Below are 121,005 nucleotides of genomic sequence, written 5' to 3'. Positions count from 1 at the left end.
GCTGGCTGCTGTACAGGGAAACAAACAAAGCTGCTCCAGTTCTGAGAAGTAAGTTTGGGTTGGCTGCCGTTTGGAAATATGATCAGTTTTCCTGCAGAGCAGTTGGGACCGTCTGAAGTTTCCTATCTGCAGCAGTCCGAGCAAGTAAATGAAGGGAGAATTTCACTGCATACAATCAGGTTTCTTATAAAAAGCAGTACACATTTTGTAATTGAAGTATATTGGAGATAGATTTCTTTTTCATTAAAGGGAAAGTAAAGTCTAAAATAGAATAAGGCTAGAAATGCTATATTTTGTATACTAAACATAAACATGAAGTTACTGCACCACAAGCCACAAATAATTTATGCTTTCAAAGTTGGTCACAGGGGGTCACCATCTTGTAAATTTGTTAAACATCTTTGCAAGACCAAGACTACGCACATGCTCAGTGTGGTCTGGGCTGCTTAGGGATCGTCAAAAATGATCAAAACCGAAACAAAGCTGCTTGAGTTCTGCATGGCTGGGAAGTAAGGCAGGGGCTCCCCCTGCTGTTCATAAGTAGGATTGTTTCCGAGCAGTTAGGGACCGTCTGACAATTCCTATCCACAGCAGTAAATGAAGGGAGAATTTCACTGCATACAGTCAGGTTTCTATAAAAACGTTGCACATTTTTTAATTAAAGTGTATTGGAGATAGGTTTCTTTTTCATTAAAGAAAATAAAAATTGGATTTTATTTTTTTGCCTTTACATCCTCTTTAAGTAGTTTACAGTGATGCCTCCAGGAGCAAGCTATATCTCCTGCAATTTTTGTTCGCCAGATGGGAATTTTCACATCCTTAATTGACAATCCCTAGAACAGAGTGCCTAGGCCTGCAGTTTGGAAACCTGCATAACCTCTAAATTCTGCTGATGTGCATTACTAATATCCCTCCAGGTAACATCTGATCAGCTGTGTGGAAGAAAACCTCTGTGGTTGCTATGGGTTACTAGACCACTGCAGATGTTGTCCCTGTGCAACAGATTATAAACTGATGGCAGGCAAGATTTCTACACCATACTGGCAAATGATAAAGAAAGGCTAGGATGCTGATCAGGTATTGCATTTGGGGATCCTTTGTTCAGGTGCATTCTAGAGCTTCTCCTACTATGTGGATTTATAAATCTTGTTATATGTCTACGCTTCCTAAATTAAAACCGCCTGAGGCTTATTAACAGCACAGGCTTCTTATTCTAGGGGTTTTTTTTTAAGTGACAATTTAAGTATTGACTCCAGTCCAAGAAAAAAAACAAAAGAAAATTTCATCTTTTCTTTCATAAAATAATGGTCACCTGTAAATTAAATCACTTTGCATTTATGAGCGCTGGAGTTACAGTTGCCAAGAACCATCTCTAATTATGGCCACATTTATATTATGCCTGAGGGAAGGCCGCACAGATTTTACAGTCACTACATTGTTAAATTGTTTGGCAATGATTATATCCCTAGCTAAAGTGAAGTATTCTTATTCGCTACAGTTGTCTTTCTTTATGAAAAGAAGAATTTGTATAGTCTGACTGAGGTTTTTGAACATCACAATGAGCCATCAAAAATAAGAATAACAGCCCTCCGGCTCTTCTCTGCGAATATGAGAAGAGTAAATGCATTATGAGAAATCTAAAGCATTAGGGTACTAAAACTTGAAATTTCTTGCTCTGGCAAAATGTGTCTACTAAAGGTGAGGTGACCATACATTATAAGTTCCGCATGTTTGACAAGGTTGATAAATGAGCAGATCTGATGCAGTTATCGATCCAAGGGGGGGGAAATCAAACCTGCCAATTTTTGTCCAGCTATCAGTCAAGAGGGCTCCATATATAGGCAGATAAACTGCTGAATCAGAAGATTAAATCTGTGTGTATATGGCCACCTTATCTATGGAGAATTATTAATACCAGAAAATAGATCATCTACAATACAATGTAAAAGAGTACCATTACCTATACAATATGTGTTCAAGGAGACATATATGATACATATATGAAAAATCCCTAATTTTGTAGGAAATTATACGTGATATATGGTGTTGCTTTTACATGGTGCTAAAAATTAATATTATCTTTAAAAATTAGCCCCATTATTGGAGCTCCCTATAGATGTTCTCTGATCCCTGTCTGACTTTCAAATGAGGGGTGGGTGTGTCCTACTGGTCCCTGCCAGAAGCACAGTAGGAGGGGGACAGCCAATCATTGCCCTGCAGTCACACAAGCAAAGACAGGCTTCAGTTCCCTATCAGGTCCTGCTAGCTGCTGATTGGCTCCTGTTCTACAGTGCAGTGAGCTGAGTGATGCCAGCTCCCCTGCACAGCCTGGGGATTCACGCAGCAGGAAGTGGAAGAGATGGGAGGGATTATTGGGTTTTTGCGGAAATATTTAATAAATCAGCCTTTTAAGCACAATTCTTCCATATCTAAATGAGTATAATGCACTGGTATGTTCTTATTTTTTACACAAAATCTATTTTCATGATTAGAAAATGCCTTAAATGAACAGTTCAGTGTACAAATAAAAACTGGGTAAATAGATTTTATGTGCGAAATAAAAAATGTTTCTAATATACGGGTAGTTAGCCAAAAATGTAATTAATATAAAGGGTGGAAGTAGTGTTCTGGCAATTATGTTAGACATCCAGTCACTCCAGCCTTTATACATTACATTTTTGGCTAACTGACTATAGTAGAAACATTTTTTATTTTGTACATACAATCTATTCACCCAGTTTTTATTTTTACCGTGAACAATTCCATTAAATATAGCAGAATTGGATGTTCTGTCCAGGTATGGGATCTGTTATCCAGAAAGCTCTAAATTATGGAAAAGCCATCTCCCGCAGACTTCATGTTATCCAAATAATACACATTTGTAAAAATTATTTTTCTTTTTCTCTCTAATAATAAAACAGCAGCTTGTACTTGATCCCAACTACAATATAATTCATCCTTATTGGAAGTAAAACCAGCCTATTGGGTTATTTAATGTTTACATGATTTTCTAGTAGACTTAAGGTGTGAAGATCCAAATTACGGAAGCATTCATCCTCTGGAAAACCTCAGGTCCCGAGCCTTCTGGATAAAAAGAGACAAGTGATAATTTCTCACAGCCAAGTAGAACAAATCTAAATAGTTCAGCAACATAATTATGCTTCATTGAGCATTTAGCCAAGAATGTCACAAAGCAAGGCTAGATGGTTCCACTCATGATGTAGAAGACTAAGAATAACACCTTTATTAAGTATAAATGTAAATGTACAGTAAGAGAGAGTTAAAGTAAAGTATGGATTTTTATTCAATAATAAATTCTGACAAATGTACAACATCTCAAAAAGAATAATGTCTGACACAGGCACTCCCAAGTACCACTTCTGCAAGTTCATTTTCATTTTGATCCACTTTGACATTTCTACTTTCCATGTTAAGGTTCTCCTTGTCGTGGCTATACACAGGGAGATCCGCTCCTTGACTTCATATACCATCGAAACAATGTTGCCGTAGTCCAGCCAAGATCGCAGTTCCCACAATGCTTTGCATGTTATGTGATTGACAGACCCATGAAAGAAAAGAATGATAGAAGAACTGTTTAGAATCTGGCCTTGGTCAAAGGAGAGCTGACTACTTTAACACTGTTTCAGTAGTAGCCAGAATCTGCAGTGCAGAGAACAGCAAATGGCAAATGACAGATACTGCTTTCTATAGCAATTACATTTATAAGTAATAAACATTTGTTTTAAAGGAAAGCTTAACCCTAAAAATGATTATGGCTAAAAATGCCACATTTTCTATATTGAACTTATTGCACCAACCTAAAGTTTCAGCTATAGCAGCAATGATCCAGGACTTCATCTTGGAAAGGGTCTGTGACACTCACATGATCAGTGGCCCGGGCTCTGAGCAGCTGTTGAGAAGCTAAGCTTAGGGGTTGTCACAAATTATTAAGCAGAAAATGAGGTTGGCCTGTAATATAAGCTGATGCTACAGGGCTGATTATTAAATTCTGATGCTAATTGCACATGTTTCTGTGCTGCCATGTAGTAATTATCTGTAATAATTACTAATTGGCCTGATATTGTGACGTTGTGTTCTGTATATTTTGAGTCGGTCCCTAAGCTCAGTATGTGACATCAGCACAGAGCATGTGCAGTAAAAGAAAAGAAGATGGGGCGCTACTGGGGCATCTTTGGAGACACAGATCTTTACTGCTAAAGGGTTGTAGTTGCCTTGGGCTGGTACAGAAGCATAAAACATAGTGTTAAACATTTCTAGCTACTTCTTTAGTTAGGCTTTAATTTTCCTTTAAATGTATATGGAAATGTACATTGTACTGATTTTGCTTTTAATCTGCAGGATGCCAGGAGAACCAATCAGAGATATTTTTATTCATTGCTTTAAAGGGGTGGTTCACCTTTAAGTTAACTTTCAGTATGTTAAAGAATGGCAAATTCTAAGCAACTTCTCTATTTGTCTTTATTATTTATTTTTCATGATTTGCATTCACATTCTGACTCTTTCGAGCTTTCAAAGGGGGTTCACTGACCTTGTCTAAAAAACAAATGCTCTGTAAAACTATGAATTTATTGTTATTGCTTGTTTTTATTACTCCTTTTTCTATCTCAGACACCTATTCATATACCAGTCTCTTATTCAAATCAATGCAGGGTTGCTTCGGTAATTTGGCCCTAGCAAGCGGATTGCAGAGATTGCAAAATGGAAAGTAAAAGCTAAATAACTCAAAATCCACAAATAATAAAAAATGAAAACCAACTGCAAATTGTCTCGGAATAACATAAAAAAGAAAAAAAACAGTATTGGATGCTGGGGGCAACTGTACTGTTGTAAATGAGCCATCGTATGAGATAGTGGCTTTATTGCCAGAGAACAAAATATATGGCAAGCACTGAAACAAAACAAACAAAATAAAATGTAAAAATATTCCCAAGCAAGAAGTCTATTTCCTCATGCCTCACCTGTGCCATCCACATTACTGGGTTTCATGTTGCTTTGATTTTCCTTCCGTGCCAAATGCCTCTCTTAGCTGAATCCTTAATGTGTAGGTGAATGGTGAACACGTATGAAGCAGTGATGTTTCAAAATAAAACTTTTGGCCTTTAATAAAAGAAAAATATTTAAGAGTTTTTTTTTGTATTGTAAAGAGAGCGCAGTTAATGAATCCATCCAACCTGCCACTACGCATCAAGAACCTGCTCTACTGGAAGTAACAGGAGTTATAGTTGAACGACAGCTGAGTGGGTTAGCACCTCGGCATAAACTTTTTACAGCAAATTTACACTAAAAAAAACCACAATTTATGTATGTATTTATTCACAAAATCGTACCTATGGGGAATACAACATAGAAATAGCACAGTGTTATTTTTCAACTGTTGTAAATATTGTTTGTTACAAGAATTTTGAAAAATACATTGAGGTTGATATTTTCTCTGCTAAATCTTCTGGACTAAATCTGCAGTTTATTGCTTGAGTCCTGGAAGTGTTACCTCTATAGTTTCTAGCCAGCTTGTTTCCAAACCATGATGTTCCCATCTAAATTGTACATAAGGGACCCTTGGCTCCATCATTACTAATGGACCCTACCAGTTCTATGACACCCACGGGGGTTTGCAGCAGCAGAGCAAAAATGGAACTGGAAGTGAATGTTTTTATCCACTATAAGGCTCTGGAAACAGCCTGCCCAGAGGATGAACTGGAACTCAAGTGGTAAACACACATTCGCTTGGACGTCTCTCTCTATCTCTTTACAGACCATTAGTTCCAATTGTTGGAATAATAAACTGTACCTATGATTAATACTCATAATAACGGTTATATAATAAACATGCCTTGCGTAGTACAAGTATATTACGGCCATCAGAGAGTTGTAGAACGATTTTATCTGACTCGCCTAGCATACAATCATGCAATCCAATTAGACCGATTCGCGGCTGCTTCGCCTCCTCCCGGAAAAGTATGAACTCATTGAATGTTATGACATTATTTTGTTCCTGTTGAAACATTCTTAGTGCCATGTAAAATAATGAGAGTCGGATCAAGGATCAGAAATTTAAATTGGGCCCTCCGTGTTCCGTGTGTAGTGTGAGTCAGAAGGACAAAAAATGCATCTGTTCCCTGGCAACTAAAAATAATGACAACCAAACAACCACTTGATACAACAATCTGCCACTTTCCATCTTTCTGTGAAAAAAACAGAAGCTAACTGATCATCATTGACCCTTTTATCTCTCCATTATCTCTCTCTCTCTCCATTGTTCCAGACACTGCCACTGAAAAACTTTTTTATGTCTAGCAGTCCGGTGCTGTAACACTTTCTTTTTTTTCCCCACAGTAAGACCTCATGCCTTGATGCACTTATTTGTCTTAACTAAAAATGTGTCCCTTCTGTGCTATCCTGAATCTCGTTGTAGACAAAGCCTGTCTTATGCAGTCATCACTTCTTTTCTCCAATCTGTGCTGACAAGGATAGAGTTTTCACTATATATACCCTCAGGCTATGAATAAACCACTGCAGTGAGGGATTTTGTTGCAAGAGATTGCAGATTGTTCAGCCACCTCTAAAGTCAGCTACAGACACCAGACATTTTTAAATAATTTTGCAAACTGGGGTGCATTTTTAAATTGGTAAACATATAATAAATAATGTACCTCCTATTGTATAATATATTATAAGTCACAGAGAAATCCCATAACTATATAGATGAATGCTTTTCATATAGGTCATGGGATGGTATTGGTCTGTATGGTTTTCCTCTGGGTACTCCGGTTTCCTCCCATACTCCATATAGGCAGAAGGCAGGTTAATTGACTTCTGGCTCAAATCAAAAATAGTTTGTATGTATGTGATAAGGACCTTAGATTGTAAGCTCCACTGGGCAGTGAGAGATGGTGTTATGTAAATATCTTATAGCATAAATATCTTATAGCAGACCCTGGGGTGTATTTATATTAAGGATATTAAGGTACCCGAGGGCCTTTGGGTGCCTAAAAATGTATTTTTTAAGTTAAAAAAAACAAAACAAAAAAAAATAACACAGATTTCCATAGGAAATTTGGTGAAAAAGCTTAAGGGGGTGAGGGGTAGGGAGCTGGGTTGACGGAAGTGACGTCACGCGCTATTACACTCCGGTGACATCTGAGTATGTGACGCCACGCGCACAACGTGCTGGCTTCATACCCCCCACGTATGGATCGTGTTTAGATCTGGTGCCTAGGGCAGCATTGTACCTAAATACAGCTCTCAGCAGACCCCCAACTGGGTGGGTGGCTCATCATCCATTTGTAATGATTTCTACACCCTCTTTTGTAAGAGCATTCATACACCAATAAAATTGTACTTGTAAATAATTTTGTATGCCATTATTATTATGTTTAAATTGTATAGTGTCAGCATATCCCACAGGACTTTATGTCTTTTAATGCCCATTGGGGCTTACAAACTAAGGTTCCTATCATATTCAAAGCCACATTATGGTCATTTTAATTTTAAGAGTGTGGTATATTGTATCTATCTTACTATAACACTGGCAACTTAAATCACCCATATGAGACACAGCAGCAGAATGAAAAGAATGGGCAATGGGCTGGGTCTGTGTAGGATGTCAGTCAAGGATGTAAGTGCTGATGTACAGCACAAGCTTTAAAGGGAAACTATTGCCAAAATGAAAATTTAATATACTTAAATTTGAAGTTTTCTAAATATAATCAATTTAAATTTCTGTACAATTTCTAAAATAAATGTATCTTCACTATCCCTCTCTCAGCATCTGTTTCAGTTCATTCTTTCTTAATGCAGCAGTTGGGTGTCAGATGAATGATCCAATATATCTTATAGGGGGGCTTAATTTCCTAGCAGATGTATCAGAACTCACTCAATAACTCATTCCAGTACAAACAAAATAACTGCCTTTGCACAAATTCTGCATATGGAGAGACATGATGTCTGAGAGTGAGCTCTAATACATCTTCTAGGCAAAAAGCCCCCCTATAAGAGATATTGGCTCTAACTGTCAATGATTATCTGACACCCAAATCCTGCATGAAGACAGAATGAAGAGAAACAGATGCTGAGAGAGAGATAGTAAATAGAAACGTGATTATTTCAGAAACGGTACATCATTTTTAATCATTTAGAATTATAAAACTTCTTATTTCAGTGTGCTGAAGCGTATATAAAATTTTCATTTTCGCGATAGTTCCCCTTTTAAGGTCATTCACACTGGGAACATAAAATGTGCTAGCATCATAAGAACATCTAATCTCTCTTAGCTCTCAATGTATACTCTCTTTATTGCTTTCATAGATGGTGTATTCTCTATGGCAAAATAATTGCAGCTGAAAAGTCAACATTTTTAGGAAGCCTAGGTATAGCTTTCATGTCAGTCCCTAGGGGTCTTTAGCAAGCCATTTTGTCTTTCAAGACTGTAAGTTGCACAGGAAAGCAATTTTAAACAAGTGATTAATAGAATGTTCTGAGACAGGAGATTATAAACATCGCTGACTAATATAAATCAGGCTTGACATAATAGACCAGTGGTTCCTAAATTGCATGGATGGGGGGGAGGGAGGGAGGTTGTGTAATGACAGGGAGAGCCCGCATCAAGGCCAGTTAGGTTGATATTTACCATAAATGTTTATTTACTCTCTTAGATATTCTTTGAATACTACTCTGAACGCCAGCTAGCCTAAGATTTAATATCACTTATTTGTCTTAGATATTATTGAAACTACATCAATGCCACTGAGGCAACAATGTTTTTATATATCTGGCTTTGTTATCCATTAAGGGGGTTATAAAAAAAAAAACCTAATATATGAAAAAAACATTTGGATTGTAAGGTAGAACTATGTTTTGACGATTGAAGAGCTAGCCTCCCCTTCCTAGGTAAAAACATTCTTTGCAATGTATTGAATAGTAATAAAAGTGGTATAAACAAATACCATCCTTAATATAAAAAAATATCCATCTTTAAAATATCCCCATTTTATCCTCTGCAGCATATGCACAGAAGAATACTGTTTGTAAAAAAAATAACCCAACACCAGACATTAAGACTCATTCTAGAGAAATAAAAATGTAAATTGATAAACTGAAATAGAATGCATAGCTAAAAATAATCTGGTCTTGTCAGTGTAACCTGAGGTTGTATTTTTATCTATGACTAATATATTTAGCAGGGAAAATGTGCAATAATATTTGAAGATTTTATCTGCTGGCTGACAGCACAATCAAATATTTAGCAGTCTCGGACTGCACACAGTTAATGACATGGAAAGACCAGCAGAACAATAATATTAGGACAAGCCTATCGCAGAGGCTTTTATGTGACAGCCAAAGCCTTCTTATGTCCAACCAATTACAGTCTTGTTTACATCTAGGCTAGGAAACTGGCTTACATGATGGGTTTAAATCTGGTATCTTAGACTGATTCTCACTGTGAAAGCAAATCAGTTGCCTTTCTTCTTTCTTCTGCAGTAGGCTAAAATAAGGCAAACAGTATCATTTATTTAATCCCAGTGTATTCGAGGTACCTTTTATTTTTATATACAACATGGAAAAAAAAGATTTTTTTTTTTTACTGAGACACACAAGGCATTTGTGTGCTGTTGCTGAATGCTGAGGTTTATCTGGAGTCCCGAGTTTTTGTAAATCTATCGCTGCAACAATGCATCATCAGTTTAAACAGTGTTTTAGGGGAAATCATGGATGATATTTCCTTTGAATCGTACAAGAAGAGATAAGCAGATGAATGGATTGTTGCTCGTAGGAAGAAATAGATTTTGCTGATGCAGACGTACAAGCAATATGAGTCCAGGTAAGTGTAATATACTATTATTTTTTTGTGGATTGGCAGCTTTACACAGACACTGCTCAATATGGTCTATTTTCCATGTATTTCTAACAGAGCCCATCACTAACTTAGATACATTGCCAATAGCTCTGATTTTCTCTCTCCATGGTGCTGAAACAAATCTCTGTTCTACTGTATATTTCCTCTGTAAAATCCTGAGATTCAGCCAAAACGCATTTTTCATTGCTGTTTGCCATACAGGTGAATTACTGCAAAACTGTGCAACCTGTGCCTTCGATTCATATGTGTGTTTTTCTTATCCGTAATATATGCACCAATAACCGTAAGATCAGTGTCTCTCGGCATGATACATAGTTAACTGACAGCTTTGGATGGCAGAGTTAATTGTGCAATGTTGCATTTTACATTTCAGTAAAAATGGATATTGTAGGCAAATTGTTCATCTAATTGGTACACCATTTTTTTAAAAAAAAAAAAAACATTGTTTCTTATGGCACATAATTGGAACTGAAATTAAGCTTTGGAACTATGAATAAGGCAGCATACATGACTCATGAGTATATCTATTGATCCAGGAATACAGTACGTGGTAATTGTGTGTCTTCAGAGAGAAATTCTCAGCAAGTCACAGCTGGTCCCTTCCCCTTAATCAATAACTGACCAATACTGGAGCATGATGAATAGGGTCCTACCTTGGGAAAACTAAAAAAAATGCAATGGTTTTTATATTAGCCAGACTGCCCCTATTAATAAGTAATTGCTATTTCTTAATTATCTTATTACTGAAGAATACAGGAAAACTAGGGCCCCAATTCAAGAAAGAAAATAGTATTTGTAATCAGGATTTGTAACCTGCAGTCCCCCAGCTGTTGTTAAAACATAATTCTCAGCATCTCATGAGCGATAAAGGAATTGCAGTTTAAGCAGTTAGCAGATCAGATATTTCTGGATTCAACTATTTTTTACTTGGAATGGGGCAGCAGTGTACCTGCAATGCCAGGGTCCCCTCCTCGAACTTCCTAAAAAAAATCAAATGTGCCTTAGCCTTAACACCTATTAACCCCATATACATATATTATATAACAATAACATTTCAAATTGTGCAATTTAGCAGAAATCAGTCATTCCCCAGTCCAGAGAAAACAAACAGCCAGGCAGAGAATGCTCTCAATAGCAATTATATGTACAAATAACTTTAAAGCCACTAAAACTTTCCAATTAGTGTACATTAGAAAGTTCTTAGAATTACATTATTCAAAGGGTTGAAGTCATGAGGAACAAGAGTTTTATTTTACAAAAGTTTAATCATTCCAGCACATAATAATGTGACCTAATTCTTAACTGCAAATTCCCCTTTACAATTAAAAGATACTTATTAACTATGACCTGAAGTCATGCAGCTTTTTCTCCACTTTGCTGTTTACCAGTGTTGCTGTGTTTAACTGTTAGCACCCCTTTTCCATTGCAAATCTGAGAAGCTGTTTTATGTGGCTGCTGCTGGTGCATTGATTATATTTTACTGGTCATTGGCTTCCTAGACAGACACTCACTGGTCCATTGCCTTGACAGACTGACATTAACTAGGCTGACACTGGATTATCAAGCAAAGATTTATAACAAGGTTTGTATTGGCCATAATTGCCCTGTTAGTACCAGAAGGCCTCAAATGGATACCTACAGCATCTTCTGCATTATAGTATGAAGCTTTTGATGAGCAAGGTAAATATATTGTAGGAAGATAAATGTTTTACTGGGTCTTCAAGTGAGTATGATTTCTTATTTATTTATATCTCATAGATGTTCATCCTATTATACAGCTAAATTGCAGAATTATGCATATGTATCCCTGCTAATTTAAGATTTTACAGCGATGTCAAGCTAGAGATTTATTATGCAGTTAATAGGAGCTAATTGTGCTGGGGCCTGCATACTGAATTGTAGCAGAAGTCTATTTTCTATTAAAAGCACCAAACACTTCATTAAGAACAAAAGCATTCATAGCAGATATATTTATTGTGGTCAGTGGGTGAATAATTGGATCCAGTCAGGAAAATTACAGAGATACATTACAGAAGAATGTTAGTGCTTGTAGCTGATGTAGTGCTTTAGCCTACTCTTAAAAAAACAGATATTAATGGAGAAATGTGATCATTTATGCAAGTTCTAATAACCCATAACAACCAATCAGCAGGCAGCATATGCTGCTTTCAAAGTACCTGATGGGTTGGTATGGATTACTAGACATCAGTGGCGTAACTATACACAAGACCTTGGGGGGGTCGAGGGGGGCCTCCGGTTCTGGTGTATGGTAGTTCTCTGTCCCCAGCCATTTCAGCCAAGTTTAAAACTTTGCTGGCTCGCTCATTTGCAGTAGGCTATAGTTTGGCCTGCAGGGGGGTGGGGTGAGGGTAGGAGGGTTGAGCTTGATTGTGCCTCCAAAGATTTTATTGCAGGGGGGTCTGGACCAATCAAGGTATGCTACTTCTAGACATAAAGAAGATGTCATGCCTGTTATTACACTACCTATTAAAGCTGGCCATACACGGGATTATAAACTCTGCCGACCAAGTTGTCACTTTATTGTCCCATGTACATGAATCTGATCAGAAGGATCTAATGTAGTAGGTGCACAAATCAGACACGTAGATGTTGCTTTTACAAAGAGCAAAGCTAGTTCCTACCATATAGCTAGCTGACCAAGTAAAATGCATCTGTTTAAATTAATATTACAACTTTTTAGTTATTGGAACAGTACATACAAAGCACCTGTGTGTGTGTATGTGGGGGTATATCTGAGGTTGAGTAAGGATTTATTTGCAGCATAGGTATGGGGGACTTCGAAAAACAAAATGATTACATCATTGTTGATTAAAATCAACAGCAAATAAAATGTAATTTATAGTTGCAAAGTTTGCACCAGGCCTAGTAACCCATAGCAACCAGTCAGATGCTCAGTCCATGCTGGCTGATCTGAAAACACGTGAGTAATTCCTGGTACAGTATATTTAACAGGATAGTTCATAAGAGGAATATGCAACATCCATTTAATATAGAACAATACTTGCATATAGGGGCATGTGAGCCCTAGCGCAGACTAGCTGACAGGTTATCACAGTCCAGTTAAAGGAACATAAATGGGGGCACAGTTTAGTCTCCTGCAAAAAAGCCTCTTCAATGTACCTCCTATTTTATGTGAAGTAGCAAGTACATGACACTTGATAGATCTTTACACAGACAGGTGTCAATACCGTGCAATGGTAGTATTCTATCAATGGCAGCTTGCTCACTGGGGCACTCTCAGGCTATTGCACTGGAAACTTCAAAAGAGGCTGGCACAAGCCTGGACCCACGAAATAGTAAAGCTGGAGTCAGATTTGTAAAAGGGTTAAAAAAGCTTACATTTTATTTTCATAATTAAGAACCACGGCCTGACGTGTTTCGTGTCTATCTATTAAGGACACTTAGTCATAGGCTGTGTCCTTGGTAGACACGGAACGTGTCAGGCCGTGGTTCTTGTGCCAGCCTCTTTTGAAGTTTCCTTGTGTTTGCTCCCTTTGCTGAAGGTAGGGTTGGCACCTTTTTAAAAAAAAATTTACAGTGGTGGGGGGCGGTAACTAAATAGGCGGGCCATGATGTAAAAAGGGGCGGACTGGGGGGCGTGATGCAAAATGGGGTGGTGCCACAGAGGTCGTGATGCAAAAGGGAGCGGGGCCACATAGCGAGAGGGGCAGAAGACTAAGAAAAGGTACGTTTCCACCGAAGGGCCAAGGGTATTACAAATTACTGGCAGCTACATTGCATGTAAATTGTAATATCGGCCCGGCAGGTGTTTTACTGGCTAGGCCAAGTGGCACTGGCAACCCTAGCTGAAGGTCTGGGGCGTGTGCACTCGGCCCCAACGTATATAGCGGTAAGCTCATTCAACACATCTAAACGTAGCACATACTGGTTATATATTTGTGTAGTTTGTATATCTAGTGCACTGGAGGTAACACCACTGCAGCTATTGGACTCTAAACAGTGGCATCATTCATTGTCTGGGCATCTTGCAGTTTGGCAAGCAATAGGACATTCTATCTCCTTCCTCTCACAATTTGGTCAATGGAGGCCCTTTATAGTTTCTGGGGGCCAAATACAAGTTCCTTTTGTCTCGCCTTCTTTTTAGAACATCCTCCATCATGCCATGTATTTTCAGCATGCCCAGAAATCTACTGACCCTGGCAAAATGGCATTGCTCTTCCAGCAGTGAGACTGAATGGGGTGTTACTAGTATAGAGTAGAGGCCCTCTGGGACAGGATAGCCAGGGGAGACAGCTGGAGGTTTGCTCAATATAACATGAAACACACAAATAACCATGTCTTTACTTAATGTGCAGCGTAATCTAAGTCACTGCTAAATAGTGCAAAACACATAATATTACATACATAATAAAACAATACATATGTATAATTATGATGTATAAATAGACATAATGTATATAGGACAAAGAGTTCCTATATAAATGTTTTTTCCCTAAACAAGACATACAGCTTCTTTGACTCCATACAGTATATTTACACTACAGTATATTAACACTACATACTCACAGGGTAATATCATTGCTATAAAATAACTTTCTCTGCCCGCACCATCATATTTCTCTACCTCTCTTTGTATTCATTAGAAATAAAGACATGTAAAAGCCATCTGTTCACTGAGCTGCAGGTTAATTTTCAGTGCATGTGAAATATCGACCTAGAAATGACCTAGAAACATGCACTATATTTTTAATGTAATTAGTGCAGCTAAGCAACTTGCATTTATTTTTAAGTGACCTGGTAATTTTACCATAAATATTCTCTACTATTTATGAGTACCCAAATGTAGCCCACTGTAGCATAGTACTGTAGCCCACAGCAACCATTCATACATTTGTCTTCACAATTTTTATTATACTAGGTTTAGCAAAGCAAAGTATTGATTGGTTGCTCTGGGTTATAACACTGGCCCAAATGTCCACCTATTATAGTAAATGAACTTTATGAAATGCTCATCCAAAACATTCTAGGATCATTCAAAATCCCCAAACTAGCCTACTGACAGCTTTGGGGCTACTGCTATAGTGCAGTCCTTTTGAAAAGTACTATGGTTGTGTGAACACATTGGTTGGAGCTTCCTTCTGATTTTCTATGGTACTTAAAAGCAACAGGTGTATCACAGATATGATCATTCATATACAGGGCAGGTATATACAAGTTAAAACCAAGATAAACCATAGCCATATATGATGGCAAAACCATGTCACATTTAAACATCCCTTAATGCAACTTCCAACTGGAGGACCTTTGGCAGCTTGTGGCCTCAAAAGATTTTTGTTGCTTAGCTTGAGCACAATCTCCACAGACCTCTTTGTATGACACAAACACGTGAAATAGAAGATAATTGTTTTTCAAAGCAATGCCCAATCTCAATGCAGTATCCCGACATGCGACAAAAATAAAACAAAAAGAGGTACCATGTGTAATGTTGTGCCATCCATTCCTGTGAGAATGATATGTGCTTATTTTAATATGCATTAGCAGCTCAGTACTGGGTGGAGTAATGAGAAAGGTTGTGGATACAGGAAGGGGAAGTGAGGGGGAAGGTGTGGAGTGAACAGACAGGAGATATAAAAAAAAAAACAGAGTTCTACCCTGCAGTCTGGCATCTGTGTAGATTCTTCTAGTTCTGCAACACCCTGTACTGGATCATCACACCATGTTCACTGAAATGTTTTTTTGTAAAAACCCACTACCACTAAAAAAACAAATAAAGAATAAAGTATTAAATTCAAGGGTCTTTAAGACTTCTTCATTGTCTGTTACTGTTTTACCTCCTCCTAATTAGTCACTATAAAAATCTACACCTGTGCGAATATTTAGCTGTGTGTTCAGTGCTTTGTATGATAATCTTACAAATAATCTTTCATCTAAGACTCCCGTTGTTATTAGAGAGAGTGGGCTCTCCCTTTCTAACACAAGTCAGCGTACAGGGGGTAGTATTCCTTATAATTAAAGAGATCCACCTGTCTTTTTTTGGTTTTATTCTCAGAGCTCTTTAGCCAAGAGCTTTTTACTTTTGCATTTGTGCATCAAGCTTGTTTATTTCTACTTTCAGAGCAGCACAATAAAACCATTAATATGCTTAATGAAAGTAAAACATAGGTTTTGTTATGGGGGTTTAGACTCTACCTATCAATAAATAACAAGATGTGCACATCACCTTGGCTATAGATTTAAACATGTCTAGAACCTTATATTCTACAACTGTAACTGAAACTGGTTTGCTCACAGCAAGATGACACTTAATTGAAACGAAAACTGAGCCCCTCCTACAATACACTCCAGTGACTCTTGTTTCATTTCAACTATTTCAACTAGGTTTTCAGTGTATTGCATTTGGAGCAGAATGTGTGTGTATATATATATATATATATATATATATATATATATATATATATATATATATATATATATATATATATATATATATATATATATATATATATATATATATATATATATATATATATATATATATATATACTGCAGAAAAAGACCAGCAACACCGAGATATTTTGTGAAAAAAGTTCAAAATGTATTCAAAACTTTGCATGAACAGCCAATGTGCCTTTTGAAAGGTTTTGAAACATCCCGTTGGCAGTTCATGCAAGTTTTGAATACATTTCCAACTTTTTTACAAAATATCTCTGTTTCTGAAGTGTGTATAAAATTTACCATGCACCGAGGAGTGTATTTTAGCGGTGTGCAGCCATTATGTAATATATATATATATATATATATATATATATATATATGGTCAGATTTGGTCAGGGACTTATATATTAAATAAATACATTTAGTAAATTTTTTTAATCAATTAGTTACACAGCATCAGTTTTAAGAATATTAAACCAATTTACCCTTCAGTCAGGCATTCTGGTAATATCTAAGGCAGCCAATGAGTATTCATGCCATATCCAATCATAATAAGGTTCAAGGCAGCACCTTCCAACAGACAGTTGGCAGTCTGTGTTAAAAATTATGTATAGGAGGCCAGTGTGGCCTTGACTGTTACTCTGTCTATTCCTGTAAATGTGCTTTATTTCTGCTTGCTTTTCTTTAAAGAAGAAGGAAAGGCTTGGTGCACTTGGGGGTGCCAAATGTTAGGCACACCCAAGTGATTGTATTAACTTACCTGAAGCCCCGGGCCGGTGCTCCTATCAGCAGAAAACTGTACTGGCCCTGGGTTATACCAGTGAGCACCACGGACTGATCCTCTTCTGGCTTCCTCCTCCTCTTCCCTTTGCGCAGTAGAATGAAAGAGGAAGATCCATCCCTTTCCAAAAATTATATTGAAGTGTGGTAAGAAGTGGTCATTACACCGCTTGGCCAATAACTGGATATGTAAATATAACACTAGATACATTGGCTTTTGCCCAGCAACTAGGGAAAAGAAGGATAGGTATGGAATTAAAGCCATAGGGGCATATTAACCCTATGGAGTGACTTTCAGCAATCCCAGTAAGGATTAATTATATTTTAGTTATGATCAAGTTCAAGGAAAATGGGAAAAATTAAATGAAAAAATGAAATAATTTTTCAAAATGTGAATTTTTTTTATTAAAAATAAGTCTATTGGAGAAAGCCTTCTGTATAACTGGATTCTGGATAAGGGATCCCATACCGGTACTACTTAAACACTAGCCCATTTGGCTATTTATGCTGTACAAATGTATATACTGAATTAAAAAAATGTCAAGAATTAATTTAAAAAATAGCATATTAATGCCTCATATATAAATTGTTTTTATTTGTTTTAAACAGAATTGTATGACATATAGCTATCAACAACAACTTAATTTGCTTTTATGTCTAGCAATAAATTCCATAGGGTAGATCCAGTTCATAGGCACAGATCTTCATTGCAAAAGGGCTATCGTCACCTAGGGCTGGCAGAGAAGTGCAAGATATAAGGACTACCATAAAAACTATTATGTTCATAGTAATAAAACTAGGATTTGGTGAGTTCTGTTTTCATGAAGGCGTTTCAAAAGACAGAACAATATCTAATATCTAATAAAGCTATGAATGAATTTCATTATCACCTGAATTATTTTTGCTTTGCACAGATTTGTCTCTACATTCTGAAAATCTTTTTAGGAATCCCTATATATTACACATATTGTCAGTCTAATTTCCTTTGTGTCTTCCAGATGGAATAATCAAATAACTGCATGGTCTGAATGCAACCACCAAGTGCAGAAGAGAAAGAATGACTATCTATGCAACGACAACTAATCATTATCTAAATGATTACAATTCACATTAGTGGAATCATTAAAATCAAACAAATATAATGTTTCTCCGGAAAATTTCTGGGATATTCCCTGCTGGATTTGGACTGCGTCTCTCTCAGAAATTTATATTCCTGTTATTCTTGTCTGGATTTATTACACTCTGCTTCGGAACATTGTTTCTCCTTCCAGACACATCTAAATTCAAGAGGATATTTTTATCAAGCGCACATAATCAGAATGTAGAAAAATTACACAGTTATGCTGGTAAAAAGATGAGTAAGAAAACTGTCGAAGACCAAAAGTCTATAATACGTAATTCTCAGCACGAGAAATGGAAATCCAAAGATAAATTTAATATGGATGTGCCATCTTTTGGAGTTATAGCTAAAAATAATGACAGAGCTGAAAAAGAAAAGATTTTTATAAACAAAGAGCACATAATCGCACAGAAGGACCAGTTAAAGTCAACTTTTGATTATGAGACTTTTAGAAAAAATCTTAAATATCCCCCCTTGGGGAGTGAACATGAGCCAAAAAATATCGAAATGCAGGAAAAAAGGAAGAAAGTCAAAGAGGTATGTTATCTTTTATAATGACTACTACTGTATTATTGTTTTTCATATCAACAATCTTTATAATTATATATTTTTATATCTAGTTTTTCTGCAATTGCTACTATTATTTTTCATAATTGTTCCTAATAATGCTCTTTAGAGGCAGATGATGAGATAGACTTATTCTAGAGTGTTTATAATGGTTTGCAAAGCACATTGGCTTTCAGATCCATTTCTCTGGATTCAACTGTAGACAGGCCACTGTGGTGGCACCATGATGTAAAACTGTTGTAAAATGCAATGGCTGTCATTTGCAAGTCACTATGCCTTCCATAAGTTAATAAGCATGGGCGTAACTACAGAGGAAGCCTATGATTACGTATCCCAGTGATACGAAACGGCTTCAATTTTTAATCTACTATTTTTTCTGGTCTGATCAATTACGTGAGTTTGCCAGTGTGCTCGGCACCAACATTTACGCTTCTATATATGGATTGTCCGCTCCCTTGAGCTAAGGGCCTGGGGCTGGAGCACCTGGGCCACGTTTCTACTTTGGTGAGTGATCTTACAATATCTGCCTTATGCTTGAAAAGTTTTTGACTCGTAACTACAGAGGAAGCAGACCCTGTATTGGTAATACAGTTCAACCTCTAGACATTTTGGGGGCCTTAAAAATAATTTGCTGAGGGGCCAATGATATCTAGTAACAAGAATAATTATCTGGTAATAAGAATAACTATATTTAGCCATTAAAAGGGGAACACCATTAAGAAGCTGTTGTTATATTTTAACTGGTTTAGATTTTTCCAGAGTTCCTCAGCTTTTTTTCCAGCTGCAAACACCACACTCATGATGTGAGCCATGCACTAATTCCTTTGTTAAGCAAGCTGCTTCCAGGAGTTAAACATATAGAGATACTTACATGTTCGTATCCCAGACTCTCCCCTTAAGCGGGCATAATTTTGATTGTTTAGGCACTTACATAACTGGTCTCCGCTCCATGTGCAATCACCTGACGCGTTTCATGCCTCATTCTGGCACAAAACGTCATTGCGATTGCACATGTCATTGTCCAGGAAGTATGTTTCACCAATGATACCTGTTCGTTCTTTTTAGAGAAAGCTTGGAAATAAAGTTTTTTTAATTTTAAACTTTTTTCTTAAGAGACACTTTTATAACTTTTTGCAGTAAGTGGAGTATACTTGCCATGATTTGCCATAAACATGTATCTAATAACCTAGTTGTGTCAGGTTAAGCGAGCACATTAGCATATTTCAAAAACGATCTGTGATGGAAATTTTATTGCAATAACAGTTCCCCATGAATTAAAAGTCCCCAGTGGAAAATGGACCACGAATATATGATGTTAAAAAGAGACAGGAAAATCAGAGTTATCAGGTTGTTATCCTTCAGCATTAAACAAGGCTAACAAAATGTTGCATCCTGTCTGTGTTTGAAAATCCAAAGGTGAAAAGAGTAGACGGATCTAGTTATTGATCAGATAATGGAGACAGATCTGAACATCTGAAGCTATTTGCTGTTTCTGAGTCAATGCCATTGCAAATGCTGTGGAATGACATTTTTCTAAAGCTGAAACATTCTGTATTCATACAGCATATAAGGGAGTAGAAGGGTCATTATTATTGAAATTGGATGCAAAGCTCCCCCTTAACAAAATGACTTCATAAATGAATAGATTTGGTTGTCTTGGTGATAATAACCTGCAGGGCCAATAGTGGTTCAGCAGGAAGATGAAAATAATCTCTAAATCCTTTTAACCAAATGAATGTTAAAGACTGGATTTTGAAAGAAAATTGTATGGCACAACAGTGGCATTTCCCCATGCTTCTAACAACTGTAGGATACATTCAAGCATGAACAAACACGGCCCCTTCAGTAGATGTTTCTGCATACTGTAGTGTAGTGTCTTCAGTCCTCTTCTCTACAGTTTAATTTAGGGGAACTATACCTTTGAATATTGCAGGTGCCCCTAAAACACTGTTTCATATAAATAAAGCTGTTTCATGAAAAATATATATTTTTTTCTCATAGTTATTGGATAATCCCATATTGAAACACTGCTAAAGTGTTCCATCATAGTAACATAGTAAGTTAGGTTGAAAAAAAGACACACGTCCAGCAAGTTCAACCTTTTTAACTCTATTTTAACCTGCCTGCCAGTTAATCCAGAGGAAGGCAAAAAAAACCATCTGAAGCCTCTCCAATTTGCCTCAGAGGGTGAAAAAAGTGGCTTTTACTGTCATTTCAGCCATATACAGTAAATAAAGTACATAGTAGAAACAAAATGACGTTCCTCCAGAAACCCCCGGTGCTATACAACAACTCTAGTACACGGTCATGCTGGGCAAAGTGGACATTTCAGTTCCTTATGAATATATTCAGCTCAGTCCTTGGGAGTTGAGATACCAAGATGGCAATCGGACTAGTCCCTTTATCAACTTGTACTATGAGCTATCTTCCATAACCCTGTATTCCCTCACTTTCTAAAAAGCCATCCAACCCCTTTTTAAAGCTATCTAATATATCAGCCTGTACAACTGATTCGGGGAGAGAATTCCACATCTTCACAGCTCTCACTGTAAAAAAACCCTTCCGAATATTTAGGCGGAACCTCCTTTCTTCTAATCGGAATGGATGACCTTGTGTCAGCTGGAAAGACCTACTGTTAAATAAAGCATTAGAGAGATTATTATATGATTCCCTTATATATTTCTAACTAGTTATCATATCACCCCTTAAGCACCTCTTCTCCAGCGTGTATAACCACAATTTATGAGGTATGACTTTACTCACATACATGCTAGGTTACATCAGTCAGTGATTTTGAATCAGTGGAGCACTTGGTACTAGCAGGTCAGACAATGGTAATAGTATTAGTAATGACTTACAAGAAGAAATCTTGCCCTTTTTTGACACCTTATGTCTTTTTTAAACAATGCTTTTGGAAGTGGAGAAATAATGGTTTCATATAGTCATCTAAAGCCTTACACACAAAAATCAAAACTTGCTTTGGTTATGACCCCAAACAGGAATGAAAGCAAGCCAGATTAATTGAGGTTGAAAAATAAACACAAGTACGTCAAGCTCAACCCTTTCAAGCCCCTTTGCAAGTTAATCTAGAATAGAGCAAATAAAAACACACTTAATGGGACAGCTGCCAGTTCAGCCCCAAGGGATGGAGGGGAGGATAAATTATTTTACAACCAACAAAATGTAATTCCGCAATGGCTGGCCTTGGAGTTAATGGCTACCTGTATAAACAGTTTCAAAACAATCACGCTACATTTATCATTTTAAGTGGCCCTTCTGACGAAAATGCCATAACATATTTTTGTTTGTAGGATTTATGTTTTAGTTTGTATTGAGATGTTCTTATCTGTTCTTTTTTTAATAAACCTTTTCGAGTTATATTTTTTTTAGATAAAAATGTGCTTCCCATTTATTTTATTCTGGGTTCTGAGCAGTGAGCAGTTATGTTTTAGATCTATGGCACACAGGGCATTCTGAGCAACAGGGCAATAAAAACATCCTAGGTGCCATAAGCATTCTTGTCGGCACTTGGGTCAGAGCTGATACAAAGACATAATAATTATGTAGTGAGGAATAAGGTGTCTCCTATAGTAACTGAGACAACAAGTGCTGTTTAGGATAAGAAAGAAGCCCAGGCTACAGTTTGGACTACTGCCAAGCCACCTACTCTCTCTATAATGTTGGTGGTTTTTGTCAAGATGGTGGAGCAAATTGAGTATGATTTGGGTAATGACTTCTGCTCTACCACTGACTGTTGTATGGAGGGGAATGCCTTGTAACTGATGTCGGTGCGTGTTCTTGAATAGAGTCTGTGATCTGTTTTTATCTGGGTGAGGGATGAGGTGCTTATATTTGAATTCCAGGCTTTGAATCAAGTTTTAGTTGCATAAAAACCAGATGTTCTAGCAAACAGCGCTTGGTGTAGGCTGCCAGTGCACATAGGGGCTACCGAACGGCCAATCACAGCCCTTATTTTTCAGCTTGTGTTGCTCCCCAACTCTTTTTACAACTGAATGTTGCTCATAGGTAAACAGCCTGGGGAACCCCCAACATATGGTAAGTGGATTTACCTTTCTGATATTCATCAGTATATTTAACTTTAAATAACAGTTGTACACTTTATTTTCTTTGCACCACTGAGAACTTATGTGTATTAGGTACAGTTACAGTGAAGCATCTGTTATGGTTTATGGGCATTGAATATTTAAAAAAATAAATCTTTTGTTCTGTCATTCCTTACTGTAAATATATCTGGTCTGCAGCAGAGCTTGGCTGCTACTTTGGAAAATGCTTTCACTACATCAAGTTAATGCATTGGCTCAAATTTGGAAGTGAGCTCGAAATTTGTAAACATGGTATACATCCAAGCTTGTGCATCCCAATGATTAAAAAGCACTCCCTGTTTAACGTTATACATCTGCAAGGAAAGCCCTGTTTATTTGGCTCATGCTTAACATAGGTGTATATTACCCAGTTAGGGGCTTGTGTAAACCATCAGGTAAGCACTATTATTATATGTCTGCAGAAGATCAATTTACAGTAGTGACTAATCAGTTGGTCTTTTATTGCTGAGGTAAGTTTGACTTGAGCTCAGCAGCAATACTAGTGTTAGTGATTAGATGTATTATGGGACATTATTGATGACATGTTAACACACCATAATGAATTGTTATTGCCTGAGTATTGCAAAATCTAAATATCTAGTAGGAATATGCATGCATGCTCATAATATGTAAGATAGGAGCATTCACAGCCAGCTTCATCGCCCCTGATAATAATCCTAGCATTCAGCAACACATATCAGTAACTAGATATCAGTTCTGAGCATGTGTATCCAATGACACAAACTCTGCTATAAATCTTTAAATTAATGTCTGCAATGTTGTCATCACTAGGTATTTTAATTCACTTTAAACTTGTCAATAATTAATAAGCACAATAAACCAGGGATCAGCTACACTTCCATAGTAAGAGGTGTGATAGTGGGTGGGGACAATTCGTATTTTAGATCATTTGCACTTTCAGATATAATGAGTTATATAGATTATACACTTTGTTTTATTAATTTACTTTTGTCTTTCTTTTCAATTGTTTTTATTAGAATTTTTGAATAAACAGAAAGAATAAAGAGCAGCAAAGCAATATCTTAGCGTAACATTTGTCAATCACATAATAGGAAGAAATATTAGGCAACAATTCAATGTTAACAAAACATCAAGTAAGGACAATAACAAAATTCATCATAGAAAAACCAAATTATATAAAATAAAATAAGATATGATCTTCCTCTCTATCAACCAAACATAACAAATTATTTACCCAAATAAAAACAAAATTAATTTACTTTTGTAATGAAATTCAGGAATGAAATGAAGTCCCACGCCATGGTAGAGCAAGTGGAAACTGACGCTTAAGCAAAAGCATTGTTTGGGTTAATAAAGTAGTTGGTCCATTTATTAAAGTGCACGTTTGTTAATAAATAATGCTAAATGTAAAGTATGTTTATATTAAAGGGCATAGGTCAAGGTTTCTGAGAGATGATAAATAATAAGCTGTGTGATCTATTACAGAGGGCTGCTTGGAGGTGCTGAGCTGTGCTGATCTATTAAAGGGGGATGATAATTGAGATGAGCTGTCCATCAATGATGCACTATAATGAATCAGTTATTGACAGAGTTGAGGCTGATTTGTAGACTCTGCTACGTTAGATCATACAGTACTTGTAGCATGAAGTGTTGAAATCTAGGCAGCACCACATTAGAAGCATTCCTTTTTTTAAGTTGCCAGTACTCCAACTTACATTGAAATTCTACTACAACTGCAGCAATTTCTAGTATTTTCATTTTCCTCAGATTGAACAAAATCTTTTCCAAGGGTACAATACAAGTGAGTGTGACTCGATAATACAATAATTAGCCCAAATTGTCATTTCAGGATGTGGCAGTCACGGTGTTTCAGTTCCACTAAGCCAACACAACCAGGCCTCAAAAGACCTCTGCATTCTAGTGATAAAGCAGCATCAAAGAAGCTTTATAAACGCTGCATGTTTATAAAGAAATTCCATGGTTTGTGATATTTTACTGGAAAATTGCTTTCCAGGACTTCTTAGGATAGAAATACATTTGTGATGTGCTTAGGGCTTTTGCTAGCTTTAAGGCTATGTCAAGACTCTACTGCTGTTCACAAGAATATTTTTGTATTTGCATATTTTGTTTTGCATAAAAAGAAATGTTATCAATGCATACACAGTCAAGGTGAAAAAAGCAGGAGAAATAAAGTATGACTGAAAATGATATGTAATGTGCAGAAAGCCTTTTCCTTTGTTGATGATGATGTGTCCCTTAAAAAGGAATGGAGCCCTGCTTTATGGCTTTTTTTAGACTCAGCTTAGAAGTGTAAGATATTACAATGATTGCTCTCTTGTATCCAGCTTCTATGCTTTTCAGCCATTGTCAGACAGTAGATTTTCTGGCCTTGATTACCTTTACCAGTGCAATAATTATGTGCAAACTCATGTGTGTGCAGGGCCCGCGCACCACAAAAATTTCTGTCCCCCTGGGCCCCCCCCACCTACAAGTTAAAAAAAAACGTCGTGGTCAGTCCCTACAAGTTAAAAACCCCCATTGGTGTCCAGACGCCACCCCCCACAAGTTAAAAAAAATTGGTGGCCAGTACCCCCAAATAAGAAAACATTGGTGGCCATGGTCTCAATACAAGTTAAAAAAAAAAACATTAGTGGCCAGGGGCCCCCCCCACAAGTTAAAAAATAAACATTGGTGGCCAGCCCCCCTTACAAGTTAAAAAAAAAACATTGGTGGCAACAGCCCCCCCCCCCCCACAAGTTCAAAAATAAACATTGGTGGACAGCCCACCCCCCCTCCAAAAGTAAAAAACATTGGTGGCTAAGGCCGTCCTTACAAGTTAAAAAAAACATTGGTGACGAAGCCTCCCCATCAAAGTTTTTGGTGGCCATAAAAGTTTAAAAAGAACATTAGGGGCAGGGTTCCCCCATAAAGTTAAAAACCTTTAAAGTTTTCTTACCTTCTTCTGCTCCCTTTGTTGGCTTTGGCTTCCTCAGTGGCTATGGCTCCTTTTGGCAGCTTCAGGTCCTTTCATTGGCTTCGGCTCCTAGGTGGGGTAGCTAATCCAGGAAGAGCATCATGTCTGGGCTACCATTAACAATTAAAAGCAACCGGTCCTGGGACTATTGTCCCCCCAGTACCCCCTTATGGCAGCCACGTGTGTCTTCCAATCCAATACAAAGAGTTAAAATGCTCATTTACCATGCAAGTGCAGTGTGCAAAGTACAATTTGTGACAGTAATTGCTTAGTTTTATTTAAGCATCAAAGGGTATGAGAATTGAGATTGCATTGTTCACATCTCAGAGTCTATCTGTAAAAGTCCTGCATTGTTCACACTTGTAATCCTATGTACTTTTCACACCTTTAAGATCCTGTATTGTTCACACCTATAAAGACCTCCATTGTTCACACCCTGCACTGCACTAATCACACCTCACACTGCCAGTACACACATTGTTCACCTCTATGCTCTACTCTGGCTGTTTGTGCCCTACTGTACCAGTCCAACTCTGCCTGTGTGTGCCTTATTCTGCCTGCCCTACTCTGCCTGTGTGTGCATACAACATGTTTTGAGCTAGTGTGGCTCTTTATCAAGTGTTGATAAAGAGCCACACTAGCTCGAAACATGTTGTGTTAAAATAAACCTTGCAGCTCAGTATCTGCGGTTTCTGAGCCTGTTTTCCACATACATCCGGATTTTGTTTGATTGACATATGCTTCAATTTGGGACAGAAGCAGTGGAACGGGCACTCTACTTGCTACTGGTGTGAACTGATTTGTTTTCATGTGTGTCTCTTACTCTGCCTATGTGCCATACTTTGCCTTTGTGCCATATTCTGCCTGCCCTATGCAGCCTGTGTGTGCCAAACTCTGACTGCTCTTTGTGTGTGTACCCTGCCCTGACTGGGGGAGGTGAAACTGGCAGGGGGTTGTTAGCATTTGAAAATACTTGTTAGGGGGTCCCCAAGGTGTTTAATCATGTGCTGGGGGTCACTGTGTTATCCACAGTGGAGGAGGAGGCACATAGATTTAAGAATATGTCTTAATAAACTTTTTTCACGAGTGCTGGGTGCAGTGAGCACCAACTGCACCAACCATTTTTTTTAGTTTTTTGGTGTGAAACCACCATTTATGTGGGTATTGTCTTAACATTTCTTGTGATAATATGGGCTTGGTTTCAAGTAGGTGTAATTAAAACAGGGAGTGGTCAACAATGGCTCCCATTATTGGTCCAAACAAACAAGTGAGAGCGGATGCACACCCGCAACACCCTCCTGTAGTGTAGCCCGGTGCTTGGTAATGGAAGTTTCGTCAGCTTCCTATTCAATGTACAAAGAGAAAATTTACCAGCACTCACCATCTTAGTTTGCAGGAAAACCTTGCTTTATTTCACCGCACTGAAATAAAGCAAGGTTTTCCTGCAAACTAAGACCGTGAGTGCTGGTAAATTTTCTCTTTCCCATTATCGGCCCTCCACCATATAGACCAGAAAAATTCCATCCCTCGGAACCACAAAAGTTGGAAAGCACTGGTCTAGGCTGAAGTCACAGCACTCAGGGGATCAAGCGATCCCTGTACTTTTCGCCTGCCATTGACAAGTCATACAATTTTGCACTGAATTCAATTACATGCATGTAATTACATGCACATGTCTCACCTATGATGACACATACAAGAGGACCTCTACCCTCAACCCACTATCAATATATTAAGGACATTAAGGCATTTTGTGCATTGAGCTACTAAAAATGGCTTACCCTTTAAACAAAACAGGTATGGTTTGTCCATATATTGCAATATTGCTGGCCAACTACGTCAAAGTCATCCCATATCTGGCGAGTCCTACGCTCAGTTTTTATCTGATTCATTAAAGGGATACTGTCATGGGAAAAAAAAAATTTTTCAAAATGAATCAGTTAATAGTGCTGCTCCAGCAGAATTCTGCACTGAAATCCATTTCTCAAAAGAGCAAACAGATTTTTTTATATTCAATTTTGAAATCTGACATGGGGCTAGACATATTGTCAATTTCCCAGCTGCCCCAAGTCATGTGACTGATCCTCTGATAAACTTCAATCACTCTTTACTGCTGTACTGCAAGTTGGAGTGATATCACCCCCCTCCCTTCCCCCCCCAGCAGCCAAACAAAAGAACAATGGGAAGGTAACCAGATAACAGCTCCCTAACACAAGATAACAGCTGCCTGGTAGATCTAAGCACAACACTCAATAGTAAAAACCCATTTCTCACTGAAACACATTCAGTTACATTGAGAAGGAAAAACAGGAGCCTGCCAGAAAGCATTTCCCTCCTAAAGTGCAGGCACAAGTCACATGACTTGGGGCAGCTGGGAAATGGACAAAATGTCTAGCCCCATGTCAGATTTCCAAATTGAATATAAAAAAATCTGTTTGCTCTTTTGAGAAATGGATTTCAGTGCAGAATTTTGCTGGAGAAGCACTATTAACTGATGCGTTTTGAAAAAAACATGTTTTCCGATGACAGGATCCCTTTAAGAATTCTATTGCTTCATTATATATTTTACACAGGGACTAAGTTTTACCTGCAACTTACTTGCTGTTTTAATGGTTGAAACTCTCATACTTGGTTGCCATTTTATTGGCCACCACTGGCACCACCTGACTATAATTGCCCATTTTGGCAGGAACACATCTGTGCATGAATTATTAACCTGACCCCAAACAATATTCACTTTGTGCCCCCTATAGCTTTCCTGTAGTGAAATCTCAGTGGCAAAGCTACTGGCATTCCTTCTGTGTGCCCTGAGAGTGGAATTCTGACCCAGCAGAGAGTAGCTATTCCATCACAATGAAATACATGAAATTGGACCAACTGCATAAGTTTGTTGTCAAAAATGACTGGATACATAATCTCCCTCTCCTAATGTAGTATGACTTGGTAGTTTAAACAACATGGACTCAATAAAAATGTTGTTTTTTTTGTTTACAAAATTATTCATGCATTGTTCTCTTTTATTGATACAGATGATGATGTTTGCATGGAATAGCTACAAGCAATATGCATGGGGGGAAAATGAGTTAAGGCCACTAACAAAAGATGGACATTTTGGGAGCCTGTTTGGTAAGTTCCAGAGTACTAAAGATATCCTGCTGCCTTATTGGCATTTAACCAGTATCATTAATCTCTATTTTACATTCTTTTAAATAACAGCAATGTATAAGGTTTTCAAACAATCCCTGTAAACAGGCAAGGACCACTCAGTTTTTTTTAAAAAAAATAAACATTACCAATGCCAGTGTCTGTGATAAGCAGAACATTCCACATTGTTATGAATAGAAGATAATGTGTGTGTAATTGGTTTGAACACTGTGGTTCTTCCCGAGAGCACCATGGCGATCAGAGGGAGTGCACCCTGTTGAGGTTTTTTTTTTTAATTAGAAAGGCTATTTTTTATTAGAAAGTTTTCTGCGTGTTAAAATGTCACTATAGACGATATTTAACATTAGCAAAACAAATAGAACTTGTGCTGAAAATATATTCTGTCTAATCTTGTAATGGTTTCTTTGTCTTTTTTCCTATAACGTAGATAGTTAATTTTGCTTTTGTACTTACTAACTCCCCTGAGTTATTTAAGAGATAAGTATCTTTTTTTATAAACAACCTCCTTCCTTCAGCCCTTTGTTGTTACTGTTTTGGCTTTTAGATAAGAAGTTCATTATTCAGAAGGTTTACCTTTCACACATTGTTATCTACCTAGCCAAAACCAGGAAGTTTCAATTTTTATTGTTCGTTTTGTTCATTACAGAATTTGATCAGATTTTGGTCAGATCAAAGATTTGTAACTATGTTTGGAGACTGAAAGGGTGACCTAAAATTAATGTTTGCATCTTAATTGGGAAGGCAACAATTTATTATATAATATATCATATATCTTTTTAGCCATACATTTTTATACTTTGGTAATACATTTGGTGAAGTATTGTACAGTAAATAAATTTATTTGAAAAAAACTTAACGCAATAACAATGGGGTCTCTGACTCCATGATGGTTATACTTAAAAGATTGTGCCAATTAATGCAAGTTTCCAGGGTATTATACTGCAGAAAAATCTTTGTACAAGGCCTTCTGAATTGAGACAGCCAGTCGGATTATTGGCAAAATGTCTTCAAAAGAAAAAATACAGCAAGTCCAGTTGATTTAACGTACTGCTAAAGATATACCATGACTTGGATAAATGAAAACCTTCACAGACAACAAAGCTTGCTTATTTACTTTTGCATAAGAGATAACAAAGTGTTAGTTACAGGCTTAAACTAGGGATGCACCGAATCCACTATTTTGGATTCGGCCGAAGCCCCGAATCCTTTGTGAAAGATTCAGCCGAATACCGAACCAAATCCGAAGAGGGAAGAGGGTGGGAAGTGGAAAAGATTTTTTACTTCCTTGTTTTCTGACAAAAAGTCACGTGATTTCCCACCCCGCCCCTAATTTGCATATGCAAATTAGGATTCGGATTCGGTTTGGCCGGGCAGAAGAAAAAGCTGAAAAAGGCCGAATCCTGAACTCAGTGCATCCCTAGCTTAAACCCTTTGAAAATTATATCTAAATTTATGGATTAAAGATTTTTTCTCAACTCCTATAAGAAACAGAAGGACCTTTGATACTAACATTGATACTTACATTTAATTGACCCTGACCTATATTCTATAACTTTGGATAAACATAAGTCTCCTCCTCTATGGTTGGACAATAAGATTTTATCCAGAATTTCTGTTTGTACCAATTTAATTCATACAAAAAAAATATGCATGTTGTCATTACCCGGTCAAAATAGGAGGTGTGGAAGCACTCTAAAGGCTAAGTAATAGTATATTTAAGTATAACGGAAGTGCTAGCTTTAATGCATATTCCCTAGTCCCCTGTCTCAAAAGTTTATAAAACAGGGGTTTTTAGTTACAAAGTTATGATCATAAAGTTGAAAAGCCACCATACCACGTCAAGGTAAACCCCAGATGGCGGTCCATAACTTATATGCCTTTCGGCCATAGTATAAAAAGTCTTACTGCATAGTAGCATTCAGTGTAATCGGTGTTTATTGAACCTTGGTTTCAGTGTAAAGGATCTATCCTCCCCCGCCAGTATGCGGCTTTTAAGGGAGAGGAATTGTCCAAACCAAGCTCATTACCCAGTCAGCAAAGGAAAAGATCAACATACACTACCTGTGTGATAGGTGGAAAGGGAAATATAAAATGTTGTGGACAAATGTCATAATATCCATTATAATATACCACAGCTTTATAATGTTCATCCAGGACTGAATGGAAGAGCCCTGAAAATATCTAGTAGGACTTAATGAAATAGCATCTGCAAGTGATACTGTTAAACAGAGAGGATGTTTTACTTAGTATGTATTGGGAAAACTATAAATTTAATTCTGAATGCACTTGAATCCTGTAAAGAGAATGCTACTTGAGAAGTGCTATGTGTAGTCTGATCAATAACTATTTTCAAAAAGTAAAAACAGCATTGGCACGGCTACTGGAGTCCTAGCAATATAAAATGCTGTGTCTCCACGTAGGCAAAAAAAATAAAATCCCATTATTACTTTCTTTAATGAAAAAGAAACCTATCTCTAATATACTTTAATTAAAAAATGTGTACCGTTTTTATAAGAAACCTGACTGTATGCAGTGAAATTCTCCCTTCATTTACTGCTGTGGATAGGAATTGTCAGATGGTCCCTCACTGCTGAGCAGGGAAACAATCATACTCATGAACAGCAGGGGGAGCCCCCGTCTTACTAACAAGCCATGCAGAACTCAAGCAGCTTTGTTTGTGACGATCCCTAAGCAGCCCAGACCACACTGAGCATGTGCACAGTCTTAGGGGCAGATTCATTAAGGGTCGAATTTCGAAGTTAAAAATACTTCGAAATTCGACCCTCAAATTGAAATCCTTCGACTTCGAATATCGAAGTCGAAGGATTTAGCGCTAATCCTTCGATCGATCGATCGAAGGATTTTTCGTTCGATCGAACGATTAAATCCTTCGAATCGAACGATTAAATCCTTCGAATCGAACGATTAAATCCTTCGAATCGAACGATTCGAAGGATTTTAATCCAACGATCGAAGGAAAATCCTTCGATCAAAAAAAGGTTAGCAAATCTATGGGGACCTTCCCCATAGGCTAACATTGACTTCGGTAGGTTTTACCTGCCAAAGTAGGGGGTCGAAGTTTTTTTTAAAGGGAAAGTACTTCGACTATCGAATGGTCGAATAGTCGAACGATTTTTACTTCGATTCGTTCGATTTCGTTCGAATTCGAACGAATTTAACCAATTCGATGGTCGAAGTACCAAAAAAATACTTCGAAATTCGAAGTATTTTTCATTCGAATCCTTCACTCGAGCTTAGTGAATCTGCCCCTTAGTCTTGCAAAGATGTTACAAGATGGTGCCCCCCTGTAGCCAACTTTGAAAGCATAAATTATTTGTTTGATTAGGCGTGTGGTGCAGTAAGTTCATGTTTATATTTAGTATACAAAATACAGCATTTCTAGCCTAATTCTATTTTAGACTTTACATGCCCTTTAATACTGTATTGGTTGAATAAAGCTGTACCAACCATTCTAGATATAATACATTCTGATGAGTTATCTAGTTTCTCTTTTAGCTTCAGTTCTCTGTTACACTCTGCAGTTGAGCTGCCTTGTCATAGTTGTCAACATTCTGAAAAAATTTCAGGGACACATTTCTGTTGGACACCCAAGGCAAGTCCCTAGCCTCATTCACCCCTCCCCCCCACCCCAGCAACTCTCCTACCCACAACGCATCTCTCTCTTCTCCACCTATTGCAACCATTGCTGCTCCCCAACAATCCCTTCTATTCCCCCTTGACATTCACTACTGCTGCTTTCCACCTCTCCTTCTCCCTCCACACTAGTAGTACCAGAGATTGAAGATGCAGGAAAGGTATGTTTGTAGGGTAACTAGTGTGCTGTGCCCCCCTCCTCGCAAAAAAAAAATGTTTGGAGTGGCACAGAAATTCCTACCCAGTCTACCCACTCACCGTCCCCCTGCCTTTCCATTTCCCGTCCCCTATGTCTGTCCACTTCCCTTCCCCTGCCTGTCCACCCCCTAGAACGAGTTCTTCAGAGCTATAGAGGAAGCACCCCAGGCTCTACATTCTCTATAGTTACGCCACTAGTCCTAGCGCCACCCAACATTGATGTGCTTGTTGTGTTCCTTTGTATAACTATTTGGGATTTGTAGTTTGAATGGTGGGATTTCTCTGGGTAGAATAGTGAGGCCGTGTTTTAAATTATATCTATAAACTGTATAAACAAGCTAGGTTTATTTTTCATAAAACAAAAGAAATGTTAAAATTGCTTAAATGCAGCAAATATGTCAAAATCCTTCAGCTTTAAACGATACTATTCAAGAGAATGAATGCACAATGCAAAGCAATACTTTATTATTCATTCTCTAGACTAATTCTAAAATATGAACAGTGCAGTTTGTGACAGCAATAATTGCAGACACTATTCAAAGCAATTTTAAGAAAAGTGGCTTTAGGTCTAAAATCCTCAGCTACTAAATAATTGTTAGACATCAATTTCATGAGCAGTGTTATTTCTGGGATATTTTATTGGCTGTTCTGGCTGACATTTTAAAGACATGATTTTTCATCTGTTTAAAAACGACTGTATGCTAATATTATGAACCGAGGCTTTAGCTTTGTGCCTCTATTACTCATTTCCTTTTTTTGATCTTGCTTTAAAATTCAGCCTGAAAAATATACCGGCAGGCTCTGATTGAGGATTACTCTATCCATTGCTTCTTTTACACTGATGACTTTCATGCACTTTGGTCATATCTGTTAGCTTGCCCTATTAAGCTGGCCATAGACGCAAAGATCCGATCGTACGAATCAACGTACGATCGGACTTTCCCATCTCCCGACCCTCCACTAGCCATTCAGATCAAAGTCCTTACCATTCCGATCAAATAAGAACAGATCACCCAATGTTCTGCCCCTGACAGCAATCGTACGATACTTATGTCTGACAACACTAGTGACAGTCTCCCTCTGAAAATCGTATGATCGGCAATACATGCAGAGATATTATCGGCAGGCGACAGAAATTTTCTAACCTGTCCGATCGACCAAACGACCGATCTCCGACGGACGAAAAATGTCGGGACTCTCCACACATGGTCCGAAAATCGTACGAATCGTGGATTCGTACGATTTTCGGACCATGTGTGGAGAGTCCCGACATTTTTCGGATCTTTGCGTCTATGGCCAGCTTTAGACTGTCGTTAAAAAGCCTAAAGATTTATGTGAGCATCTGTGGGGCCAAAAAAATAAAGAATTTGTAACTGTTCTTAACAACAAACCTTTTGTGGGTGAATTTATGCATCTTTTGGATATAGGTGGATTCTTGCAGCTGCGAGTGCTTTGTAGATGACTGTTCTCAGCAGTTGAGTAACTATAGTTTAATGGGCCCCACAGCAAATTCATTTTAGGGCCCCAACATTTGCAGAGGTTGTGCTGTTTTGCCAATATATGTTGAAATTGTCATTAATTAGAGCTTCATGGGGCCCCTATACTTCCTGGGCTCCCCTGCAGCCGCAGGGTCTGGTTCTTCCGTAGTTACACCCCTGGTTCTCAGGCAGAAATGGTAAGTGCTTAGTAAAGGTAGTGCAGTGAGATAAGCAGAGCTGATATACATATTGCGCTGAGGTATTACTGTGGGTTAATCCCACCATGGCTCCTTGTTGTGGGTTTATCCCACCATGGTAGCTGGGCATATTTATAAACATATATTTTATGTCAAAATAATGTGAAGCTTATGCTATGAAATACAGGTATGGGATCCGTTATCTGGAAACCCATTATCCAGAAAGCTCCAAATTACGGAATGGCTGTCTCCCGTAGACTCCATTTTATCCAAATAATCCAAATTTTGAAAAATGATTTCCTTTTTCTCTATAATAATTAAACCGTATATTGTACTTGATCCAAACTAAGTCATAATTAATCCTTATTGGATGTAAAACTGGCCTATTGGGTTTATTTAATGTTTACATGATTTTCTAGTAGATTTAAAGTATAAATTACGGAAAGATCCGTTATCCGGAATACCCCAGGTCCTGAGCATTCTGGATAATAGGTCCCATACCTGTACTTAATCACAACCTTGCAATGCTTAAACTAAACTTACATTTCTATGCTATATTATAGGTTGCTATGGGTTACTTTACCTGGGCAAACTTCATTTATTGTAATACATATGGGGAATTGAGACTACCCTAGGCTTATTCCATGTTCTGTGCTTTCTTACTGCTGGCTTATAGCCACGTCAATGCATGTTTAATAAACTCGCTTTTACACAGCAATGAGTTATTTAAGACTAGGGATGTAGCGAACGTCGGAAAAAAAGTTTGCGAACATATTCGCGAACTTGCGCAAAAATGCGAGCGGTTCGCAAACGGTTCGCGAACCCCATAGACTTCAATGGGAAGGCGAACTTTAACATCTAGAAAAGACATTTCTGGCCAGAAAAATGATTTTAAAGTTGTTTAAAGGGTGCAACGACCTGGACAGTGGCATGCCAGAGGGGGATCAAGGGCAAAAATGTATCTGAAAAATCTGCCTGTGTGTGCTTGGAAGAGATAGTGTAGGGGGAGAGCTGTTAGTGATTTCAGGGACAGATGATAGTAAGTTTGCTGGCTAGTAATCTGCTTGATACTGCTCTGTATTGGAGGGACAGAAGTCTGCAGGGATTTGAGGGACATTTTAGCTTAGGTAGCTTTGCTGGCTAGTAATCTACTGTTCTCTTTAAACAACTGCCATACGTTGACCTTGTAGGCATTGTTTGCCCAGTTTTTTTGGACGCAGCCACTGAAGCACAGTTGCCATAAAAAATATGCCATATAAATGCTGAAAATAGTAATTTTTCGCCATACGTTGACCTTGTAGACATTGTTTGCCCAGTTTTTTTGGTTGCAGCCACTGAAGCACAGTTGCCAGAAAAAATATGCCATATAAATGCTGAAAATAGTCATTTTTTGCCATACGTTGACCTTGTAGGCATTGTTTGCCCAGTTTTTTTGGCCGCAGCCACTGAAGCACAGAGGCCAGAAAAAATATGCCATATAAATGCTGAAAATAGTCATTTTTTTGGTCGCAGCCACTGAAGCACAGTTGCCAGAAAAATTATGCCATATAAATGCTGAAAATATGCATTTTTTTGGTTGCAGCCACTGAAGCACAGAGGCCAGAAAAATTATGCCATATAAATGCTGAAAATATAAATTTTTTTGGTTGCAGCCACTGAAGCACAGAGGCCAGAAAAATTATGCCATATAAATGCTGAAAATATAAATTTTTTTGGTTGCAGCCACTGAAGCACAGAGGCCAGAAAAATTATGCCATATAAATGCAGAAAATATGCATTTTTTTGGTCGCAGCCACTGAAGCACAGTTGCCAGAAAAATTATGCCATATAAATGCTGAAAATATAAATTTTTTTGGTTGCAGCCACTGAAGCACAGAGGCCAGAAAAATTATGCCATATAAATGCTGAAAATATGCATTTTTTTGGTCGCAGCCACTGAAGCACAGTTGCCAGAAAAATTATGCCATATAAATGCTGAAAATATGCATTTTTTTGGTTGCAGCCACTGAAGCACAGAGGCCAGAAAAATTATGCCATATAAATGCAGAAAATATGCATTTTTTTGGACGCAGCCACTGAAGCACAGTTGCCAGAAAAAATATGCCATATAAATGCTGAAAATAGTCATTTTTTGCCATACGTTGACCTTGTAGACATTGTTTGCCCAGTTTTTTTGGTTGCAGCCACTGAAGCACAGAGGCCAGAAAAAATTAAACCAGTAGGGTTTGCACCCTAGTTTGTAACGGTGGCGGAGGGAGGAGGAGGACGCTAAAGGACAGCTGTGTGTGGAGTCATGAGGCTTGAAGAGAAGGACAGCTGCATAGAAGTCAGAACAAGTCTTCCGGCGTGCAGTAACCCTCCGAGATCCACCCCTCATTCATTTTAATAAAGGTCAGGTAATCGACACTTTTGTGACCTAGGCGAGTTCTCTTCTCAGTTACAATCCCTCCTGCTGCACTGAAGGTCCTTTCTGAGAGCACACTTGAGGCTGGGCAAGACAAGAGGTTCATGGCAAATTGTGACAGCTCTGGCCACAGATCAAGCCTGCGCACCCAGTAGTCCAGGGGTTCATCGCTCCTCAGAGTGTCGATATCTGCAGTTAATGCCAGGTAGTCCGCTACCTGCCGGTCGAGGCGTTCTTTGAGGGTGGATCCAGAAGGGTTGTGGCGCTGCCTTGGACAGAAAAACATTTGCATGTCTGACGTTACAGACTGGCCAAAGGGCTTTGTCCTTGCAGGTGTGCTCGTGGCAGGATTACTGGCACCTCTGCCCCTGGAATGTTGATGAGTTCCTGAAGTGACATCACCCTTAAAAGCATTGTACAACATGTTTTGCAGGCTGGTTTGTAAATGCCGCATCTTTTCGGACTTGTGGTATGTTGGTAACATTTCTGACACTTTATGCTTGTACCGAGGGTCTAGTAGCGTTGCGACCCAGTACAGGTCCTTCTCCTTAAGCCTCTTGATACGGGGGTCCTTCAACAGGCATGACAGCATGAAAGACCCCATTCTCACAAGGTTGGATGCAGAGCTATCCATCTCCGCTTCCTCATTATCAAGGACTGCATCATCCACGGTCTCCTCCCCCCAGCCACGTACAAGACCAGGGGTCCCCAAAAGGTCACCACTAGCCCCCTGGGAAGCCTGCTCCTGTTGGTCCTCCTCCTCCTCCTCCACAAAGCCACCTTCCTCCTCTGACTCCACTTCTGGCACCTCTCCCTGCGTTGCAGCAGGTGCCTGGGTTCGTTCTGGTGATTCCGACCAGAAATGGTGCGCTTTCAGCTCCTCGTCACGCTGGTCTACAGCCTCATCTGTCACTCGTCGCACGGCACGCTCCAGGAAGAAAGCGAAGGGTATTAGGTCGCTGATGGTGCCTTCGGTGCGACTGACCATATTTGTCACCTCTTCAAAAGGTCGCATGAGCCTGCAGGCATCGCGCATAAGCACCCAGTAACGGGGGAAAAAAATCCCCAGCTGTGCAGATCCAGTCCTACCACCCAGTTCAAAAAGGTACTCGTTGACGGCCCTTTGTTGTTGCAGCAGACGTTCCAACATAAGGAGCGTTGAATTCCAGCGAGTCTGGCTGTCAGAAATCAAACGCCTGACTGGCATGTTGTAGCGCTGCTGAATGTCAGCAAGGCGTGCCATGGCTGTGTAGGAACGTCTGAAATGGGCCGACACCTTTCTGGACTGGGTGAGAACGTCCTGGAATCCTGGGTACTTGGAGACAAAACGTTGGACTATTAAATTTAACACATGTGCCATGCAGGGCACATGTGTTAAATTGCCTAGTCTCAACGCTGCCAACAGATTGCTTCCATTGTCACACACCACTTTTCCGATCTGCAGTTGGTGTGGGGTCAGCCACCGATCGGCCTGTGACTGCAGAGATGACAGGAGTACAGATCCGGTATGGTTTTTGCTTTCCAGGCACGTCATCCCCAAGACAGCGTGACAACGGCGTACCTGGCACGTCGAATAGCCTAGGGGGAGCTGGGGGTGCACAGGTGTGGAGGAGGAGAAGGAGGACCCAGCAGCAGAGTAAGAAGAAGAAGAAGACGAGGTAGAGAGCGATGGAGGAGTAGAGGTGGTGGCAGAACCGCGTGCAATCCGTGGCGGTGACACCAACTCCACTGTTGTTGTTGAGCTACCCATTCCCTGCTTCCCAGCCATTACCAAGTTCACCCAGTGGGCAGTGTAGGTGACATACCTGCCCTGACCATGCTTGGAGGACCATGCGTCAGTAGTCATATGGACCTTTGGCCCAACACTAAGTGACAGAGATGCGGTAACTTGGCTCTGCACATGTTGGTACAGGTGTGGTATTCCCTTTTTAGAAAACAAATTGCGGCTGGGTACCTTCCACTGCGGTGTCCCAATTGCTACAAATTTGCGGAAGGCCTCAGAGTCCACCAGCTGGTATGGTAAAAGCTGGCGGGCTAAGAGTGCAGACAAGCCAGCTGTCAGACGCCGGGCAAGGGGGTGACAGTCAGACATTGGCTTCTTACGCTCAAACATGGCCTTCACAGAAACTTGGCTGGTGGCAGATGACTGGGAATGGGAACAGGTGGTCAAGGTGGAAGGCGGAGTGGAGGGTGGTTCAGACGGGTCAAGGAGAGCAGAGGTAGAGCAGTAAGATGCTGGACCAGAAGGAGTGTGGCTTTTAGTTTGCCTGTTGCCTTTGAGGTGTTGCTCCCAAAGTGCTTTGTGCTTGCCGCTCATGTGCCTTCGCATAGAAGTTGTACCTATGTGGCTGTTGGGCTTACCAAGGCTCAGTTTCTGACTGCACTCATTGCAAATTACAATGCTTTTGTCAGAGGCACACACATTAAAAAAATCCCACACTGCTGACTTTTTGGAAGTGTGCGATCTGGCGGTAACAGTAGAAGTTGGCGGCATTGGCGGCAATGGTGGGTGCGTTGGCCGGCTGAACACAGGTGCAGATACATGTTGTTGCCCTACTGATCCCTGCGGGCTGTCCTCCCTGCTTCTTCTAAGTCTTATTCTCCTACTGCCTCTCTGACTCTCCGTCTCTCCATCTGAACTACCCTCCTCTTGCTCTCTTCTACTAGGCACCCACAAAACATCAATCTCCTCATCATCATTCTCCTCAGATGCATCAATTTCTTCTGACACATCACAGAAGGAAGCAGCAGCGGGGACCTCCTCCTCATCACTCATTATGTCCATCTCTATCGTGTTCTCTGCCAGAATTAAATCTGGTGTAAGGTCCTCATCTCCTTCATCTTCTTCTGGCAATAATGGTTGCGCATTACTCAGTTCAAGAAACTCATGGGAAAATAACTCCTCTGACCCCAGTGAAGAAGGGGCACCGGTGGTGGAGGAAGTGTTACGTGGGGTGGCCATAGCAGTGGAGGATGAGGAGGATGTTGTGGTAAAGTTAGAAACGGTAGAGGATGGGGTGTGCTGTGTAAGCCAGTCAACTACCTCTTCAGCATTTTGGGAGTTCAGGGTCATTGGCTTTTTAAAACTGGGCAATTTGCTAGGGCCACAGGATTGCATAGCAGCACGGCCCCTAGCACGGCCTCTGCGTGGCGGCCTGCCTTTGCCTGGCATTATTTTTAAAAAAAACAACAACAACAACAAAAACTCAGTTGGTTTTTCTGGAAACGATAATACACACAGCTAGATGGCGGGTTGAAGAAAACAGTGTGCAAATAATGCCTACAAGGTCAACGTATACACTACTACAGCGGTGGATACGGATTACGTAAAATATATGAATGCTGCTTGAAAAAAAGTAACTCAAGTGGTTTTTCTAGAGACGATAATATTATCAATATTTAGACAAAATGTGAACAAGCTCACACAGCTAGATGGCGGGTTGAAGAAAACAGTGTGCAAATAATGCCTACAAGGTCAACGTATACACTACTACAGCGGTGGATACGGATTACGTAAAATATATGAATGCTGCTTGAAAAAAGTCACTCCGGTGTTTTTTCTGGAGACGGTAATATTATGGATATTTAGACAGAATGTGAACAAGGTCACACAGCTAGATGGCGGGTTGAAGAAAACAGTGTGCAAATAATGCCTACAAGGTCAACGTATACACTACTACAGCGGTGGATACGGATTACGTAAAATATATGAACGCTGCTTGAAAAAAAGTAACTCAAGTGGTTTTTCTAGAGACGATAATATTATCAATATTTAGACAAAATGTGAACAAGCTCACACAGCTAGATGGCGGGTTGAAGAAAACAGTGTGCAAATAATGCCTACAAGGTCAACGTATACACTACTACAGCGGTGGATACGGATTACGTAAAATATATGAATGCTGCTTGAAAAAAGTCACTCCGGTGTTTTTTCTGGAGACGGTAATATTATGGATATTTAGACAGAATGTGAACAAGGTCACACAGCTAGATGGCGGGTTGAAGAAAACAGTGTGCAAATAATGCCTACAAGGTCAACGTATACACTACTACAGCGGTGGATACGGATTACGTAAAATATATGAATGCTGCTTGAAAAAAAGTAACTCAAGTGGTTTTTCTAGAGACGATAATATTATCAATATTTAGACAAAATGTGAACAAGCTCACACAGCTAGATGGCGGGTTGAAGAAAACAGTGTGCAAATAATGCCTACAAGGTCAACGTATACACTACTACAGCGGTGGATACGGATTACGTAAAATATATGAATGCTGCTTGAAAAAAAGTAACTCAAGTGGTTTTTCTAGAGACGATAATATTATCAATATTTAGACAAAATGTGAACAAGCTCACACAGCTAGATGGCGGGTTGAAGAAAACAGTGTGCAAATAATGCCTACAAGGTCAACGTATACACTACTACAGCGGTGGATACGGATTACGTAAAATATATGAATGCTGCTTGAAAAAAAGTAACTCAAGTGGTTTTTCTAGAGACGATAATATTATCAATATTTAGACAAAATGTGAACAAGCTCACACAGCTAGATGGCGGGTTGAAGAAAACAGTGTGCAAATAATGCCTACAAGGTCAACGTATACACTACTACAGCGGTGGATACGGATTACGTAAAATATATGAATGCTGCTTGAAAAAAGTCACTCCGGTGTTTTTTCTGGAGACGGTAATATTATGGATATTTAGACAGAATGTGAACAAGGTCACACAGCTAGATGGCGGGTTGAAGAAAACAGTGTGCAAATAATGCCTACAAGGTCAACGTATACACTACTACAGCGGTGGATACGGATTACGTAAAATATATGAATGCTGCTTGAAAAAAAGTAACTCAAGTGGTTTTTCTAGAGACGATAATATTATCAATATTTAGACAAAATGTGAACAAGCTCACACAGCTAGATGGCGGGTTGAAGAAAACAGTGTGCAAATAATGCCTACAAGGGCAACGTATACACTACTACAGCGGTGGATACGGATTACGTAAAATATATGAATGCTGCTTGAAAAAAAGTAACTCAAGTGGTTTTTCTAGAGACGATAATATTATCAATATTTAGACAAAATGTGAACAAGCTCACACAGCTAGATGGCGGGTTGAAGAAAACAGTGTGCAAATAATGCCTACAAGGTCAACGTATACACTACTACAGCGGTGGATACGGATTACGTAAAATATATGAATGCTGCTTGAAAAAAGTCACTCCGGTGTTTTTTCTGGAGACGGTAATATTATGGATATTTAGACAGAATGTGAACAAGGTCACACAGCTAGATGGCGGGTTGAAGAAAACAGTGTGCAAATAATGCCTACAAGGTCAACGTATACACTACTACAGCGGTGGATACGGATTACGTAAAATATATGAATGCTGCTTGAAAAAAGTCACTCCGGTGTTTTTTCTGGAGACGGTAATATTATGGATATTTAGACAGAATGTGAACAAGGTCACACAGCTAGATGGCGGGTTGAAGAAAACAGTGTGCAAATAATGCCTACAGGGCAAATAATGCCTAAAAGGTCAACTTATACACTACTACAGCGGTAGTAAAATAAAAAAAAGTAAAATAAAAAAAAAATGAATATTAAAAAAAAAAAATTAAAGTTGGTGCTGCTGAACTACTAGGAGCAGCAGATTAGCACACCAGTCCCACTCCCCAACACTGCTAGACTAATAGCACTGGGCTCTTATAGTAGTAGTAGTAGTAGTAGTAAAACAACAAAAAAATAAATAAAAGCAGTCCTTACAAGGACTACTGTTATTGCAGCAGTCAGCAGATGAGATCAGAAGCAGGACAGCTGCCCACTGCAGCTACATACAGAGCACTGCAGTAGAAGGTAGATTACTAGCCAGCAAAGCTACCTAAGCTTAAATGTCCCTCAAACCCCTGCAGACTTCTGTCCCTCCAATAACAGAGCAGTATCAAAACGATTACTAGCCAGCAAACTTTCAACTGTCCCTGAAATCACTAACAGGCAGCAGCTCTCTCCCTACACTATCTCTTCAGCACACACAGGCAGAGTGAAAAAACGCTGCAGGGCTTCGGTTTTTATAGGGAAGGGGAGTGGTCCAGGGGAGAGCTTCCTGATTGGCTGCCATGTACCTGCTGGTCTGGGGTGAGAGGGCAAAAAAAAGCGCCAACAATGGCAAACCCAAAATGGCGAACGTCGCGCGACGTTCGCGAACTTCCAGCGAGCGCGAACACCCGATGTTCGCGCGAACAAGTTCGCCGGCGAACAGTTTGCGACATCTCTATTTAAGACATGGTGCAGAAAAGTATAGTTTTATACAGCTTTATAAATGTTCCTCCTAGGGCCATATTTTTCAAAGGATGCACAACTAACTACAAAATTCTCACAAAAGCCCATATAAGTGAATTGAGTGTTGGCGTATTCTGAGAATTGTCTTTTTACCCTTTTTACCTTTTCATATGCAGTGTGATTGTAGGGATATATACTGTATTATGTTTTAGTTAGTTCTTTTGTTTTGTAACATTATGAGTGGATGGGGAAAGTGCCCAGGTTATTAATGCTTTGACCAACCCTAGGGTATGGTGTACATAAGCAATTGTTATGATTTGGTATACAAACTGGAGGGACCCCCATGCTCAAATATCTGGAGGCAATACACAATATCTCTCCCCCTAAGAACAGTGCTGGGGTTAAGGTCTAGGGTGCCCAGGGCATGCACCCGTCCTAACATGCCCCCCCCATGTCACCACTGCATGCACCCACCCCCTCCACTCACACAAGTCATGTGCACCACCACATGCGTTCACACTGTTGCAAACTAGGAACACACACCTCTTTTGCCTAACACTAGTTCTGGCCTAGCTTATGGAAAAAATGCAGGACTTATGCAGACTGAACAGAGGGAATAAAAAATCATGATGGAGAGTAAAGGTTCCCCTAATAGACATAGCAATAATTGTAGATGGATAAAGCACTGTGGTGTTTGAGCTGTTCACCAAACTGATTAGAGGAGGCTCAGTGGGAGAGTGGCTTGCACGGAACCAATTTGCAGGCATAAAGGGCATCTAAATTCAAAATAATACATTGAAATAAACTTCCAGATATTGGACTTGCACACTCAAATAAATTACAAACACAAGTGGTATCACAAAAAAAGGATTTCTTGTTTGCACCTCACTAAGCATTTTATATACTTTAGTTTCATTGGTGTGCCCTTCATTGATCTATATTTTTATATTGTCAATTTTAGACAGTTTTATGCTGCTACACAGCTCCTTATGAAGGCCAAGAGTGTCAGCAGCACTAACAGCTCACTTATCAAATTTCAAGTTTGCTCTTTTTCTCGATTTGAGAAAAAATGCAGCTGAAAAAACGCAAAAATACTCTTTCTTTGGAAACTCAAGGAATCTGTATTTATTAATGGAAACCCCTGTGAAAAGTTACCAGAAAAAAAACCTTGCAAGTAAAAGCCGGCGAGGTTCAATAGATGTCAGTTGAAATTGTCTCTAACAACTTTATTTATTTTCCCAGCACCATAAAATTGTCTTTATTTTTGTTAAATAACCTAACGTTTAAGAAAAAAAGTAGCAGAAGTTTTGTCTCTTTTTTTGGTGCTCACGTTTTTTTCTCAACCCTAAAAATGAGTACATAGGCAACTAATTGTCTGTGCTTTATCTGTACACTTCCTGGATTCAATTAACCCTAGAGATGCCAATTCTCCAAAAATCTGGTATTAGCAGTCTAAACTGCTAATATCTCAGAAATAGAGTTGCCACATTTTCTGGAAAAAAATACAGGCCTTACTCTATTCTTGCCGTTTTTTCCTTTTAATAACATTGGCATCAAGCATCATTTTTACCGTAAAAAATACCGGCCAAGTGGCAACCGTACTCAGAAACCACGATAGATAGAAAATTAATGTAAATAGCAAAAGTGCGCAAAGAAACACTCTGAATTAGTTTACATACGTTTTTTTTGGGGCGGGGGAGTTAGATAGATGCCCTTTTAAAAAACCCTATGCCATGAGCTGAGCCTCAATGCCTAAAAATGTTACATTCCGTAAGGTTCTGAACAGTGCAGCATCTTAACTAGCACAGGCAGTTAACTTATGCAATACTGGTTTACTTCATCTAGCAGCCCTGACAGCAATACATGTTCTGCCTATGGAATAACCTGCGTAAATCCTAGTTTGATGTTAATAAATAAAAAATGAACCTTTAATTTCAGCCACCCAATAGTTTTTCTTAGGATTGTTATCCTATAGTAATACAACTAAAGCTAGTTAAATAATTAATGCTCATGCTATGCCCAAAGCTGCAGACCATGTACAAGCAGTACATTCAGTTGTTCACGTAATGTTGAAGCTGAGATATTTTATTCATTGTCCATAATATATTAATGTCTTATATTTTTATATATTTTTTTATACAGGTGGCCTTAAGGGGGCCACGATTGTTGATGCGCTGGACACACTTTTTATTATGGGTCTGAAGGAGGAATTTGAGGAAGCTCAGAAATGGATAGAGACCAGCCTTGATCTGAATGTGGTAAGATATTGTTTGCAAAATTTACTGTAAAAAAATATAATGTCTGCTGTACTGATTGATCTTTGGAGGATTTAGATCAGTTTTAGAGGTCAGATTTGTACGTTTGTTAAACAAGGCTGGAATTGATTTGGCATGGCCTAGAAATGTGCTGCAAAAACCAGAAAGGGTTTTGTATTATTCATATCTAACCTTTAGGGGAAGATGTATTAAGGGTCGAATATCGAGGGTTAATTAACCCTCGATATTCGACTGCCGAATTAAAATCCTTCGACTTCAAATATCGAAGTCGAAGGATTTTGCGCAAATCCTTTCGAATCGAACGATTCGAAGGATTTGAATCCATCGATCGAAGGATTATCCTTCAATCAGAAAAAACTTGGAAAGCCTATGGGGACTTTCCCCATAGGCTAACATTGACTTCGGTAGCTTTTAGGTGGCGAACTAGGGGGTTGAAGTTTTTTCTTAAAGAGACAGTACTTCGACTATCGAATGGTCGAATAGTCGAACGATTTTTAGTTCGAATCGTTCGATTCAAAGTCATAGTCGTAGTCGAAGGTCGAAGTAGCCAATTCGATGGTCGAAGTAGCCAAAAAAATACCTCGAAATTCAAAGTATTTTTTATTCTATTCCTTCACTCGAACTTAGTGAATGGGCCCCCCAAGGTAAGATATTTGGCATATCATTAATACTGATTAGGCTGATGCTTAAACTCTGTTGGGCCCTACAGCATTAGGACTGGCAGCTCCAAATATCCCCAAACAGCTAAAGGCTGGATATGGAAATAAATGATGATGATGATGATATGGAGTTGTAAACTGTTTGACTGCTCTGTGGAACTGGTGACTTCTGTCTGTATGTGTATTTTAAAAGCAAGAGCTTTGTTTTGAAAGAGGTGAAAGGTTTCTTTTGAATAGATTCTGTGTTCTAAAATCTTTATACATATGATGGGAAATGAATGCCTTCTTGCAAAATCTGGTCAGCTGCTCTGCATATCACTCAAGCAGCAATTACACTCTGAAATGCTGCATATAATAGACAGATATGCTGAGAGACAAGGTCCTGAATAATGTACATTATTGGAGTATGTTATTCATAAACAATTACAGATTTGTGTTGTCAGCCAGAGCAGCAACTGGAAAGCTTGTGATGGCATTCTGCCCCTGGCACTGTTTGACAGATGCCTCTATCGTGCAGTCTTCTGTGGACATCCATCTCTCCAGAGTATAACTAGGCAGCCTTATGTTCTTTCCTTAGTGAGTGGACCAACAAAACTGCAGCCTGGTTTTTAAATAAAGAAAAAGTAAACTTACTGATTAATAATATTTTGGTCCTTATAGAATGGAGAAGCCTCCCTGTTTGAAGTAAACATCCGTTACATTGGAGGATTGCTTTCTGCATATTTCCTTTCAGGAAAAGAGGTAATCTAATAACAGATATGGAAATTAAATGATGACAGTGCTGTTAAAATATATGTTATTGATAACATGTATTAATATATAATTAAAAGGATACAAAACAATCAACATGGGCACTCTAAAGCAGTTTATACTGACAATGCAAAGTGTTTTCTAAAAATGTGTTTACCGGGGCTTGCTGATACCACTTCACCTATTTATATTTATCAAAGAGTGAAGTTAGAGACCTCTCCATTCATTTCTATGGGATTTTAAAAGGCGTATTTATCAAAGGGTGAATTTTCACTTTCACCCATTGATACACTGTAAATACTCTTTTAAAAATGCCAAAGAAATGAATGGAGAGTGGAGGAATTTCACTCTAGCGGACTGTGGAGATCTCTAACTTCACTCTTTGATAAATACACCCCTAAGTGAGTGACAAGAAATAAAGGGGCAGATTTACTAAAGGGCAAATTGTCGCCAGCGACCACTATGCACACTTTGCACCACTTTGCCATGAGCAAATTTGTTACCACAATGCCAGTATGGTTTAGTATTCACTAAAATGCGAAGTTGCGTCCTGGGCACCAAATGCTGGTGACTTTTCGCTAGCAATACTTCTTCAGTGCGAGCATTTCATAGCAAAGATTCACTAGCGTTCGTTTATGCCTAGCATAAAGTCACTAGTGATCTTACGATTAGGTCAATTTGAATAGGACGGGTACAGTAAAGTTGTTTGGGCGTCTTTATTAGAAATATTGGTGCAAATGCTTGAAGTGGCCACTTTTTATTACTTATGTCCAAGGAACCTTAATAAAGACAAATGAGTTCATATAATGCCCTAGACATGAGCCCACAAATTAATGTTCCATGGCCCTCAAATCTCTGGGGAAAAATATTAACCCAAAAAATTTAAGTTAGGACTTTTGCAGGCCATCCCACTTAAAAAAAATGCATTTTTGGCAGACAGGATAGGATGTAAGTGACATAAGATTGGGGAAGATGTAGATCCATTTTAGCAGTTCACCTGGTCTGAGATGGCAAAGTCAAGTCTGGCGAAAGAGGTAACGTTCAGTAAAATCCGCACTTTAGTGAATTTGCAGAGCAACGACCATTTGCCTTAGCGAAAAGTCGCCTGGCGATAGCGTGCGAACTAACACTAGCGACGGTCTCTTTCTCTAGTGAATTGTTGTCTGCACCTGTTAGTGAATTGGTGATGTCCCTGCGGATTGGATTTCTGGCAAATTTTGGCTAGCGACAGCCACTTTGCCCTTTAGTAAATCTGCCCAAAAGTAGCGTTAAACAGGTCATAATCTGTTCTGGCAGAAATCTTAAAACTTAATGATATAAGTAAAAGCAAGTAAAAGCAAATGCTGAAAGATCTAGATCCAGATCTAAAGGGCTCATTTACTATGTGCAGGGCAGGGTGCAAATTGCAAATAAATGGGCACAAACCATCATGTTTTTTGCATCCTGTGCCCAAAGAATATTGTTGCAGGTCTCCGTGCTCCAAAAGTGGGGTGCATTCAGACTATGGCAGGCAATACGCCAATAAAGTCAGGGCTGGCTGGCGTCCACTATCGCTGCACCCTGTACCTAAAGCCAGTTTCTTCTCTTCCAGGGTGACTCTTACTGACCCCCTAAGTGAAGCTGTAAAATATAGAACTCAACTATGGGAGGAAACCAGTTATCCAGAAAGCTCTGAATTCTGGAAAGATGGATAGACTCCATTTTATCCAAATAATTATAACCTTTTTCTCTGTAATAATAAAACAGTACTTTGTACTTGATCCAAACTAAGATATAATTAATCCTTAATGGAAGCAAAACCAGCCTATTGCGTCTATTTAATGTTTACATGATTTTCTAATGACCGTAAAGCAAGAAGATCCACATTACGGAAAGATCTGTTATCCGGAAAGCCCCAGGTCCCGAGCATTCTGGATAACAGGTCTCATACCTTAACAAAATATAATTGTTTGAATTGTTTATCCCTACAACCCATTCACAGATGGCCAAATTATCAGGGAATTGTATAATTCTTAGTTGGATCACAATACACATTAAAATAACTTTATTTTCCCTTAGAATATATGTATTTATTGTGTTAAATCCATAAAGCCCATCTCCTTTCCCCTTTCAATGCCAACATCTTTGGACCTTTTTTCTTGTGCCAGTAACCATGTGATGCAGCAAAGATCAAGATGCAAGCTAAAATGCAGAATGTGCAGTGCCGCAGAACCCTTTCAAAGACTGTTAAGCTTTATTTTGAGGAAGTCACTACTGTTGGATGCTGGTGACTTACCTATAACCCATATGCACACTGTGCCAAAAGCCATTGCCAGGCTCTAGCACTGAAAATCAAAGTAAAAAACTAAATAAAGCACATCAATAGTATAACATTTTCTAAACTATATTCATTGTAGCATTCTCTTTAGAGATGTCCTGCCATATGGCATTGAGCATTTCCTATTAACGAATAGTTGCATTTGCTTTCACTGTGAAAACGTTTCAGACTTTTCCGCTGAGATGCACCTGGAAAAAAACTCAATATATATCAGTGAAGGAATCCTTTCACTCAGCTATATTCTATTCCAGAAATTGTGCATTAATTACCTACCATCCATTCATTTTATTTGCAGTCATATGGGATTTAAAATTGCCGATGTTTTCCCTACGCTGTTCACAAAGACAAGGAAAAACAATGTGTTGACAGCGCTATTATATCTGTTTCATGGACATTTTTAGAGAACAGAAAACTGCAATGAGTCCATTTTGCAGATGTCATTAACCAGCTATAAATGTACATTCTTATAAAATGTGTTCTCTTTTTATTTATAGTCCAGTTTGCCTAGTAATTCTAACTACAGAATCTGGATTTTAGGTCTTCAGAGACAAGGCTATAGGCCTTGGAAATAAACTGCTGCCAGCGTTTAGCACTCCCACTGGAATTCCACGTGGGATCATCAACCTTGGGAAGTAAGATATTTGTTATTGCATCTGAGACTCAATTAAAAAAATGTCTGGTCTTTCTTTGTTATCCAAACTAGTCATAAATTTGCTGTGGGAAGTTCCCACAAGAAATATAGCAGTTTCACGGGGAAAAAGGTCACAGCTAATCTGTTTTTTACGTTGGCAAAAGGTCCCTTTCAAGGAATGATTTTAAAAAATGTTCTTCAGATTTGTAGGGGGCGTTCCTAAACGTATGTCATGTGACACAATGCTTAAAATAACAGAGGTTAGCAAAATTAAAGTGCTGGCACCTACTTGCATTTATTTGTACTTGCACCATTGCATGTGCTTTGCAAAATATGGTGTGAAGTTCAAGGCGCAGCACACTTTATTGCAAGGAAGCCCTGTCCTTTACACCTTCCAGGGTTGCATTTAAAGGCTATGCTTATAGGCAATCCTACTTAGCAGGTTAAATTGAAACACGTTTTGCACCCATATTGAGAAATCTTATACAATTTGTGTAGTGTAATTTTCCTGGAATGTTGGGTAAAAGGCATTTATTATTGGTAAAAACATAGCGACTTTTGCCAGATTTTTGTGCTTTTCTTGGCTTTATTGCCTAAATCCAGCTGCTTTCAGGCAGAACACTTACATTTATGACCCTCTCAGATTTGAGTTCAGACCAAAGCTGAAACGTAACTCTCAACACACACACAGGGGCACATTTACTAAGCTCGAGTGAAGGATTCGAAGTAAAAAAACTTAGAATTTTGAAGTATTTTTTGGGTACTTCGACCATCGAATTGGCTACTACGACCTTCGACTACGACTTCGATTCGAACGTTTCGAACTAAAAATCGTTCGACTATTTGACCATTCGAAAGTCGAAGTACTGTCTCTTTAAAAAAAACTTTGACTACATACTTCGCCAGTTTAAACCTACAGAGGCACAATGTTAGCCTATGAGGACTTTCCCCATCAGTTTTCTAAGGTTTTTTTGATTTAAGGAAAATCCTTCGATCGATTAAAATCCTTCGAATCATTCGATTCGAAGGATTTCATCGTTCAAACAAACGATATATCCTTCGATCGATCGTAGGATTTGCGGTAAATCCTTCGAATTCGATATTCGAATTCGTAGGATTTTACTTCGAGGGTCGAATTTGAGGGTTTATCAACCCTCGATATTTGACCCTTAGTAAATGTGCCCCACAGTGTTTAAAACAATAAAGGGCAGTAGTGATTCTTAAATCAAATAAACAATATAGATTATACTGATCCTTCTAGGTAGATTCAATATTTGCAGGTACAGTGACACACACACAGAGAGTTTTATGGGGGTCTCTCAGTGTCTCACACTAACTCAAGGTTGCACCAAGGTATAAACGCAGAATTCCCTACTTACTTAAGTCCCTTCACTTAAGGGGTTATTTACTATACTCCGAATGCTAAAATTCCGAAAAATTTGTTGTTTTTTTTAATAAAATCGGAATTTTAAAAAATCACAAATTTTTCAGAATTTATCAACCCGAGGATATAAAAGCCCGAATTAGAAAATACACCATCTCAGACCTGTCAAAGTTGCATGCTTATCAATGGGACAAGTCTCAAAGTTTTAAGTGCACTGGGTTTTGTGCAATACCCTGTTTTCCGGCAAAAAAATCTGAGTTTTCAGGTGAAAAATCCGACAAAATCTTGAAAATCTGATTTTTTTCTGGAAAATGTAATTAATTAATAAGTTAGCGTAAAAAACCCAGGCAGATTGATTGGAGTTTGTTTATTAAAATAATCTGAATTTAAAAAAGAATAAAATCTTGGAACTAAACTTGAATACCTCGAATTCATGTTTTAATCACAAAGTTCACAAATCATGAAAAAAAAATGTTTATAAATAACTCCTATGTGGTTAGTATGACTACAATTTATGTTGTGTTCCTTATAATATAGTATGCATGTAAAATTTCCCACCACCAGCATATAGTTAGCATTTTATGTACATTTTTTACTTATTCAATTTTGTAGATGCTAATGTGATGTTTACTAAACCTTTTTGGATCGATTAAAAATATATATTGTAAATATCTTATTCCTGCAAGCCTACAATCAAGGGCAGGGACCGCTAAAATCAGACTGCAGTGTTTTATTTCTGCCTTTTAATGTATACTAATGAATTTTACTGGACTCAGAATAACTACGGTTAATCTCCTTATTCTCCACTGCCTGAGATTATTACTATGGTCTGCAAAGTCATCATTATTTTCTTTCTTTCTTCTTGCATAACAGTCATGCCGCTGTATCTCTTCCTTCATTCAGGGAGGTTTAATTCTTCATTTTAATGAGACAATATAAATAGTTATATTCCCCGGGCAGAGAACCACCTGGGGCTAATTTTTCCGCAGAAATATTGAATAAAATGCAAGTGATATGTATTTAGCAGAAATTACAGTAGTTTGCTTTTTTTCAGTGATAGTCTCACCCAATTTAAACAATAAGTCACATGCCAAACACTTATTTTTGGATTTGAATGCAAGAATGGAAAAATGTTCAAACTGCATTTAGCATTTTTTACCAAGTTACCTCTGATGTAACTACACTTACAGCAGACCCCGATCCCTAACCAAAGCATGACATGTGATCTAACTACACTACCCCCATGCATTAATATAGCATGCAAATAATTTTTAGCTGCTCAAAGTAACAAAACACATTCTAACAAATTGAAACATTTCTGAAGCAATTAAGTGGTCCTTATAAGAGAATTCTTATTTATTTTTAGTGGTTTAACCTGGAGCTGGGGTTGGGCCTCAGCAGGAAGCAGCATTTTGGCTGAATTTGGAACATTGCACCTGGAGTTTGTGCAACTAAGTGAACTATCTGGAAACACAATTTTTACTGAAAAGGCAAGTTATCATCATGTGTATTTAATGGATCCGATGGTTCTTATGTGAATGATTGTCACCTTTGCATTTCTTGTCCTTTCTTCTTAAATTAAACAGTGGCACATTACTTCTATTCCACACTAATGTCTGTAGTACTACCTGTAGTTGAGGGGGCCATTTTAGATTCAACGTTCTTTCACCGATTGATTTCTGGGGGGAAATGATGATTGTACTATAGAATGCTACTTTATTGTTTATTTACCACGTGGATGTTTTCAGATTTTTGGGGTTAAAGCTTTCACTTTAGAGGTACAGCATTTCCTCTGTCCCCTTATAACAATGTTAAGAGATATATAGATTCATACATAGACAACATGTTGCCATAGTAAAATTGAATGTACTGTAGTAAATAGTACATCATCAATAATACAAAATGGAACCCTAGGGTCGGACTGAGCCTGCGCAAGTCATCTTCCTGCTGCCGACCTCTTTGGGGTCTGGGAACTGCTGCCTTAATATATAATATTTAACTTCACAATTGTAGCACAGTGCATCCTGTGTCATTGCTAGTAAAAGGTCGTGGTAAATACAGGTCCCCCACATGCATTTTCTCTGCCTGTGTTGGATAAAATAAGTAGATTTGTTTTAATCTTGCCACCCTAGGCCTGGGCCTTTGTAGCCTTTCCACAAATCATGGCCTGACTGCAAGCTCTTCTCAGTTTATTTCTGTGATAACAATTCTAATTTACTGGACATTCTGCTTTTATGTACAATTTGGTAAATTAATAGAACTTGTGTTACTGTAGTGTATGAGTAGAATTTCTTTTACAGATACAATTATTGTTAATAAATGGCAAGGTGTATTTTTTTCTTTCTTGCAGGTGAATGGAATCCGGAAACTTTTAAGTAAAATTGAAAAACCTAATGGATTATACCCTAATTATTTTAGCCCTGTCAGTGGAAACTGGGTACAGCGTAAGTACAATTATAGTTTACTGTTATCAAGTAGCAGTCAATTTACCATGCTTTAAATATTCTTCAAGAGCTTTCAACAAGACAGTATCATAAACCACCAAACACTATAAACCACAGGTTGCTTTGCATACATAAGCAGTGGCATCAAAATATTATCTTGTCTTTTAATCTGTGGAAATTGTATTACGGAGCTGTAGAGTTAGTTTGAATGCCACAGTGAGAACGTTTATATGTCACAGGGAGACTGGAAGGGTGGCCATATTGAAAAATCTGCTTGTTTAGTAGGGTCGCCAAATAAGCCAATCTTTCCCTGATGTGCCCATCCAACATCAGACTGATCTGATCACAACAATGGGAATGGAGGCCATCGGGACAAGGGCCTCATTTTTAAACCTGCCTTTCGGTTGAGGAGGCTCAGCAAAGTACCCCATTCACAGGCAGATAAGCTGCCAACTCAATCTAAAGGGGCCAAATCAGCAGCTTAAATCTGCCCTTGTATGGCCACTTTAACGGGGAACTATCGCGAAAATGAAAATGTAATATTAGCTTCAGCATACTGGAATAAGAAACTTACTAAATAGTCAATTAAAAATTATATACTGTTTCTGAAACAATCAAGTTCATCTTCACTATTCCTCTCTCAGCATCTGTTTCTCCTCATTCTGTCTTCATGAAGGAGTTGGGTGTCAGATTATCATTGACAGTTAGATCCAATATATCTTAAAGGGAGGCTCCTTTTGCCTAGAAGATGTATTAGAGCTCACTCTATTAAAATCACCACACATCGGGGCACATTTACTAAGCTCGAGTGAAGGATTCGAATATAAAAAGCTTCGAATTTCAAAGTATTTTTTTGGGTACTTTGGCCATCGAAGAGGCTACTACGACCTTCAACTTCGACTGGAACGATTCAAACTAAAAATCATTTGACTATTCGACCATTCGATAGTTGAAGTACTGTCTCTTTAAAAAAAACTTCGACTACATACTTCGGTAGTTTAAAGCTACCAAGGTACAATGTTAGCCTATGTGGACCTTCCCCATCACTTTCTTAAGCTTTTTTTGATCGAACTAAAATTGTTCGATCGATCGATTAAAAATCCTTCAAATCGTTCTATTCGAAGGATTTTATCGTTCGATCGAATGATTTTTACTTCGATCGATTGAACGAAGTATTTGCGCAAAATCCTTCTAATTCGATATTCAAAGGATTTAACTACAAAGGGTTGAATTCGAGGGTTAATTAACCCTTGATATTCGACCCTTGATAAATGTGCCCCATCATGTCTCTCTACATGCAGGATTTGTGCAAAAGGCAATTATTTTGTTAGATTTTGTTTATACTGGAACCAGTTATTTAAGTGAGCTCTAATACATCTGTTAGGAAAGGGAGCCCCCTATAAGATATATTGGATCATTCATCTGACACCCAACTGCTGCATGAAGACAGAATGAAGAGAAACAGATGCTGAGAGAGGGTAGCACTGTATTGTGTAATTATTGACGTTCTAACACAGGGTAGTTTTAATAAATTTATTACAAGACATGAATAATCACCATTTATCCTGGTTAAAAAAATGAGAAAAAGGAGGGGACCTCCCTCTATAAATTTATATTGAGAGCAATACGTGATGGTCGTCTGTTTAAAGCAAACATCTCATCGGTTGCTATGGGTTACTGCACCTGGTGAAAGTCTGCCTTTTATTACATATGGGTTACAATGTATTTTGTATACATACCACCAAATATTGTTTAGGGTGAAGTACCTAAAACATTATCTTAAAAAGCAAGCACTAGTAGTAAAGAAGAAACTTTCTAACAATTTTCAGATTATTCAAAGTATAGAAAATGTATAGATGATGATTAGGCAAATATGTTAAATGTTTCTGTTTTTTTAAGATGGAAATTTGTATCTGTTTGTGTAGACAGCAGAACTGCCCCCCCCCCCCAAGCTCAGTAGACACAGATGTGCCCTTGGTTTAAGGTTGATGTGCATTCTGCGTGGAGCAATAACATGGAATTCTTTGTTAATATTATACAATGCACAAGATGTTTTATTCTCTCTTTGCAGTGATCATAGTTCTTGCTACAGGACACACACACACACACACATATAAATATATATATATATATATACTGCAATTCCTCTAACTCTGCCAAAGTTTGTGTCAATTCATCAGGTATTTTTATTTTTAGCAGCAACTTCATGCAGTTACAAAATTACTGTTGATAGCGTAATCTGCTGAAATATCACTGGTAAATATACATTTCACAGCTGATTGCTTTAAGGGGTTGAAATGGTTCCAGCTATAAGAAAACACTGTTGTATCAAGCAGTGAGCAACATGATTAAAAATAGCTAGGGTATATAAGTGCTCATGAAAATGTCACCATACAGTTGTAATAGATAATAATCCTGGTGAATTGAAGCTATAAAGAATTGATATATGTAGGATATTAGCATGAAGGATATGACACATAATGAAATGGTAATGTGGGTTCTCTCTACATCTTATCATCATATTACCCTGGACCAAAATACATCAACCTCTTAACACCCTAAAGATGGGCCACCATACTGAAATTCTTCCACTCTCTGTTTGCTGGTATGGGAGATTTAGGGATATATTTTGTTTTTAAAGGGCCCAAATATCTTCATAGCCACAAAAAGCAGCTTTTATCATCTTTGATCTTACTATTTCAGAAAAATGTATAAAAGTCGGTAAACAGAAAAAATATTCGCAATGCGAAAAATTATGCCTCTGTGTGAACAAATTTTTCTTTGTGTGAATTTAATATAGCTGTTGTGCAGGGCTGGAACTAGGGGTAGGCAGAGTAGGCACATGCCTAGGGTGCAAAGGTGGAGGGGCACCAACCACGTACTTACTCCCATCCCTAGTCCGGTTCCTTCTCTTCCATTAACCCACTTGCTCTCGGAGATTTGCGATAGCGTGATGATCCGCGCATGCGGACCTATTCGCCCACGAGCGTCTACTCGCATGCATGCACCCAGACTCGCCACGACCGGCCAGGTTGACTAGGGTGCCTGGCTGGATTGGCCCGGCTCTGCTGTTGCGAACCCAGAAACTGTTTAGCGACTATTTCCAACAGTGGAAGAAGGCTTGCAAATTTTATTGTTCGCGCCAGTGCACAGTGAATGTAATAAAATGTCTTACTGAAAAACTTATGTTTGCTCCAAAAGATTACGACACCTTCAAGCACTTCTTAAAAGTGGGCAATGCGCAATGAAAATTTGCAATGTAATAACAGTTTAAGGAAGAATATTACATTGTGAAATGTAAATTTTAATTCTTAATTGTGCAAATTGTTTTGCTCTTTGCAACTTTTATTACATTCCCCCATATATTTCAAACCAAATAAACCGCTCAAAGCTCACCCTCCCATTGGCTGCTCCTTTCTATCCCTGTTTGGTACTCAGTCCGCAGCGTAGGGCGTTGGATTCTTGTAGGAGCCTGCAATAAATTTTCTATTTCCTTGAATGGAGTGCCGTCCATCTGTTTGGTATTGATTCCCCCATATATGTGAAATCAGTCTGTTGCCAGTACAGTGTAGATTGACAAAAGACCTATAAGGCCTTAAAATCTTTGCCAACCCTAATTCTCTTGTTTTCAGTTAAGTTAACCTATTGTGTTATGTTGCAGATGTGCTTAAATGGGCAGTATACCCTTCTGTTGCAACATAAGTTCAATGAATAGGGCTTGAGCTGCACACGCATTTTGCCTTTTTATTTAATTAAGGTAATATGTATGGTTTGCAGGGTTGCCACCTGTCCAGTTTTGAACTGAACAGCAAGGTATTTAATAGGCTGTTCATTTCCCTGTGCCTTTTTTGTCATCGTCCTGTCCCTCCGTCCAAATGTTGAAGCTGGAAAAAGATGGCAACCCTAATGGTTTGTGTTATTTTTTGCACTAAACAGGGCAAAGTTGAAGTGAAAGTAAACTTGTACTCTCTGTTAGTGATGGGCAAATAAATTTGCCAGATGTGAATTCGCCGTGAATTTCCACGTTTCAATGCAATCAAAACTGCGGTAACAATTCGCGCCAAAAAAAAAATCTAAATTGTTGCACGCAAAATTATTCGAACACCCATTGACTTCAATACGTTTTTCAATAAATTTTCGCCCATTTTGCGAATTTTGCTGTAAATTTGTGAAATTTTCGCCGAAGCAGCACAGATTTGCCCATCACTACTCCCTGTTTGTCTGAGCACAATCACAGTCCAATAAGAAACCTCTCTATAATGAGTCTAACAGGCTGCAGCTGAGAGAATGGAGGGGGTTGTTTATATACTGAACAGGAAGTGGAATATGATTTTACTTTTAATTTCAGATGTACACATTAATAATTATGTAACACCTATTTGGGCCACTCTGGGTTAATTCACCAGCTAGAACACTAGAGCATGGGTTACACGCGACTTACACCCAGGGCAGGGCCTTCGCTAAGTGGAAGTGTTCCCTCTATGGTGTAGTGCAACTACAACCCCCCCCAGGCTACTGTGCACACAAAAACAACTTGGGCGCCAGGAGGTTCTTAACAATCAGGAACGGTTTATTATACCAAAAAGGGCAAATGACCACAGGTTTAATACTCACACAGGAGCTTGAGGAAAACAGCATATTGAGAGGTCACACAGATCAAAAATAGGCTCACACAGAGAGTACACAGGCAATTGCAGTACAACCTTTCCCTCCTGGAAGTTGTCAGGAAAGCAGCTTCTACCCTACAGTCCCTCTTCACTGAGGTCCCTGACTGGAGGCAACACACAGAGCCTCTGGGAAGCTACTCCCTTACTGCAAATCCTTGTTGGAGCTTCAGCTGCTCTTTCTCTCTATTCGATCTGCCTTTCTCTCCTAGAGAGACTATGACAAGTCTGCCCTAGTATATCTGTTCCTCATTCACGGGGTTTCCTGGTCCCCGACTTAGACACATGCCTTCTTCTGGGCCTATTGCACTCAGTCCCCCTGAGCACATCCAGCTGGAATCACATCCAGAGGCAAAAGAGGAAGAGGCCACTCCCTGCACACACTATATAGGAGTGTGTCAGAGCAGTGTCATCAAATCTCTCAGCCTATCACTGTATTTTGTAACAGGGATTCTACCCAATAACCCAAGGAAATGGTGAAAAGATTAACTCTATAGGGCCTGTATCCCTATAGGGCCCTACAATAACAACAATGGGAAAAAAGTATGTTCACCACAAGCCCTATCATTGAACAAGGAATGTTGAAAAAGGGGGGTATATTAGAACTTATATCATATACTTATATCATATCATTGAACCAGTAGCAGTGATTTTGTGGGACAGGCCAAGACCCATCCATTATTTACATCTCTGAATATATCCCTTTTACATTTATTTACCCAATCTAATAAGTTATTTGTCTTGGACTGCAAACCTCTAGGTCGTACAGTATGTTAAACAGCTGCTTGTTTTAATGATGATGAATTGAATTACTGAAAGTGAAAATAAACAATAGCACTTAACATTTGCCTTTATTTACTACTTAGTTCACAACCTAACACTGATTAAAACAAACTTATCGAACAAAGCTTACTGTATGAAGACACATGACTCAGCCTCTGTATTCAAATACCACTAGGCTAGATTGGTTGATAACTGTTATGTCTTGTAACATTTGCACCGGGTAAACAGTTTTGTAATCATTGTGTAATGACAAAGTATTTATCTTAGATGGTTAACATCAAGGATTTTTACATGAACATTAACAAAATGCCAAGCAGAGGTCAGTTTAATCCCTCTCCTACAAATCCTGTGTCACTTCTCTCTCTGCAGACCATGTTTCACTTGGAGGACTTGGTGACAGCTTCTATGAATATTTAATCAAATCTTGGCTGATGTCAGCAAGACAGGATAATGAAGCTAAGAGCATGTACTATGATGCTTTGGAGGTACAATATGAAATTTTGTAAATGTGATTTGCAAACAATGACATTGTTCTGCTTAGATTATTGCCAAATATTTAGATGGCATTTGGCCTTCAAACACTAAAGCCCTGTAAACAATATATATCAGAAAAAGCCAACGAAGGACTACAATATGCATATATTCTGCAGTCTTTTTGTCAGCTGATGGAGACCCAAAATATTGTCTTAAGTTTGGCATGAAGTTGACAAGTTTCTAATCATTTACTTTTACTCTGCAGCTTTCCATTTAAATTCTTGCCAATTATTAAATAACAAGGCAAGGAATTCCCTGACCCTATAAAAGCATGAGGCCGAAGTCATGGAACTCTGAGCCGACCTAATATTAACCGATCTAATATCCTCATATTTTACAACAGGGGGTATATGTGTTTTTATAATACCCAATAATCACTAAGCACAAAGTATAACTTTTAAACCCTTTTTTAAGGATAACATTTGCAGCATAATCATGGCTCTTCACTATTATAAAGATATAATCATAATAAAAGCAAATATTAGTAAACAAGTATGGATTTATTATCATGAAATCTGTTCTTAAAAAAGCTCCAAATACAATCATTTCCTATAATGTTCTTTTTTAATTAAACTTCTCTTGATCTTTGACCAATTTGTTTTTTTCGATACTAAAAATGCAGTTCTAGGGATGCACCGAATCCAGGATTCAGTTCGGTATTTGGCCAGGATTCGGCCTTTTACAGAAGGATTCGGCCGAATCCTTCTGCCCAGCCAAACCGAATCTGAATCCTAATTTGCATATGCAAATTAGGGGTGGGGAGGGAAATCACGTGACTAACTCTGATTCGAATTACCCCTCGACCCTGGGAACAACTCGAATTCGAGTTTTCAGGTCATAATATTCGTTCAAGTTTTTTTAAAAAGGAGAAGGAAAGTGTTCTTGCACTTGTGGGGTGCCAAATGTTATTATCCTTCAACATTTTTATTGGGTTTTACAAAGCATAAAAGATTTTAACAGATGCCAAATGTTATTCACCCCCAAGTGAGTGTATTGACTTACCTGAACCCTGGGGTTCTTCCAGTGAGCACCACGGAGCGATCCTCTTCCATCTTCCTCTTTCTTTGCGTGGCTGTGCATACGCAGTACAGCAAAGAGCCAAACTTTAACTAAAAAGTCGCATATTTTGTTCTACTATGCATGCCTCTTGCCCGGAAAAGTTTGAAGACAGAAGAAGCCAGAAGAGGATAACTCCGTGGTGCTCGCTGGAATCACCCAGGGCCGGTGCAGTTTTCTGCTGATAGGAGCACCGGCCCGGGGTTTCAGATGAGTAAATAGTCACTTGGGGTGCCTAACATTCCTTCTCCTTTAAATAAGATACTATTTCGAGTTTTGAGGTAATCTGAGTTCATTTGAGATAAAAAAAAACTCTATCACTCAAACTTTAATAAATAGGCCCCTTAGTATGTTTTTTAAGGTTACTTTACAGGGACCTGTAGTGCCAATAGTGAAAGTATACCGTTATATTATATCTGACTGACTCTAGCATTGAGATAGTTCAAATTCTAGTACTATATAAAGAAAGATAATATTAGCAACAAAGGGAATGAACGTCAGCTTTAATGTGAAACATAGTTTGTTCTTTCATGATGATGTATCTTTAACCTTTGACATAATGTAAGGGCGAGGTGGTTTATGTTGTATTATTAAAAACATGCAGCCTGAGCATAAATACGCACAAAATAAATCCCTATTGAAAATAATGGAATATGCACTATAGCAATCCCCACATGGCTGCTTGCAAGCCAACATTCGCCACGCAAAGCCACTTTTTAAGTTTTTTAGCAGATACGCCAATACAACAAGGAAATGCCATATTATTGATCTCTATAGGATCTGCAGGCTTGGAAATACACTGCTGAAATATGTAGCATATTTGCAATGTGGCAGCCACACTCTCACGAGATGGATTGTGCATATATGTATTTGCTGCATTGTATGCCATAATTACATTGCGTATTGACCAACAGTATGGCTAAATTTTGCATGTAAATTGCATTTCCGCTTGGAATTCTTCACAAAAGTTTACTAGAATTCTTCAGAGTGGAATTGTGGGGAACAAGAAATGCATGGGAAAATAAAACTACAGGCTGAAAACCGCATATTATCATGTGTGTATGGTTTCATTGGCGTATTTAAGGTTGACTACGCATTAAAGGTTAAGCCCTAAAGGCAGTATAGCATAGATTGCCAATGTGCACCCATTAAAAATCTCAGTTTTACTGGTTACTTCATTCTGTTATACTAATACTTTCAATTTTTGCCCAAGTACAAGGGCCAAGGGCCAATACTGCTGTATTGTTTGAGTTCTTTTGAACTGCCTTCTGTCATTTACATTCATTAGTTGAGTCTAAGAACATTGTACGTATTAACAATTCATATAATATTATGGAAGTGCTAAATGAATAGCTTTCAGGAGAGTCGATTAAATGGAAAATACTTTAAGTGGCAAATTAAGTCCTTTATAGCATGTTAATGCCTACAATAGCCAACACAAAAATGTGTCTGCACATTATGCAGCCATATCTAGATATTAAATCAGATCTTACTAACCTTAAAACAGATATTCTGTCCATTTGCAGATTGAAGGATTAAAAAGTGGTGCAGCCTTTGAGCCAAAGTGCTAATATTTGGCAGAAGTGCTCAGTTCTTTTTTCTCTCTCTTATGTAGTCTATTGTTTCAAATTCAAGATCAATTTTGCTCCTTTTTTTAAATCAAACAATGTACAAGAGACCTGTTTAGGCCAAGTTAAATTCTATTAATTCTTAGTTGTCCTAAATTGGGAAATTCTATCATACAGTTACTAAAGTTGTAGTTTAACAGCTACACTAGTATCCCTCTGGTGTGGATTTAGAACACCCCACCCAAATATCACATTTTGTTGGCATTACCAAATTCCACAAATGAAAATATATATACACTATATGGATAAAACTATCTGGACAAATTCCCAATTGTCTCAGGCAGCGAAAGGAAAACATAATAACATAGTAACATAGTAAGTTAGGTTGAAAAAAGACACACGTCCATCAAGTTCAACCTTTTAACTTTTTTTAACTGCCAGTTGATCCAGAGGAAGGAACAAAACCCCATCTGAAGCCTCTCCAATTTGCCTCAGAGGGGGAAAATTCCTTCCTGACTCCAAAATGGCAGATCTAGTCCCTGGATCAACTTGTACTATGACCTATCTAAGAAAGCAGTCGTTTGTGGAGCACAGTATCAAACGCTTTGGCAAAATCCAAATAGATCACATCTAAACCCACCCCATTGTCCTGCATCTTACTTATATCATCACAAAAAGCAATCAAATTAGTCTAACATGACCTATCCTTTATAAAGCCATGCTGATTGCTGCTTATAATGTCATTAACTAGGACAAAATTTTGAATGTGATCCCTTAACAAACCTTCAAATAATTTGCCCACCACAGATGTCAAACTTACTGGCCTATGATTGCCAGGCTGAGATAGTAATCCCTTTTTAAATATTGGAATGACATCAGCTTTTCTCCAATCCATAGGCACCATCCAGATGAAAGTGAATCTGAGAAAATCAGAAATAAGGGCTGGTCTAAAACTGAATCAAGCTCTCTTAGAACCCAGGGGGTGTATGCCATCAGGCCCTGGAGCCTTGTTTACATTCATTTTTAATAAAGCTTTATGGATCATATCCTGAGTAAGCCACTGACTAGATTGAGCTGAGCCATCAGTGCAGCTATGAAGTAAACTCAGACTCCTCTATTATATACACTGAAGAAAATAACTCATTTAGCACATTTGCCTTTTCGGTAACTGTTACAACCATACTGGTACCATTATTTAATGGAGCAACACTTTCAACCTTTTTAATATTAATGTATTTATAAAACTTTTTGGGGTTAGTCTTAGCCTCTGCCGCAATGCACTCTTCATTTCCTTTCTTTGCCTTCCGGATTGCTGATTTACAACATTTATTATAGTGTTTATATTCTTTAAATGCAGCTTCTGTCCCAACAGACTTGTAGTTTTTAATTGCCTTTCTCTTCTTCCCTATTAACTTCTTTACTTCTATATTAAGCCACATAGGGTGATTCTTAGAGCTTCTACATTTATAAACTTGTTCCCATTAACTGATCTAACAGTACTGTTGCTCCAGTCAATATCTGGGTAATTAAAATCCCAGAAATCTCCTCCCTCATTTTCCTTTCCTTTGCCGACTATCTCATCTAACCTGTCTTCCACTGAATCTTTTACTGAACCCTACCCCCCCACGTCTAGCCATCTTCCCTATTATTCCCTATTAACTTCTTTACTTCTATATTAAGCCACATAGGGTGATTCTTAGAGCTTCTACATTTATAAACTTGTTCCCATTAACTGATCTAACAGTACTGTTGTTCCAGTCAATATCTGGGTAATTAAAATCCCCCATTTTCATTACTTTACCCAAACTAGCAGCCTTTTCTATTTGCATCAGGAGCTTAGCCGCCTCCTCTTCACTTACATTAGGGGGTCTATAGCATACTCCTACAATTCATTTGCTGGACTCTTTACAATTGTTAAAGAACTCCACCCATAAGACTTCTGCCTCCTCATTTTCTAACATAACCTCCTTCTTTATATAAGCTTAATCCTGCCTAACAAACAGACATACCCCTTCTCCTTTTCTATTGTCCCTGTCCCAAAACAAAGTATAGCCGCTGATATTAACTGTCCAGTTTTGCGACTCATTCAGCCATATTTCGGCCACACCAATCACATCCTATTTTCCCTTTAGCACCAGCACCTCCAGCTCTCCCATTTTACCAGTCAGACTCCTTACATACATTTAATACTGGTACCATATTCAACAAATGACATGTGGTTCTCCCTATCCTTAACAGTACCCCCAACCAAATCTCCTCCCTCATTTTCCTTTCCTTTTCCCACTATCTCATCTAACCTGTCTTCCACTGAATCTTTTACTGAACCCTCCCCCCCACGCCTCGTTTGAAATCTCCTCCAACCGTCTAGCCATCTTCTCCCCCAAAACAGCTGCACCATCATAATTGAGGTGCAGCCCATCCCTAGCAAAGAAACCCTCCTCCCTACACCCATCTCTCAGCCATGCATTAATCTCCCTAAGCTCCCGCTATCTTCTTAGCGTTGCTCGTGGCACAGGTAATATCTCTGAGAAAATTACCCTGGAAGTCCTTGCCCTCAACTTTACACCTAGTTTTTTTTTAAAATTGTTCTTGAGGACTTCACCACCTCCTCCAACTTTGTCATTGGTACCTATGTGTACCAAGACTGCCGTGTCTTCCCCAGCCCCCCCCCCCCAATAATCTGTCCACTCGTTTTACCACATGCTGAACCCTAGCACCAGGCAAGCAGCAGGGTCCTTACGGCAGGTTATCCACCTTTCTAATAATTGAATCCCCTATAACTAGAACCTGCCTTCCTTCCTTGCACTCCCCCAACCACCCGTATTAGAGCCACTGCCGCTCAGGGGGCTCTGAGAGTCAGCCTGCTCCATACATGCCAGTTCAGAGCTTTCCTTCCCAGCATCTTCAGCCAAAATGGTGAATTTGCTGTATTGGACAAGCTGTGGACCAGCCCCCCTGCCTCTCCTACATCCCCTCCTGACTGTCACAAACCTTCCTCCCTTCTTAGCCTCCACTGCCCCTTCCCCTCTCCCCACTCCACTAGCCTTTGCCAGTGGTTGCTCTGCGAGTCTCCTTTCCTCCCCCTCGTTTGCCGCTGTCCTCGGTGCTGCAAGTTCCCCACTTAGAGTCTGCAGTTCAGATTCCAATTCATAGGGAGAAATGGAACAAATGTCACCATCATTGGAAACTGCTATCTAGAGGGATAATTGATATTTCACCATCTGGCAATCTGACAGAAAACTTGGGTTTATTAGATACGGATCAGCTGTTTTTCGTCCTGCATTTATACGCAGGCCAAGAAACAGCCTCAGCCTAAATTACACAATGACAGTCCTGACAATTCTGTCATTGGTGTAACTAGACCAGACCAGCCCCCCCCCTACACACAGAAATAGCCGGGGAGGGGAACTACCACACAGCAGACCCGTGATCTGAGCCTCTCAGGCCACTACTGTTGGTGCAGAGTTTGCATGGTTATGTTATTGGTTTACATTCTTCCATTCTTGTGACAAAAAAATTTGGAAAGGCTCTTTTCTCTTTCAGCACAATAACAGAAATGTATTGTGTACACGTTCTGTACAGAATTAGTTTGCTGAGATTGGAGTGGAAAAACATGACTGGTCTTCACAGAGACCTGACCTCAACCAAAAACACCTTTGGGATGAATTGAAACGCAGAATTTGAGCCAAGCCTGAGCCCTAACATCATGCTACTAATGCTTTTGTGGCCAAATGGAAGCAATTTCCAAGAACAACATTCCAAAGTCTAGTGGAAAGCTAGGGGAGGACTAACTTTGATACATTAATACCTTGGGTTCAGGAATGTTGGACAGGCATATATCCAGATACTATTCGGCCATAAACCGTAGTGATTCTGGTGAGGCTTGGGAAACTGGGCAAGAAGGGGGTGGCATACATTTTATGGAACAGAAATGTGTTTTTCTTTTTTCCATCACCTCAGAAGCTCTCGCCAGCAATCCACATGCAAATCTATAACGGTAGTTTCAAGTAATTTGGTGCCATATTTTTAAGGTACTGAAAACTCAGTACTTAAAGTGTCCATACTAATTTGGGTTGAAAAAGACCATCGATTTCAGTCCCTCCAAATAAACCCCAGTGTTCATGCATCACACAAATACACAGACCTGTCTAAAAAGCAATACTAACTGTCTTAGTACACTTTTGTGTCTACACCATACTAATTATATATAAGTATATTTTAAATTATGACCTTTTACTTATTTACCCTAAACACTTTGGGGCACTGCTGCACATTACAACCCACTACGATTAAAAATCTGGTGAAAAGTGCAGGTGGGCGCAATGCAGCTCTGTACTTACATCCTGTGGGTGCTCATTGAGGGGCAGGGTGCAAAACATGAAAAACATGGCAACTTGCATCTTTTTTTTTTAGCCAGATTTGCTCCCTGCCCTGCAGTTTGTAAATGACGTCTCAGATCTGAATGGCCCATGCTGAAAATAAATGTTTATTATGTTTATTTATAAACACAGGCATTTACAATGCACACATTTTATTAATGCATTCTGCTATCTAGCTAAGGACTTTTACATTTTTATACAAATATAACACATATTTAGAATAACTTCTAACAGCTTTTTAATATTATTTTAGGCAATAGAAACACATCTTATAAGAAAGTCTCCTGGAGGACTAACATACATTGCTGAGTGGAGAGGTGGGATTCTGGACCATAAAATGGGACATCTAACCTGCTTTGCTGCAGGAATGTTTGCTCTTGGGGCAAGAGATGCACCTGCACAGAAGAGAGACCATTATATGGAGTTAGCAGCAGAAATTGCAAATACATGCCATGAATCTTATGCACGTACAGGTATGATTTTGTTATCTCAGATTCAGTGCTGCGTGCACTTAGCAAGTTTCGTTTAAGTAGTTACATGTTGGTTTTCTCGAACTTCTTGGTATATGATACAAATGAGTGCACAGGAAGTACAAGTTCGTGCCCATAAACATATTTGTTATCTGTATGAATCAGCGCAGAATTTGGGCTGTGTGCTTGTGAAGTGTTCAGCACAGAACTGAAGTAGAGTAGTTATTAGAAAATGGTTTGAAACACTGAAGTTCTGAATCATGTCAAACTGAAAGTTTTGCTATTGTGCTACCAGCTACAGTATCACTAAGGGGGTAATTTACAAAATATGTATAGTGATGGCACTTTACAAGTCTCCATGAGAAGTTCATAAACCTAATGGTCAAGAACTCCATGATGAACACATTTGTCCCTTTGTAAGCACCATCCAATGATGGCTCTGGCTGTTTATACAGTATAAACAACTTCTTTATTTATCTCAATTGATGCTTTGTACTTTGAAGGGGCAATGTACCCCCTTGTTCAACGTCAGTGCAATAAATAGGGCTTTAGCTGAACATACTTTTTGCCTCATGGTTTAATCATTTCAAATCCATGTTTTTTGTTATTACCATAGACTACCAGTGTACAACCCCGTTTGTTGTGACTGCTTTGTGCATTATGCAGGGTGGTTACAGTAACATAAGGTGCTCTAGTATTGTAATTATCTGCCTTAGTTTCCCTATTTGCCCTGTTTGGCTCAAGAAATAAAAAAAATCATATAATTCATACAGGGGTGAAGCAAAACAGCACCGGACCACCCCACCAAAAAAAAAAACTCGGAAGGGTGCTCATTACATCTCCCACTCTGCTGGCCATACTACAGAGAAAGCCCCTCTGTTCCCCAGGTGCCCCAATGACATGCAGTGTCTGCTTCCTCTATAGTTACGCCACTGAATTCATGATTAAAACAATAGGGCAACAGTATGTTCAGCACAAGCTGTATTCATTGAACTTATGCTCTGCACTTTTTCAGCACATACATCTTTATCTTTATAATCAAATGAATATAAAAATATACAGCTTTGTGTGGTTTCCAGCTACTACCTGACAAACTTTCGAGGGCAGAAGTACTAACTGATCCCCAGATTGTTTTCTGCAGTCAAAAGCAGGGAGTTACTTATAGCCATAGAGCCATATCAGCGAACCGAGATAATAATGTTCAGACACTTTTTCTATTACTATATAAAGTGAACTGGATATCAGAGAATCAATACAGAGCAGAGTGGTTTTCAATTACTGCAGTCTAATGAAATGCTTAGTAAAAGTGTCAGTGTGTATTACATGGATATATAAAGGTGGTGTTAGCCACAGTGTCATATACAGTGGTATTGCATCTAAAACCTCAAAGAGGTTGCTTCAGAAACACTACTATAGGTCATAAAAACACGCTGATGTATAGCAATGGTGGAAAAAAGTCTATATGGAACAGGTTAAATAGTGGATAACAGATAACACCATTATTAATCTACAGCATTTATCTGCTGTGTAACTTGAGCCTTTTCTTCTTTTAATGGTTGCCCCCATTACTACACAGCAACTGATTCATATATACAATTGTAGTGTTTCTGATGCAAACACAGAGTTTTATCAGAGCAGGGCAACACTGCATTATATTTTTATTACTTTAAAACAATTTAATTTTTTTTATGTCACTGTTCCTTTAAAATAGCTTATCCCGCTTAATTCATAGTGCTGTACTTTCATTTGATTAACCAATTCTTCCCCCACACAACTTAATGCCTTAGACTAGGATTGTGGCACTGTATTTACTCCTTTAGACAAAATACAGCCTTTTAAGCCCTGTTGCCCACTTGCCAAGCCCTGTGTGTTTTCCTAATGCACTTGGAGTGTATGAATGTGTTTTATTCTGGAGCACCTAAGCCCATGGACCTATGCTCATGCCAAGTGGGTGGAAAAGTACAAAAAACATGATGATTTGTGCCCACTGCAGCTTGTCTTGTGCCTTGAAAATGAGGCCCATTACATTTAGTAAATTGTGATTGTAAATACACAAGCCATGAATCAGAGATAACATATACTGTATAATTATAAAGAATAATTATATATTATGCTTAGTGATGTAAAAAAAAGTGCTCAGCTTGCAGCCATGTGTCTTGATAAATTTATTAATGCATTTTGTTTAGATACCAAGCTGGGACCAGAAGTTTTCAGGTTTGACTTTGGAGCTGAAGCCACAGCATCACGATTAAGTGAAAGATATTACTTGTTGCGGCCAGAAGTGGCTGAAAGTTATGTTTACCTGTGGAGGTTAACGCACAATCCGAAATACAGAGAATGGGGCTGGGAGATTGTACAGGTAAGGACGTCTTCAAGATACTTAAATTTTTTGCTATTTTCTTTGGAAAAGGCTAAGAGGTTTGTAGTTGGGATGTTGAAATTTCATATTATTGGAACCAAGTCTGTAAAAGTGCATTTGCAGCATCATAAAATAGGAACTCATTTACTAGTGCCACATTTACTAGCCACAAGTGTTTTCACTTTAACATATGTTAAGCTTATTGACAATATTCACTGAAGGTACTTCAACATGCTCCTGGCACCTCTGTATACTGGTACCAAGCACCATTGTGTCTGTCTTCTGGTGAATCACGTGCATGTATGCCTATTGATTATGTGGAACCCTGAAGCAAAAGATACCATAAACTTGGTCACTCCAGGGTTCCTACAGTGGGTTGTATCAATAGACACAGCAGACTTGTTACATGAGAATCACCCACTAGGACCTAGTGCTGCAAGTGACACATTCTTCACTATGAAAATATTAGCTGCAACTTGCAACATTAGCATCTTATTGTTGCTGCTCCTAAGTGCTAACACTAATGTTAAGATGAGTCCATAACCAGCTAGAGGAAAGGGTGTTTACCTGTTTCTGAATTAACATAGCTATATGTTACAGTTGACATTTTAACAGATGGATACTACAATTTGGTTATTGCACCAATAATATGTGTAGCGCTATAGTAAATTGAGTGCACCTAACTCTACTATAAGCTTCACTCCCAGTACATATGCTCCGGATGAGACCTTAAAATCTTAGGGAGTGAGCCTTCGCAGCGATGTGGAAGCAGGGTGTAGTGCAACTGTAAGTGTATTCAGGGTGCAAAGAATTGGGCGCCAGTGGTTCTTATAACTTAACCATAGAACAGATTTAGTGATCACAGTATACAATCCTCAGTGGAGTGTACATAAATCAGAACATTGCAGGTTCATACAGTACATTGAATAGGCAGTACTCACAGCACCTTTGGTCAGTATGATTCTCCTCAGAGATAGGAACAAGACATGCAGCTTTGAGGAGGTACACCCAGTTTTCAGCCTTTTCCCTAAGTGGAACCTGAGGGGAATCTATCTACCCTAGGTCTGTACACTTAGTCCCTACTTCTGGGCAATGAGTACCCTGGGATCTTAATCCCACTACAATCCTCGAAGGAGCCTCAAGCTGCTCAGCTAAATAATCTGACTGACTGTCACTCCTAGAGTGATCTATAAGGGTGAGTAGCCTATTCTTACTAGACCTGACCTGTCTAGGTTCCACTCGAGCTCTGCCTCCTGCACAGGCTAGAGCCAGCACAAGATGGACCTGAAAGCATGCTTCAGAGCCTTTTATACTCTAGCATAATGCCATCTGCTGGTCACTGTGAGAAACAGCAAGGGGCATAGCTTAAAGCAGGAAGAGCAAACCGTACCCCTCCCAACTGTATTTTAGGACCCAGTTAGGTGTCTATAACACTGGAGGGACTGCCTGCACATAATACTAGGGGTGGCTATTTTACACATCCCTACATATGTAATCTCAAAATGTATTTTATTTTTTCATCAGGCACTAGAGAAATATTGCAGGATAGAAAGTGGATTTTCAGGCATCAAGGATGTTTACAGCAAGAGTCCAAACCATGACAATGTTCAGCAAAGCTTTTTCATGTCAGAAACATTAAAGTAAGTATTTTTATATATTGTTATATTATTATATAAACTATATTTACATGATCTGAGTGATTTATTGTTAATAGTGAGGCTAATTCAATAAAATAAAGGGTCATAGTACCCTAAATGTTTCTACTAAATTGTGCCTTGTATAGTATAGGGCAATATTTATGCAGGCATAGTTTTATGGTATTTCTCTATTCAGTCAAACATACCTAATAGTTCCTGTCTTTACTTTTCCTTGATTACTTTATCGGTTGTGTTTATTCAACTAACCATGCTCCAATCAGAACACATCCCCAGGTAGCTAGGCAATACAACAGGAGGGATGTTCAATGTGTTAAGAAGGTAAAAACCAAGTTAGAGCACAGTAGCAGGGCAACTATCAGCGTGTACAGGTGGTACAAGTGTAATTAGCTGACTCATGGCTAGAGTTCTAAAAATCATAATTGAGTATTTTTCAGTAGGAAACAGGGCACTAAATGTTCCTCCAGTGGATACATCAGTTTCTGATGATGCCCTGCATGCGAACTTAAGTTGGCCTTTTATCCTCAAATTAAGTTGGTAGACTGATTTCAACCTTACTGTGGCCACCTGTGCATATATTGTATAGTCCTTTGATCCTTCAGTCTGTCCAGACTATAGCTGGCCATAGACGCAAAGATACCATCATACGAAAAAAAGTTTCATACAATTTTCGGGCCATGTGTGGATTGTCCCAACATTTTTCGTACCATGGCGATCGGACAGGTTAGAAGATTTCTGTCGGCTAACGATAATATCTCTGCATGTATTGATGATATCAGTGGGAGACTGTCACTACTATTTATCGGACAGAACTTTCGTATGATTGCTGTCTATCAATTAATGGCCTGTGTGTTTGTTCTCTTTACTACTTTATTTATCTGAATGGTTAGTTGCAGGTCGGAAGATTGGAATGGACGATTGTTCGTCCAACATAGGCTATAATCTGCATGTCTATGGCCAGCTTCAGAATTTCCCCTGCCAGTGCCCCATCTCAGCTTACGAATTGGGCATTGGCAGATGAAGGCGCAGCTCCATTTCATTTCCGCTGAGATAGTCAGAAAAGAATGATGCCATCTGAAGAATGCAGGGGATTGCCTTAAATTGGAAAAATATTAATTTTTCCATATATTCCCTAACCACAATATTATGTAGAGAATATAGTAAAGAATTGGCATCTACTAACGCAAGTGAATATAATTATATTAGCAGATGGGAGATGAAATTAGGAAATACTATTGCTAATGAAGCAATATAGAAATCAGTGTGAACCTTAGTAAATCTTACCAATAAAGTTTTCTTTTTAATGTATCTACATTGGTTGGAGTGCACTGCTGAGGTACCACTGCTGTTTGGTCTCCCATCATTAGTCATTAGGAAAACCAGCAGCTGAAAAAGACTTTGCATTCCTGATGCTTTTTTTAATTCTTCTTCTTTCTTATTATAGCGCCAACATGTTATGCAGCACTTTAACGAAATTGTTAAAGGAACAGTAACACCAAAAATGAAAGTGTTTTACAGGACAATTGTAGTGTTGTGCTGCACTGGTACAACTGGTGTGTTTGCTTCAGAAACACAACTAAAGCTTATATCAACAAGTTGCTGTGTAGCCATGGGGTCAGTTATTCAAAGCAGAAAAAGGAGAAAAGGCACAGGTACATAGCAGATAACAGATAAGCTCTATAGTATAATGGGATTCTTTCTGTGCTTCAATGGCTGCCCCCATGGCTAAACAGCAGATTGTTTATATAAACTATAGTTGTGTTTCTTAAGCAAATACACCAGTTGTACCAGTGCAGGACAACACTACATTATATTGTCATTCCTTTAAAACACTGTTCATTTAACGACTCCCAGTGATTGCCCCAGTGGAACTTACAGTCTAAGAGCCATACCATATACACACATCCATACTATGGTCCATTTCATTATTAAGCTGCCTATGTGTAGCAGGAAACTGGAGAACCTGGAGGAATTTCTATACAAGCTCAGAGAGAACATATAGGGGGATATTTACTAAAGTCTGCATGCAAAAATCACGAAAAATTTGTGATTTTTTTTAAAGAAAATCTAACTTTTAAAAAATCACATATTTTTCAGAATTTATTAAACCCCGAGGATGGAAAAGTCTGAATCAGAAAATCTGGCATCTCAGACCTGTCGAGGTTGCAATGGGAGAAGTCCCAATGATTTTTTGATGTTTTTTGAGTTTTCAGGCAAAAAACTGAGTTATCGGGTGAAAATCGTGGAAATCAGATGAAAAATCTGAAAAAAACTTGAAAATCGTATTTTTTCCGTAAAGCGTAAAGGACGCGAGCGGATTAGATCGGAGTTTGTAGTAGAAAATATTGAGATAAATTCGGACTTTGATAAATAACCCTCATAATTTATATAAAATATTGGTCAAGATTAAACACAGGGCCCAGCAACTCATTCATAGGCTATATCAGCCCCTTTTAAAAGGACACCACACAATTATTTTATTTACCTCTGAAATTGCCTAATAGAAAGTTTAGAAGCTGAATATACAGTATATTGCTTTATCACCCCCAAGATTCAGCTTTTACCACCGTCTCACTGGCAGGCTGACGATAAGCACCTTATCAGCCCCCAGAATGTTTATGAAATGGAATATTTCAATTCTGATAAGACAAAAGTCTACTTGCATGCTCATGTTAGTTAGCCCAATGTGTACATGACAAGGTCAAAGTCTACAATCCAGGATAATATCGAAACTTGCTTTTCTAGTGTTTTCTAGGTCTCTCCAGATTGTCATGCAGTACATATGTGCCACACACACTTGTGTTTGCCTATGACTCGGCTAGTTAACTTATATAAACATGTGGGTTTAGCTGCCATGTGGATGATTTTTTTGGTATGTACATAAATTAATTTGCCAAAAATTGCACAGAACTGCAGTGTCTCAACATATGTTTCATTCTACTGAGATGGTGTTTATTGTATACTATTAAGTCAAAGTGGCAACACTTTTTACAACTCATCAATAATTTTTTCTTATATATTCTACAGATACCTCTACCTGCTGTTTTCAGAAGATGATTTACTTTCACTAGAAGACTGGGTATTTAACACAGAAGCACATCCACTACCAATTATTCATCTAAAGTCAAGCTGAAGCACAATATTACAGTACACATCCAGTCAGAGTTTTTATCAGAAGCTTAAACTTTCGTATGAGATAAATTCTATTTTATGAGATTAATTTGGGATAACAGGAATGAAAAAAAATCTAAAAACAGTATGAAACTCTAAAACATCTTATATTTAGAACTAAAAGAATAGTGGCCTTCTGCAGAAAAAAAATCTGCCTGCGTTTGCTTTTTTTTTTGCAAGAACAAAACGAATATGTGAAGGGATACGTCTGTTCCTTTTTTAGTGCAGTATCTCCTTCAACACCTGGTTTGTCCAACTTGTAGCCTTCCAAATGTTCTTGTATAGTAGCTCCTCATATCCCTGTTAATTATGGTACAACAACAGCTGAGTGGTCACATATTGCATGTTTCTGGTTATGGCAATGCATTGTTTTCCAGGGCTGGTCGCAATTCTTAATTTTCAAAGCCAAGGCAGCTTGCAAATGGAACTCCTCCCCAAATATTTTTTTCCTTGTAATTTAATCTTGTTTTCATTTAATCAGAGATCTCAGAGCTGCAATATTTACATGCAGCTATATTTTGTGCAACTCCAGCAAATGTGAGTGTTGAAGAGCAATGAATTTGCTTTACAGATGCAGTGTATATATGTATATGTATGATTGCTTCAAAAGTGCTATGCAGAATTATGACATTTGAGGCACGTTTTATCACAGCAAAGTACTGTGCATTAGTTTAGTACATTCTTGTATTTCTAAATTATTATAGATACAGTTATTGTTGTTTGTTTTTAAAACCATTGGCAAACTTTATTTTGTTGCATGAGGATTTTTGAGTTCAACTTGACATTTTATTTTAAAGTTTTAGTGGGTTATTTACTAAACTCCGAATGCAAAAATCACGAAAAATTTGTGTGTTTTTTGGAATTTATTAAACCCAGAGGATGGGAAAAGTCCAAATCTGAAAATCAGGCATCTCAGACCTCAGATCTCAGATTTTTTTTTTCTGGCAAAATTTGGAGTTTTCGGGTGAAAAATCCGAAAAAATCGTGAAAATCGAATGAAAGATCCGAAAAAAATCGAGAAAATCTGATTTTTCACGATTTTTTCCTGCAAATAAAATTTTCGCGAAAGTGTATTAATAAATAAGCCCAAAAAACCTGTGCGGATTTGGATTTTTCACGATTTTTTCCTGCAAACAAAATTTTCGGGAAAGTGTATTAATAAATAAGCCCAAAAAACCTGTGCGGATTTATTGGAGTTTTTTTCAGAAAATCATGAGATGAATTCGAAGTTTGATAAATAACCCCCTTTGTGAATGCTTTTCCCCCATACTGCAAAAGCTGAAAGCAAAAGATCATTTTTCAGTTTATTATAGCTTAGATGATTTCCCACCACTAAGGAGGGGTTTCTCGGTTTACTCTGTGTCTCTTTATGTAAAGTTTTTGGGACCCTCACAGGACTAGAATGAAAAGCAATTTAATGAAATACACTGAGCTTCCCATCCATGTGGCTATGAAATGGCAAGAAAAAAAAACATTTCAGTAAATGTTGGTGAGATTGCAGCCCCACGTGCCATTTAAACAGTATTTTTAATGGAGGGATGTATTTTTACATTGACTCTGTTAAAGGGGCGGTTCACCTTTGAGTTAACTTGGGGAGCCCCATTTTAGCCCCCAAATTTTAGTGCTATTAGAGCTTTTTGAAACCACAATTAAACTCTATTTCTCTAAAATTATGAATGCCATGAAAGTTATTAAAAGATCAGAATAAAAAAAAGTAAGAACAAAAATATCTGTTGAAAAAATTCAAAAACCCTGAATTTTTCATGAACAAACTAAAAATATGTACGACAATGAACGTTTTGACCTCCGAAAACCTCTAAAACCACAAACAAAAGGCTGATCTTTGAAAGAAAAGAAAGGGAACTTCCATTGACTTCTACATGACTTCAACAGCCTTAACTTTCATACGTATTCAGAGATTTTATGCTTTTTACACCTGATAAAATCGTGGATTAGGTTACTATAAGAAAAATGTGTTTGTTTGCGCTAAGAGAAATCCATGTTCAACAAGCTTTAATAAATCAGCCCCTTACTCCCACATGTAATAAAAGGCACTAAGTTTGCCCAGGAGCAGTAACCAGTAGCAACCAATAAGATGTTTGCTTTTAAAGGGCATGTTAAGTCTAAAATAGAATAAGGCTAGAAATGCTGTATTTTTTATACTAAATATAAACATGAACTTACTGCACCACACGCCTAATCAAACAAATAATTTATGCTTTCAAAGTTGGCTACAGGGGGCTGTCACCTTGTAACTTTGTTTAACATCTTTGCAAGACTAAGACTGTGCACATGCTCAGTGTGGTCTGCGCTGCTTAGGGATCGTCATAAACAAAGCTGCTTGAGTTCTGCATGGCTGGAAAGTAAGGAGGGCCCCCCTGCTGTTCATGAGTATGATTGTTTCCCTGCTCAGCTGTTAGGGACCATCTGACAATTCCTATCCACAGCAGTAAATGAAGGGAGAATTTCACTGCATACAGTCAGGTTTCTTATAAAAACAGTACACATTTTTTAATTAAAGTATAATAGAGATAGGTTTCTTTTTCATTAAAGAAAGTAAAAATGGGATTTTATTTTTTTGCCTTTACATGCCCTTTAAACATGTGGCCAGGAAATTCTACCTGCTGATTGGTTGCCATAGGTTACTGCCCTGGGCAAACTTAGTGCCTTTAATTATATAACCCCATTAGTATGTTGTAGAATGGCTAATTCTAAGCAACTTTCCAATTGGCCTTCATTTTTTTTTTTTATAGTTTTTTAATTATTTCCCTTTTTCTTCTGTTAATAGCTTTCAAATGGGGGTCACTGACTCCACTTAAAAAAAATGCTCTGTAAAGCTACAAATGTATTATTGCTACTTTTTATTGTTTGGCTTACTATTTATTTAGGGCCTCTCCTATTCATATTTCAGTCTCTCATTCAAATCAGTGCATGGTTGCTAGGATAATTTGGATCATAGCAGCCAGATTGCTGAAATGTCAAAAGCTAAATAACTAAAAAAAAAAAACACAAATAATAAAAAATGAAACCAATTGCAAATTGTCTCAGAATATCCCTCTACATCATACTAAAAGTTAATTATAGAAATATATTTCATATCCAAAATTGTATCATACGCTCTCTCCCCAAGGTCCAAAGAAGATGCCCATTTTCTGCAGAGGGCTTTCCTCCATTTAAATATTTAGTAAAAAGGCAAGCAAAAAGTATCATTCTGGTAGGGTCTCCTAAACAATGATTCATACTTTTGGTTACTAAACTTTATTATTAAATGTATTTTATAGTGCAGCAAGTTTTTTTATATGTTGACATTGGACCATACAGTGATGTATCAACACAAATTCTTTAATGTTCTCCTGCTAAGTATATTTATTAATAGCATTGTTAACCAGAGGGTGTAAGAATAAGAGCTTAAGCATGGCTGGGAATTTGCTGGTGTCACGGTCGGTACCCTAAATCCAGAACCAATCCTAAGCACCCTGTTCTCGGCTCTTGCTTCTGCCTTTAACAGCCGCCTTTCACCTCGGGAGGAGCCCTCGGATAATTAGATGCCACCAGGTCTTAATAAGAGAAGTGCCAATCGAAGGGTTCTGGACGAGCAAAGGGGCACAATGGTAAAGCAAAGTCTTTTGGGCAGAAGGTCACAATACAAGGCATAGGCAGAAAGTGTAGTCAAATCAGGCCGGGTCGGGTCAGGCAGAGTAGAAAAGGAGTCAGACAGGCAACGGTCAAACCAGGAGATCAATCAGAAGGGATACAGAAGACTTGGTTACCAGGCTGTGTCAGGATTACAGTAGTCAGAATCGTCAAAACAGGCAGGGGTCACAACAGGTATCAGGAAACAGGCAAAATTTGCAGAACAGAAGCACCAGGAACTCAATACAGATGATCCTATAACAAACAGTAAGAAACTGTATTATGGCCCTTTAAATACTTTTAAACTTCGCGCCAGCTCGCATGCGCCTACAAATAGGAAGAATGCACGCCGGGGCACGTCCCCGCCGCACCACTGGACCACCAGGGTAAGTTGTTACAGCTGGACTCCCACTGGTGCCAAGCTACCACTCATGGGTCTGAGTTTGATCATATGCATATCTAAGTGCCATTTACCATAATTATATATTTTTCTTTTATTAAGTAGGCTCATTCTATGCAGAATTTAACAACACTAACTGATATCACAGATATGAACATGCTATTTTTTTTGCATTAGAAAAACAAAAAAAATATAAGTATTGTGATAAACATTGTTAATAAATACAGTCTATTTACATTTTTAAATGTGACTTTACTAATGTCTTTATTTACCTATATTGGGCACATGTTGTGGCTGCTTTGTGGTGTCTGAATATAGATATAACCTACACTTTGAAACTAGAAGTATCTGTTATTTCTAAAGGTTAATAAACAAAATGACTCCTCCGGATTTAATTACAAGTGCCAGGGAATGAGAATAATACATTAAAAAAGCATTATACACCAGTGTTCAACATCTGGCCAATAATTAAAGCTTATGTTGAACATGTGTTTTGCTCAATATTCTTATACTTCATTCACACCACACAAATTGTTATCTGATTTTGCAAAGAACATTTGTAGTTGACAAGCAAATTCTGAAATGCACAGATCTTCATGCCTCCTATGTGAGAAGCGAAAGAGTGATACTTCACAAATTGACTAAGATGCGGATTTTACTGAACGTTACCTCTTGCGCCAGACTTGCCTTCGCCACCTCAGACCACGCGAAGTGCAATAGAGTCGATAGGACTTCCTCAAAAAATAATTGAAAAATTTTCTAAGTCCCAAAAAATGCTGGTGACTTTTCAGTTTTTCAGGGTGATAGGCTGCAAAAGATCGTAAATTGTTTTTAGGGTACCCGGCTTCCCCCCTATATTTCCTAACATGTGGCACATAAACTATACACTGGGCTCATGTGTAGGGCAATATAACAACTCTATTTTATTTTATTAAGGTTTCCCAGGCTTCTGTAGTGTAATATATTGGCTGTAACATATACGTCCATTCAACTTTAACTTCCTGCAGTATGCAAATTAGGCAAGGCTAGCGCTGCTTCGCCGCAGTAACGCTATTGCTACTTCGCCAGCGTTCGGCGCTGTGGACGCAACTTCGGATTTTAGTGAATTAGCGTTGTCCTGGCAAATCTACGCCTAGCGAAGTGTTGCGGTGTGAGAAAAGCGTCGCTGGCGAATTTTTGGAGGTTAGTGAATTTGCCCCATAGACTCCATTCTAATCAAATAAATCAAATTTTTAAAAATGTTTATTTTTTCTCTGTAATAGTAAAACAGCACACAAAATATAATTCATCCTTGTTGACTGTAAAACAATCTTATTGGGTTTATGCAATATTTAAATTATTTATAGTAGACGTAAGGTATAGAGAAATATTCCTTATCTCGAAAAACCCCAGATCCCAAGTATTCTGGATAGCAGCTCCCATACCTGTTATTTTCTTCATATACAGAGTTTGCACAGACAAAAGAGGTGATATACTTCCATATACCTCTCTCATATTAATCTATAAAACTACCCGGTTGCATTTGGATCTAGCAACACTTTCTGTGGGAAAAGGGATTTCTGTGAGATAGATTAGCTGGTAGAGACACATGATCTGTCTGTGTGCAACGTGAGGGAGAGAGCAAATATTGTAGGTGGTGCTTATTAAACAGCAATATAACTTTAAAGGAACAGTAACACCAAAAAAAAAGTGTTTTAAAGTAATGAAAATATGATGTAGTGTTGCCCTGCACTGTAAAACTGATTTGTTTGCTTCAGAAACACTACTATAGTTCATATAAACAAGCTGCTGAATAGCAATGGGGGAAATTGAAAAAAAGGCTATATGGCACAGGATAAATTTTGGATAACATATAACACCATTATGTTCTACAGAGTTTTTCTGCTGTGTAACCTGAGCCGTTTCTTCTTTGAATGGCTGCCCCCATGGCTACACAGCAGTTTAATTATATAAACAATAGTAGTGTTTCTGAAGCAAACACAGCAGTCTTACCAGTGCAGGGCAACGCTGCATTATATTTGTATTACTTTAAAACAATTATATTTTTTGATGTTACTGTTCCTTTAAGGGAGACAGGAGTTAAATATGTATCTCTAATATCACACTGCGAGGTATTCGATTAATCTGGATTAGAGCAAGAGTCGTGGGGTTTAGGGGTCCTAAGCAACTGAAAAACTAAACTAAAATGGGAATGCCAATTTCTTAAGCCTCACCTAGGTGTGGTACATATGCATTATAGTACTTCCTGTGAGCTTATTGTACTGTGCAAAGCATACCTGGAACCAGACAAAAAATGGCACACATTGCTCCGAGGGAAAGTAAAAAGTAAGCAATTTTGTCGCTGCATTATGCCTAACAATTGGTCCCTCACTTTGATGATTTTCACTCTCATTCTCCTTTAAATCTAGGTGTAACATATATTTTTCAACCTCCCCAACTTTAGACGCTGCAGCAATGAAAAAGAAGTCTACAGTTATGGAATATCATGCTGTAAAGCTACAACTTTTAAACTTTTTATACAAAAGTTAGCCAGCTAACTTTGGCTCACGCCTGCTTCAAAGTAAAAACTGACACAAGTCTTAATCAGTTAATAGTTTCCTTTAAATTCAACTATGAATGTGCCATTGTGCAATCTACTACTTTGCCAAGGTACACAAGAGTATGACAAATCCATCTGAATGACCAGTAGTGGATGGGATACATTGATCTTCTAGGCCAGTGATCCTCAACAAGTAGCTCGTGAGCAACATGTTGCTAGCCAAACCCTTGGATGTTGCTCCCAGTGGTCTCAAAGCAGGTACTTATTTTTGAATTCCTGGCTTGGAGGCAAGTTTTGGTTGCAAATAAACAGATGTACTGCCAAACAGAGCCTCCTATAGGCTGCCAGTCAACATAGGGGCTACCAATAGCCAATCACAAACCTTATTTGGCACCACCCAGAAATATTTTCATGCTTGTGTTGCTCCCCAACTCTTTTTCCATCTGAATGTTACTCATAGGTGAAAGGTTGGGGACCTCTGTTGTAGGCACTAGCTATTTTGTTGAGCAATGTGCTGCAGGAACTGTGAAATAATAAATAAACCACATGTGCAAGACAATATAGAATGTATTAACAATGAAACTACATTTAACAACCAGTCAGGAAACACAGACTAAGCAATATGGGGTCTACATTTAGTAGTGCATCTGTGGTCTACTGGTTATCTCAATTTAGTTTTTGGGTACTTCTGCAATGAAGAGGCAGTATACACACCGATCTACACCTATACTTAAAATTAATAGGAAAAATATTCTAAAGCAAATCATTGAGTTGCTCTCATGTTATCCCACATAGAGGAGTGTTTAAAAAGTGCTGTGAGGGTAAGAAATGTTTACTCACATGTGTGGATTTATACATTGCCTTATGAGTTTTTGTTGTTGTAAATAATCATAAATCTTACCAATTGTGTGGTAATCTTTATTTGTTTTTACTATGCTTGTCTTCCTGGGACAACATGAGTTCATCAAGTGCAAATGTTTTGCTGTTGACTTAGCATCCTTTGCTGAAGGGCTGGGGCATACAAACCTGCACCACCATTATACATGATGAGCATTTACTGTTCTTTGACCAGCATAATATCCTGTTTTCAATCTAACTGGGAAATGTATTTTTCCTGGGATCAGGGGACATGCTGACCAATCTATGTCACATTAATGCACATAATTAGCAAACTGGGGCACTGTGCTTAAAAAGATAATAATAAAACAGAAACCCTCGTCTACCATCATTATGTATATATATATATATATATATATATATATATATATATATATATATATATATATATATATATATATATATATACCACCACATAGGGGCATATTTATCAGGGGTTGAATTTCGAGGGGTAATAAACCCTCGAATTCAACCCTCGAAGTAAAATCCTTCGAATTTGAATATCGAATTCGAAGGATTTTAAAAAGATAATAATAAAACAGAAACCCTCGTCTACCATCATTATATATATATATATATATATATATATATATATATATATATATATATATATATATATATATATACCACCACATAGGGGCATATTTATCAGGGGTTGAATTTCGAGGGGTAATAAACCCTCGAATTCAACCCTCGAAGTAAAATCCTTCGAATTTGAATATTGAATTCGAAGGATTTTACCGCAAAAGCTACGATCAAACGATTCGAACGATTTTTATTCTATCAAAAAAAGCTTAGAAAAGAGCTGGGGAAGGTCCCCATAGGCTAACATTGGACTTCGATAGGTTTAAAGTGGAGAAGTATGAAGTCGAAGTTTTTTTTAAAGAGACAGTACTTCGGTTATCGAATGGTCGAATAGTCAAACGATTTTTAATTCGAATCGTTCCAATCATTCGATTCGATCAAATTCGACCAATTCAAGGATCGAAGTACCCAAAAAATTACTTTATATTTTTTTATTCAAATTATTCACTCGAGCTTAGTAAATCTGCCCCATAGTTTCTGTTTTGCATATAATTAGCTTCAGGAGGGTTTTCTAACTTTTTTTTTTATTTGTGTGCGAATGTATAAGGCTATAGTAAAATGGAGCAGCACCTTTTCTCCTGAGGTATAAGCTTTACCATAAATCTGCCTGGATGAGATTCTTCTCACTCAGGAGTGAGCCCTCTCAATGGTGTGAAGGCAGGGTATGGTTGAACTACAATTATATTCAGAACACAATAAATGGGCACCAGTGGTTCTTATAATTTAACCATAGAACTGATTTATTGGGAATATAGTTCACATAGGAGTTTATCAGAAATAAAGCAGGACAAGGAACATTTGTGGATAGGCATATACTCAAAGCACCAATGGTCAGTATATATCCCCACAGGGTAAGAGGGATAGAACACAAGAGCTTTCCAGATGCATACTGAACATTCAGGCATTGTCCTAAGTGGAACCCCCACGGGTATCTCTCAAAATGGACCTTAAGTGCATGCGTGCTTAGCTTATATTATACAGCATCAAGTCACCTAGTGGCCAAACTATAGAACTCTATGGGTCATGCTTTGTCCCAGGAAGAGGAGTCCAGCTCCTCTATAAACTGAGGGACCCTTTAGCGGCAAAACTTAAGGGGATTGCACTATAAACAGGGAAACTATTTATCAGTCCCCCTACATCAGTGGGCAGTTTTGCAATGCAATAGGTGATCTAGTGGGTAGGCTGGGGATGGAAGCTCATCTGGGAAGAGGATAGAGGTAGGGTTGCCACCTTTGTCGGCAACAAAAGTGGTCAAAGCTGGCGGGGTAGTGATGTCAGAGGCAGAATCATTGACATCATTCACAATCCTAGAAACCGGACAGCTCTTTAAAAAAAAACAGCCTCCAATTCAAAGCCAGCCAGGTGGGAAACCCTATTTGAGGGTACATTTAAAATATAGAACTGAAAGGATTACAATTAAAACAAATCTGTTTCGTTAAGTCTAAGTCACACTTAACATATATTATTCCTTCTTGTATGCAATTCTTGTATACAATTCTTTCCTCATGTCAACATTTTAAGGAACAACCACAAACCTAAGGTTATTTAGCAAGTCTATTCTATTCAGTCTGGACACTAACATATTTCTAAATTAAAACAATAAAACTGCGCCTGCTTAAAAATGATAAGTCACACTAAGATAAAGTTTGTCAACAAACAAAATGGCCGCGGTTAGAGGGTGTTTCTCATTGGCTTTTAGGGAGGAGACTTGACCTTAGCCGGACCGTAATTTCTTACGCGCCCGCGGGTCTCCCCAGTGATGACGTTGTCTAGTAGACGCCGAAACACGTGACGCTGGAAGTGAGTGTGCTCTGTGGTGTATGTGTGTGATGCCTACGCGCGGCAAAGGCGAGAGAAGATGGCGGACGGGAAGGGAGAGTCCCGAACGGGGCTAGCCAGCCAAGACACACCATCTTCTTCGCTCTCCGCAGCGCGAACCCACCGCTTAGCAGAAGACCTGACGGAGCTACAGGACATACTGAAAGACGACGATGTGTCTGCGCCCTCCTCTGCTGTATATTGCGGTCGCTTCTGCGAGGTGAGTGATGGCTGCGTTGGGTAGAATAGAAAGGGGAAATAACTGCACAAGAGCTGCAGACACATTCTCTGTGTAGCTAGAGTGCAGAAGTAGCCATACCAACACATTAATGACGGGCTGCGCCTCCAGCCGAGGCTTGTTTGGGTCTAGCGCAATGGTTTTATTTTGGTCTCTGACAGTGAGAGATGGGGGCGGGTTTGTGGGAGGGTTAATGCCCTATATAGCCTAATCCACCACTACCGTCATTCATTCGCATTGGCTCTTGCGCTAGTGTGCTATGTTATATACAGAATATCTGCCTGCCTTGCACACACACCAGTGGGGCCCCTGGTTATTGGAGCTGCCTTGGCAGGAATGGCGGCAGCGGGGGGCAAGTGAGGGCCCTGACCGCTCCCACAATGCACAGCGTCGGGTAAGTGCGTTCTTGGTACTGCAGTCAGTGCTCACACTTAGTACCAGAATGCACCGCAGGGGTACTTCATTTGCTGCTGCTGGAGCTCTGGGGAGGTAACTGGAAAGTTTCAGGAGGCTCCATGCCTCTGGGCCACTCAGACCTCCTGCTGTTTTTATGAAACTCTTTCACTGAATTTGATTTTAATTGGACCTTGGATTGCATAACAGTGCAATGAAACAAATATTCTTTTAGCCAATAAAGCAATCAAATCATTCTACCCCATAAACGCATTTCCAGTATATGTTTATTAAATATTGTCACTGTGCTATTATACCTCTGCCAAAGCAGTGAATGACTGGCGGTTTTCATACTCTGCACTTCTGCTTCCGACTTGGGAAATCCTATAGCAGAAGTCGGTTTCCTTCCTGTCTGTTCATCTCCTGCCTCTGCTACCGTAACTTCAAAACATTAACGGTGTTCAATGTATACTGGAAAATGTTTTAGAATATTTTCTGGCCTTATTCAAAAAAGACTTTCAAAAATAGCATTGTAAAGGAATATGGCACAAAGAGGAAACACGTTCTGTTTCGAACGGTTGTGTTAGCAGCTTGCGTGAAGTTTAACGTGGCCTTGAACAGTTAGTCTTTGTAATAAGGAGCAAGTTCACCTGTAGGCCCAATGGTAGAATGCTGCTCTTTGCTAGTTTTTATGGGTACAGGCTGCCCATGGACTCCATAATTATTGTGTATGGTGTTTAATTAGCAATGTGAAATGTTGAATATAAAATAAAGGGCCGTCTACTTGGGAAAAGTTTGACAGCACTGCCATAAACGATCACCCACTAATCAAATGTGTGCATTTACACAGTATCATTCAGTTTTTAATAAAATATTCACTTTATGTTTTACATTTTTCAGCTTTTGTATAATTTTTTTCTGGTTTGTGAAATAGAAATACCTGGGCCTCTTTGCAGGCTCAGCAAAATCACAGGTCCGCACACACTCTATCTGCAGTCGGGGACATAGCCCCTCTTTTTATTAATGTATCACTACAAGGATCAACGTTTCGGGGGGTTCAACCCCCCTTCTTTGCAAGCTGCCCTTATTGTTGCTAACTTGAATCTGAATGTGAAGCAAGTTGATAAAAGAATGCAAGCAATGCTTTATTTATGGGGACACTGCCCCCATGTTCGTTGAGAACTCTCTTTGGGTAGAGGTAGCATGTTCCGCAACTTGACCATCCTGTTTCCAACATGTCTTCCTTCGGCAGTGCATTTCACATATATTTAAAATGCCCCATGCACCCTAAACCTAAACATGTAAAATGAAGATGAGAAGCAAAGGTTAAGTATTTGAAATTTTGAAATTATTATGCCTCAACAGTATCAGACACTAGTTGTTTGAGCTTCAAATAATATCTCTGGTAAGTCGCGGTGGTGGTGGCCAGGGGCACCTGTCAAGCAGTTTTGCCAATATCTACAGGTTGAAGCAACCATTGTTGAATTAGTTAGAAAACTTACATTGTGAGCAGATCTAGTAATTTTAGGTCTGGAGATAGATCATTTTAATGCCAGCTTGGTTTAAAATGAGTGAACTGACCCTCACTATATCATTTTGGCTATTGTCTTATAAATGTATATTATACTAGTAAATTATTCATACAGACATTTTTCTGTTTTGCTTTTGAACCTTTAAATGAACCAAAAGCTGTCTGTACATAAATTAATATTAAAGTGACAAGCCCCCAGCAGCTGTATCCCCATTTCACAGCTTTGTTTAAAGGTCAAGAATATATTTTTTAACATGAGTTCAATAAATAGGGCTTGTACTAAACATACGTACAAAAGAGGTATTTTACCCCCTTTAAGGATTGGGGAGTTCTCCTTGCCACATATTTGAGTAATCATATTATTCACAATACTTTTGATATTTAATTTTTTTTGCCTATTGCGCAAAAGTTAAAATGCTGTAAACTGCAAGGTTTTTTGTTAAATGTCTAAAAGTTTCTAGTAATTGCTAAATTTAACAAAGGTTTGGAGTAAAAAATGTATGGTTTTATTGAGGGTCTCTTACAGTTTCAGGCTGCTGCACACTCAAACTGCAGACTGCAAGCTTTGTTTCTGCTAATCAAAGTGCTGACCATGAAAATTAGATAGCAATATTTTGTTACACTATGAATATCTGGCATCTGTATACTCATAACTTTTTTTTGGCTCTTATAATTTGTCATTGTATGCAAGGGAATGTCGGCGATATAGTGATGTATATGACTCTTGTGTTCACATTGATTTTGGGGGGGGTTTGCTATATTTGTCAAATAGCTGATTATTTGTAATGCTCTGTTTTCTGTCTAGTGGGATGTTAACCTCTAAAAGGCATTTTTGGAATTTACTGTGTATTTTATCTTTTAAATATATTTTCTGTTTAGATACAATGAGTATACTTTATTTCCATAATTATAAGTTGCTCCTTGGAAATGGCACTAAAAGGGCGGTCGTGGGAGTGCTTCAAGGCTGAGCAAAATGTACAAGTACAATGGAAACGAAACTGATCTGTCCAAATTAGCTACAAGCCACCATACCACGTCAAGGTAAACTCCATATGGTGGTCCGAACTATTTTCATCAGGTCATTTTTTGTAGGCTGGCGCCTCTCTGCATAGTAGCATTTTTTTGGATACTGCAACCCTGCAACCAAACTCTTATTTAACATAGTAATTTAAGAATCTGGGCTCTGTTGGACTTGGCTGGAGGAGTGCTGGTTTTTGCTGTATTGTTTTAAGAGTCACAACCAACAGTTATTGCAGATAATAGAAAGGGACAGTGCGAAAGCAATACTTTTGCAAAGATCTTTAAAATTACTGAAAATGTATATTTAACATATGAAAAGCTGCTTAGAATTCCAGTATCCTAAAGAGAGAAGGTTGTAAAACCAATTAAAGCATTAGCTGATAACTGCTATATGAACTGGTGTATGTAATATTCGGGACTGGGGTGTTTTTTGTCTACGGGAACTTTCCAAGGTTTCCAGCGTTACTAAAATGAGAATCTTTCAGTGCATGGGAGTAGTTGTGCACATCCTTCAAATCTAAATTCAGACAGACTTATTATCTTGAAGCAACAATCTCACGCTTGAAAGCTGCAAGCTTGCATTTGAGCTATAGACATGCACAATATAAAACACTAAATAATGTTTATGTACCACTGCTCATGATTAGGTTTTCTTGTCATTTAAAGGACAAGAAAAGTCTGAAGACAATAATCTGATCAGGGAAAGGCTTGCCACAATGCTGTGTATAAGTGCTGTTATTTCGCTCTAGTTCCATGTCATTTAGTATATCCAAAGCAGATTGTTTCACAAAAACGCTTAGTATAGAATAAAGTAAACCCGATAATGCATCAGTCTATCTTCAAGACCAAGACTGCAACACATGTGCTAGCATACTATTTGGATTAGGCACACGCGCAGGAAATATTCTTCCTGTTTCGACTTCTTCTATATGAGCAGGGTCGCTTCCTACATTCCTATGCCCGCCCACTTCAACCAATTGGGAATTGCTAAAAGAGGGTGCTATATTTACCCGTGCCCCTATCTCTTAAACTGAAACACCGATTGTGATCTGTATTGTTTTGATTCTTGATTAGCGCTGAGCGGTGTCTGCTTTGCATGCTCTGGAAGCTCGTGTCCTGCTATTTTGTTATGTAATACTTTGCACGACAAACTATTATGCGCAGGAGATCGGACGGGGAATTTTCTCACATGCACAGTCTGTCTGAAATGTCGCTCTTTGTGGCATAGGCATTTTAAAGATGCCATATGCGAAGGACTTAGTAGGTAAAGAAAATTTCCAAGGTGAAGTTACTACTTTTAAAAAAGGTATTTGGGAAAATAAAGTTTGCTATATGAGAGAGCAAGGGGGTACTATTTGAATGAAGCTTGGGGAAAAAGGATTTCCTTTATTCTTTAAGCGTAGTGGCAGATGGGGAGATTAGTCGACCAGCGACATCTCTTCTTCTGGCGACTAATCTCCCCGAAATGTCTTCCCGGCGGCAAGAATGTGAATTGACGGCGCAATGGCATTCGGATCACATTTTCCGAAGTCCTCAGAAGTTGCCTCACAAGGAAGCTTTGGCCTACTTGGGAAAACCGAAGCGATCCGTATGCCATCTGGCCGGCAAATAACATTTTTATAAGGGTATAGTAGCACTAACAGCTGGCACATCAAAAGGGACGACTTTTCAGGAAGAAGCTGAATGCATAAAATGAGGTGTCTGCTTGGGGAAAAAAAGCAACCTCTGTTAACACAGCATATTACACACGCTAGAAGTTCTTTACTCCTAAATCTTTCCTGTTGAATTTTGCCTGGTCCAGATTACTGTAAAATAGTGGTATAATTCTTACATATTAGCCTGGCTTAACTGGACTTTATGAAAATGCTGGGTATTAACTATTCTACACAGCTCTAAAGACAGTAACATTTTATTGACTTGATTGTTAAGTTTCTGGGCAATTGGTGAATGAGATCCTGTTAGCCTTCAAATTAGCAGGCAATGTAAACATAGGAAAACGACCCCCTACCTTAATAAGTTTTAATTGCGCATGGATACCTAAAGGTGCCCATACAAGGGCATATTTGTGCGAAACAACCAATTTTAGCACAATCTGATAAAATAATCTACCTATAGTTAAAATAAATGGATGCGAACAAATTTGTCCCAATAGTCGAGGCAGGTTTAAAAAAAATTTGTCACAGAACAATAAAATTGTCCGTCATCCCTAAACAATCCCTTCACTGTGCATGCCTTTTGTGAAAGTAAACAAAGGTACAGACAACCAACCGTTAATAGATGTGAGATTGCAGCCTACCTAACAAAGACGTGACCAAAATCCGATCATAAGATAGTTTACAGAGCACCTACTACATCTGCCCGTGTATGGCCAACTTTACTTGGGTGAAAATGACAGTCTGTACACTTTATATACAAACCGAAAACATTACTCCTTATTGCAGAGATAGAGAACTGCCTGTAGATGGTATCAACAGTGCATAATAGTGTTCTCACACTCTCTCTCTCACACAAACACTTTCTCTTTCACTCTGTATTTCTATCTTACAGAGAAGCCATACAATGTGTCGATGAAGCTAATGCTAAATCTCTGTTTCTCTAGATACAGTCACTCTGGGAGATAGGGAAGCAATTAATTTTACACATTAGCCTTTAGGCTAGGGCCACACGGCGCGATTTCGCCGCGATTCTGCGCTGGGCGAGTTGCGAGTTGCGAGTCGCTGCGGTTTTTAAGCCGAAATAGCTTTGTTAACTTTGGCGCTGGCGTCAATGCAAATCGCGGCGAAATCGCTGCGCTAATTCACACGCGGCGATTCTTTTTCTACTGTCGCCCGGAAACGCCCAGCGAGGCAACTTCGGGCGACAATAGAAAACGAATCGCCGCGTGTGAATTAGCGCAGCGATTTCGCCGCGATTTGCATTGACGCCAGCGCCAAAGTTAACAAAGCTATTTCGGCTTAAAAACCGCAGCGACTCGCAACTCGCCCAGCGCAGAATCGCGGCAAAATCGCGCCGTGTGGCCCTAGCCTTAGAAAACATTTAAGGTTTACATCCTCATTAAAAGCCTTTTGGGCAGTGTTTAATTTTATTATATGGGTATTCCAATTTCATTTTACACTCCAAAAACGGTAGTGTAGGTTATTTGGTTCCTGATAAAATATGAGTGTGAATGTGATAGGGACTTTAAAGCTGTCTGGGGAAGGGACGGATATTATCTCTGTAAAGCGTTGGACTATGGTGGTAAAGAATAATAGTACGCTATATGACTTCTTCCTCTTTGGTAAAAGCAGTGTAATGTCCCCACTTTTTCATTTGTGTGTATTTTAAAGACCTCCAATCTGAGTTGCTGAAGTATATGCCTGCATTCTGTATATGTATATGAATGTTTCTTTATCTGAATTTTTCATGCTAATCCAGTATCATGAAACCAGTTATTCAGAAAGTTCCGAATTACAGGAAGGCCATCCACCATAGACTCCATTTTAATTATTAAATTTCTTTAAAAACATTTCCTTTTTCTCTGTGAGACTAAAACAGTGCCTTGTACTTGATCCCAACTAAGATACAATTAATCATTAAATCCTTATTGGAAGCAAAACAATCCTTTTTTGGTTTATTTAATGATTCAACTATTTTTTTTAGTAGATGTAAGGTGTAGTGATCCAAGTTACGGAAAGATCCATTATTCGGTAAACCCCAGCTCCTGAGCATTCTGTATAATATGTCCCATACCTGTACAACGGTTATTGAGTCTTGTGCTATTTGAACATGTGACCCGACAGTCTTAACACCTCAGTTTAAAAAATAAAAACCTTATTTTTTAAGGAGCTTTAAAAGGGATCTAAACACTTAAAACAAATGCTGAACACTTAAAACAAAATCTAGTTGCAAACATGCTTAGAAGGCAAATTTATTTCAAGGGTTTAGATCCCCTTTAAGTGCCACATGTCTGACTTCTCCTTTTTACAGTGAGGTGGGACTCTTTTATAAAGAGGCTTTGACCCATGCTTTGCATCAAGTAGAAAGGGCTTATTCCTGTCGATCAACAGTGACCAAACAGTGTGGGAAAAGTGCTTGTTGACTATTTTACATATTTTTTTGAGAAAACTTTGGTCACGGTAAGATACAGCAAGCTGGTGGTCCTAGAGATGATTCTGTCAGTTGGTCTCTGAGTTCTAGTTCAGCAACTTCATTGCAAAAAGACAACTAAGATTTATGCATATTGTAAGCATCTTTATTGTAATATTTTGTAGGCTTTAGAGCAGGGCTGTATACCTTTTTCCAAGTGGTGGGTGTGGCCCTTTCTCCAGATCGACGATGGATTGTCAGGCAGGTTGGAAATGAGGGGAACGGCACTGCTGCATTATTTAGAAAGGAACCACGGTCTATCATTATCTAATACGATTCCATTGGACTGACCCACAGGCAGGAGAGTTGGGAGAGGTAAAAGTCCTTAAACTCTTAAAAGAATAAAATAAAATTGTTAATAGGTTTCTGAGCAAATCAATTTCAGAATTGGCTTTGTCTTTGCTGTCCTTTCCCCATTAAAACTGCATCTAGGTAATGGCAGATGACATTGTCCATCCTTCATCTCTGCAGGAGTTGGCATTTACATCTTCACTGTAGGCTCTGGGATGGCAAGAGTTCTGTCAACAGTTGTACTCCAGCCTAACTGAACTGTCAGTGTGCCCACTGGATGTCAGAATACTAAGATACATGAAAAGGGTTGCAGCCATAAAAATATATTGCTGGGCTGGTAGGATTGAAGAGGATTTCTTTAAGAAGCCGAGATTTCTGCATTTGAAGTTATAACATGATTCCACCGTAACACACACACACACCCCCCCCCCCCATGCCAGTCACCTTTCCTGTAGGTGTTCGTCAGGAGTTAATATGAAAGCAAAATGTAAATAAGCCCTTTCTGACAAGCCAACTCTTTTTTTTTGTCTAGTGATTCTTAGTCGTAATGGAACCTTTCTAAGGCATTTATGTTCACAAATTTTGTAGGTCCCTTTAACTAAATGTTAACATTTCCCTGAATTAATCGTGCTGTTTTCGAAATGTTTGCCATGGACTTCTGAGATAAATTAAAATCAAGGACTCACTGTAATAATAATGCATGTATATAACAAAGGCAGATAACCATGTCTGAGAAACTAGAAGGTTACAAACTTATTTTTGTGCTATGGTTTTTTTGTTGTTCATTTAGATACTAATGCAACATACTGAAGAAAATGCAACTTCAGAAAACCTAATTCATTGTGCAGTTGTTTATGGAACTGCTTTGCAGAGCTTTGCAACTGCTCGCCCTTACCTCACTACTGAATGTGAAGATGTTTTGCTTCTTCTCGGAAGGCTTATGTTGTAAGTATAGTATTATTTATACACTTTGTCTTTACTATGGTATGTTTACAACAGATGTGTGCACTGTTTATAGTAGGTGAACCAATAAAATATGTTATGTTGAGTATTAAAAGGCCTATTACGACATACCTCTCATATATGCTGATAGGTGACAGACTGCAGGGTAGTCGGAAACCTTTTTTGTAGCAAAGAGACATGGTTTCTCTGAATGTATCTGTTTTAATTCAAAGTTGCTTGATATGCCGGCCCAGCTAGCGCCAGAAAAAACTTAAGTATCCAGTTCCCAACTTTATGTCCTTAATAAAGTGTCAATACTCTGGATATAGGAACAGATACTCCAATGCAGAAACTATGCTGCTACATTGTTTATTCAACACATGTTTCGAGGCTCTTTTTCAAGAGTTACATTTCCAAACCAATTACACAGATCTATTAAAGGTGTATCAACCCCACCCCCTTAACCCCATAGGTGCAGTGGGGGGGCAACTGCTGTGGGGAATATTTACCAGCCTTGCCTCTTGTAACTGTGCAAAAGTTCATTGTAGTTTGATGTCCAAAAAGTGCAGTAACAATTACACTTGTCCCCAGTATTGCTTCTTGCCTACTAGAGTCCATAGTTCATACATATACACAATCTCGTCATGGACAAGGCATGACAATTAATATCAGCAGGGTGTGTTTAGCCCTTAATGCAAAATCTACACGTATTAAACATAAATATGCAATACATGTTATAACAGAAAACTATGCTGCCACTGTAAACCTGTGTTTTACCATGTATGCCATTCTATTCATGTACAGGTCGCAACAATTCTTTCTCACTGAAAGGAAACAAAAGGAATATTAGCAACATATCATCAGTTATATTCATTACATAAAGCTCACTATGCCCCACGGATCATTCATACTTACTGTGGATAAACTTTGTAACTTTTTTTATCCATAGTGCTTCCCTCTGAAGTAACAATTGTTTCTTATTGCCACCTGTCTGTGGGTTATCCACTACTTCCAACACTAACCATTTCAACTGGGTAGCATTGTGTCTATTTGTATAGAAGTGATGAGATACTGGTATATCAGTTGAATTATTAGCCTTAAAATTTCTTATATCACACTTATCTTCTTTAATGCGTTCTTTGACTGCACAAGCTGTTTGTCCCACATAAACCTTTCCACAAGGGCATTTTAACATATGTTATGTTTTAATAACTTTTTCATATCTTCCAACTTACTTGTAGGAGCTGCTTTGAAGTATTACTTTCAATGACTGAAGATGATTTCTCATGTGATTATGGATTGCAGTTAAAGAAATCTATTATGGTAAATGCATTTCATTTCTATGTTGGTTTCTTAGGCTAATGTTATTTTTCTTGTGAAGACCCTACACTGGTTGCAGTTGATAGACCATAAGAAAGAGACTCCTAGAATCTTGCATAATAAGAATACCCTGGCAGTTACAGGACCATTTCCCTTAGTAATTGTTAACATCAAACTTTTATCCAAAATGAAAGCAAATAGAATTCACACTGTCTGGATCAAGTGGACTTTGTGTTTGGGAGCGAGGCACAGTACTAATAATGTCATTACAGGTATGGGACCTGTTATCCTGAATGTTTGGGATTTGGGACCATTAAAATACTAATTAAACCCAATAGAAAGGTTCAGCTTGACATTCAGTCACAGATGGAATCAACTTGAGCGAATATTTATTAAATAACTACAAAATATGATTAGTGAAAGGGACCTATAGTTTGTGCACTTACTCAATAAAGACTCCCTGAAATCATGTGTTAACCTAAAAAAGGCAGGAGTTTGATATGTCATATATGTATACTCCTAAACTTAAATGAATGGCCAAAATACAATTGAGAGCCGTTCAGTCACCCCCCCACTCCCCAACGTACACAATCTTATTTATAGATGGCTTGCTGACCCCACAAAACACTTAAGAAAAACTGATATGGGACAGAATCTGTCCTAGGATGACCCCCAAACAACGTCTAAAACGTATGTCTTCTAGTTCCTGGTACTTCAGAATACAGTATTTCAATGACGAGATACTGACCAGAAGGTCTTGTTTCCACATAAACTCACAGACCATTATCCTCTAATGACAGGCACAACTCTTGAGGAACAATTATTTAAATGCTGCCATATTACTTGTCCCACATGTTGGGGAAAAAACTGAAGCCTCCATTACCACCTAAAAAGTGGCTAGCTATAGCTTATACAATAGCCAGATTTGTATAACTGGAAGGATTATAGAGGTATGGTTCCTATATAAAAATACAAATAGTATAAGCATTGGCTTAGAAAATTAAAAAAAATACAAGCCAATAATTATTTTATGGATGTAAGTACCCCTTCCTATGGCTTGTTAATATCTGCCTGTGTCTTCCTACATAGTGCCTGAAGCTCCATACCTTTGGGCTTCCACGGTGGAGTTAAAACTCACTTATACCATATGCTATAATATGCAAAGCGTTGTTCTTTGAATAGAAATATGCCCATTGCATTTTTTTCAGCATTTCTTTGTTAGTATTATCATTTGAATTAAATTAAAAATGGGGAAATAAAAAGTTATATTACTTTATTACTAAGTTATATTGATAGTGTATGGCAGGGACCCCCAACCTTTTTTTTACTCATGAGCCACATTTGAATGTAAAATATAGCAACACAAGCAAGCAATAATTCCTGGGGGTGCCAATTATGGGCTGTGATTTACTACTGGTAACCCCTATGTAGACTACAGGGGGCTCTCTTATTTCAGTACACCTGGTTTCTACCAAAAAAATGTGGAAAACTTGCCCCCCAATCCAGGAATTAAAAAATAAGCTCCTCCTTTAAAGCAACTGGCAGCAACATCCAAGGGGTTGGTAAGCAACATGTTGCTCACGAGCCATTGGCTGGGGATCACTGGTCTATGGTTTGGGGAATCTGACAAAACTCCAGTATATACTAAGATACCTTTGAACTTACCATCCCCTTCTTAACAATTTCCCTGAAAATCATTACTTCTATAATTTTCCATTCTGTTTTCCCAACTAGAGTTCAGATAAATACATATGTGTATAAAATAACTTTAACAAGACTTTTTAATGCAAGGAAACCATTCTCTTGACTCTGGTTTGCTTCAATTTCAAATTATCAATAAATCTTCAAACACTTAATAAAAAGTCTAAAAGCCATCCTCTGCAAACATTAAGCATGTAGGAACAACACATCAAACTAGAGTCTACTAGGTAATCAAGTTTGTAACTAGAAAACAGATTGCTGCTGTCAATAGATTTCAAAACATTAGCTTAACTTGTATTTTTATGAAATTTGTGTATTTATTTAACAGGATGCGCATAACATAATAGTGGAATTTGGAAATAACAATTTACAGTTATTGATTGATGTTGTCCAAAGTGGAGGAGCTTGGAAAAATCATGTTCTAGTTAAAATATTATCTCAACAACCTGTTGAGCCAGAAGAAGGTAAGGCTCATTCTTATACTATTCTTATACTTAAAGGGCAAGTCAACCCCAAGATTAAGATTTGTCTAATAAAAGAAAACTTCATTCTAAGCCACTTTCCAATATACACTTATTAAACATTTTCAGTGCTCTTCAAGTTTTATTGTAAAAACAATTTCTATTCAAAGCAGCATATGCATATTGTTGCAAAAGTCTTAGTTCCCCAGCAAAGACAGGTCTGTTAATTAGCAACCTTGTCTTACTTTGTTTCAAATTCTGAGCCACCAAGGCAGGGAATAGAAAGGGACAGACAAAAACCACTTTCAATAGCAAAACATATACAAATAACTAAAAAACCATGGAAAAGTTGTATAGGATGTTTATAACTTGCTTCGAATTCTGTTTTTTTTTATTAGGCACATTTATATTTTGGGGTTCACTTGACTTTAATTTTAAAAAATTGGTCACGTTCTCAAACACTTCTGCTCAGAAATCTACTTGTGCTTAAACCACACATGCTCAAGACTACAGAATCATTCTAACTCTAAATCTGGCCACAGACCATCATACAAAACAAAGGTTTGTGCGATTTTCAGCCTTGCCTTTTAAATCTCTGTAGTAGTACGATTATAAGCATTTGTTTGTCATAGGCAGTAAAAATTGCAGATGACTCCTTATTGAATCAATAGACAGATTTTTAAGGAGCAGTAAGTGTTGACCTTAAGCATATTCAGCCATACGCTAATAGAAACCCTTCTACGTTTGCAGGTGCCAGATTAATTCCCCTCTCTCTCGGACCCAAGTCTTTTCGACAAAAGTTCTTTTTGTTTAAAAAAATAATTTTTACATATTGGCATATTGTATTTTGTAATATTTGTAATTATATAATGAAATATAAACATTTTCTGTTTTTTGTTAAAAAAGTTGTTCTCCTTTTTACCAGTCCAGAAATGGATTTCACAAGAGGGGTCCTGTTTTCTGCAGATGCGAATTAAGCACTTGATGAAATCAAACTGCATGCAGCAAGCAATGATCTTATCAAAGATTTGTTCAGACTCCGCAGAAACGTTGAATGATTTCTTTTTTCGTCAGTCCTTTATCACATGCCTGTGTACTATGTTACCCAATGAGGAAGCTTTTAAGGAGGTAAGTGAAACTGTTGTTAGATTATGTTTTAGTCTGATTTCCTTGCATACATGCTTTGTGCCATATTTGAGTGCAGAATTAGGTTTGTTTTTTTTTAAACCTGAAAACAAAAAAAATATTCACAGAATTTATTTAATTGCTTAATGGGGTTGTTAACCTTGCAAACACTTTTTTTTTTTTTAATTCAGTTGTTTTTAGATTGTTCCCCAGAAATAAAGACTTTTTTCAATTACACTCCATTATTTATTTTTTACTATTTTTCCAAAATCTAAGTTTAAAGTTAAATGTTCGCATCTCTGATGTTTAGAGTTGCATCTGCCAGACTCAAATTTACAATTTTGCAACATTTAGTTGATACATTTCTAAGCAGCATCTCTGGAGTATTAGCAACTATTGTATCAATTGTAACAGCTCTCTAATAAAAACCAGAGATTCTGCTCAGCAGGAACAAACATAAGAAATGTATCAACTAAATGTTTCAATTTAGAACAATTCACAGGGTCGGAGACCCCCCCCCCCTCCCTGGGCTGCTTCAGAAGGTGAAAAACATTAACACATAGAAAATAGAAAGTCATTGAAAAAAGTTATGTCTGGTGATCTATCTGAAAACAACTAGTTGTTTGAAGGTGAACCGCCCCTTTAAGTTCATGCCTCACAATGTTTTGATCACTGAAATGCAGCTACTAACCTTACAAATTAGAATTAGAAATGCAATGTAGCCCAGCACCCGTTATGCATTTTTGCAAGGTGGCAGAAGGGCGAAACTACAGAGGAAGGAGGGGGCCAGGGATGTTGAGGGCCCAGCAAGACCCTAAATTTTGAGAAATTTCAATATATCTAGGTATAACATGTAAAATTTTTATTGTTTTAGGGCACTGAATTAAATTTTCTGTAGGGCCTAGTAACATCTAGGGGCATATTTATCAATCTGTGAAATTAGAATTCAATACATACAAATTCACCCACTTTCTATTTGTTTCTGTGAAATTTTTAGAAGAGTATTTATTAAATGATGAACTCTAACTTTTACCCATTAATAAATACACGATTAAGAATCCAATTGGAATGAATAGAAAGTGGGTGAGTTTTTCTGTGGGGAGCTCTGATCTCACATTTTGATAAATCTGCCCCTACTTATGCCATTGGTGGTAGAGATTACTAGAACTGTGGTACTTTGCTTTCAAATGAATGGGATGACTGGCATTCATTCATTCATTCTCCTTTAAGTAGATACTTTTAAATATCTTGCACGAAACACGGCCAAATCGCTCTACTGTGTACAAATGTACAGGTATGGGATCTGTTGTCTGGAAACTTATATATAAAGCTCCGAATTACTGAATTGCCATGTCCCATATACTCCATTTTATCCAAATAATCCACATTTTTAAAAATGATTACTCTTTTCTCTGTAGTTATTAAACAGTATCTTGTACTTGATCCAAACTAAAATATAATTAGTCCTTATTGGAGGCAACATCAGCCTATTGGTTTTATTTAATGTTTAAATGATTTTCTAGTAGACTTAGTGATACTGACACTAAAAAATGAATTTTAGCATATGAATGTACATTAAATGTTACCTATAGGTCATGTTTTTGTATATAATTGTTAGTTGAAGTTCCTAAGCCTGACTCTCTGACACTCTGACTTTGCCAACCTGACTGTCCCATCTCAGCCTGTTCGTTAGCATTAGAAACTGTAACTGACTCCTGCTGCACAAATATGGCAGCCCCCTCATACAGTAACATGGGGGATCAGACAGGTAATGTAAAAGCATCATGCAAATACTTTATGGCAAAGTTAGAAGTAGTTTGCAAAGACAATATTATACTAGATGTAAAAAAAAGTTTAATTTCAGGTGTCAGTATCTCTTTAAGGTAAAGATCCAAATTATGGAAAGACCAACAATCCGGAAACAGTTCCCAGTTCCCAAACATTCTGGATAACCGGTCCCATACTTGTACTATTCATTATTTCCAAAGATACTGCCTATGTTCTAAATATCCTTATGCCATGCACACAAATTAAATGAGTTTATAATATCGTATAGAATATCATATAGAATAAAGTTACAATTGGCGATATTTTCAGTAAACCAGATTTATGAATTTATTTATTTTAAGATTTCAAAAATGGATGGAAAGGAGGTATTGGATACAATATGTAATCTGGAATCTGAAGGACAAGATAACACAGCATTTATTCTCTGTACTACTTATCTTACCCAGCAACTGCAAAATGAAATTACTTCTTGCTCCTGGTAGGTGTGTTTCATTTTTTTTTTTTCCCAATTGTTTTATCCAACATTGCTAATTTTACCAGTAAGCCTAAATTTAAAACTTGGTAATGGGTACTTAATCTTTGGTTATAGTGCCTATAAAAATTAATTGCCCCCATGGAAGTTTTTTTTTTTTTTACTTAGAACACTCAATTACAGTGGGTTTCATATTGTTTTGTTTTTTTAACTGATCAGCAAAGATAGTCTTTCATGTCAAAGCTAGAACAGATCTCTGCAAAGTGATGTTCACTTAAAACAAAATGAAATCCGCTGATTTTTTTTCAAAATGAAGTTTTTTAAATTACATTTTTACATTTGGCATGGAGCTAGTACATTTCCCAGGTCCCCCCAACCATTTGAATTGTGCTCTCAAAAACTTCAGTCATTCTTTACTTATACACTACAAGTTGAAGTGATATAACCCCCCTCTCCCTCCATTGGCTGTCTGACACCTCTGCTGAACAATTCCGTTTGCATGTGGTAGACATGAGAATAGCACCCAAGCAGGAAAAACATGGGTCATATTGAAGTACAATGAGAAGGGGAGAAATAATGTCTCAAATCGGTTCCATCCTCAACCACAGTTTCCTGTAGTCCTTAAATGCAAAAAATAATCTACTTTAGGCAAGAAGTGTATAGGTCCGTGCAATACTGAATAATTAGTCTGTGTATTCTGTTTCTGTGCACTCCCAGATCATTTTTGTGTGCTTGTGTCATACCAAAAGTTGAAAGGGGTTTAATATAGTGAATAAAGTACCCCCTCTTGTAAAATATAAGGATATTATAAGTTACCGAGGAGTTTCATGACCATATAAAAACACGAGGCCGAAGGCCGAGTGTTTTTATACAGGTCATGGAACGCCGAGGTAACTTCTAATATCCTCATATTTTGCAATTGGGGGTACTTTATTTATTATAATACACAAGTTTCAGTGAGTCATGTGACAGAAATGACATCAGAACTCACCGTTTATAACTGATGACATCAGAACTCACCGTTTATAAGGATATAATTTACAGGATATTCATGGCTTTTGTGTATTATAAATGGCTATTTCATTCTTAGAACAGAATGCGTTTTTTCTTTTTTTGCAGGGAGCTGACCCTGTTTTGGAGCAAGCTGCAGAGAAGGATTGATCCGTCTTTAAACACGTTTCTTGAAAGATGCAGACAGTTTGGAGTCATTGCTAAAACACGCCAACATCTTTTTTTTCTTATTAGAGTTGTGCATACAGAGGTATGTAAAATGCGTTAAGTTAAATCTGTGTTCCTGCGTAAAATACCAAATTGTGTTGCCAGTTGAGGCTGATTGGAAAAAGGATATCTTGTTCTGGCAAGGAAAGTGGTCAAATGCAGAAAGCAAGTAGCTAGGAGCCCTTGGAACTGAATTAACAGCATAGGTGCTAGCTTGCACATGGGTATTTAATCACAGCATATCAACCAACTTCATCCTGGAAAAAAATAAAAAAATATATATTTTCTACTTGTGCAATTTAACACCTAAATGCAACCCTTCTGAGTTAAGTCTAATGTGAACTAGATCCTCTTTTAACATACAAAATTAAAATCTTATTTGCTGGGTGATTGGTTGATGTGAGAATATAAGGACTGCAGTTCCTCCTTACTTCTGATTGATTGGGTTGTACAGTGCTATTTAGCCAATTTGAACAAATCCAACTGTCCAGCTCACAAGCGGATCAATTATTGGCAGGTCAGCCCATTTATTGCCTGCTTTATTTAACTTTCACATCTCTCAGCAACTTAAAGGGACAGTGTACACCTAAGAACTCCTTTTTCCAAAAATTCGCACAATAAATAGGACTTGTGTTGCGTTCTGACAATTCATTTAAAGGGGTGGTTCACCTTCAAGTTAACTTTTAGTATGTTCTAGAATTGTCAATTTTAAGAAACTTTGCAAATGGTCTTCATTTTTTTTATAGTTGTTTTTATTCACCTTTTTGTTCTGACTCTTTCCAGCTTTCAAATGGGGATCACTGACCCCATCTAGTAGCAAATGCTCTGTAAAGCAGAAAAATGTATTGTTAATGCTACTCAGAAATCTTTCTATTCAGCAAATCATATTCCACTCCCTTATTCAAGGGTTGCTTCTACCCTAGCAACCAGATTGCTTAAACTGCAAACTGGAGAGCTGCTGAATAATAAACTAAATAACACAAAAACCATTAATAATAAAAAATTATAACCTCTTGCAAATTGTCTCATATCACTCACTACGTCATAATAAAAGTCGGCCCTTTAATTTAAAGAATATATTTTTTGCCTTTATGGGTTTTTTTCTATTTCGTGTCCTCCCTTTATAAGCACGTTGTTCAGAGCTCCTTACTTCCTTCTATCTTCGGACACCATAGCCTAAGCTAAGCCTTTGAGCAACACATTATCAGGTGCTTGTCAGTGAACTGTTTATTTCATGAAGTGCTAAAGTGAAACTTTAGTTCAATTTCCTTGTTTAGTGCCCTAAATAACAAAAAAATATATATATATAATTTTATATTTATTATTTAAAATAACAGTCAAAAGTGTGTTCAACACAAGCCATGTTGAAAAATGGCACAAATAGCACTTTGGGACCACACCTTGATAGAATATGATTATTACTTATGATTCATGTGAGTGAAAGAGGATGGGCCTTTTGGGAGATAAGACAATATACTTGTGGGTTGTGGACACCGTTTTGTCTGAGAAGTTATGTGATATTATCTTTTTTCTTATTTCAAAATTGAAACCCCTTTTTGTGCTTTTTATTTAATTTGAAATACAGCCATTGTTGCTCTAACAAGAAATCCTTATCCAAAAGCTGTAATGATACTTACCACTGGTAACGTTTTTCATGACAAAAGCATTGGGCATTTTATCTGAAGAAAAAAAGCATTGTTTTACAGAGCAAGAGGTACTGCATCACAGAGGCAACTTAGTTGTCAGATGAAGGTAGCTCTAAAGAGGAGCTTTACACTTTGAATCCAGCATGCTTTGAGCACTGATCTGCATATTTTATAAAAATTAAACATTGGTTGTTTGTTTTCATTTATTAAAATATTTGTATGATAGTGCAACTTTTTTTTCCTAAAAGAACTTAGAAATGCTTTTATAGTTTTCAACTTATGTTAGTGCTTTATATTCTGTGCTTTAGGCTTCCTTTCTGTTACACTGTGATATCACTGTGATTTGGCAGTTAGAGGAATTATTCTTATAGTTAATACAGTTTTGTTCAAGGAACAGAGCATTTGCCAGCTGTCCACTCTTTGGACTCCATGTGGCCTATGTACTCAGCCTTAGGTCAATGTCACACAGTGCACTTTAAAGGGATCCTGTCATCGGAAAACGTTTTTTTTCAAAACGCATCAGTTAATAGTGCTACTCCAGCAGAATTCTGCACTGAAATCCATTTCTCAAAAGAGCAGACAGATTTTTTTTAAATTCAATTTTGAAATCTGACATGGGGCTAGACATTTTGACAATTTCCCAGCTGCCCCCAGTTATGTGACATGTGCCTGCACTTTAGGAGAGAAATGCTGGCAGGCTGCTGTTTTTCCTTCTCAATGTAACAGAATGTGTCTCAGTGAGACATGGGTTTTTACTATTGAGTGCTGTTCTTAGATCTACCAGGGAGCTGTTATCTTGTGCTAAGGAGCTGTTATCTGGTTACCTTCCCATTGTTCTTTTGTTTGGCTGCTGGGCGGGGGGGGGAGGGAGGGGGTGATATCACTCTAACTTGCAGTAAAGAGTGATTGAAGTTTATCAGTCACATGACTTGGGGCAGCTGGGAAATTGACAATATGTCTAGCCCCATGTCAGATTTAAAAATTGAATATAAAAGAATCTGTTTGCTCTTTGAGAAATGGATTTCAGTGCAGAATTCTGCTGGAGCAGCACTATTAACTAATTCATTTTGAAAAAAATGTTTTTTCCCATGACAGTATCACTTTAAGCATCAGTTTTTTTAGGCAGCCCAGTCCCAAAGCCCCCTACTGACTTGCATTTTTATTTTCTGGTAAAAGTCTACTAGTGCTATTATAGTTTTATAAACGTCTCTCTAAATGTCTGAAAGTAACTAGATTTTGATTCTCTTCTAGGCTGGAGACCACGGCGTTTTGGTTTCTATAGTGTTGTGCATAAGAGCCCTTCAGATTCCATCAAATGAAACTGATGCAACAAAAACTTCTGTTTGCAAAACAATCGCTTGCCTTTTACCACAAGATTTGGAGGTGAGGCGAGCCTGCCAACTCACAGAATTTTTATTTGAGCCAACGTTTGATGGACTAAATATATTGGAGGAGCTGTTTCAGCAACCTGATCAAAAAAATGACGAAGAATCAAGTGTTATTTCAAACTCCCTGCGCTGTGAACTTTTGCTCTCTTTAAAGAGTCACTGGATGTTTGATCCTGAATTCTGGGATTGGAAAACTTTGAAGCGGCATTGTCTTAAACTTCTAGGGAAAGAAGTATCTGACGAGGAGGAAGAGAATTTTGATAATCCGTTGGTTAGTGAGACAGATGTTTTAAACCCCGCATTAGGCAGCTATGAGGACTGCATCGAAAAAGCACAAGCATCTCCAGAATATGTTACTAATGAACTAGAAACCACTAAAGTGAAAAAGCCAGTTGGATCATCTGAAAGGTATAAAAGGTGGCTTCAGTATAAATTTTACTGCTTAATCTGCAACAGAGAAGTAATTGAGGCCAGGATTCTCCATCATTCAAAAATGCACTTTGCTGATGGTATATACACTTGTCCTGTTTGTATTAAGAAATTCAAGAAGAAGGATATTTTTGTACCTCATGTAATGGACCATATGAAAATGCCCATGCGGCATCGACCAAAAAAAGACAAAATGCAGGAGCTGAAACCTGACATGGACTCTGCTGAAAGTGCATATGATTCTATGGGTTATATTTCCTTTAAAACGATACAAGATAAGCAACTTCAAGACAGAGATGTTTACCCATGCCCAGGCACTAGTTGTTCTAGAGTTTTCAAGCAATTTAAGTACTTAAGCATACATCTTAAAGCTGAACATCACAATAGTGATGAAAATGCAAAACACTATTTAGAAATGAAAAACTTGAGAGAGAAATGTGCCTTTTGCCGAAGACATTTTATTACTGGTTTCCATCTAAAGCAGCACATGAGAATTCATATAGCATCACAGCCTTTCTTATGTGCTTCCATAGACTGCAATGCAAGATTTAATACTATTAATGGACTACTCATTCACAAACAGTCACATCCTGACCCCCAATACAAGTGTGAATTAGAAGGTTGCAGCTTGGTTTTTGGTGATCTGGGCCTCCTTTATCACCATGAAGCACAACATTTCAGAGATGCTTCATATGTATGCAGTTTTTCAGGTTGCAAAAAGTTCTATTACTCTAGTACGGAACTCCAAGAACACCTTGTAACCCACACAAGTTCTAATAATAGCAAAGATGCAATTAAGGAAACAACATGCAAGCAAGAAAATCGGCATCTTCCTCACTTTAATAATCAAGCATACTCACTCAGTAATTTGGACAAACTTTGTGGCAATAGCCCCATGCTTCAAGATAGAAATATAGTGCCTGAAAAGAAACTTACAACAGAGGCTGGGGATATTAATTCCAAACAAATACATAAACCATCTGAACATTTACCCACATTAACAAACTGCTTAAAAAATTCAGAAGGTGTGCACTGCACTTGCAAAATAGCAAATACAGTTAAAGTCAGTCTCCAAAGGATTAACCCTCTTCAGTTTTCACAGAGCTTGGCTGGACATGATACAGTTAATACCACAGATAGAAAATACAGTGAGTCTGCTGTAGCGGGCACCCAAAAAATTCCCTTATTGCCTGAAACTGAACACTTAAACTGTGTTTCAAGTTCAGACAAAACAAGTTCTGCAAAAGACGGTGGTGAGACACATTTCCCCTCTGGATGTCAGAGATCAGCATCAGAGAACACCATAAATGAACTTCTGACTAGTTTGAAGCATTTAAACCTAAAGAACTCTAATTCATGTATAAACACCTCTGGTGCTCAAGATTCCGAAGCAAATTCCAGCTCATCCATTGATTGTGCTGTTCCAAAAAACCCTTTTCCACAGAAACATGAAAAAGTATTCAGTCAGTATCTCACCCAGTTATCTTGTAAACCGTACTTCTGTGAACTTAAAGGATGCACGTTTGCTTTTGCTACAAAAGATGCTCTTTTACTACATTATGTAAAGAAACATCATTACACAAGGGAAAAAGCTCTTAAGTTGCAGATATTTCAAAATAAATGTACTCCATTTCAATGCCATATCTGCAAAACTGCATTTTCAAGGAGAACTCTGCTTCGAATTCATTACAAAAAAATACATCACCTATCTAAAGATAGAGCCACCTGCCGAACAGGAAGACGAATGCTGGAAAATAAAATTAAAATGCACATTGATGAGAGTCATAGCAATTATATTAAATTCCAAGCAAATGAAGCCAACACATTGACTCCGGACAGGAGATCCCTATTCCAAGAAGTCAATAATGAACCTTACACTGATTCGTTATCTGATGAAACAGATGCTGGTAATGGAATCGGCACATCTGAAAGTCATGCAGACAACTTTAAAGTCGGGGAAGGAAGAGGTAGAAGACGTGTTGTGGCCCAAGGAAAATTGTGTTACATATTAAATAAATACCACAAACCATTTCACTGTATCCATAATGCCTGTAATTCCTCTTTTACATCCCAAAAAAGCTTAGTTCGTCATTACCAACTGGTCCATCAATATAACAAAGAATCTTTATGCCTAGAAAAAGACAAAATCAATACTAGAAGGGAGTATGGCAAATGTAGAAGAATATATACCTGTAAATATAAGCAGTGTAGAAAAAGTTTCATTTGTGCAAGAGCACTTTCCAAACATTACACAGAATATCACAACCATAGTGAAAATGAAGAAAAAGAACTTGATGACACATATGCAGAGAACAGCTCTAAACCCCAAACAGATGATGAAAAATCCAGTGATGAAACAGAAAGTGATGAGTCTGAAATTTACTGTGATGTAGAAGGCTGCAGTGCAATGTTTTCAGATCATGCAAGCTACACTCGACACATTTTATCCCGTCACAGAAGATATAAACTGTATCAAGGACTAAGAAAAAGAAGACTAAATGTGGAGCCAGATGACATGCAGGGAAATTACATTGCATCAAGGCATGGAAGTAATTTGATGTTTAATAGAAAAAAACGTAGAGTGAGAAAAAAGGAAGACAAAAAGGAGTCTGTTGAATTAAAATCAAGAGGAGAAGCCTTACAAATGTGTGCTCAGAATATTGATATCACTCAGTTTCCGTGCATGGTCCATGGTTGTTCTTCAGTTGTAAAATTAGAAAGTAGTATCATTCGGCATTACAAGCTAACGCATAATCTGTCCGCATCTTACGTTGCCGACAGTATTCCAGAACTGGTCTACTGTGTCAAGAATTTCCCACACTGTAAAACAGAAGAAGACTTTTCATCTGAAGCTCCTGAGACCAGTCCAGAGATGCATGATTTAATTCAAGAACATGAAATACCTAAATTACTCTTGCATGGTGATATCCACAATACATGTAATGGAGAAGAGCAGGTTCAGAATAATAAGTCAGACTTGTCCAGTTCAGTGGAGAGAGACACTTTAAATCAAGATAAAATGTTACATTGTTGTTTAAGGCAACCTGGTATTCATTCATCTCCAAAAGAATGCACCAGTTCTGGTGCAAGGCCATCTTTTGCTAATTTTCAGTCGTGCAACATGGATAACCATGGACTACAAAATTCTGTGGACTCGGATTCATTTAGTTCCCAAACTGTAGATATTGAAAGACAGTTAACGTTGAATTTAAAGGCTAATTTTAAGCCAAATGAATTTGAATCCTCATTTCTGAAATTTGTACAGGAGACTAGGGATTCTGATGATGAATGTGAGGATACGGAATGGAAACCGCAACAGCACTGCAAATTGCAGAATTCTTTCCAAACTAAAGAAACTAGTAGAAATCACCATAAAGTATGCTTACCCCAAGACCACATAGGACATGATGATCTACAAGGATTCCAGCCTTTGTTGTCCAGTAATGTTCAGACTGCAACATCAGTACCTACATTGCAAACTCTAAGGGCCATATTGGATAAAGCATTAACAGACTGTGGAGATCTCGCTTTAAAACAACTCCATTACCAACGGCCTGTTGTAGTTCTGGAGCGATCAAAATTCAATATCCCCCTCATAGGCTTGTTCTCAAGTAAAAAAACTGACAAACTGTGTGTGGGGATTTCCTGAGAACTAAATTAACCAAAAAGTGTGCCAGTATTAATTTGAGGAATCCAGGATTATTGATAAAAAAAGACTTGTATTATATAGAAATTTTGTGCAATTAGATGTATCATTTCCTGAATGTATTTTATCTGTGTTCACAAATATACATTTGTTTATCTTCCCAGATTAAAAAAAAAAAAAAAAAAAAAGTTGGTGCTAGGACATCAATATAATTGGGCTTCCTTTGGAAATACATGTGCATGATTGTCCTGGGATTTGGATAATACAAATTTTTCATACTTGAATGAATATGCACTTATGGGTGCTTTCTGTAATATATTGTACACTACGACCTCTTATATATTTTTTGAGTTGTGTTTCAATAAATTGCAAACTTTCACCTGTTATGATGGTGCATTCCAAATATATTTTTGTTTGTTTTAATATAGGATTTTTTTTTTATTATTGCCATAATTTGGACTTTTTTTTAAAAGCATCAAATTCATAGTCTGGGCTACATTTTCTGCACTAAGTGTAGGTTTAGCATGTCTGTTTTTAGCGAATATTTTTTATCATCTGTTAAATGCTTTTGATTTAGCCGAAGTGAAAATTTTGTGATGTATGCAGACTGAGTTTAATAAATTTATTTTCTACAAATTGGGGTGCAAACGTTGAAACGTTTACGTCAACATATTTGCTGAAATTTTATGCAAGGCAGGATCTTTGAACATTTTAAAATGTCTCATCAAAGCCAAGGACTACATTTTGGTTACTTTTAGTCATTCAATTTTAATGTGTAATGGTGTAACTAAATCACTGCAAGCAAAACGTGCAGATGTACAATTTTTTTTACTTTATCAGCTATGCGGTGCTCCCCCCCTAAAATTTCATTGTATTTGTTGCCACCTGCCAAGGTGCAATGCATCTACTGCACCTATATGGATATATGGTTTTGGAAATCCCACACAAATGGAAGCATGTTTAACATCTGATTCAGCCAAGTCAGTGGGACCCCTGAATTTACCATCAGGTCCATGCATTTTTTTTGTGTCTTTGTGTAGAGTAGTCATTAATTCATGCAGGCTGAAAGGGCAGATTGGCGTTTGCACAAGTTGCAAAAAAGTGTTTGTGGAACTTAAATAGTATACTATCTTAATAGTATTAATGCATGTTCAATTTTGTGTCCATTATAGCCCTTAAGTCATGAATGAATGTTTAGCTTCATACAGCCTTATTCTAACCTCAGAATCAGATGATGGTGGTGTTTGCCTTTTTTATGCTATGTCTACATTATAGCAATTGGGTGGATTATGGTAAAGCAATTTTTGTATTTTTTTTTTCTGCACTTGTTCAGATGGTTCAAAACAAATATTGATTTCAGCCTAACAAACATCTAGTTGATAGGCTTGTGCATGGGGCCAAAATAATATTTTCCAGTGAAAATCTGATTGGCATGTTAAAGGGATACTGTCACAGGAAAACATGTTTTTTTCCAAAGCACATCAGTTAATGGACCAGTAACATAAAAAAAAATGTTTCTTCAAAATTCGTTAGTATAGAACGAAAAATAAACACCAAGGCAAAGCCTTTATTAAGAGAGAATTTACCAAAACTCCACTTTCGCTCCTCTTTTAAAACGGCGAAAGGGCGACCATCCATAAAGCGGTGTTAAATTTCTCCTCCCTGGCTATTCTAGTGACAGTATGTGAAGGAGGCTGAGGTCCGCTCTGCAGCACTTCCCCTATTCCCAGCAGCAGCAGTAGGTACTGGGAGAGCCGAACCACTTGTTCCAGTCGATGTGCCCATCTGAGTGTGCCTAGGGCTGGCAGTCCCCGCTGCTGCAGGAGAAGGCGGAGGAGCCATGCAGGCAGACTCCGGTTGCTGCAGAATCCATGGATGAGGTTGGAGAGCCGAACCACTTGCTCCCGGTCGATGCGCTACCATTCTGCAGACAGGCTGAATGGTAGTAGTAGGCTGGATGTTTGCGGGTAGCAGTGGCCAGTGTATTTAGTAAAAAAATAAATAAATAAAAAAAAGCCGGTAGCACTCCCGGCTCAAAGGCGGAGCGGAATGCCAAGCCAAGGTTTGCAGAAGCTGTCTAGCGCTTCAACATCCTCCCGGGAGAGTGCACTTGGCCGCGTGGAAAGCAATTTAGTTGATCGCCTTGAGTTTGTGCAGCTCCTCCACGTCGCACTGGTTCTTATTCACTTGCAAGTGATCCATGCTCTTGTGCACCGTAGTCCTGGGGATATTCTCCAGCAGATCGGTGCGCCTGCATGGCTTCTCCGCCTACTACTACTACTACCATTCAGCCTGTCTGCGGAATGGTAGCGCATCTACCTCATCCATGGCATCTGCAGCCAGCACTTGCCGCCGGAGAGGCAGAGGCTGCCCTCCTCCTCCTCTTCTTCTTCCTCGTCGGAGGAGGAAAGGCTGGAGTCAGTCCGACTGCTGGTAATAGGGGAAGAGCTGCAGAGCAGACCTCAGCCTCCTTCACATACAGTCACTAGAATAGCCAGGGAGGAGAAATCGAACACCGCTGCATGGATGGTCGCCTTTTAGAAGAGGAGCGGAAGTGGAGTTTTGGTAAGTTATCTCTTAATAAAGGCTTTGCAATATAAAAGTTTTATTTGCCTTGGTGTTTATTTTTCATTCTATACTAACGAATTTTGAAAAAACAATTTAATGTTACTGGTCCTTTAAAAGTGCTGCTCGAACAGAATTCTGTGCTTAGATCTATTTTTTTTTAAATTTGGCATGAGGCTATACACATTGTCAGTTTCCCAGGAGTCCTTGGGTTATGTGACTTGTGCTCTGAGAACACTTGAAGTTGGATTTATATCACCCCCCCACCCCAGCAGTCTATCAACAGAACAATGGGCAGCTAACAAGATAGCAGCTACATGGCGCCTCTGCTGAAGGATTTGTTTGCATTGCTAAAAGTGCTCCCTAGCCTCATCTATTGGTAGACTTGAGAATAGCACTAAAAGCAGTAAACCCCTGCTTTTTTCCTGCTTGGGTGCACAAGCACTGCAAGCACTACCTAGGGTCCTGGTATAATACAATGGGAAGGGGAGAAACCATAGTTGTCTCAAAGCAGTACCATCCTGAAGTGCTGGCTCTTTCTCAAAGCTCAGAATCAGGCACAATGCACTGAGATGGCTGCCTCCACACCAATATTACAACATTTTAAATCGTAAAGTGAATTATTTGCAAAGTAAACAGTGTAATTTAGAAATAAAAAGTAAAATCATGACCAAATCCCTTTAAAGGAAAACTATACCCCCCAAAATGAATACTATATCAAATTAAGTGGCAAATGAAAGAATCTTACCAAACTGGAATATATATTGAAGTAAAAACTGCCCTTTTAAATCTCTTGCCTTGAGCCACCATTTTGTGATGGTCTATGTGCTGCCTCAAATCACCTGGCCAGAAATACTGCAACTCTAAGGGGCAGATTTATCAAGTGTAATAAAGTGCATTCGTTTTTTTCTGCCACTGAAGTCTATCATTTATGTGGCGAAACTTAGCGAAAAATTCGCTTTTCCCTACTGAGGAATATAATTTTCTATTCTCTGGTATTGACTCTTGAAAGGCTGCAGCCAAAGTCAGTTCTCCTGATCTTTTAATAGGCTGGTTTCTATATTATTTTGAAGAGATAGAACTGGAAATTCAGCCAGAAATGCTGCTATCAACAGTAATTACATTTAGAAATAACTACCAAAACTTCCAGCACTAAAATCAGAGTGTGCAGAAAATTGTGCACATTTCTCCTGTGATGTAAAAGGGTAGCAGATGAACAGTGATGTAACTACTATACAGCAAACCACATGAGGCCACAGTGAGGACCCCAGTGATTTTGTGGCAGGGAAGCACCCAGCTCTCTTATATAATGTCACTGCAGATAAGTATAAACTCACTTGTCCTTTAGGTTCATTTCACATGCAACTGAAACTAGGTCTATAACAAAACACAGGCTGAGAATCCACCCCTATGCTGCAATCATTGCAAAAAAATTGCAGAAGGTCAGGGCCGGAACTATGGGTGGGCAGAGTAGGCACATGCCTAGGGTACAAAGCCAGGGGGTGCCAGGCATGTACCGTCTCTGCCTCAAACCCCTAGTTCGATCTCCTCTCATGGCTCTAGCCAGCATGCGTCATTTTTGACACGCATGCGCACACCTATTGGGTGCTGCGACCGGCCAGGTTGCCTACGGTGTCTGGCCCGGCACTGCAGAGGGTGCATGACTTAGCCTTAAAACAGGGGTATATTTTTTATTTAACCTCTTCTCTATGGCTAGTGCCAGACCAAGCAGACCTCAACCTGCATTTCTCTACAGATTTTGTGTAATGCGAAATTTTCCATTTTGACCCACAAATCTTCCAGAACTGTCTGCACCTTAGCGGAGTCAGTATTTCCAGGTGCAGACAGTGCAGAAGCAAAGCTCACCCTGCATTTTTCCTGAAGCCAAGATCCAAGATCATTATTAAAGGGGTTGTTCAATTTTTAGCTTTTCGTTTAGGAGCTCTCTAGTTTGCTATTTCCACAATATGGTTGCTAGGGTCCAAATTACCCCAGCAACCTTGCACTGAGTTAAATAAGAGACTGGAATATGAATAGGAGAGGGCCTGAATATAAAGATGAGTAGCAATAACAATACATTTGTAGTCTTGCAGAGCATTTGTTTTTTTTTAGATTTAGATGAGTCAGAAGAAGGCAAATAAGTCTAAAACTATAAGAAAGAAAAAAAGACGACCAATTAAAAGGAAGCTTAGAATTACAGCCATTCTATAACATACTAAAAGTTAAAGGTGAACTACCCCTTTAACATCACTGTTGAGATCTTCTATAGTCGTATCATCCACAAACTGGATAATATGGTTAGAACTAAACTGTGCAAAGCAGTTGTGTCAGTGTGAGGAGCAAGAGGGAGAGTACACGTAACTGTGCCAATCCAGTACTCAGCTTAATGGTGCTGGAAATGTTTCTGCCAATCAAAACTGACTTTAACTGGATATTGAACTTTCTTATGGCTCGACCACAAAGTGATATATTAATGCCCAGTTCTTTGAGTTTTAAAATTAGCTTCTGTGAAATAATAGTATCAAAAGTAGAACTAAATTCAATAAACAGCATCCTTACATATGTATTTTATTTTGTACAATTCAGACAAATAATGATAGAGAACAGCAGTCCTGCCATCCCAAAAAGATCGATTGGAGCGATAAACAAACTGCAATGAATCTGACTTAGAGAGCTTGACTTTAATGTGTGACATAACTACTGTTTCAAAGCACTTTATGCCAATCGGTGTAAATGCAACAGGACAATAGTCATTAAAACTTGATACGTTGGCACGGCACATTCCCTAAGCACCCTATCAGGGATATGTTCCTGACCAGCAGCTTTGAATGGTATGGAATCTTCCTTGCCAGCATACTATTGTGCATCAATTGGAATTAAAATCGGGAATAGTTTCCTTCCTTAATTCCTTGTAACATATGCATTGTTTGCTATCATCAAAATGATATTTTGAATTATTATTGGATATGCCTGCTTTGCTGTTTTAATAGCCTGCAATAAGTTTACACTTGTTTTTCTGAGAGGGCTGTGTTATCTCATCTTTATTTTCTCTTAATTTCTATAGAAAACTTGGGCTCTGGGTAGCTCTTAGCAGTGAAATCTTCAATACATTTAGTTAAATAACATGTCATAGTATATTACTCCAAGTTTACTATTCCGTCATAGGTAGCAGCATCTCTAAACATATTCCAATCTGTACACTCAAAACAATCCTGCAATGTTGATATAGACCCTTATGGCCACACTTTGATCTCCTTTACAGCTGTCTTTGAGCCTTCAGACAATGGTTTATAAGTAGGAATCAGTTTAACAGAGAGATGATATAGGAAACCAAAGTTCAGCTGTGGTACAGACCTTTAATGTTTGAATAGACTAGATCTAAAACATTCTTGCCTCTTGTTGCAAAATCAACATACTGGTAGAATAAAAACTCCATCAGAGTGCACTGTTTGCAACACGTTTATAGCATTGTATAGTTCAGCTAGTGCTTTGATGACATTTGCGCTGAAGCACATACACAATTATCATATGCAATTGTCAGTATGAAAATTCTTTTGGAAACTAAAATGGTCTGTATGTTACTATTAGAAATTGTACCAACTTTGAACAATATTTTAAGATGGGTCACATTCATACACCAGCTATTATAAATGTATAAAGATAGATGGTCGCCTTGGCTCTTGCCACACAACTCAGCACTTCTATCCACAGGAAAAGTGGGCAGAATATCTAGCTGAACGGCTAGATTTTCCCTTGAAGTCAAGTTTCAGTAATCACAAAAACACAACATTCCCTCATCTCCCATTGTGTGCATCATCGTCTAATATCATCTCATTTATTATCTATAGAACAGACTTTGGCAAGGAGAATAGTTGGCAGCATTTGGTTGTCAGCTCTCTTTCCATGCTTCTGCTTTCTCTCTGCTCTCCTATGATTTTTCTTTTGCCCAGGGTTGCCATCTGGCCGGTATTTTACTGGCATGGCCGGTAAAAATGTGGGTTGATACCAATGTTATTAATAGGACAAAAAGATAAATATATAGGAAGGCCGGTATTTTTTTCCAGAGAAGGTGGCAACCCTAGCCCAGCAGCTAGCCTCAGCATCCCTGCAGCCACATAAACCTCTTCCGCCAATAACCCCAACATGCACAACTTTCCTTTATCGCTGCTTGAAGCTCCATATCTCCTTCTCATGCAGCCATCTCTAGCACGAGCACCCATCTGGCCCCAGGAACCTGAAACCAGGCCCAGAGAACCCAGCAGCAGTCGCAAAGAGCCCAGCTGCAAAGAACCCAGCAACAGATGGAAGTAGTAACAATGGAGGATCTTGTGAGAAGAAATTAGGCAGAAACCGCAGCACTACCGCATCTGCCATCTTTTTTATTCCCCAGGCCAATATTCATTCATTTAACCAGTAACTTTCTGGCTATAGTAAAATAAAAAGTAGATCACATCCACTGCTCCCCCCCCCCACACACACAGAGTTTAGGTTTCCACTCACTTCCTCAAAGAAGGTTATTAGATTAGTCTGGCAAGATGTGTTACACATAAAATAAATGAAGTATTGTGGTTTCTAATGTATTCAAGTATCTTATCCCTTATTACCCCATCCAAAAGCTTTCCCACCACTGATGTCAGACTAACAGGCCTATAGTTTTCAGGCTGAGAATGGGATCTCTTTTTGAATAGCAATTCACCAATCTCTCTACACCAGTGATCCCTACGATTGCCACCTTTTAATAAAAGTTCCACCGGCCAGTGGAGGGGGTGGGAACAAAAGGGTGGGCTGTGACGGCAAAAGGGGCGGAGCCATGGTACGTGATTGGCTGGGACGGATCATGATATCAAAGGGGTCGGAGCCTCTGCGTTGCTATTAACAAGAAGCCAGCAAAAAAGGTGAGTTTGGGGGCAGGCCACGGGCTTTTGTTAGGTGTATTACAAATTTACCAGCAACTACATTGCTGGTAAATTTATAATACCGGCCCCAGCAGGTGTTTTACAGGCCGGGTGGCAACCCTAGTGATCCGCAACCAGTAGCTCTTGAGCAACATGTTGCTCTCCAACCCTTTGGATGTTACTCTCAGTGTCCTCAAAGCAGGTGCTTATTTTTCTTCCCAGCCTTGGAATTCAGGGAGCAGGAAGCAGAAGGGAAGTGAAGGGATTATTAGGGTTTTTGCAGAAATGTTCAACAAATTTAGCCTGAAACACTACTTTTTTAAGGACAATTCTTCTATATCTAAATGAGTATAATGCACTGGTACATTCTTATTTTTTACACAAAATGTCTACTTTAATACATCTCTATCAGAGCACAAATCCAGCGTCCATTTCAGAACACCTATGGACCAAATGCAAGTGTGTGGCCTCTCCCCCTATTGCCCCTTATCTTGCCTCCCCCACTGCTGGTAACATCTCCCTTTGTGCTGACATGTCCCTTCTGCTCTTTGCATCTCTCCCTCCTGTCTGCCCTTTCAGTTACGCGATCTCCTCTTTGTGCTGACAGGTCCCATCTTCCCTATTCATTCTCCTCCCTCATTCATGCGACATCATCCATTGGCCCGCCTCCATGTGACGTCATACCTTTCCTCCCTATCTGCAACCCTTTCTATAGGTTTGTAGCAAGGCGAAGGGCAATTGAACTGCCGGTATAACGGAGCGCGACAGAATAGCTCCATTCACCACAACACCGTCCTGTGAGCAAACCCGATTATTTCTATCCCTGCTCTATGGCTTCATTAGGTGCAGCTGCTGAACCAGAGAGGAATCTTTTTGGCAAGGACGAAGCTGAGGCCTATGAGAGTCCTGAGGGGCGGAGAAGTGGACGGAAGAAGCGGACCAAGGTGAGGGGAATGGGCTGTTCCTCTGTACAGTATGGGCGGTGCCAAGGCTTAGTTGCTAGCTGTCAGCATACCTATGTATTATACTGCGCTCATATTTAGGTGTGTGGCTAGTTAAGGAGGCGTTAGTTTATTGTCTTTCTCATCATTTGTTCTCTCAATCTCTACTAAAAGTGTTAGGAAACCACCTCAGGCAACATACTGTCATGAGACTGGCTATTAGCCAAGGACTACATGTTAGGGCCGTGTTACGCAGTATGTATGTAAACCTTTCTAACTGTTAAATGGCGCAAAACTCCAGAGACCTTTCTAATTAACATCTCAGTAATAATGACTGAAAATATCTGCACTCAGGCGTATGGTTTTGATTTATGAAGCAGTTTTAGTGCTCTGTGTGAAGTTTTACTACGTTTATTCATTTTTTAACGTGATGCCATTTATTGGCTAATTTATGTCACAATGCAAGTTTTCCATGAAAAAATTAAAAATTACATTTCTTCATTAGTTGTTATTTTATTTTTTTGTAGAAAGCTTGCATTCGTACTTAGCCAAAAATGGCATCACATTACCACAAAAAACGTCTTTTTTTGTTTCTTTTCCTGAACCATGGCTAAAACAGTAGAACACTTTACTACAGGTATGCAATCCCATATCTGTAAACTTTTTATCCAGAAAGCTCTAAATTATGGTAAGGCCAGGGGCGATCCTGGCCCCTCCGCCGCCTGAGGCAGCAGCAGTTGCTGCTGCCCCCCTCCCCCGGAATTCGCTCTTAAATTATCAGGAGCAGCATTTTTGCTGCCCCTGGGACCTAGTGGGGCGCTGCCGCCTGAGGCGACAGCCTCAACTCGCCTCATTGGCGAAGCACCCCTGGGTAAGGCCTTCTTCTCTAGAGTCCATTATATAGTGAATAAAGTACCCCCTTTTTGTAAAATATAAGGATATTATAAGTTACCGAGGAGTTTCAGCCAAGTATTTTTATACAGGTCATGAAACTCCGAGGTTACTTCTAATATCCTCATATTTTGCAACAGGGGGTACTTTATTTATTATAATACACAAGTCTCAGTGAGTCATGTGACAGAAATGACATCAGAACTCACCGTTTATAACTGATGACATCAGAACTCATGGCTTTTGTGTATTATAGGCAAATAATTACATTTTTTTAAATCATTTTGGCAAGCATTTTTAGGCCGACCGCTCTGCTCTGCTGCATGTGACTGCATGCAAGTGGAAGCGGTTCAAGAAATGGTAATGGGGCATGGAGCAGAATGGAGAGACACGCTCTTCAATAAAAACAAACAAAAGACAGAAACACAACAGGGTACCGAAAATCCATATCTAAACATTATTAGAAACATAGCCATAGACCTGCAAACCCATGCTCCTTACAGATCCCTGACTAAAGAAAATATTCCCTGAACTACTTCTCTTGTTTTATAGACAACCTCCTAGTCTGAGGAAAATTATTGTTAAAGTGATACTGACACTAAAAATGTTCAAAATATTAATCTACATTAAACGTTACCTATAGGTCATGTTGATCGTTTTTTGCTTATGTAATTAATTGTTACTTGAAGTCCCCTCTCAGCCTGTCAGAGTTTCTAATGCTAACGGACTCCTGCTGCACATATATGGCAGCCTCCTCATAGAGGAACAGGGTAGTAAGAAAGGTAATGTAAAAGCATCAGGCAAATACTTTTATGGCAAAATTATAAATAGCATTCAAAGACAATGTTATGATAGATAATAAAAAAAGGTTATTTTCTGATGTCAGTATCTCTTTAAGGTCCCCGTAGACGCGGCGATTCTTCGTTAGTGACCGACTGATTTCAGTGCAGTCCGACCAATCCGTCAAATTATCGTGCGGTTAGTGGGATTCGAACGATCGTACATCTTACGATTTTTTGTCCGACATCTGTCAGAAATTTGATCGGCCAGGTTTAAAAATCTATATCGTTCCCAGTGCAATCTATCTATGTTTGCAGGGCCAAGCAGGCAGCTACTCTTCAGTTTTGCTGACAATATCGCCTGAAATGGTCTTTCCCTCATGTCCCTTGGCAGCACTTACTACAGAGAGAGCTCCTCCTTGGGTAGGAAAACATCGCCCAGCATAATTAAATACTCCTCCCCATCCTTCCTATAAAGGTACCTTCCCCCCAAATACCAATCAGTGTTTTTTTCCTACCGGTGAAGGATACGTTGTTCCAGCTGTCAAGAAGATTTTAGAGTGTATTAGATAGAGTACCGGCGTCTTTCAGATAATTGTTCACCGTCATAAATGCGGAATAAGGAAGTGGAGGCCTTTCAAATGAATGTGCCTCCGTGTTAATAGAGTGGGAAACAACCGGGCGATACTCAGATGAATATGCCTCCTGGAAAAGAAAGCTGCCTGTAAGTCTAGGGCGCCGATCAGATGGCCGGCCCCCGGCTTGTGCGCACAGTAAACCTGGGGAAGCGCAGAGCACGGACGAGTAGCGGAAGTGACGTTGATTCGCATCACTTCCGGGTTATTGGCCATATTACAGCACACGGCATGGCGGCGGATGGCCGCTCCTGGGTGTACACGCCGCTGTCTCGGTCCCCAAACTCTGCGCACTTAAGGCACAAATAAGTCTCCTTATATGTATGGGTGGAGAATAAAATACTTTAGGGTATATATAATAAGGTCCGGGTTTGCTTGTGTCTTTCAGTATGGCTGACACTGCACCAGAGAAAGGGGAAGTGAAAGGCAAAAATAAAGATACCCCAAATGAGTCGTCTAAGGATAAGAAAGAAATTTCTAAAAAAAATTCGTAAGTTACTTGCTTGGGCTGTGAGGGCAAATTTTTGTCCACTGAAACAAATAAATTATGTGGGGCTTGTGAAGAAAAGATTAAAAGTCCAACAGGCACTGTAGCTGGTTCTGAGGAATTAATGTCTTGGATGAAGTATGCAATGGTGCAAGCTTTTGTATCTTTTAGCCAGGTTAAACAAGATAAGATACACCTGCTGAAGATCGCCTTCTTTTTGACAGTATCTCATCAGATGAATCTGTTGAACCAGGTCCATCAAAATGTAAACCAGATTCTGAGTCGGTATATTTAGATTTGGAAGATTGTTTTCCTATAGAAGACATAGATTCTCTGATATTGGCTGTAAGAGAAACAATGGGATTGGAAGATACCTCAGAACCACCCAAAAAATCAAGTAAACTTTTTGCAAACATAAATTAAAGTAACGTATGCTTTCCACTGGATGAAGCTATTAAAGGGACAATTAAAAATCAGTGGTCTAATCTAGATAGGAAATTTTTTCTTCAAAAGAAGTTGAACATGTTATTTCCTTTTGATGTGGCTGATTCTAAGGTTTGGGGTAATGCTCCTAAGTTGGATCCTCCAGTAGCACAAACAATTAAAAGAATAACGCTTCCCCTGGAAGACAGCACAGGTCTCCGAGATCCAATGGACAGGAAGGCTGATGGTGCCTTTTCAGAAAGGTTTCTAGCAGCGGCAGCAGGATGGGGGGAAGATCCGCTCGTTTGGCGATGTTGCCAAAAGAGCGGATCTTTGCGTCTATGGCCACCTTTAGATGTGTTCTTCCTCAAACATTTCCCTGCAACAGATGTGAAACTTGCAAAGAGGCCCGGATTTGTGGCAGGATTCTGCCTTTTTCAGCAGGATTCGGATTCGGGCGAATCCTTCTGCCCAGCCGAACCAAATCCGAATTTGCATATGCAAATTAGGGGTGGGGAGGGAAATTGCATGACTTTTTGTCAGAAAACAAGGAAGTAAAAAATGTTTTCCCCTTCCCCTTAGCTGTGGGTTTATTGTTAAACCCTGCTCTCTTAATCCATAAAACCTAATTTGGACCCTAGCAACCAGATAGCTACTAAAAAATTGCAAATTGTCTCAAAATATCTCACTCTACATTGTACTTAAACTTAATTTAAAAGTGATGACTGTGACCCTCTGTATTACTTCTGGGCAGCTGTTCCTACCCAGACAACCCTTTGGATTGATCCTGCTGCCTTTTGAATCTCACTACCTGGTACGCGTTTTACTTTAACTGCTTCTATACTCTCAGTACTACACAGAATCTGTACACTTAACTGTATACTTTTTAACACCATGATCTAGTAAAAGTGATATCTCCACTTCTCACGACATTGATTTTAATGGTTCACTTGTGTCACAGGGTATTTACACATTTTGCATCTGCTAATTCTCACTATCCTGGTGAGATTTCACATTGAGATGTAAACATGTGGTTGTTTCCTAGCAACCACATAGAGAACTTTGGCGCCCCTTTCTGAATGGCGACTGTAACCTTGACAAAGGTCTCAAAGGAGATTGAAACTTTGGTTCATAAATAAACTTTACACTTATTACACTTTCACAGGACCTGTGAGTGCCTGGCTTTTAGCTTTTTTATGTTACTAGTTTAGTGCACCCAGTCATTCTTTGAGTGCAGCTACCTTTGTTATATTACTATCTAGCTTTCAAACTCAGAAATTTCTGCATAAATAAAAATTAAAACATGAACTGTATTCTCACAACTAGATAATGAGTGCCCATTTGTATAAAGGAGTCAAAAACATACAGTAGTGCTTATAATTAAGGAAAATTATATATTTTTTTTATGTGAACCTTTGCTTTTACTAACTGATGTGTCCCTCTTAGGCAGCAATAACTGCAACTTAATATATCTAGTAATTGTTG

General features: G+C 38.5%; 3 protein-coding genes across 5 annotated transcripts in view; all 3 read left to right on the top strand.

The window, feature by feature from the left end:
* Nucleotides 1–9,394: 9,394 nt before the first annotated feature.
* Nucleotides 9,395–75,153, top strand: man1c1.L (mannosidase, alpha, class 1C, member 1 L homeolog). The gene is made up of 13 exons (XM_018246776.2): nt 9,395–9,838; nt 18,070–18,728; nt 28,847–28,943; nt 45,341–45,456; nt 46,794–46,874; nt 49,738–49,832; nt 52,582–52,705; nt 53,566–53,659; nt 59,476–59,591; nt 66,897–67,116; nt 69,300–69,472; nt 70,997–71,112; nt 74,155–75,153. Exons 2-13 carry the CDS (start codon nt 18,213–18,215, stop codon nt 74,258–74,260), a joined length of 1,854 nt encoding a protein of 617 aa, XP_018102265.1. The 5' UTR covers nt 9,395–9,838; nt 18,070–18,212; the 3' UTR covers nt 74,261–75,153.
* Nucleotides 75,154–84,043: 8,890 nt separating this feature from the next.
* On the top strand, nt 84,044–108,290 carry rlf.L (rearranged L-myc fusion L homeolog). 3 transcript variants are annotated; one of them, XM_018246775.2, is made up of 10 exons: nt 84,258–84,390; nt 87,212–87,373; nt 91,603–91,792; nt 92,559–92,713; nt 93,952–94,033; nt 96,060–96,195; nt 97,118–97,320; nt 99,447–99,583; nt 100,697–100,838; nt 103,693–108,290. In XM_018246775.2, the coding sequence occupies exons 4-10, from the start codon at nt 92,565–92,567 to the stop codon at nt 107,905–107,907; spliced, it is 5,064 nt and encodes a 1,687-aa protein (XP_018102264.1). In that variant the 5' UTR covers nt 84,258–84,390; nt 87,212–87,373; nt 91,603–91,792; nt 92,559–92,564; the 3' UTR covers nt 107,908–108,290. The 3 variants fall into 3 exon arrangements, with proteins under 3 accessions (XP_018102262.1, XP_018102263.1, XP_018102264.1); XM_018246774.2 differs by lacking the exon at nt 87,212–87,373 and having other exon boundaries at nt 84,252–84,390; XM_018246773.2 differs by lacking the exons at nt 87,212–87,373; nt 91,603–91,792 and having other exon boundaries at nt 84,044–84,390.
* A 7,796-nt stretch (nt 108,291–116,086) lies between these two features.
* Nucleotides 116,087–121,005, top strand: part of mtfr1l.L (mitochondrial fission regulator 1-like L homeolog) — a 13,096-nt gene continuing 8,177 nt past the window's right edge. The window contains exon 1 of the mRNA NM_001092285.1: nt 116,087–116,308. Within this exon, the coding sequence (NP_001085754.1) occupies nt 116,195–116,308 (114 nt within the window). The 5' untranslated portion in view covers nt 116,087–116,194. The remainder of the gene's footprint in view (nt 116,309–121,005) is intronic.

The sequence above is a fragment of the Xenopus laevis genome, chromosome 2L (assembly GCF_017654675.1).
Source record: "Xenopus laevis strain J_2021 chromosome 2L, Xenopus_laevis_v10.1, whole genome shotgun sequence".
In the NCBI taxonomy this organism is placed as follows: domain Eukaryota; kingdom Metazoa; phylum Chordata; class Amphibia; order Anura; family Pipidae; genus Xenopus; species Xenopus laevis.
Note: the sequence above shows the minus strand (reverse complement) of the source record. Positions and strands in the feature narration are given on the sequence as shown.

What these genes read in the sequence shown, in the direction of transcription:
- man1c1.L (XM_018246776.2), top strand. Translation starts at nt 18,213, where the DNA reads ATGTTTCTCCGGAAAATTTCTGGGATATTCCCTGCTGGATTTGGACTG. An exon ending in ATTTCCTTTCAGGAAAAGAG is followed by an intron (nt 46,875 to 49,737) that starts GTAATCTAATAA and finishes TCTGGATTTTAG; the next exon opens with GTCTTCAGAGACAAGGCTAT. An exon ending in ACACAATTTTTACTGAAAAG is followed by an intron (nt 52,706 to 53,565) that starts GCAAGTTATCAT and finishes TCTTTCTTGCAG; the next exon opens with GTGAATGGAATCCGGAAACT.
- rlf.L (XM_018246773.2), top strand. Translation starts at nt 84,211, where the DNA reads ATGGCGGACGGGAAGGGAGAGTCCCGAACGGGGCTAGCCAGCCAAGAC. An exon ending in CTTCTCGGAAGGCTTATGTT is followed by an intron (nt 92,714 to 93,951) that starts GTAAGTATAGTA and finishes ACTTACTTGTAG; the next exon opens with GAGCTGCTTTGAAGTATTAC. An exon ending in TTAGAGTTGTGCATACAGAG is followed by an intron (nt 100,839 to 103,692) that starts GTATGTAAAATG and finishes ATTCTCTTCTAG; the next exon opens with GCTGGAGACCACGGCGTTTT.